Genomic DNA, 110988 nt, shown 5'->3' with positions numbered 1-110988 from the left:
TTGAAGCCCAGAGAACTAGCCAAGTAGCTAAAAGTGCAGTGGGTTTGGGAGGTTAGATTTAAAAATAAAACCAAATCCCCCACAATACTTTAATGATGAAGATGTAGGATGGGGCCAAGCTTTTAACTTTGCTTTAAGATGCCAAGAAAATCTTTAAGTCTAGCCACATTTGCTGATTTAAAAAAAGGTGGGGGGGACTTCCTACCAGGGGATGGGGATGAGTTGAACTGTTTTGAAAACAATGCCTTAAGCTTACCTAGAATCTCTACTATGACTTCCCTTCTCCAAGACAACTCTTGAGTCTGTAGAAGAGAAACAAAGACAGCCATCTCCATCCTCCCCCCACCCCCCTTAAATGACCCCCATTTGTTAGGTGAGGCCAAACACAGGACCCGTGCAGGATGTGTCTGTCACCTTAGGTTGATGTTGAAGTAAAAAACAAAAGCAAGAGAAAAGTACTGTGAAATAAAGCCCTAGATACATCTCTAGAAGGCAGTGCACAACTAAGGCCCACTACCAAATAATAGATATTTCGGATTAATCCTTTACTAAGCTTTACTGCCCTTGGCAATGATTGGCTATCTAGAAGATATAGGATCTTAAGTGATGTTTCACCTCAGTGTAAAGGATTCCTAGCTAGGGGACAACGAAACAAGGAATTGGATGCTGCGTGTCTCCTTTATTTCTACCCATTCCAACTGAAACACGGCAAGGAAGACACACAAAGTTTCAAGTTCTTTTAGCTCTCCTTTCCCAGAAATTAAGCAGCAAAAAATTTGAGTAATTCGCAGAAATGAAGGGGACAGAACGGGGATGAGGAAGTAAAGTTGCTGGAACATCTAACTTGCTATGAACCCAACAGACCCAGGGCAGACTGGTTTAGCCAGCACCCTTTCCAATCAAAAACCTGCAGCCCGTACCTGTTGCCTCTGTTGGTGCTGATCACTACCCCTCCACCCAAATCTGCATTTTCAACTTTTGACTCTTGCTACAGTGCGAACAAAGGGAGAGAAAGCAACAACAGAATGATAGTGCCATGAGGTAACTGCAGTAGCAATTCCTAAAATTGGTATCAGCCTTCTTATACCCTATGCCCCACAACTTATAACTAAGCATAGAATGTTTTTTTCCCTGCCTAGAGTTAGTCAGAAGCAATTCATTAGTTTTACATTGCACTTGCTCCTTTCCTTTAAAGCATGTATACTTCTCCTTACAAGGGGGAAGGGAGAACAGGATGTTTACTTAAGAGCTGCTATCTCATTTGCAGGTGAATCTCTTGTAGCTTTGTCTATGCAGCTTCAGTGAGTTATTACTCAGCAATTGTGAATAGCAGCTGACTGGACTTGTCTATACAGTTACTCATGAACAAGTATGAGAAACGCCCCAATACCCCAAAACCCATTTGGATGGTGTTTGTGTTACTGTCTACATACATGAGGGGGTAACTCATCCCTCTTATACAAGATTGGCTTAAATAAAAACAATTCCAGGGAATGAAGCTTTGCATTTTCAACATGCCCAGAAACACCAATGTCGAAGTCTAAAAGCTGTTGCTTCCTTGGAGATGGAGAAAGAAATCAGTTGGGCAAGTCAAAGTTCCAAGAGGGGACCAGGAAAAAGGTGAACCAGATTCCAGAACCAGCCAGTACAATCGTACACCCTACATACTGGGTGTGTTTGTAGGCTGCTATTTCTGAAGTGTCTGGTGACACACGCATGTAACTTCATGTAATGAAGGCTGCTATTTGCAGCCTTCTACCCTGCTAGTGACCCAGGCGGGGTCTGGATGCAGTGACTCTCTTTATCCCTTAAAGCTAACATTCCACTTACTAAGCTTCACTGGGGTATGAAAAAGGGATGGGGCAAGAGAGGCGGGTTAAGTTTGGCTTATGTAGGATAGATTGATTGCCAACATGCAGCAATAAGGGTAGATGTGGGCAAAGAATTGACCAGAAGGAACCCTGCCACCATCGCCCCTGCCAACTGGATGCTTGCTTTAAATCTTTTCTGGGAGTGGGGCAAAGAATCTTAGGCAGGTGCCACACCCAGTGTGGACCCCAATGTGGGGTTCAATCTCACAACCCTGAGATCATGACCTGAGCCAAAATCAAGAGTTGGACACTTAACCGACAGAGTCACCCAGGTGCCTCTCTATGCTTGCTTTAAAAATGCATTCTTCACTTAAAATTGCACATTTTGAAGACATAGACAAATAATTATTCATACAATATATCCCACTTCATTACCAGCCACTCCTCAAACATCTTGACTTCATCCCACCCATCAACCCTTTTCAAAACTGAATTACACAAAGGATCAAACAGAAAACCCACAAGGCCATGGAGATCTGAGGCTCATACTGCTTTCAGGGACACTGAATGCTCTAGTCAAAGGGGACACCTGCATAAGATCAGGGTGATAGGGGGAAAGTCAACCACACAACAAAGGAAACCATACTTTATTAAACTGGAAAAACAAAAACATACTATTGGGGACAAAGATTAAAAAAAAAAAAAGGAATGGTTGGAAGAGAGGCAAGTGGTCACAAGAAAGGGACATGACAGGTGGTCTGTGGTGTCTGTGTGGCTCAGAAATGTGCAGGTGCACACACGGTCCCCTCGATCCCCCTTGCACTTAGACCAAAAGCCAATACAATGCGATCTTCAGAGATATATCCAAGCTTCCTTTCTGATCCTGTCGTTGGTTTCACCTTCAGCCCTGGACAGTCACATAGAAGGGCCTTTGCTGGAGAAAATTTAGATTTTCCAACCATAGGCCTGCTCCACAATGCAGCAGTTTCAGCTCCTGGAGAAGTTCCCTCTTAGTTGCGCTCACCACAGAGTCAGGAGCCCTTGGTCAAAGCCCCAAATCTCAAAGAAAAATGTCAAACCTTCAGAACTAGTTATTTTATTAAATGATATTAATACACATTTCAAAAGGATTTCATTGTTGTTGCCTCTAAAGCATGTACTTGTTTTCCACACTGAACACGTTGAGAATATCATCCAACATATCTAATTTTAATCTTAGCAGGCACCCCCGCCCATTCAAAAAAAGGGGTGGGGGAGGAAAAAAGGGGAAAAAGCAGTAATTTACAGCGGCTTCAAAATAATTAACAGCTGAAGCTTAATTCTGCATGAACTGGTAACTTCAGGATTGATAGTGAATATTTTGCAATTAGAAAGTTTAGCATATTCACATTATCTAGATAGGTTAGCTGTACCATAGAGATAACAAATATTGTATTCCTGGGATTGTAAAGGATAAAAGTCCTACTCTCTGATCATTTTACCTACCCTGGCATCAAACCAAATTGTATTTATGCTCATCTTTTGGGAGGGCGGGAGGGAGCAGGGAGAAGACTCACATCTAAGCTGACTGAAGAGTAAACTCTTATACAATATTTAAGGACTTGATTTCTGATACTGAGTTTTAAGGGGTACCAGTGTATTCATGACCCCCCCCCCCCATTCTCTGTCTGTGATTTTACAGTGAGCACCAAGGACCTTAGTAACAACTTTGCACATTGTTTCTTATAAACCATGTCCTTGCCAAGACACACTATATTATGCTTTCTTTAAAAAAATTTTTGTTTATTGTATTTTTAAACTCAGGTTGAAATACAAAAGTCAGAGCATGGGCACGGAGTTTTAAATCACAGACACAGAAAGGATAAAACCCCTTTGTTTCATGTTATGAATACCAGAATTGTCTTTTTTGTTTCATTATATCACATATATACATTGTCATCTTCATTTACTGCTGTAGACAGACTTCCTTAACAGCTGACAGTCATACAAATCCTCAGTTCCATCCTGAAACAAACTCAATGAGGATTTTGTAGCTTAAAAAGCAAAACACCCTGCAAAAGCAACAACAAAAACAAACAAAAAACCCAACCCCTAAAAGTCCATCTTTTAAACTGTACAATAAGGTCTTCCTTTCATGTATTAGTCATCATGCTTTTGAGGACAATTACCCTGCCCCAACATTCAGGAAGCCACTTTCCTGACATCCCCACATTTTCTGATAAAATCAAATGGTCAGAGAGCCTTTTCAAGTAAACACTACTTTCAGCTTAAACAAGAGCAGCAGAAAGAATTCACATACTTTTATTCTAGAGTGAAAAAATCCCACTTAATTTCTGAAAAAAAAAAAGTTTCAGTTTTGAATCAATTAGAACTCTCCCTCCCCCTCCCCCAACTTTACTCTTGATCACTCTTTTCCCTAAACAAATGTCTCAGGACTCAAGGTAACTATATTGTTTCTTTGCTTTGCTACACTATATACCCCATCCCACACACAAGATCATGGTATCATGCATTTTTGTGAGGAGAGCTTCAGGGTAGAGAGGCTCGAGAGGGTCAAAGACAGAAGAGTTGACTTAAGATCAGAAACGCATCAGGAAGATGAAGGACTTGCAGCCTCCTAACCACAGAACACATGGCAAGCCCAAATAAATAATGTGGAATAAATTACACAAAACCTCCCCAACTATGACACACAACTGGTTTAAGCTGCTCTTTACCTGAAAAGCAAGTTTATTCTGACACAAAGGATTATCTTCTGTCACTAGGTTGTCCACTCTCCCCCATCTTTAATATTTCAGTAGAGGAATCCAAAACAATCCCCGTACTTGCTAGTTAGTTAGTTCTATGCTCACTTGAAAAAAAGTATGAAACTTGCTAGGATTCCTTTTAAAAACAAAACAGAACAAAATCAAAACCCCACCACATACTGTTTTACTTATCCAGCTGGAGATCACCAGTGTGTATACCTTGGGGCAAGACACTAAAGAACACAAAATAATAGTAAAGCAATCTTTGCTTTTCAGTGTTCCTAAATATAAAGTTATAAACACTCAAAGCATACTGATTGTCTTTTTTCCCAGTACTAGTTGTAGAACTACAAAGAAGCCTTTCAGTTTGGGGAGAAGGAAAGCACACCCTTCTCGTGTAAAATGACTAAGGGCAGAAACATTATTTCCTATTGGGAGTGGAAGGTGAGGATAAGGCTTGAGCCTTGAAATGTGACAGGCTGCTAGCTGTAGAATGGGGTCAATTTGGATTTCTCAGCTCCCCCTTGTTCTCTGAAAAGATATGTATAGTGATACCCACTTGTCACTAAGACACACCTAAAGAGGTGTAAAGCACTGAAAGATACGACTGAACCCCCTCTGAAATACCAAGAACAGACGTAAATACAAGTTGTAGGGCAAGGAGGAAAGAAGGATACAGCCCAATAGTTCCCTTTCCTCAGTAGTTAACCTTTGTTAAAAACCACCAACAAATATCACTTACATTAGGGAGGCACCACTGTAAAAACATCTACCTTTTACATTAAAAAAATTGAGGGATAATATTTTAATTGCATCTTTTTATCAATTGTCACCTGTAATAATGACTTTCTTTCCGGCCAAAGCAGAAGTGAAAACTGAGGGAGAAAAAGTCAATCAAGAAAGAAAAGCAGGAAGCAAGAGTTGGTGCAAGATGTATCAAACTACCTCAAAAAGTCTCCCATTCTTGTTTATGAGGAGGGATGTGCAGGTCACATTGAACTACTGGTGGTTCCTTTCTCTCTTTAATGGAGTTACACCTTATTTTAACCTGGAGATTATATCCAGTACCCTTTCATTCCAAGGATAAAGAGGAATAATTTTTACTAGGGTAGAATGAGATCTGTATCTCCTCCAAGTTAATGACGGATAGTCCTTTAGAAGAGGCTGATTTTCTTTAATTAAGATTTTAGGAGAAAGGTAAAGAACCGAACTTCAGTATGTCTTTAAAAACAAAACCAACTTGACGGGTCCGTGGTCTCCCACCTATCTTCGCTCGCAACATCTTTTGGGCTCGTCAGCAGTGCACAGAGCATTCAGGAAAGGGAGCCACGCTGGTCACAGTAGTTAGTTAATGGGAGAGAGAGGGGATAGGAATCCTTCTATTGACTATGTGATAAGCCAAACCCAAAATAACATCCCAACATTGCACATGTTATTCTCTGTACTGATGGAAGTTTTATTTCAAATGTAATAATACTCTTCAATAAATGGGGTAAAATAAGATGTTTTTTCCTTCCCACCCTTCAAACCCCCAGCCAAGTGAAGTGGCTTTGGTTGTGTTTCTTTGCTCCCTCCTCTCCCTCCCACCCCCTGCCCCCTTTAAAATACAAGTAGCTTGGGGAAGGTCAGTTAAGTGCAGTGGGAAGGAGGACTGGATGGAATAGTGACATGTAAGCATGTATGACTTTTAAATTTGGAAGGGAGGCCCTTTGTCATTAAAAAAATTTAAATCAAAGGAAGGAAAACATAAAAAGAACAATAAACCGAACTCCTACTTCCAATGCTCTCTAGACTGTTCAAAATGCTTTTTCCCTTGGTTTCCATCAGTACCTGGGAGGGAAGAATGGGCGTTTTGGTGCAAAGAACGGAGGGCCCCTAGCAAAAGGTGGCCTGGGTCTCTTTAGACTGTGGAACGGGTCTCTGCTGAGAAAAGGTTCCCTAGGCCGAAAGTCTGGCCGGGGATTCCGCAAAATCATACCACTCCGGTTGATGGCGTCTCTGTGTGAGGGACCCAAGTGGGGGCCACTGCTGCTGTTGCTGCCTCCCCCACCTCCTCCTCCATGGGCTGGGCCCAGGTGCTCCAGAGAATGGGAGGGTAGGCTGAGGCTCTCTCGTACACGGCTAAGGCCAGGGCCGTTGAGGTCCCGTTGGGTGGGGCCCCCATGGTCCCTGGGTCCTGGGAGCACCCCAAAATGCTCAGCCAGGGTCCCTTGAAGGAGGGAACTATGGTCCTTAGGAAATACTGCCACAGCTCCTGCCACTCCGTGCTCTGCCAGTGGTGGGGCTGGGAAGGGTACAACCCCAGAGTGGTCAACAGGGGGTGGAGGAGGAGGTGGAGTGGAAAAGGGAACACCACTCCCACCACTGCTGCTATGCTCCCCAGGGGGTGGAGGAGGGGGTGGGGTGGGGAAAGGAACTCCGCTGTGCTCTCCAGGAGGAGGGGGTGGGGCGGCGTGGGCCAGGGCCGCCTCCTTTGTGAAGGGGTTCGAAAGATCCACAGAGGGTAGATGAGTGGATGCATCTCGAGAGAAGATACCACCATGATCCTTAGGAGGGGCAGGTGGGGCAGATGACGGCCCCACTGGCTCTCTCTGGAAGGGTGCCCCATGTTCCAAGGGGGACGGGGGGAGATGATGCTCAAATGTTGAGTTGAAACTGTTGGAACGGAAGCTGCCGACACTTTCCTGAAATTGGGGTGCCCGTTCCTTGTATGGTGCCGCTTTAAAGCCAGTGAGGCCTCCGCTGCCCCCGCCCCCAAGGGATGCCAACTCAGAGGCACTTGAGGGGCCATTGTCAAAGGAGCTGCCTGAGGTGCTCAGATCAAACCAACCCACCCTTGAAGCCTCACGCCCATGTCCTCTATTTCCCTTCCCAGGAACTCGGACGGACTCTACGGTCTGTATTGGCTCCCCTGACATCCTCCTATTGGATGCATTATGATAACCCAAGGTTTCTATAGGGGCCCCCTTCTCTTCGGTGCTATCGGGCAAGTCTAAGCAGGAGGAGGAGACTCGGGTTTCTATGCGGTAGTGCTCTTCTTGTTGCTGCTGCTCAGTGGCTGTCAAGCTGGGCTGGGCGAGGTTTGAGAGACCGACAACACCATCACTTGAAGTACCCTTGTTGGGTGCCTGGCCAAAATGCTTATCGTCTGAGGGTTTTCGGGAGGCGTTTTTAAGCATATTCTTAAACTCAATCGTCGACGTGGTGGAAATGGTGGGGGCCAGAACTTTCTCCACGCCTGGTGTGGGTGGGTGGCCCGTGGGAGCGGCAAGGGTATTCTGCGGAGAGAAAAGGGAACGATGTGGGACTGGGTGAGGGGGGTCTGGGTACTGCTTCTGTGGCAAACCGAGATGCCCAGTGGTTGTAGACTGAGACAAGCTATTGTGGTTGGAGTCAGGGGTGAAAAATGAATCATTCTTACTCGGTGATGGTGACCGGTCAGACCCTGGTTCACTCCCTCTTATGCTGAAGGCACCAAATAGCCCAGGGGAAGAGGAGAGACGGTCACAATTCTCACTAGAGTCCAGGAGGGCCCTTACAGATGGAGGGAAGGCAGACTTTACCCCAAATTCTTGGGCCCTGTGGCTATAATTGGAGAGGATTGGCTGGTATTCGGTGGTATCAGAAAGCTTGCTTGACTTCAGGATAGACTTGGCTGGCTTCTTCTCTAGGTTCATCATGGCAGAGGGTGGAGGCCCTGAGTACTCAAAATCTCGGTAATCCTCATCTTCCTGGAAAGAAGTATCTGGATAGAACTTTTCCTGTGAAGAGTCCATCAGGGAAGATGGTCTCTCCATTCCATCAGAAGGCTGCTTATAGGGTGATTCACTGCCCAGGCCAAAAGGTCGATATGTAGGTACAGAATTGGAGAGTTCCCGGGGGTAGCTTTCCTCTCTCCCAGGGGGTGGTGATCTTGTACTGCTGGGTGTTGAGGAACCAGGGCTAATGATCTTAGAAAGCAGGGACATAGTGTCTACACTGCTGGATGTGGGCTTGTCCATCATCTCATCCTGGGTGGGCGTCCCACTCCTTTCATCCCGCACAGGGGTTCCGTCAATGTTGTCGATTGACGTGCTAGTAGGGCCACGCTGGAAGTCTGAGGGGTGGCTTTCTGCTGGGGCACTGGACCCCAAGCTGCTCAAGATTGGGATGTTTAAGTTTAAGCCACTGAAACCAGGATTACCTTTTAAGAAGTTGTGGATCTTCATTTCCAGGCTTGGAGAGGTGGACTCGGACTCCAGCTTTGGCTTGGAGATCTCTGAAGATTGGCACATGGCAACTTCAGTAGGTGGGGCAGCGGGGTTAGTAGTGTGGGTTCCTGTAAACCCAACAGAGTTGGATGGTAGCTTAAAAGTAGTGCTTGGGAGCCCTGGGCTTTGCCCGATTGAGGCCTTGCTGGCTGATGTTGACGAGACTTCAGAAGTTGATGAATTAGGAGAATAGCTGAAGCTTTTGGGAATAAAGGATTGGGTATTGGAGGGCAGATTTCTTCCTTTTATGCTAGAGACTGTGGTGTTGGCAGGGGAAGCTGAAGTGCTCTGGGATGCGGCTTCACTGGCTGGGACTGGGTTCCCAGTAACACTCTGAAGTAAAGATGACAGGCCTGTAGAAACAGAGATTAGAGGAATTAAAAAGAACGACTGCCTACCTTACAATAAAAACAATGTCGCTAATCGGATATTCTCATTCATTCCAGTGGGAACAAGACAGACATTATAATATGAGGCCAAAGAGAATCCAGACCAAACAAGCAATGGCTAAATGTCATAGAAAATATTGGACCTAGTTCTCAATATAAAGAAAGCAAATTACTGAAATGTTTCTACTGCAGTTATCAAACAAGTCCAACATAGCACAATAAAAGGCAACAGGAAAGGGGAGATTTTGGTGTCAGAATCATTCACAGTTTAAACAAGACAAAGCAGGAGAAGAAAGGAGGCAAAATTATCCTTAAAATAACACTTTAAGCCAGTATTTCTTAACATTGGATTTGTGGTACTGTTTCTCTAAATGCAAACAGACTTTCTGTCCAACTCTTCCTTTCCAGCCTCCACAACTGTTTCTAATAAGTTAATATACGGTGTTATTCTCAAGAGAGAGACAGTATATGCACATTGCTCAAATTTATTTCAATAGGGTCACTTTTTTCCAAGCATCTCTTGCTAGGCTTTGGGGAAACAATGCTTTTAGATATCATTTTTGGTTGTAAAATGTAGCAGTAGTAAACATACAAACACACATACACATACCACAAAGAATTACAAAGCTGGACCACCTTATAGCTTGGAAAATTCAAGAATTACTCATCGACCCAGGCTGACATTGATGAGATTCAAACCTACTCACTGACAGACAAAAATCTCAGAAGCTCTGAGAAAGAATTCTTTGGGGCAAAGGCTGAAGTCCACCAAAGCAAACTGCTCCTGTAGAAATTTTTTTAGAAAAATACTTGACAAAGAGATAAATAGAGTCCTATAAATTCGATGATATTTTGGAGAATTTACCCAATTTTTAGTCATAAACGAAAACTTTTTGTGCATACTTCACCCAAGTTTATAGCTTTTAGTCACACACGAAAACTGTTCTTTCATGATAGGGTGAAAGAAAACAGTATTTCAGAGGATACTTTAATTAAATGTTTCTTCAAAATTTCAATTTTAATCCAATATTTACTAAGAGACTTAAACTCTGAAGAATTCTGAGATCACTCCATCCTTAGAACTTTTTTTTTTTTTTTAAGATTTTATTTATTTATTTGACAGAGAGAAATCACAAGTAGATGGAGAGGCAGGCAGAGAGAGAGAGAGGAAAGCAGGCTCTCTGCTGAGCAGAGAGCCCGATGCGGGACTCGATCCCAGGACTCTGAGATCATGACGTGAGCCGAAGGCAGCGGCTTAACCCACTGAGCCACCCAGGCGCCCCCATCCTTAGAACTTTTTTTAAAAACACTGATTTATTTATTTTAGAGAGTAAGTCAGGGAGAGGGAGACAAACTTAAGCAGGCTGTGCACTGAGCGTGGAGGCTGGCGTGGGGCTTGATCTCACAATCCTGAGATCATGACCTTGAGACCACCAACCTTGCAGATACAAAGAGGAGGATGCTTAACAGACTACACCATCCAGACACCCCCCATCCTTGTAACATTTTTAACTGCCAACAGTTTCTATATAGTAAAGTGCATGATTTTTGTTATCCAATATTCACTAACATCTGAATAATACGTACCGTTTATTTCAATTATCCTCCTGAAAAATAAGTTCCATGTTTCATTTCCAAAAAGTTCTCTGCCTCTTTAACTTACCCCACTAACAGTCTGATTTAACTCTTAGTAGCCACTGTTCATACAAAAATCCTCAAGCACTAGAATGTGATATATGACACATACGAATTTTAAAAGATATTTCAGCATATCTTTTAGATACTGTGGGATGAAATGACACTACTCAGATTTCTGGTAACTGGTGAGATGGTCTCCTACTACTAAGCCGCTAAATATTACTTTTCTTCAATCTTAACAGGCTATCCTCTATGGCCCTTCTGCCCACTGAAGTTGTTCTTTTGTGTTGAAAACTTGTCAATAATAGGTGTGGTGACACAATCAGAGACTCTAATAAGACAATCCTTTTATAGTCTTTTAAAAATCAAGAATTCTACTCTCCAAAGGAAATGAAAGGTGATGAACTACTCCACAAAGGTTGTTTTCTGGGTTCTCCAGAAAAGCATTCTGTCAGAGCACACTTAGCTCTGCTCAAATTTTGCCTGATAAGAAAGTCCACAAGACATGGTACAATAATCAACTGAAAGAAAAAGCTGTAATTATTATTATACCCATCTATATAAGAGGCTAATAAAAACAAGTGAGTTCAGCATTTTTACTAGAACTGCAGGATGGTGACAGAAGAGGGCCTAGAAGGTAGAAAGCATAACCATGCTGATCCCTCAAACTAATTATCTCTAAAATCCTTACTATTAGATATGCTGTAGTAGATCATTAATCCTTTATTGCTGGTGCCAATATATGGTAACTGTGGGTTACTTTTTTTTTTTTTTTTTAAGATTTTATTTATTTGAGAGTCAGTGAGAGAAAGCATGAAAGGGGGGGAAGGTCAGAGGGAGCAGACCCCCCATGGAGCAGGGAGCCCGATTCGGGACTCGATCCCGGGACCCTGGGATCATGACCTGAGCTGAAGGCAGTCGCTTAACCAACTGAGCCACCCAGGTGCCCTGTAGGTTACTATTTAATAGCATTTAAGTCTGTGTAACAAAAATCTCCTATATCTTATCGAAAGGCAAAGTTCACTATAATCTAGTCCTTGGCTGATCCACTTACAGAATAGTTTAGGAAATAAAATTAATAGAAATCTGTTCTGGTCTCTATTCATATAAAGCAGGGTTTCTCAACCTTAGCACTACCAGCATTTGGGGCTGATTAGTCTCTGTCGTGGGGGCTGTGGTCTGCATTGCAGGATGTGTAACAGCATCTCTGGCCTCTGCCCACTAGATGCAGTGACACTCCCACCCCCACCCCAGTTGTGACAAACAAAAACGTGCTCGGACATTGGCAAATGTCCCCTGGAGGCTGCTGGGTGAGAACCGCAGTTAAATTGCTGTATTGAAAATACTGCTCTAGTATCTGTAATTCATTGCATAATTATACTTAGGTGCCAAATAAAGATTGTGCTGGTATATGGAGGGTCTGAGAAGAGAGAACAGGTGAGCTTTATGAAAAAATGTTAGAAGCAGACAGTTTTAGACATAGAATAGGTAACTAGCAGAGCCGAACAGAGAGGTTCAAATAAGGTAGAGATTATAGGTAGGCAAACCCAAAAAAGATGTGCTATACCTATATATAGAGTCCTCTCTAATACATTAGGACATAAAAACAAAAACTCATAAGATTTTTTTAAAAGATTTTATTTAATATTTTTGAGAGAGAGAGAAAGAGAGAGATGGAGACAGAGCGTGCATGAGCAGGGGGAGTGGAAGGCGGAAGCAGAGGGAGAGGGAGCAACAGACTCCCTGCTGAGCAGAGAGCCTGATGCGGGGCTCCATCCCAGAACCCTGGGATCATGGCCTGAGGTGAAGGCAGACACTTAACTGACTAAGCCACCCAGGTGCCCTCAGATTTTTTTTTTAAGGATTTATTTATTCGAGAAAGGAAGAGAGAAGGAGATAAGGAAAAGGCAGAGAGTGTCTTAAACAGACACTGCACTAACTGCAAAGTTTGATTCAGGGCTTGATCTCACAGCCCCAGGATCACAACCTGAGCCAAAACCAAGAGTCAGACACTTAACAGACTGCACTCCCCAGGCGCCCCGTCTTGTAAGATTTTCGACAGTAGATTGACCTTTCTCACTACCTTTAGCTTCGGTTAACACTAAAAATGTAAACCTCAATATATACTATAAAAGCTGGAATGCAGGCCCTGAGGGTTGGGGGGGTCATGGTGTAGATGGAAGAACACAGGACTCCAGTTAAAAAACAACAACTGGCTTTTAGTTTCAGTTCATCACTGAATAGATAAATGTGCGACCTTAAGCAGATCACATCACCTCACTCTATGAATGGCAGCTTATAGATGATACATATAAAGAAGATACTAAATAACTGTTCTATACATTCCATGGCTTTGGATTCTTCAGAAATGGAATCCAAGATCAGGCCAGAGGCAAACACTCACAATTCAAGTCCCTCTGGCATATGTTGGTTTACCTTGCAGTGCTGGGGCTGACTGTGTCTGGGTTTTGGAAAGAGCAGACAGAATGCTCTCTGGGGTGATCTCCACCTTTGAGAGGATATTTGCCAGAGGATTGTGAGATGTTGCTGGGGCAGGTGCAGGTGTTTTCAGGCCACTGCCGAGGTTGCTGGGACTTGTAGGAGTTCCTGGAGAAGGTCTTGATGCAGGACTGACCCCTGGTGGCAGAAAATATAACTCAAGAAAATGCAATTCAAAATAATCATTAAATTCATAATCCTTCCTACTCAATCAGGAATGCTTCTGTGACAGATCCACAAATAGGATATATCATGGCTTGTACAAAGGAAAAACTGAAAATTAGATTAAAATCTGCTCCTGTTGACTTGGAACACCCCTCAAGTAAATAAGTATTAAGTTTTTTTCATATGTATTTGTCAGTTTTAAAAGCCAGTAGAAAGAGATTTTTGGGAACCTCTTTCTTGTTTTTCCCTGCCAAGTGGAACCTATACCTCAGAGTCCTGTAGGTGCTCAGTAAGTATTAATGGCTGATTATGATCAGAGCCACTACAACTGTGTAACCCGGCCACTGCATAACTCTATGTGATTAATACATTGTTTTTAAAAGGAGATTATATAAGCAACTTCCCTTACATCTTTAAATATATACATATTTTTAAATAGGCTCCACTCTCAACATGGGGCTTGAACTCATGACCACAAAATCAAGAGCTGCACCCTCCAGGGACTGAGACAGCCAGGAGCCCCTACATCTTTATATTTTAAAACACCGGGTTAGTTTTTAATGTATAAGAAAAAAGTATATAAAAAGAAAATAATCTTTGAATGACCAAAAATATGAACAGCTATTTCACAAGGAAAACTAAATGATAAAGAAATGAAAAGGTTTTAACCATATCTTAATCAAAAAGATGTAAACTAAAACAAGTAACTTTTTTGCGGGGGTGGGGAAAGAGTTGGGGGCAAGAGAGGCAGAGGGAGGTGGAGAGAATCTTAAACAGGCTTCACACCCAGCAGGGAGCCCAACACGGGGCCCTATCTTACAACCCGGAGATCCTGACCTGATCCAAATCAAGAGTCAGATGCTCAACTGAGTCAACCAGGTGCCTTTTTGTTTGTTTTTTTCAAGTAATCTCTACACCCAATATGGGGCTTGAACTCACAACCGTAGGATCAAGAGTTGCATGATGGGACGTCTGGGTGGCTCAGTCGGTTAAGCATCTGCCTTCAGCTCAGGTCAAGATTCCAGGGTGCTGGGATTGAGTCCCACCTCCTTGCCCATAAGGGAGCCTGCTTCTCCCTCTGCAGGCCCCTCCAGTTGTTTGTGCTCTCTTTCTCTGACAAATAAATAAATGAAAGTCTTAAAAAAAAAAAAAGAGCTGCATGTTTGGGACACCTGGCTGGCTGAGTCTGTGGAGCATATAACTCTTGATCTCAGGGTTGTGGGTTTGAGCCCCACACTGGGTGTAGAGATTACACATTAAAAAAAGAGAAAGAGAGATGCATGCTCTACTGACAAGCAAGGCGAATGGGAGAGGGAGAAGGAGACTTCCTGCGGAGCAAGGAGCCCAATGTGGGGCTCAATCCCAGGATCCTGGAATCATGACCTGAACCAAAGGCAGGCGCTTAACAACTGACCCACTCAGGTGACCCTAAAAAAAGGGCCTAAAAATGACCTTTTAAGGCTGAATTTGACAAAGTATTAAAATAAGACAAAATAGTGTTGTACAGGTTGAGGAACAATGGGAACTTTCATGTGCTTGGTACATCAAGTAGTACATTTTGGTAATCATTTTAGTTTTAACATGAAAAGACTAAAAACCTACATATTTATTTTATTTGGTTTTATCTTTTAGAAAAATATACTTAAGTTTTTATAAAGAAATTAAATAACTGGGATTTTCTTCAAAACAATCAAGATTGGGTAAGACACAGCAGAAACAAGACTGGCCATGTGTTTCTACTGTTGAGGATGAGTGGTGAATACATGCAGATGCTCTACTTTTGTATATTTTCATTAAATTTCCATGAAGAGAAAAAAAAAAAGCCCTATATACTCAATCATTTTGGAAGGGCTGTGCATCCAGTTTAGCATCAAAGTTGTTCATTGTTCTTTATAATAGTGAAAAACTGGAAATATACCAGATGCCTAGTAATAAAGGCTTAGATAAATCAATCCTTTATACATATAGTAAAGTATAAATATCCTTCAATTACTGAAAGAAAAATTATTATAAATATTTAATCTACCAAAACATTCTCTCAAACACACAAATACACACATATTAAGGTTAGACACAAGTGGTGTCCTTTGGGGTGGCAGGACTGGAGATACTTATTTTATTCTCTTATTTTCTAATTTTTCTATAATGACCATGTACTGTTTTTGTTGTTGTTGTTTTTGTTTTTTTGATTTAAAAGATTACTTTTAGGGGCACCTGGGTGGCTCAGTCATTAAGTGTCTGCCTTTCGCTCAGGTCGTGATACCAGGGTTCTGGGATCGAGCCCCAAATCGGGCTCCCTCCTCAGTGGGGAGCATGCTTCTCCCTCTTCCTCTGCCTGCTGCTCCCTCTGCCTGCTGCTGCCCCTGCTTGTGCTCTCTCTCTCTCTCTGTCAAATGAATAAATAAAATCTTAAGGAAAAAATTACTTTTAATTTAAGAAAAAAAAAAACAAAACCATACTGATGGCTCAATTAGAAAGACGAAAATAAGCTTTTTATTCTCTTATAGGGCTTACTTACCAGTATTCTTCATGACTGATGTTAGGCTGCTAAGGATAGAACTGATCTTTGCCAGATCCACATTAGCCAGGTTTGGCAAAGCCAATGTTGGAGAAGGGGACAGAAGAGAAGTATTCACAGGCTTTGGAAGAGGTGGGGTTGCTGTTATGGTAACAGGCACTGGGGTACATGAAGAGGCCTTTGAGGTACTTTCTGTTGGCTTTGTGGACATAGAAGTAGATACAGTTGACTTCTCCACAGGTTTTTCCTTCCTGTCCTCTACTGTTTAAAGAAAAGAGGTGATACTGCATTACTGCTTTCCACACTCTGCTTCCGGTATGAAACATGTCCTAATAGTTCCTGATCTGGGGGTATAAAGCACTAAGCTTTAGAGAAAAATCATTCACTTTATGATTTTTAAGCAAGTCGTACTCTTTACGTTCCTTCTGACCTTCAATGCCTGCTTAAAATAAATTTCCCAAATTCATTTTTTGTCTTTTCAAAGATTTCTTTGCATTTTTTTTAGTATTTGTGTATTAAATTTGTACATTTCTGGGATAATTTCATTATTTGGTACATATTTATGTTCTTTCAGTCATGATATTTATTTATAGTTATGAATTATCCCTGTCCTTTCCTTTCCATTAACCTGAAAGCTTTCTAAGACACAGAAACTCTGTACATACTTTCTTGTATTTTTTCTTTGACTTCCTAAAATTGGCCTAACTGGTGGGTACAACTGTAGACACTAACATGAAACTGCAATAAATGGGCTTTACAATATACTCCTTCTAATACTTTAAAGGCTATGTACTATATACTTCATATATGTATGAAGAATGCATTAAATTCAACAGAAGGCCAACTGCCTAAGAAGAATAATTCTAAAAGCTGGGGGTGTCACAGAAACAATGCATTAAATTTGTGTATTTGTGTATGTACATGTGTATGTATGTATTTATCTATGTATGTAATTTCTACACCCAATGTGGGACACAAACTCCCGACTCTGAGATGAAGAGCCACATGTTCTACCCACTGAGCCAGCCAGGGGCTGCCAGGTTAATTTTGAAAGCATAGTTAACAAAGTGGCTTTGGAATCTTGAAAGTCAAGAGTGACAGATGTAAGGTACTCCACTGTAAGTGCCCCTCCCTCTAGAATAGCGCTGTTCAATAGAAATGCAACTTAAGCCACACGCATAAATTTAAATTTTCTAGTGGCCACATTCAAAAAAGTAGAAACGGATAAAATTATGTATTTTATCTCACTATTTCCCAAATATTTTTATTTCAATATGTTATAAATACAAAAATAATTGAGATATTTTTATGTTTTGTGGGTACTAAGTTTCTAGAACCCATCGTGTATTTTTTAAGTAGAGCACTTCTCAAGTTGGAAAAGCCGCATTTCAAATGCTCAATAGTCACATGTAGCTAGTGGCTACCTCGCTGAATGGACCAAATCTTAAGGGATGATTCTTAGCCCGTATGGCTTACCAAATCCTGAACCAGGATAATAATACATTGCTGTTCTAATCTTATAAGGATTAAGCTATCTTTTAATACCAGCCTGTGATAGATTCATTGGTGGGAAAGCAAAATAGGTAAGGAACAAGTTGCCTATTAACCCCATAAAGACATACCAATGATTTTTGACCCATCATCTTCCACATCTGAGAGTTCCATGTCTTCTACATCACGATTATCTGTCACAGGCTCAGGTGTGGCAGATTTCTCACTCTCCATGGCTGGTGATTGGGATTCCTCACCTCCCATTCCCTGAAAAGGAGACTCAGAACCAGTTGGAGAAGGAGCATCCATGCTTGGGGAAGGGACTGGTGATTCTTCAGGATCAGGAAGGGTTGACTTCAATTGATCCAGCTTTTTCTTTAAATTGTTCACTCGATTAGCGAAGGTTTTATATGCCTAAAAGAGGAAAAGAATAGTTATTCCTCTGAGAAAAGGAACAAGATGTTACCATTTTGACTTTGACAAGATTCCCTCATTATTATTAAATAATCCCTGGTACAAAACAACAACAATAAAAAATCATCCATCAAGCCTGGAACAGTTTCCAATCTCTGCTTTTTATACTCCCTAAATGAATATTACCATCCATGCAGTTGCCCAAGTTATCTGTACTTAATCCTCTTTTGCTCTCTTCTACCAATCTAACTGACCCAATATTTACTGAGGACTTAAATGTGCTGGTCAATCTTCTAGGTACTGGAGATATGACAATGACTAAGAAGACAGATAAAAACGAAATCCATAAATAAAGTTTAGCATATGAAGTCAAATAGTATGGATTTCTTTAAGAAATAAACTTGATTTTAGAACAGTTTTAGGTATAAAAAATTACTGTGAAGATTATACAGAGAGTTCCCAATTATCCCTTTTATTAACCTCAAACATTAGTATGATACATTTGTCACAATTAATGGCAAATCTTGATAATTATTATTAACCGAAGACCACATACTTAAGGCAGACTTCTTCAGTTTTTATCTAATGTCCTTTTTTTATTCCAGGATCCCATGTGGGAAAAACCACAGTACATTTATTTATTTATTTATTTATTTATTTATTTATTTTATTTTTTATTTTTTTAATTTATTTAAAAAAAAATTTTTTTTTTTTTAAAAGATTTTATTTATTTTTCAGAGACAGAGGGAGAGAGCGCGAGCGAGCACAGGCAGACAGAGAGGCAGGCAGAGGCAGAGGGAGAAGCAGGCTCCCTGCCGAGCAAGGAGCCCGATGTGGGACTCGATCCCAGGACCCTGGGATCATGACCTGAGCCGAAGGCAGCTGCTTAACCAACTGAGCCACCCAGGCATCCCTACATTTATTTATTTATTTATTTTAAAAAAGATTTTATTTATCTATTTGATAGGCAGAGATCACAAGTAGGCAGAGAGGCAGGCAGAGAGAGAGAGGAAGGGAAGCAGGCTCCCTGCTGAGCAGAGAGCCTGATGTGGGGCTCGATCCCAGGACCCCGGGGTCATTACCCGATCCAAAGGCAGAGGCTTTAACACACTGAGCCACCCAGGCACCCCAACCACAGTACATTTAACAGTCATGTCTTCTTAGGCCCCTCTTATTTGTGAGGTGGTTAGATTTCCCTTGTTTTTCATGACTTTGATGGTACCAGTCAGGTATTTTATAGACTGTCCCTCAAATCTGAGATTTGCCTGATGTTTTTCTCATGATCAGACTGGGGTTAAAGGTGTTTGGGAGGAAGACCATGGATGTAAAGCACTATTATCATCATGTCACATCAAGGGTACACATAATCAATATGACATGCCATTGCTGATGCTAGCCTTCATCACTCAGCTTAAATCCTATTGATCTGATCTTAATGTTCATGCCTTAAAACGGTATGTTTTTTTTCTTTTGGTTAAGAGTCTTGGATCATTAGATTGCAAAATCATTTTGGGTGTTTGGGTGGTCAAACAAGAAACATTTTAAAAAAGGAATGGGACAGAAAAGAATATACTAGAGTTGAGCTTTTCCTTCTGGATATACCTGAGTAGCTTGCAGTAGAACAATGCTCCCACCAAGAACAACTAGGAAACCCAGATATATACACATACATACTTGAACACACACGCACTCATGCACACGTTTCAGTGTGGTAGGAGTGCTGAGGCAACCGAAACTTAAGAGGCAAGTCCTACACCAGGGGGAAACCATAAGGAAAGAAAGCTAAGCTGACATTCTGCAGTTGCCTTTTTTCTCAGGATTCTGCTGACTTGGGAGAGCCAAGTAAGAATTTGATAATTCAGGTAAAAGAACAAGGCAGAGGGCCACTACTACACAAAAAGCACAGCTTTTTAACAGTCTTGCTGGATTAGACATTCCGAATTAGAGATTCGAAAGGCCAAGATTCTGGTGAAATAGGCTCAACCACATGTTATTTTAGCTCTTCAAGATATTTCCTGAATTCTGAAGAAGAGGGAATTAAGAAGCCAAGCAGGAAGCTTCTGAAAAGAGTAGTTTAACACAGGCTTACGTGTTAAGGAGACAAGGATTAGACTTCAAATCATTCAGGGGGAAGAGGGCCCTAGTGATCACTCCAGCCTCTCAGGGGGAAAACTCTATGCCCTGGAAGCTGGGAAGAACCAGAGGGAGACAGAGTCATGCCCAAACAGCAATTCAGCCCAAGTCAGTTCAGTTTAACCTCTGATTAACATGATCAGCTCTCAAAATATCTGCAAACCCTAGCAAGGAAAAGGGTTTATTCTGTCTGTAAGAAGAGAAATCATCCAGAGACTCTATAAACACTTTCATACACAATGTTGACAGTACAAAAATTAGCCAGCATGCCAAGAAATAGGACCAACTGACCTAAAAGAAAAAAGACATTAGAAACAGACTTATAGGGGCACCTGGGTGGCTCAATGGGTTAAGCCTCTGTTTTCAGCTCAGGTCATGATCTCAGGGTCCTGGGATCAAGCTCCGCATCGGGCTCTCTGCTCAGTGGGGAGCCTGCTTCCCCTCTCTCTCTTTGCCTGCCTCTCTGCCTACTTGTGATCTCTCTCTCTGTCAAATAAATAAATAGAATCTAAAAAAAAAAAAAATTTGTTAGAAACAGACTTATAACAAGTGAAGCCAGTATTGGAATGGTCTGACAAAACCCAAACAGTTATGTTTCACATGTTCAAGAAAATAGAGAAAAATCCCTTCACAAACACTTTGGTATAATATCCATTAGATGAAGCTAAAAATAAAGACTTGGTATCCTAGAGTAAGATGACAGAGCCAAAATGGGTTGAGGAAAATATGAGGAAGGCATTGCATGGGATGCTGAAGTGAGATACGAGAAAGCCCAGAGGTGGGAAAGGAGGGATGGATGTGATGGTTATCTGCCTACACAGAGGATCTTTTTTTTTTTTTTAAATATTTTATTTATTTATTTGAGAGAGAGAGAGAGTATGGGAGCATGAGCAGAGGGGAGGGATGGAGGGAGAGGGAGAAGCACACTCCCTACTGAGGAGGGAGCCCAATGCAGGGCTTGATCCCAGAACCCTGAGATCATGACCTGAGCCGAAGGCAGATGCTTAACCGACTAATCCACCCAGGTTCCCCTCCACACAGGGACTGATCAAGTAAGTGACTGCATTGAAAATAAGGGGGACAAGGTTTTGCACTGTTAAAAAAAGCAATTACAAAAAGGAAAACGGAGAAAACTAGAATGAATACTGTGGTGTTGGATTAGGATTGGAGAGAACATACAGACAGATAAAGAAATTAATATGGGGCGCCTGAGGGGTTCAATGGGTTAAGCCTTTGCCTTCGACTCAGGTCATGATAAATAAATAAATAAAACAAATAAATAAAATCTTTAAAAAAAAAGAAATTAATATAGATGTATGTGTGTGTACAGACAGGATAAGTATGTAAACATACATCTATTTCCTAGCTCTGTACACTGATATGGTTTAGCAGCTGTGATATCCCGACATCAATGAGTATACCTCATACTCAGATGGTTTCTTTTTTTTTCTTTTTAAAACTTTATTTCTTTGATAGAGAGAGAGAGAGAGAGAGACAGCAAGAGAGAGCACAAATGGGGAAGAGGCAGAAGGAGAAGCAGGGCTTCCCACTGAGCAGGGAGCCTGGTGTGGGGCTTTATCCCAGGACCCTGAGATCATGACCTGAGCCAAAGGTAGACATTTAATTGACTTAGCCACCCAGGTGTCCCATTCAGATGGTTTCTAAATGATTTTTCACTAAAAGGAACTCAAGCTACTTGGAGAAATGACTGACTCAAGGGCCAGGCAGAACAGTGCAAGATGAGATGGAACACCTTATTCCAGAAGTAACAAAATGCTCTGAAAATGATAGGGATTTGTAAAAGAACACAAAAAGCAGCCTGAAAAGAAATCCCACTTGCCAAATCTGGGACAATTTGAGCATCACAATAATTACTGGTAGTAATTAATTAAAACATAGAATAAAAAGACTCTATGGGTCTATACTTATTTAAATAAATGAATAAATTGAAAGTTTTATGATAAATAAGTTATTCACAATGTTTCAAAAAACCTCCCCGCAAAACACTTACTAATTACTCTATTACCTTCTTAGGGTTGTGGTAATAAAGTACCACAACTTGGGAGGCTTAAAACAACAGAAATGTATTATCTCCTAATTGTGGTGGCTAGAAGTCTAAAATCAAGGTGTCAGCAGAGCCTATCCTTCTTTGCCTTTTCCTCACTTTGGTGGTAGCCATCAACCCTTTGTGTTCCTTGGCTTGTAGCCACACCAATAAAATATCTGTTTTGGTTGTCACATGATGTTCTCCCTGTGTGTCTGTCTGTATCCAAATTTCCCTCTTCTTATAATGACATAAGTTATATTGTATAAGGCTCACCCTAATGACCTCAGCTTAATCTGATTACATCTGCAAAGACCCTATTTCCAAGTAAGGCCACATTCATGTGTACCAGGAATTGGGACTCCAACATCTTTTTGGGATACACAATTCAATCCATAGTAATTACCAAGTGAAAACTTTTCAATGGACAAGGCTGGAAGATACTACATCTATAAGATATCAAAAGGAATAGAACAGGTAGTGGAAGACATCAAACTTGTGTGATAAATAAAAAAATGGAAAGAGAAGAATACAATCAATTCTGTGATAACCTTACTAAAGACACATAACCTAAATCTGATCACAAAAATCATCACATAAATCCAAACTGGGGGACACTGAACAAAATATTTTGACTTATAATCTTTAAACATATTTAAAACATGAAAATCAAGAAAAAGACTGAGGAACTGTTTTAGATCCAAGGAAAATCAAGAGAAATGCAATAAATAAAACCTGTTATTCCAGACAGAATCTTCTGCTATAGAAACTGGTCAATCGGAATAAGGTTTAAGTATTATATATAATAATAGTACATAAATGTATGAATTATTTTTTTATTAAATGGCTATACTTTATGGTTGTGAAGGAGAATATAATAGTCTGGCAGAAAAACACATATGAAAATATCTGGGGGTTATAGGACATCACCAATTTATTTTCAAATGATTCAGGAAAAAAAATGTCTTCATAATGTACTTATGGTGTTTAAGATTGTGTCAAAATTTTAAAAAGAATGAAAAGCTAAAAGACAGGAAAAGATGAGGAAAAAAGATCAACAGACTTTTACCAGAAAATCAAATTCTTTGTAAAAAGAAATCAGGGGAAGGGAGGGGAAAAAAAATCAAATAGTGATTCTAGAACTGAAAAATAAGCAAATTAAATTGGTGGGTTTAACAACAGATAAGGTTCAGCAGAAGAGAGAATTAATGAATTAGAAGAATGGTTAATAGAAAATATCTAGAAGGAAGCACTGAGAGAAAAAAGGATGAAAAATACAAAAACGAACATAAAAAGGAACTTAGTGATGAGATCTGATAGATTTTATAGAGTTCCAGGAGAGGAGAGAGAATGGAAAAGAAATAAAACCCAAACAGGTAACAGTTGAAAAATTTCCAAAATTTGTGAAAAACATCAAGCAATTTGTTATGGGGTGTGACCCTGCGGAGTCATAGGTCCAAGTCCTAACCCTATATACCTCAGAATGTGACAAGGTTTTACAGAGGTAATCAAGTTAAAATGAGGTCATTAGGGTGGGCCCTGGGCCAAAATGACTGGTATCCTTAGAAAAAGGGGAAATCTGGACACAGACACACACAGAGAAAAGACAGTGTGGAGATATTGAAAATGGCCACCACAAGTCAAACTATGAAGCTAGAAACAGAACCTTCCCTCACAACCCTCAGAAAGAATAAAGCATGCAGGGATGCCTGGGAGGCTCAGTCAGTTAGGTATCTGACTTCAGCTCAGTCATAGTCTTGAGGTCCTGGGACTGAGCCCCACATTGAGCTCCTAGCTCAGCAGGAAATCTGCTTGTCCCTCTCCCTCTGCCCCTCCCCCAACTCATGCATGTCCTCTCTCTCTTTCTCAAATAAATAAAATCTTTAAAAAAGTCAACCATGCTATCAATTTGATCTCAGACTTCTGGCTTCTAGAATTATGAGGGAGACAACAAATTAATGTTTAAACCACCCAGTCTGAGAAACTTTGTTACAGCAGCCCCAGTAAACTAATACATCATTGATTCAAAAAGTTCTACAAACCCCAAACCAGATATGAAGAAGATTAGACACATCGCTGTGTAAGTACCGAAAACCAAAGACAGAGAAGCACACCAGCTCAGCAGAAGAAAGAATTATTTGAACTTGAAGATTGGTAAGTATAAATTAGCCAAAAACTAGTCCAAAGGGAAAAAAGAATGAATAAAACAGCAGAAATCTAAGACCACATGGGATATGTAACTAAAATCCTCAAAGGAGAAGAGAGAGAATGGAAGAGAAGAAATATTTTAAAAGATAATGGTAAATATTTCCCAAAATTAATTAAAGATACCAGACCATAGATCCAAAACGCTCAGTGAACCCCCAAGCAGGGTAACTACAAAGAATACATCTAGGCACAGTTAACTTCTCATTATAAGGGAAGCCAGACAGATTGACACTTTTTAGGTAATAAAAGAAAAAAAATTTTTTTAAGATTTTATTTAGTTATTTGACACAGAGAGACAGAGAGCGAGCGAGCACACAAGCAGGAGGAGAGAGTCCCAGGCAGAGGGAGAGGGAGAACCAGGCTCCCCACTGAGCAGGAAGCCTGATACAGGACTTAATCCTAGGACCCTGGGATCATACCTGGGCTGAAAGCGGACCCTTAGCTGACTAAGCCACCCACCCATTCTCCATCCTGTTCCCCTGATTCTAAAATGCAAACCTGATCATATCATTAGCAAAATTAAAATCCTACAACTGCTTCCCACTGCTTTCAGGGTAAAATTCCAAGACCAATTCTAGCGAACACACACCTTCCAGCTCCTTGTTCCTAAGTAACACTCCAGTTCTATCTACCACCTTCCACATACATGCCCAGCAATGAGAAATTATTTTCAGGTCCACCAATTTTGCCATACTCATGTTTGCATGCTTTCAACTATGCTCTTCAGAGAATATGGGCTTTTCATTTAGCTAATTACTGCAATTTCAGAGTTTAGGTCCTTTGAGAGATTTTTCTCTGTACCTTCCATCCCCACTCCAAAATTAATTAAAGCACCTATTCAATCCATTCACATAGCATCCTCTTTTATAGCACGCATCATATGGAACTTCAATTATGTGTACTCAACAAATGCTTGCTGAATAAACCTCTCCCAGCCATTTGTTGAAGATCCTCTAAAGTAGACTAAATGATTTCTTACATAAGATCACAGGTCAGTATTAAAAAATTATTAAATGGTCCTTTGGGTCAAAATGGTGAGCCGACCACTCCTATTCACTGTCTCTCCCTCCTGGGACTCCTATAAAGTGAATAGTTAACAACAACAACAAACAAACAAAGGTATAAACAATTAACCAGAAGTATACCTGGAAAAAACATTTCTACAAAATTTAGAAGACAAAAAAAGAATAAAAGAGTACTAAAGAAGGGATAAGGCAGGGCCCCTGGGTGGCTCAGTGGGTTAAGCCACTGCCTTCCGCTCAGGTCATGATCTCAGGGTCCTGGGATTGAGTCCCGCATCAGGCTCTCTGCTCAGCAGGGAGCCTGCTTCCTCCTCTCTCTCTCTGCCTACTTGTGATCTCTCTCTGTCAAATAAATAAATAAAATCTTTTTTTTTTTTTTTTAAAGATTTTATTTATTAATTTGACAGAGAGAAATCACAAGTAGACGGAGAGGCAGCCAGAGAGAGAGAGAGAGGGAAGCAGGCTCTCCGCTGAGCAGAGAGCCCGATGCGGGACTCGATCCCAGGACTCTGAGATCATGACCTGAGCTGAAGGCAGCGGCTTAACCCACTGAGCCACCCAGGCGCCCAATAAATAAAATCTTTAAAAAAAAAAAAAAAAAAAAAAAAAAAAAAAGGGATAAGGCAGTGGGGAAAAAAATGAGGTTAGGGCTATGCAGAAGGGGAGAAGTATCTTGGAAAGGAGTTGATCGCTGATCTGACTTGCAGAATCCCTGAGCAGTTTTCATCTAGGGCATGATGACTACAGAAGGGTAGAAGAGTGAGCAGAGGGTTTAAAATCAATATAATTAATTAAAAGTGTGACTAGCAAACACTCAACACCACCTGCCTTGCAATCTCCATACTTGGTAGCTAAGGTACTATTCCTTGGGCAAAAAAATATGACTTCTCTAAAAAGTTAAAATATTTTGGAAAAGACTCCAGCCTTCTAACACTTAGCGCTCCTCCTGCCCTGAACAGCCAGTTCCTCACCTACATAGACTTTACCAAACCTGAGAGTAAATAATCCCTATCTACGTACCAGGAATGTCTCAATTTTTTCATACCTCATTCCTAAATATGAATGGACAGAGATACCAACTGATTTTTGATGAAAGCCTTTTCATAAGAGAAAGACCAAGAAAACTAGAGAGGAAAAAAACCTCAAGATCTTTCAGAAAGCAGAACAAAAAGATCAAGATTGAGAAAATATGAGAAAATAGGAGAGGAAGAAATTATTCCACAACTGAAGAACACCAATCTTTAGACTGAAAGAGCCCTCCAAGTAACCCATAAGGAATGAAAAATAAAACCTCATCTGTTGATACATCACTGTAAAAATTACAGGACATTATGGATGAAGTCTATAAAGGCTCCCAGGCAGAAAAAAAAAAGTTCCTACAAATGATCTTGCAAAGACTTCATCTCAAAAACACTAAAGACAAGAAGTATTGCCTTTTAAGCTGTAAGGGAAAATGATTTTCAACAAGACAAACTATGAAAGTAAATGTGAAAACAGTATAAAGATATTTTGAGATCTAAGGACTCAGAAAATTCACCTCTCATAAGCCCCCTATTTTTGGAAATTAACCAAGGATATATTCCACCAAAACATGAGAGAAAACCAAAAAAAGAAGATAAAGAAATCTGTAAAACAGAGTGCTCAATTCAGAGTATCAGTAAAAGGTAGTCCTAGAATGAGATCCAGACATTTCAAACTGGGGCAGGAGATTGAAAGTTCAGCTCGGGAGGTTTCTGGGGAAAATGTGATTTCAGATATTCGACATGATAGAGAATTTACAAAGTAAAAAAAAAAAAAAAAAAAAAAAAAAAGGCTATGAGAAAGCAAACAATCCAAAAAAATTTTAGGAAAAAAACAAAAAGTCTCTAATATTACCATACCTACTAGGATCACATGGTGAACAATGTTTACAGAGCTTTACTATAATCTTTGTTTATTAACTTTCAACTTTTAGAGCAAGGAAGTAACATTTAATTGATTACAGAGTAGAATATAAATATTCTCCACCTTGACAAAGTGAAAGTACAGTTTACTGAAGATGGGAAACTGAAGGGATAAATGAGAACTAATGGGAAAGGAGAGGGATATTAATAACCTCATTCTACATAGTGAAGAGTCTAGAGTTAGTGGTCAAAAAATATTGAATACAGTACTACCATGTATGAAGATGATCAACAGATTTAAAACAGTTAAATAATGCTTTGGAAGAATGAGAAAGGGAGTGGAGTATAAGTTAAATCCTCATATGTCATACCAAGAAGTTAGTAGATTTTTTTTAAATAGGATAAATCAAGAAGGAACAATATGGGCGCCTAGGTGGCTCGGTGGGTTAAGCTGCTGCCTTCGGCTCAGGTCATGATCTCAGGGTCCTGGGATCAAGCCCTGCATTGGGCTCTCTGCTCAGCAGGGAGCCTGCTTCTCTTCCTCTCCCTCTGCCTACTTGTGATCTCTGTCAAATAAATAAGTAAAATCTTAAAAAAAAAAGGAAGAAGAAGAAGGAACAATATAAGCATATTATTCAGAAAACATGGAAGGCAAAAGCCAAAAAAAAAAAAAAAAAAAAAAAAAGAATGAGTTAAAAGGGATTGCGTCTAGGAAGTGGGACTGGTAGAATCTACTGTCATCTACTTTTATGACTATACACAGAGATTAAAGCTATTAAAAAAAAAAATTTTCAAGGCACCTGGGCAGCTCAGTCACATAAGTGTCCTGCTTAAGATTTTCTCTCTCTCTCTCTCCTTCTTCCCCTGCCCCCCAACCCAGTTTCTCCTCTATAAAAATAAACAAATAAATAAAAATATAAAAACTTCAGTATAACACAGGCAGTTTCTTTCAGAGGCCACTAGGAATAGAATTTTCATAACAGAATGTTTCCATCTAGTTTTCTGGTAAAATAATAAAGTATGTATACTTCTGCCCAATTTTTTTTTTTTTAAATTTATTTATTTGACAGAGGAGATCACAAGTAGGCAGAGAGGGAGGCAGAGATAGAGAGAGAGGAGGAAGCAGGCTCCCCGCCGAGCAGAGAGCCCGATGTGGGACTCGATCCCAGGACCCTGAGATCATGACCTGAGCCGAAGGCAGCGGCTTAACCCACTGAGCCACCCAGGCGCCCACTTCTGCCCAATTTTTAAATCCTGTAACAGTAACTAGGCACATGCCCTTTGAAATGCTAAGACATAAAGCTTTAGTGAAGCTTAATGGTCAGGATTATCTGTGAGCTTTAGTGTCAAAAAAAGCCAGGTCTTAATTTAGACTCCTCCACTTGCTGGCTCTATTAACTTATACAAGGCTACTGACCTTCTTCAAAACTAATTTCTTCATCCATGCACTGGAGATAATAATGTTTACCCTCATAGGGTTAGAGAACTCATATAAACAATCACTGATTTACAGTAAGCAATCAATATAAGACAGCTTTAATTATTACTTACATTGGCCACCACTTTCACTTCTTTGTACTGTGCTTCATAGAAAATTCCAGCATTTTCCAGTGCTTCTGTTAGTGAGGGCCCATTTTTCACCTGCTTATCTAATCCATTCACAAATTCCTCCAGTTTGGAACTTGCCTCTTCAAATTCTTTGGAGAACTTCTTTCCACCTGTCTTATCTAAAATAACAGAAGTACTCATTTTAGGATAAAACAGAAAATATAAAAAATTCAATCTTTTGAGGAAAACCCCTTTTACATAATCTGTGAAACTGTTCTTGCTGCCTTAGTCTCAGTATCACCTTAAAGGAGAGTCTCCCAAGTCACAAAATCCACAAAACAGATTCATGTGAATGTACTAGAATGTAGTGAAGAGTGTATCATGAGGACACCTATAATTAAAGTAAACAAAAGAAAGTTCAACTAAAAGAAACTCTGTTGATTGCTTCTCTTCACAAACTGGATGCTGAGCTGCTAATTAGAAGTAACATGATGAGGCTCAATTTTGTTCACTTAGATTCATTCACTACAGAATGTCAGAAAATGGAGGTTCAGAAAAGTAAATTGACCTCTGTATGTATCATATGAAAAATTCTTCTTTCTTATCTGAAGAAGATCCCTGATAAGAGTACAAACCATGAATTTTTTCTTCAGCAACTGTGATGTTACAAACTGTTACTTACTCTTCTTTTTTTTTTTTTTTTTTAAAGATTTTATTTATTTACTTGAGAGAGAGACAGTGAGAGAGAGCATGAGTGAGGAGAAGGTCAGAGGGAGAAGCAGACTGCCCGTGGAGCTGGGAGCCTGATGCGGGACTCGATCCCGGGACTCTGGGATCATGACCTGAGCTGAAGGCAGTCGTCCAGCCAACTGAGCCACCCAGGCATCCTGTTACTTACTCTTCTAAGTATACATCTTTCCCAGTGACTACTGGAATACAGCTTCAGATATGGGTACAAATTTTGGCTTTGCTAAAATTTTTATCAGCTGTGTAACTTGCTTGGTAAGCTACTCATCTCCTTATGAAGTCTCAATTTCTCATGTACAAAATGCAGGTTTTAATTTTTTTTATTTTAATTTTTTTTTAAAGATTCTATTTATTTATTTGACAGAGATCACAAGTAGGCAGAGAGGCAAGCAGAGAGAGAGGGGAAAGCAGGCTCTCTGCTGAGCAGAGAGCCCGATGCAGGGTTTGATCCCAGGACCCTGAGATCATGACCCGAGCTGAAGGCAGAGGCTTTAACCCACTGAGCCACACAGACGCCCCAAAATGCAGGTTTTTAATAAGCTGGGTTGTTGTGAGGATTAAATTAGGTAACAATGGTTAAATTTAAAGTACAGTGCAAGAACAAAGCAGGTGCCCAAATGAATAGCTGATTGCCATTTATTCATGATTTCAAAAATATTTATCAAATGCCTATTATGTGTAGCAGGCATTGCTCTAGGTGCTAGGATACAACAATAAACAAATAAGGATAATTTCTACCTTTATGAGATTTACATTCTAACAATTTATTAACATAATTATTATTTTTAATTTATAATCTAAGGAAAAGAGAGCAACTAACTAGATTTTATGGGGCATTACAGTGACCTTATTAAAGAACATACCCAAACCACATTATCACACATGTGAAATACATTGTCTATATATATCCCAATATATCAAGAAAGCACTAGAAATGAGGAAAAGGACAGAATTTGTTTTAATTACATTTTAGATTTTTTAATTATTTTTTTTCCTCCTTCATTGAGATACAATCAACATATAACACTGTGTAAGTTTAAGATATGCAATGTGAAAGACAAGAATTTACTTACGAAACTTTTTTTCTAAGATTTTATTTATTTACTTGACAGAGAGACAGACAGACACAGCGAGAGAGGGAACACAAGCAGGGGGAGTGGGAGAGGGAGAAGCAGGCTTCCCACCAAGCAGGGAGCCCCATGTGGGGCTTGATCTCAGCACCCTGGGATCATGACCTGAGCCAAAAGCGCCCCAGAGAACCTTAGGTTTTAGAAAGCAGTTGTGGCACTTCTGGTCTTCCAAGTGGTGATTTCATGCATATAAATCTCATGGGGTGCCTGGGTGGTTCAGTCATTAAGCGTCTGCCTTCAGCTCAGGTCGTGATCCCAGGGTCTTGAGATCAGGCCCCATGTCAGTGTCCCTGCTTGGTGGGAAGCCTGCTTCTCCCTCTCCCAATGCCCCTGTTTGTATTCCGTCTCTCTCTCTCTCTCTTTTTTTTTTTGTATTCCGTCTCTTGCTGTCTCTCACTCTCTCTCTGTCAAATACATAAATAAAATATTTAAAAATAAATAAATAAATATAAATAAAACCTAAGGTTCTCTTCATGAAGCCAGTCTGATGACTTAAAAATGACGGACCTGGGAAGAAAATCTGAGTTACTCTATTTTTATTTATTTATTTATTTATTTATTTATTTTTTTAAAGATTTTATTTATTTATTTGACAGAGATCACAAGTAGGCAGAGGCAGGCAGAGAGAGAGGAGGAAGCAGGCTCCCTGCTGAGCAGAGAGCCCGATGCGGGACTCGATCCCAGGACCCCGAGATCATGACCTGAGCCGAAGGCAGCGGCTTAACCCACTGAGCCACCCAGGCGCCCCAGAGTTACTCTATTTAAAAAGAAGTATTACCTTTTAAACATTTCAGAGTTTCTGTGCTGCACACATCCACCCTCATGGTTGACAGCTGTTTTTCCTTCAATTCTATCTGATCTTCTGAGCGCTTGTACAGCAATAGCTCTTCAATGAGGGCCTGAGACTGAACACAGACCAGAGTCACATTTTATTTATGAAATCATTCACTTACTCTCCCTTCCCCCATTAACATAAAACATGTCTAAAATCTAATAACACTAATAAGAAAGAAACCCTTTGCAATTCTTTATAATCGGGGATATAACTATCAATTTTTATGCCAAAACTGTACTTTTAGTTACATACTTTAAATGTCCTTTCTTTATTTAGTCAAAGCTAATTAAACATATAGGTTAGGACTAAGACAAAGGTCCACTTATTCTTTAAATTTTAATTAGATGAATATAATCTTATTACGTTAACAGGAAGCAAATTCTAATTTAGTAGAGCTTCACAGTAGAATGAACCCCTTGTTGGGGGGTAGGTTTCAATACGGAACTTGGCTGGTAGTAGATATTCTGGAAGAAGGTTAATTCTTCCATTAGGGGAACATATAAAACTCCAAGTAATCTGATCCCAACCTGGATTCTTTTAGAACCGTTTAAATTTGTTCAAAATATAATTTATATACAACTGAATAAAAAATAAATAAATAAATAAATAAATAAAAATAAAATAAAAATAAAAATAAATAAAATCTTAAAATAAAAAATAATAAAAATAAATCTTACTGGACTATATACGGAGAACTGTAGCAAAAGGGGTGAATAAAGCTTTGGCATATTAAACTTATTCTATCTAGAACTTACTCGAAATTCTGCAACTATCTTAGACTTGAGAGCAGCTTTTGGATTCGTGGATGCTGTTGAATTAAACAAAAGGTCATTAAGAACAGAGACACAAAAAGTCAATTAACATTCAGGCAATTTTTCAGCATTATAGTTAAGGGTTTACACTTTGAACATATGTCAAATATGCACATTTAAAGAATAATATAATTCTTAGAACAAATATTCCTGGAATATGAAATTTAAACACTCCCAAGTGTGGCCAATATAAAAATATACTATTTAGATAGGTCTAACCTACTTACCTCCAACAGACCCTTTAAGTCATAAAGTCCTAGAATTACTGATTTGGAGATACTGAGATACATGGAGTACCTTTTTTGTCTGAGTTTAAGAGGATCTCAATACCTCAAATTAAGAGTGTTCAGAAGTAGGACATCCAATTAATCCTGAGCACTGGCTGAAGAAAATTACTGATAAACATCAACTCTATTCCTACGATTTAGCTCTGGATTTCTTTTTCTGCTGACTCAATTCACAGCAAAAAGAGGGAGGAAAAGTTCTAAGTACATTACCACTGTGGTTCAACTTTGGCTGAAATGATGACTCTTGCTGTTCCTACGCAAGCAACTTATGACCAAAAGGATGTCAGAGGACTCCCTTAATCATGATGGATATCACACGCTTGCTGGAGTAAAACCATCCCAAGTATCTTGTTTTACCTCCCAATTCTTACTGTCTTCTACCTTGTTCCCTCCACACCTTCAAGTCTTTCTCAACATTCCTGAGTTTGGCCCATAGCAGCCTATCACATGCAGTATACCACTCCCTTGATCTCATGCTGGGTAAACATGATAAACATTAAAGGAGCTCCTGTTAAGAGAATGAGCTTCTGGCCAGGATTTGAGGCCCATGTCTAATCTGGCAGAGTGCATCCCCAAATCGAAGTATTTCATGGCTCCCAAAGAAATGCTTCTTAATGCCTAGTCTCCTCTTCAGCTCTGTTGTTTAATGTCAGCTGCCTCTGATTTCTTATATCTTTCAACCTAAGAGTTAGCCTGGGCACTATCAAGCATTTTTTTTTCTTCTTTCACTCCCCCAACTACTCTTGAATCTTCACTCATTTAAACCCTTTTTCTGCATTTCCTTTGTTTAAAAGTAGGGTTTTTTTGTTTGGTTTTGTTTTTGTTTTTTTAAAGAAGTAACTCCAGGATGGCTTGTTTAGTTTAAGTCACTGGGTGACTCCCAGGCCTGGAAAACACAGGCTTCCCCAAGGTTTATGCCAGGTACGATGTCAAATGGTCTACATTTTCTTCTGCTCCAAAAACAGGAGGTAATTTTATATTAGTTGAGATTTTGTTCCTTACTTTGTGATTTCTTCCACTGCTTATTCGGTTGTTTGTTCAGATTTTCTTTCAGCTGCTTCTGAGTTTTGAAAGTGGTACCTGGAAAACATTTCAGTTTTTGCAATCTGGCATTATGGGAAGCTGTTCTGTCTGTCCACTTCAGTGTCAAAGTTGTAGCATTGAAAAAAGGCAATCCGAGACTGTGTGTTGTTTCTTTCTCTCTTTCTCTTTCATTTTTATAAAAAAATAAAAACACCCACCAGATCTAAGAAGCTGTCAAATAAACATGATTTCGATAATCAATAAAATTATCGATTTTAAGAACAAGGAAAGAAGCTTAAAAATACCAGTTAATACATTCAAATGAAGAATTTAACGGCTTCTTAGAAGATGCTGTTTTTAAAGCAAATTTCTAGTCAAATAATGGTCATGGTATCAGATATCATCACCAACTTTCATTTAATGACTCAACTGCATGCATCTAATACATAAGAAATAAATAACTTTTAAAAAACAGGTACACAACTAACTGCAAATCTAAATCAAAATAAAGACTAAAGAATCCCAACATATGCTTAATATCAAATAATTTAGTAGAAACTGAAACCCCATTAAAAAATTATCCAACTGTAAGAGGATAGGGCAGTTAATTATTAAACATACAAAAAAAACCCACAAAGGCAGGAAAATAATCAGATAGCCATTATCACTTAATATGCTTGACTTTCTCTAGTCAATATGACAAAATCCAACCCTCTCCAAACCAATTCTATTTAAATTTTAATTCAGATTTTTACAACCTTAAAATTCAGATTTTTAACCCAGACTTTTAAAAGTATTTAATTTTAAATAAATAGGACTCAATTCAGGACTTTATTTTTCATTATTAAGCAAGAGGACCAGATCTATAAAATATCTCTAATTTTAAAGACTCAAGGACTCAATTTTTTTCTTTTAGGAGAAAAAACACACTTACTCAAAGCTTCTCTCAATGCCATAATCATTTCTTCTGGGTATACATTTCTATCTTCCCAGATTTTGAAGATTCGTTCTATAGACTTAGAGACAGATGGATCCCTGAAGACAAAGAAAAAGTGACACAGACATATAAAAATGTTAATTTATATCTCAAACTAGAAATCTGAAAATAAAGTAAAAAAAATTATTTTCCAAATGTCTTCTGATGTTCAAGACATTTTTTTCTACAGTGTCTAATAGGATTAAAATCTTTTTTCTTTTAATATGACTGAAACCTTAAATGCTACTTAAAAAATTTTTTTTAAAGATTTTACTTATTTATTTGACAGAAAAGCAGGAGAGAGAGCAAGAGGAAGCACAAGCAGGGAAGCAGCAGAGGGAGAGGGAGAAGCTGGCTCCCTACCGAGCAAGGAGCCCAATGTGTGGCTCAATCCCAAGACTAAAGGATCATGACCTAAGCTGAAGGTAGACACTTTCCGACTGAGCCACCCAGACACCTCTTTAAAATTCTTTAAATTTTAAAAAATTGAAATGCATTTGACACACTTTACTATTATTTTAACTGAAGTATAGTTAACACATTAAAATCTTAAATATTCTGAGGTGCCTGGGTGACTCAGTCAGTTAAGCATCCAACTCTTGGTTTCAGCTTAGGTCATGATCTCAGGGTTGTGAGATGGAGCCCTGTGTTGGGATTAGCATGGCGTCTGCTTGAGATGCTCTTCCTCTGCCCCTCCCCAGCTTGTGCACACATGTGTGCAAAAGTGCTCTCTCTCAAAAAATGTAAATAAAATCTCTAAAAATCTTAAACATTCTTATTCAATACTTTTTAAAAAAAGACTTTATTATTTTTAAAAATATTTTATTTACTTATTTGACAGACAGAGATCACAAGTAGGCAGAGAGGCAGGCAGGCAGAGAGAGAGGGAGAAGTAGGCTCCCTGCTGAGCAGAGAGCCCGATGCAGGGCTCAATCCCAGGACCTTGGGATCATGACCTGAGCCGAAGGCAGAGATTTTACCCACTCAGCCACCCAAGCGCCCCTATTCAATACTTTTTATCAATGACATGTATGAGGCTATGACAGCACACTGAGCTTTCTGATGTATATGAAGTTATGAGGGTTAGTCAGTGTGTTCACTGATAACAGCTGACATCTCATAAGGTAAAGGAAGTTAAATAAAATGAAATCTTTTTTTTTTTTTTTAAAGATTTTACTCAATTGGGAGAGACAGAGTGTACTCAAGAGAGAGTATGAGCTGAGGGGAGGGACAGAGGGAGAAAGAGAAGCAGACTCCAGGCTGAGCAGGGAGCATGACCCAGGGCTCGATCCTGGGATTTTAATTTTTCTAAATTGAAGTACAGTTGACACACTTTATTATTATTTTTAATTGAAGTATATTTAACACATTAAAATTTCCTTAAAATGTTTCAAAAATGTCAATTATAGTTGATTTGTTTAAACTGGGATCCAATGAAGGTCAACACACTGCATTTGGTTATGTCTCTTAAATCTCTTTTAATCTAGAGCAATTAGATTAAATAGTCCTCAGTAATTTGGTTGTCTGCCCAGCAGAACATGCCACATTCTCCAGCTTTACTTATTTGCTCCACTAAAGCCTGAATTTCCTCTAGATAAAAATTAGTTGGATTATATACATGTTCAAATTTTGGGGAACAAATATTGAATAAATGATACTATATACTTCATACTGCATCCCATCAGCATATACACAATCTCTGGCTATCAGCCCATCTTTAACAGCATTAAGCCTGATAAATGGAATAAGGCAGTACTTTCTCTTGTCAGCTGTGCCTATCTACTCACTGGCATTTTAGTGTTTATCTATGAACTAAATAATTATATGTATGTAAGCTCTATATGTTAAATATTATTTCACCAACATTATAAATCTTTCCCCACTTTGCACTTGCATTTTTAAGTTACATTTTAAAACATGTAACTTTAAAATGTAGCCTTATTAAAAGCAAATTGCTCTCTACAGCCACTTTTTAAGTATAGGAAGGCTACCAGAGGCTTAAAAAATTATAACATTTTCTTTTATCTTTTAATGATTAAAATTTTAAAAATTTGGTTGCATAATTCATTTAAAATCTACTGGATGGGGCACCTGGTTGTTAAGTGTCTGCCTCTGGGTCAGGCTCAGGTCATGGAGCCTTGCAACAGGCTCCCTGCCGGGCGAAAAGCCTGCTTCTCCCTTTCTCATTTCCCCTACTTGTGTTCCCCTCTCACTGTGTCTCTGTCAAATAAATAAGTAAAATCTTTTTTTTTTTTTTTAAGATTTTATTTATTTACTTGACAGAGAGAAATCACAAGTAGACGGAGAGGCAGGCAGAGAGAGAGAGAGAGGGAAGCAGGCTCCCTGCTGAGCAGAGAGCCCGATATGGGACTCGATCCCAAGACCCTGAGATCATGACCTGAGCCGAAGGCAGCGGCTCAACCCACTGAGCCACCCAGGCGCCCAAATAAAATCTTTAAAGAGAATAATAAAATCTACTGGGTATAGAATGTAAAATCAACCTCTAATCTAAACAGATTTTCTTTTTTTTTTTTTTTTTCCTTTTTTAAGATTTATTTATTTGAGAAAGAGAGTAAGAGAGAGTGAGCATGCAGACTCTGGACCCTGAGGGATCATGACCTGAGCGGAGACACCCAGATGTCCCTCTTTTTTTTTTTTTTTTTTTTTTTTTAAGATTTATTTATTTGTAAGAGAGAGAGAGGGAGGGAGTGAGCACACACAGAGAGAGGGAGTGGGAGAAGCAGACTCCCCACTGAGCCAGGAGCCCAACGCAGGGCTCGATCCTGGGACCCTGGGAACCAGGGGCAGACACTTAACTAAATGAGCCACTCAAGTGCTCCTTGAATGGTTCTGCAAAGTAGTTTTGCTTTGTATGCAAATCTATATTAACAGCTACTTCTATAAATGCTCCTACATACCACTCAAAACTGCCATCTGGCTTCCATAGTTGTAACTGAGAAGTATGTTGTCAATCTAATTGTAGTCTTATGTATGGGATCTTTCTGTCTTCTCTCTTTGGCACTGCTCTTTGTTTATTTTTTACTGTAGTAAAATAAAACTTGCCATTTTAACCATTTTTTATTTTTTATTTATTTGTGAGAGAGCGAGCGAGCGAGAGTGAGCACAGGCAGACAGAGTGGCAGGCAGAATCAGAGAGAGAACCAGGTTCCCTGCCGAGCAAGGAGCCCGATGTGGGACTCAATCTCAGGACGCTGGGATCATGACCTGAGCAGAAGGCAGCTGCTTAACCAACTGAGCCACCCAGGCATCCCCATTTTAACCATTTTTAAAATGCTCAACTCAGTGGCATTAATTATATTCACAATGTTGTACAACCACCACCAACAATTTCCAAAATTTGTCATTGTTCTAACAGAAACTCTGTACCCATTAAATAATTAACTCACCACTACTGCCTCCCCCAGCTCCTGACTTTCATCTACTTTCTATCTCTATGGATATATACATTCACACTGTTGTACAATCAATTTCCACAACTCTCTTAACCTTGCAAAACTCAAACTCTATAGCCATTAAACATCATCTTCCCTTTCCCCCTACAACCACCACTGTACTTTCTGTCTGTAAATTGCATTATTGTCGTTTGTCTAAGTGGAATCAGGACACTTGCCCTTTTGTGACTAGCTTATTTCACTTAGCATAATGTGTTCAAAGTTTATCTGTGTTGTATAGCATAAGCCAGAATTCTTTTTAAGGTTAAATAATATTCCATTTTATGTATATACTTTGTATATACACTTTGCATATCCAGTCCTTTGAAAATTGATACTTGGTTTGCTTCTACCTTTTGGCTATTGTGAATAATGCTGTTTTGAACACTGGTGTACAAATACTTCTTTGAGTCCCTGCTTTCATTTCCAGGGAGTATATACCTAGAAGCAGAACTGCTAAATCATACAGAAATTCTAAGTTTTTGAGGAACTATCAATTTTTTTTCCATAGCTGTTGTACCATTTTACATTCCTACCAGAAACAGAAGTTCCCCCCATCCCAACACTTGCTATTTTCTGGTTTGGTTTGGTTTTATAATTTTATTACAATGACTAGGTGTGATTTTCTTTTTAATTATCCTGCTTAGTGTATGTTGTGGTTGTGGTAGCTGCAGATTCATGTTTTTCATCTTTCAGAGAGCTCTCAGCTATTACCTCCTCAGAAGAACTCAAATGTTCTCTCCTCCTGGAAGCTAATTTGATGTTAATTAGGTCTCTCATTCTGATCTTTTTTTCCCCACCTCCTTCTAATTACTGCATTCTAATTTCTTCACAAGTAATTTCTAGCTTACTCTTTTTTCTTTCTACAATTCCTGTTGGTTCTTTTTAAAATCTGTCCAAGTACCTTATTCATAGTTCATTTCATTTCATTCATCTTTAACGTTTTTTATAGTTATTTTATATATTCTGCCTGATAATTCTAATATCTGAAGCTCACTGTGGGGAGGGGATCTAAATCTGCTGATCCTCCTTCATGGTGGTTTGTCTTCCAAAATGTCTGGTGATTTTTGGACTGTAAACACATATTTATTTAATCTATGGGATTCCTGGTGGTCTAGATAGGAAATGTACTCTTAGAGAGAAAATTTGTATCAGAAGCCAGGGGGTGCTTATGACTCAAAACCACCCCTTTTTTCCAGAGTCCCAGTCTAACTGCCAGACCACATGGTACTACTGACATAGGCATACTGGTTAATGTCAGCCCTGAATTTCTAATATGTCCATCGTTGCTGGTGTAGTTTTTATTTGGTCAAGAATATAACCGTTTTATTTAAAAATGACCTTTTGGGGGCATCTGGGTGGCTAGGGTTAAGCATCTGACCTGGTTCAGGTCATGACCCCAGGGTCCTGGGATCAAGCATCAGGCTCCCTGCTGAGAGTGGAGTCTGCTTCTCTCTCTCCCTCTGCCCTAACTGCACCCCCTCCACCAGCTCGCACGCTCTCATGTTCTTTCTCAAATAAATACAGTCTTAAAACAAACAAACAAACAAACAAACAAACAACAACAAAAAACCCCAACCCTTTGGAATTGATCATCCGCCATCTGGCCAGAAGTCAAATCAAAATATCTGTGATGGTCTTTCTTTCCAACTAGACTGTAGAGCTTCTTCCCAGCAGAGATAACTTATTTACTATTGTTTCTTTGGTACCTACAAGGTGCTCACTAAATAGTAACTGAATAAATGACAACTGGATTTTGTTATTGTCAAACTAAATTATTTGCTGTGAGTCCTCAAGTAAAATGTGCTGGAAAAACAGCAACTGCTAAGAGAACATATAATTAAGACTAGGGCATAATATAGTAAAAGTAGCTCTAGATGGAGAAAGAAACCTATAGGTTTTAGTTCTGTTTCAGTAAGAGTCTTTTGGGGGCCAGGTTTCTTCATTTGTTTTTGTGTTGCTGGTTTTTGTTTTTAGGATTTTATTTCTTAAGTAATCTCCATACCCATGATGGGGCTCAAACTCTAACCCGAGATCAAGAGTCATAAGCTCTACCAACTGAGCCAGCCAGTTTCCCCTAGATTGCTTCATTTGTAAAAATGATTTCATTACATAATTTTGTTAGCTCTAAAATTCTTAACAGATTTGTTCCTTATTTATACAAAACCAGAACTTTCAAACTTCTACAATTCAACCATCTCTCATATTTAGGAATTTTCTGAAAATAAAATTAAAATAAAATCCAGAATAGCAGTTTTACTTACCTTGTTATCCTAGGTCTCAATTTTAGCCATTACTGATCACAATATCAATTCTACAGAATGTATAATTCTGCCACATATAACATAAAAAATTAATTATAAACTTTGTTGTTGACTTATATGTAACAAACAATTGGTTGACCTTGTAAGAAGTGCTAAGATATTCAACAAATGTTTCCTTCACTAGCATCCCCTACTTCTGCATTTAAAATAGCAGGGTATTAACAATTACTTCAAAGCATAAAGCTGATGAAGAGTAAAGGAGGAGGTGCCCATGTATTACAGTTAAAACAAACAGAGCTAAACAGCATACTCTTGTGCCTCACTCAGGGGATTATGTTTTCTTTATCAAGATCTTATTTCTGGGGCGCTTGGGTGGCTCAGTCGTTGAGCCTCTGCCTTTGGCTCAGGTCATGATCTCAGGGTCCTGGGATCCAGCCCCACCTCGGGCTCTCTGCTTAGCGGGGAGCCTGCTTCCCCCCTCTCTGCCTGCTTCTCTGCCTAACTGTGACCTCTCTCTGTCAAATAAATAAATAAAATGTTAAAAAAAAGAGATCTTATTTCTGGGATGTCGTGTGCTATGTCTTATAGGTTCTTAGTAAGTATTTGCTAACTGAATGGAAGACTAAATAACAGGTCAACTTAAGGAAATAGTCAACATTTTAAAAACCTTGGAGCTCAAATTGGATAGATTTTATCTCCAAAAACTTCCTATTCTGTGTCTCCTAAATGATCCCCATTTATACAGCTTTTCTTTTTTACTTGCCTATAACAAATATCTTCCCTGGTGTGTTACTTGTCTTTAATTTTAAGGTGTCTTCTACAATGCGCAAATCTAATTTTGATGTCATTAAATTCTAAGGTACTTTCTTTGTTTCTCTGCTGGAGCTCCCTGCCCCATGACCTTTTTATTAAGAGAGGGAGGGCAGGAAGGGAAAGACAGGGAGGGAGAGAGAGAATCTTAAGCTGGCTCCACACTGATCATGGAGCCTGACTTGGGGCTCGATCTCACAACTGTGAGATCATGACTTGAGCTGAAATCAATAGTCAGATGCTCAACCAGCTGAGCCACACAGGTGCCCTCTAAAAGAGCTTTTAATCCTTACAGTCATAAAAATATTTGGTTCTAACATTTTGGAAGTTTTCTTTTAGGGCGCCTAGGTGGCTCAGCTGGTTAAGCAACTGCCTTCGGCTCAGGTTATGATCCTGGAATCCCAGTATCGAGTTCCACATGCAGCTCCCAGCTCCACGGGGAGTCTGCTTCTCCCTCTGACCTTCTCCCCTCTCATGCTCTCTCTCAAATAAATAAATAAAATCTTTAAAAAAAAAAGTTTTGTTTTATACACTAAGGTAATTCATTTGGAATACACCTGTGGATATGGTATAGAATAACATTTAGCAGGTGCATTTTTTCTGGATGGAAAGCATATATCCCAGACTCACTTACTGAAGAGTTTATCTTTCCTCCAATGATTTGTAATGCAACTTCTATCATTTACAAAGGTCCCATATATATGGGTCCCTTTCTGGGCTTTCTCTGTTCCTCAAATCTGTCCTTATACTGCTTTCACATTCTTTTATAGTTACAATTAAAGTATCAAGGTTTATTATTTGACTTGCTGTTTATCAACAGTCTTGGCTACTCCTAGACACAGACTCTTCTATATGAATTTTATTTATTTGAGAGAGAGAGAATGAGAACGAGCAAGGGAAAGAGCAGAAGGAGAGGGAGAAGCAGACTCCTGGCTGAGCAGAGAACCAGACGTGGGGCTCAATCCTAGGACACTGGGATTAAGACCTGAGCTGAAGACAGACCCTTAACCAACTGAGCCATCCAGGGACCCCCTATGTGAATTTTAGAATCAGTACAAAAAGTTTCTTAAAGGGACGCCTGGGTGGCTCAGTTGGTTAAGCAGCTGCCTTCGGCTTAGGTCATGATCCCAGCATCCTGGGATCGAGTCCCACACATCCAACTCCTTGCTCGGAGGGGAGCCTGCCTCTCCCTCTGCTTCTGCCTGCCGTTCTGTCTGCCTGTGCTCGCTCTCTCTCCCTCTCTCTCTCTGACAAATAAATAAGTTTCTTAAAATGTCCTATTGGGATTTTTATTAAAGTGTACTGTAAGCTTTGCGCAGTGGCAGTATCGTAGCCAATGAGGTTTATCCGAGGCACGATTATTGCTAATTAAAGTGTACTGTATTTACATGCTGATTATCACTTTTTTCTAATAGTTTGTAATCTTCTCCAGAAAGGTCTTAATATGCTTTTATTCTAGATACTTCACATAGCTTTTGTTGTTACTGTTAATAATACCTGTTCTTCTAATATACTTTTTAAAAAAATATATTTATTTGACAGAGAGAGAGATCACAAGAAGGCAGAGAGGCAACCAGAGAGAGGTGGGGGAAGCAGGCTTCCTGCTGAGCAGAGAGGCCGATGTGGGGCTCCATCCCAGGACCCTGAGATCATGACCTGAGCCGAAGGCAGAGGTTTAACCCACTGAGGTGCCCCTCTATTATACTTTTTGACTGGTTATTTCTAATGTATTGAAATGCTATTGATTCCTAGATGTTGATCTGTACCCAGTAACCCTGCTAAATCCTCTTAAGTCTGTGAATTCTCTTGGATTTCCAATGAAGATGATTGCAAAGTCTCCATATGTCTTTTTATCCTTATATGATCCTACTGATTACATTCTATGGTTCTTCAACAACTACAAATTAGAATTTACAAATTAAGGCAAATACCATTCATACTGACATTAAAGGGAAAAATGATATTTTGTTGAAACAAATTACAACATGAGCATGATAATGTATATATACATTGTTTTTAATTTATCAACCCCATAATTCAATTATTTCACCTTACTGTTCAATTATTTCACCATTTTTCTCCATCGAAACTATCGTAAATACTTTCCACAGTCACTTGATACAAACAATTATGTATATATCAAAACCATCTTTAATCTGTTCTCATTAGCTTCTCATAAAATAGTATCATCTCATGCCAGAATGCAATCACAACAAAACCCCCAAGAAACAAAGGGGAAAAAATGCAATCACAAACACATTAACACAGCCACTGAAAATCAGCTGCAAAACTGTTAATATAAGATAATAATACAGATGATATTAAATATTACACTAAATATTCAATTCAATTACTTCCAAATTATTATAAAATAAAATTTTAAATTTTATTTCTCTTCAACTAAGATAATTTAAACTACATCCATGGACCCACCTAAGAATACCCAGGACCTGTACTTAAAGACATGCTGCTTTGCAGCACTCCACAGTATCTCCCTCCCATCCAGTCATCAGTAATCCATTGTACAGGCATTTACCAATCACCTAAGAAGTGCCTGGGATTATGCTGTGAGCAGAGGCTCAAAGTCAGGGGAGTAGAAACTGGTGATAAGCAGGACCTGTATCAATTACAATGTGGAGTGTTAGTTACCAGGATGGAAGAAGAGACAAGGTATAATGGTAGCAAAGAGTTAAAATTCCTTAATTCGGACTGAAACAAAGAAGCCAGGAAGGGAAAATTTCTTGATACTGAATCTCAAAAAAGGGACAGAGTAAGCAAAATCTTACAGAACTTATTCCCTAAGTGGGCATACTATACCACTCTATGGTTTATTATACAATTTGTACTTACAGGCTGCCAATTCAATTTCCAAAAGGAACCAATTTCTTCTATTTACTCAATACTGCAATTTATCTTTTTTTTTTTAAGATTTTATTTATTTATTTGACAGAGAGAGATCACAGTAGACAGAGAGGCAGGCAGAGAGAGAGAGAGGGAAGCAGGCTCCCTGCTGAGCAGAGAGCCCAATGCGGGACTCGATCCCAGGACCCTGAGATCATGACCTGAGCCGAAGGCAGCGCGGCTTAATCCACTGAGCCACCCAGCACCCCCCCCCCTTTTTTTTTTAAAGATTTTTATTTAAAGATTTTATTTTATTTAAAATCTCTCTTGGTCAGAGAGAGAGCACAAGCAGGGGGAGCAGCAGGCAGAGGGAGAAGCAGCCTCCCCACTGAGCGGGGAGCCCAATATGGACTAGATCCCAGGACCCTGGGATCATGACCTGAGCTGAAGGCAGACACTTAACTAACTAAGCCACCCAGGCACCCCAATATTTTGTGAGATATTGTTCTGTTGTTGTATGTAACTGAAATTCATTAATATTCTTTGCTATCTAGTTATCCCAATATACCACACCACATTCATTTTCCTGCAGAAAACCATCTGGATTGTTTGCAAATTTTTATTACCAAGAACAACGTTACTACAAAAATTCTCTGCCACTTATTTTGCAGTTTCTCAGGAGTTTCTCAGGAGTAAAAGCCTCTGGGTGAAACCCAAAGGTCATAGTGGGTACATAACAAACTTTTCAAAAGGAGGTTATTTTATACCAATAAACCCTTAAGCCAGCAGTATACGAGAGATTCCACTGTGCCATAGTTGTACACATGTTGGTATTGGTGGACTTTAAAATGTCTGCCCTATCTGGTGAATATACATGCTAGTTATTAATTTAGTGCCTCTCAGCTCTAAACCCATACTTCTTTGTGGTTGGTGCAAGAGCCAGACTGCAAGCTCTATTCCCTTTGTCTCAGTGTTAGTTATCTGCCAACAGAGGCCCCTAGAGCCAGGCTGGGAGAAGTGGTGGGATTCTTTCGGTGTTCTGTTCTCAAATAGATCAGCACATGGCCTTCCTGGCAGGTCTGAGCACAGCGGCGTGTTGCTGCTCTTGCAGACAGTGACAAGTGCTCTGCAGCCAGTCTCTGCCACTACAGGGGCAGGTAGCACATTCTTTTTTTTTTAAAGATTTTATTTATTTATTTGACAGACAGAGATCACAGGTAGGCAGAGAGGCAGGCAGAGAGAGAGGAGGAAGCAGGCTCCCCGCTGAGCAGAGAGCCCAATGCGGGACTCGATCCCAGGACCCTGAGATCATGACCTGAGCCGAAGGCAGAGGGTTTAACCCACTAAGCCACTCAGGTGCCCCCAGGTAGCACATTCTTGCAGCAATCCACTCTTTCCTCAGGTCTGAGTCTCAGGTGGGAGGAGGGAAGGGCTCGCTCTTCACCCTTCCATCAGGGCCAGAGGTAGTAGCTGCTTTCAGCACACACTATCCCATTACACCTTAGAGTTCTCTTATTTCTTCTAGCAGTAGTTAGCTACATTTTACCTACTTAACAATTCTCTACATTAAATTTTCCTTATTTAAATTACTGGTGTGTGGTTTCCCCCACTTGACTGGAACTTGGCTTACACTGTATGTAAGGATTAAGGATATACATATGTCAGCAGTCTGAAGACCATATGATGTGGTATCACACCACACTGAATGCAGAAGCAGACAAGAGAATTTAACTGTACACCGTTACTACAAGATATTAAAGAGATATGAAAAAAATGCAAAATACCAGCTCTTAATGAGCTCTTCTCATTAAAATTTTTTTAAAAGATTTATTTATTTGAGGGAGAGAGACAGAATACAAGTGGGAGGGGCAGAGGGAGAGAAAGAGAATTTCAAGCAGACTCCATGCTATGTGTGGAGCCCATGCAGGGCTCAGTCCCATGACTGTGAGATCACCACCTGGGCTAAAACCAACAGTCTGACACTTAACTAAGTGTGCCACCCAGGCACTCCTCATTTAAGTTTTTAAAAGTTTTTATTTATTTATTTATTTATTTATTTATTTATTTATTTATTTGAGGGTTGGAGGAAGTGAAGAGGGAGAGGGAGAGAGAGAATCTTAAGCAGGCTGCGCGCCGACCACAGAGCCCAACTGGGGCACAATCTCACAACCCTAAGATCATGATCTAAGCTAAAATCAAGAGTCAAACGCTTAACCAAATGAGCCACCCAGCTGCTCCAATTATTTGTTGATTGCTTTAAAGGTGATTAATAGGGGCATCTGGGTGGCTCAGTGGGTTAAAGCCTTTGCCTTTGGCTCAGGTCATGATCCCAGGGTCCTGGGACCAAGCCCCGTATCAGGTTCTCTGCTCAGCAGGAAGCTTCCTCCCCCTCTCTCTGCCTACTTGTGACCTCTGTTTGTCAAATAAATAAATAAATAAATAAAACTTTAAAGGTGATCAATACTTAAACAATTTCTGTTTTAATTTCAAAGATGGTGAGTGTCGGGCGCCTGGGTGGCTCAGTGGGTTAAGCCGCTGCCTTCGGCTCAGGTCATGATCTCAGAGTCCTGGGATCGAGTCCCACATCGGGCTCCCTGCTCAGCAGAGAACCTGCTTCCCTCTCTCTCTCTCTGCCTGCCTCTCCATCTACTTGTGATTTCTCTCTGTCAAATAAATAAATAAAATCTTTAAAAAAAAAAAAAAAAGAAATTATTAAAAAAAAAAAAAAGATGGTGAGTGTCAGGTAAAACCTAATTTTTTTTGTCTTTTTCTTATTATTTTGTTATTCTTTGTATATTCTGGATATGAACTCTTTGTTGACTGCACAGCAGATATTTTCTCCCACTCTGTGGTTTTTCTTTTCATTCTTTATGGTGTCTTTCAATAAACGGAAGGTCTTTTTTTTTTTTTTGGTTAAGATTTTATTTATTTATTTAGTTAAAGTCCTGGCTCAATCCCAGGACTCCGAGATCATGACCTGAGCGGAAGGTAGAGGCTTATCCTACTGAGCCACCCAGGTGCCACAGAAGATCTTTGTTTTAAAGTAGTCGAATTTAGGGGCACCTGGGTGGCTCAGTGGTTGACTGTCTACCTTTAGCTCAGGTCATGGTCCTAGGGTCCTGGGTTCCAGCCTCACATCAGGTTCCCAGCTCATCAGGGAGTTTGCTTGTTTCTCTGCCTCTGCCTCTCCTGTTTGTGCTCTGTTTCTCTCTCTCTCTCAGATGAATAAATAAAATCTTTAAAAAAAAAATAGGAGAATTTATCAATCTTTGGAGGTAAGGTTATGAGATACTCTCCTTCAAAAAGATTTATAGTTCTTCTTTTTCCTTTAAGTTTGTTCTTTTTTTTTTTTTTTTTTTTTAAGTACGCTCCATGCCCAGCATGGAGCCCAACACAGGGCTTGAACTCACAACCTTGAAAACAGGAAGTGAACCAAGAACAAGAATCAGATGTTTAACTGACTGAACCACCTAGTTCTTTTGTATTTAAGTCCTTAATGTGCAACTAATTTTTACGTATGGTATGAATGAAATCTAATTTTAAATATATAGATATATATGAAATCTAATTTTATATAAATATATATAAATAGCCAATTGCTGGAGCAATAGTTAGTTCCTTTTTCACTACCCATATATAGTTTCATACACAAATCTAGTATACACATACATTAGTCTGCATCTACACTTTGTATAATGTTCTACCATTTTCTCTGGCTATCTCAGGCTAATATCAGACTGCTTTATTTATTACAGCTTTATAAAGTTTGAAATCTGGTAGAGCCAGTTCTTCCACCTTGTTATTTTTCAATAACTTCTGGCTTTCTCTTTCTGGAGAGGGGAAGGAGAACTCCCTGCACTTCCACATAAAATTCAGAGCAATCTGTAAAAAGGGGGAGGGCATATTTACTGAGATCTTAAGACTGCGCTGGATTACCTGCTGGCTCAGTCAGTGGAGCATATGACTCCTGATCTCAGGGTTGTTGAGTCTGAGAACGATCCTGGGTGTAGACATAACTTAAAAAGTAAAATAAGGAAAAAAAAAAAAATAAAGACTGCACTAGATTTATAAATCAATTTGGGAAGAATTAACATTGTTAAATACCAAGTCTTCCCTATCCACAAATATTTAGATCTTACTACAGTGTTTTTCAATTATGTTTTATAATTTTCTCCATAGACATCTTACACAACTTTTGTTAAAGATTTTTTTCTACACACAGTTGATCCTCATTAATCTCAATCCTGGATTCCCTATTTGTCAATTCACCTACTTGCTAAAATTTATTTAGCAAGTTTTGCTATTTCAGTCATTCTTAAAACACATACAGAATGGCAAAAACTTTAGGTTGGTTACTGGCATATTCTCAGATGAGGTCTAACAAAGTGATGTTCTGCCTCTTGTTTCAGCTATCATACTAGAACCAAGTATCCTCTTTATCGTCTATTTAGTGTCATATTTCTTTGCATCATTGTGCTTGAGTGAGGATTTTGGTGTTTAAAATGGCCTCCAAGCATAGTGCTGAAGTTCTTCTGTCTAGACTTCCTAAGCACAAGAAGGCTGTAATGTGCCTTACATAGAAAACACATGTATTATATAAACTCTGTTCAAGCACTGTAGTGCTGTTAGCCATGAATTCAATGTTAATCAATCAAAAATATATTAATAAATATATATTAAATAAGTTATCTGTATACAGAAACCTACATTAAATAAGTTATGTACTGATCAGTTGATAAAAATATTGTGACCAGGGTGCTTGCAGGAACCTAACCCTGTATTTGCCCCAGGAGCAATGATTCAGTATTCACTAATTCATTGTTCATGGCAACCTCATGGAACATAATTACTATGAATAATAAGAATCAACTATATCTCTTTTCCCCAACACCTCCCTAAGATAAAGAGTTAACTTTTTTAATTTTAATTTTCTAACTTTGTTTCTGGTATACAGCTAAAATAATTAATTTTATTATTATTGATTTGGGTCCAATAAGCCTGCTAATCATATCATCTGCAATTAATGACAATTTTGTTTTTTTCTTTTCCCAATCCTTTCATTTATACACTTTGTTCTTTCCCTCTCTTCCTTCTGCCTTAATGTTCTGGCTAGGAACTCCAGGATGAAGTTGAACAGAAATGTTGGTATTGGGCATTACCTGTGTTTTGTTTCTCATACATAGTATGTTTGCTATAGGCTTTTATTTTTGGAAGATATAGGTTACTAGACTGGAGACTCCTTTCTATTCCTGGTTTGGTTTATAATGAATGGATTTTTTACTTACTTCTTCTGCACCTTTTAAGATCATCATATAATTTTCTCATTTTATTTTTAAGCATAGTGTATTAGATGAATTTATTCTCCCCATTAAACCAGGCTTCCATTCCTGGGATAAACCCCACTATGATGTACTATGCTCTTTATGTTCCACTAGCTCAGGTTCCTCAGGAATAAGATCAGTTTGTAATTTTCTTTCCTCATACTTCGTAGTTAAACTTTGGTGTCAAGGTTATGCTAGTCTCATTTATAAGCTGGGGAGCATTCTTTTTCTTTTCTGAACAAGTGTAAGATTGGAATATTATTTCCTCCTTCAATATTTGGTGGACTTGCTGGTGAAGCACCTAGGTCCAGGATTTCCACCCCCCCCCCCCCCCATTAAACTTTGTTTTAATGGGTCACAAAATTCTGTGACAGGTTTTCTGGTCAGACTGCTTCCACTAAAAAATACTGATTTTGAAAACTAGGGACTTAAAACTGCCACACATGAAACAAATGGTCTATAAAATATTCTCCTTTCATTCTGAAGCTTTTATGACGCACTGTTATCATTAACTGGTCTTTTTTCTTTTGTCCTGTCCTTTCGCTTTTATTATCATATAAAGTTATAGTTTAATAGACTATTTTTTAAAGGCATTAACCAGTCTTTTATTAAAAAAAATTTTTTTAGGGGCGCTTGAGTGACTCAGTGGGTTAAGCCTCTGCCTTCAGCTCAGGTCATGATCTCAGGGTCCTGGATTGAGCCCCGCATCGGGCTCTCTGCTAAGCAGGGAGCCTGCTTCCCTGCCACCTCTGCCTACTTGTGATCTCTCTCTGTCAAATAAATAAAATCTTTAAAAAAAAATTTTTTTTAAAGATTTTATCCATTTATTTGACAGAAATAGAGAGGGAGCGCCTGGGTGGCTGGCTCAGCCATTAAGCATCTGCCTTCGGCTCGGGTCATGATCCCAGGATACTGGGATCAAGTCCTGCATCAGGCTCCCTGCTTGGTGGGAAGCCTACTTCTCCCTCTCCCACCCACCCTGCTCGTGTTCCCTCTCTCACTCTCTCTCTGCCACATAAATAAATAAAATCTTAAAAAAAAAAAAAGAAAGAAAAAAGAGAGAGTGAGCGCTGGAAGGCAGAGGGAGAGGGAAAAGCAAGCTCCCCACCGAGCAGAAACCCTGATGTGGGATGCGATCCCAGGACCGCAGGATCATAACCTGAGCTGAAGGCAGACACCTAACTGACTAAGCCACCCAGGCACCCCTCAGACTTTTATTATTAAACTTAATGGCCAACTGAGACAAACAGTTTTGAGACAGTTCTCCTACTACTGATTAAGAGTAGGGCAGCAAGGGGGTGCTGGGGTGCTCAGGTCATGATCCCAGGGCCCTGGAATGGGACTCCTGCATTGGGCTCCCTGTTTGGAGGGAAGTCTGCTTCTCTCTTCCTCTGCCTGTCCCCTGTTCGTGCTTTTTCCCTTTCCCAAATAAATAAAGTCTTTTTTTTTTTTTTTTTAAAGATTCTATTTATTTATTTGACAGAGAGAGAGAGCACAGGCAGGGAGACAGAGAAGCAAGCTCCGCAATAAGCAGGGAGCCCAACACTGGGCTCGATCTCAGGACCCTGCCATCATGACCTGAGCTGAAGGCAGACACTTAACCAACTGGGCCACCCAGGGGCTCCTAAATAAAACCTAAAAAAAAAAAAAAAAAAAAAGGACAGGGTGACAGGTACTAGAGATAATACTCATTTAGCCTCCCAAGCTTTCTAGACAGAGCAGATTGGTGATCTTGCCACTTCTGACAGCCTTCTTGTCCACTGCTCTGGTGACATCCACAGCAATGGTCTATTTCATATCACAAACAGCAAAACAACCAAAAATACTCAAAGGAGGATAGTCATAGAAGCGCTCAACATACTGGGCTTGCCAAAAATGGTATGAATAATTTCAAGAGTTTGGGGCCATCTTCCAGCTTCTTACCAGGGTGGTGATCGATTTTCTCCTTCGGCTCAGCAAACTTACAAGCAGGTGGGTGAGCTGTGTGACAATCCACCACTGATTCATTAATAGCCAGGCCTGATTTGGCCCAGACAGTTCAGGATAACCATCTGAGCCATGGAAAACATCTCTGACAGGCACATCTTTGACACTGAAGCCCATATTGTTCCCACGAAGAGCTTAACTCAGAACTTCATGGTACACTTCAAAAGCCTTTACTTCAGCTGTAACAATGACCAGAGCAAAGGTGACCACTATGTGGGGTTTGAGAATACTAGTATCTAACTGGCCAACTGGGACAGTATAAATACCACCAATTCTGTAGTAATCGTAGAGCGGCAGATTCAAGAGCTGGACAGCTGGACAAGTTGCTGAGAGAAGACAATCCACAGCTTCAAGCAGCATGGTTCTACTGGCATGGCCATCTTCCCGAGTGTCTTTCTATCCCTTAAACCAAGGTGTATTGGTACTTGGGTCCAGCATGTTGTCACTATTCCAACCAGAAACTGATACAAATGCAACTGTGTCAGGGTAGAAGCCAATTCTCTTAATGTAGGTCCTCACTTCCCTAACGGTTTCCTTGTATCTCTTCTGGCTGTGGTGTGGCTTGATAGAATCCATCTTATTGTTTCATACCCAGTGTGTAAGCCAAAAGGGAATGCTCATGAGTCTGCCCATTCTTGGAGTTGCAGTCTTCAAATTCTCCAAATATCAGTAGTAATAATCAGGATAGCACAGTCAGGCTGAGATGTGCCTATAATCACGTTTTTGATGAAGTCTGTGTCCTGGGGCAATACTGAGGGTCACATAATACTTGCTGGTCTTGAATTTCCACAGAGAGGTATCAATGGTGATACGATGCTCACATGCAGCTTTCAGTCTATCCAAGACCCAGGCATACTTGAAGGAACCTATTCCCATCTCAGCAGCCACCTTCTCAAATTTTTTGATACCATCACATTTGTGATCAAACAGCCAGTAGCAGTGGACTTGTTTTCTAGTGAAAGCAATGTTGATATAAATCTTTTCCTTTATCATTCTGGCATGGTCTTGGCAGTGGTTTTCATGACACTGGCAAACCCATTGCAAAATGGGGCTGTTCTTATGGGAAGATTTCTAATGACTGGCTGAATTTAGTCAATGGTTATAGGATTTCAGGGTCCTAAATTTTTAATTTGTACCATTTCAGTTCTTATATATATTTTTTTTAATTTTAAAAAATGAGAAAGAATGAGATCATGAGCCGTCATTGGGTTTTTTTACTGTGAGGTCCCATTATCCAAGCTCCTTGGGAAGGCACTTAAAACCCTCTACAGTCAGGTGTCAACTTCCCATCCTTGTCAACAATTCTCCCATGTTCCAGTAATGAGCCATTGCTCCAGCCAAACACTCATACAATGTGTCTTGATACGAGTGCTTGTGAATTTTTCTTCCTGGAATATTTTTACTTTCCTGAAAAGCAGTGCAACTTACAAGTTAGGAATCTAAGTTTTGGAGTCAAGTTGCCAAGGTTCAAATCCTTGTTAACCACTTGTTAAACTAATTGTTTACTTTTTCTGTGCTTCAGAGAAGCACACCTGAGCCACCCAGGCGCCCCTTAGTTCTTGTATTTTTGAGGAACTTTACCATTTTGTCTATAACTTCAAATTTATTGGAATAAAGCTGTTCATATTATCCTTTTATGGTCTACAGCACCGTAATCAAATCTACTTTTTACATTTCTAATACTGTTTATTTATGCCTTCTTTTTTCTTGGTCAACCTCACCTGAAGTTTATCGATTTTATTATTTCCTCAAACAAAAGAGTGTTTCCTTTGTGGAACCCTTCTACTATTATATGTTTGTTCAGTTTTGTGGTTATGTTTTTTCCCCAATTTTCTTTTTAATGTGGTAAAAAACTAACATATAAAATTTACCACCTTAACCATTTTTTTAAGTGAAAAGTTCAGCAGGATTAAGTATATTCTTATCGTCAGGACGCCTGGGTGGCTCAGTCAGTTAAGCATCCTAGGATAAGTCTGCATCAGGCATCCTGCTGAGTAGGGAGTCTGCTTCTCCCTCTCCTACTCCCCCTGCTTGTGAGAGCTCTCTGTCAAATAAATATATAAAATCTTTTTTAAAAAAGTATATTCATATTCTTGTGCAACCATCACCACCATCCATCTCTAGGCCTCTTTTCATCTTGCAAAACTGAAACTATGGCTATTAAACAATAGCTATTAAACCTCCCATTTCCCCTCCCTCCAGTCCTGGCCAACTAACATTCCGCTTTCTTTACAAATTTGACTATTCTAAGTTCCCCACTTTGTGTTCGACTTTTTTTTAATTTCATGAGTTTCTGTTCTTATTATATCTTTTCTTCCTTCCTTTAGTTTATTTCGCTCTTCTTTCATGAACTTCTTGAGATAGATACTTAGCTCATTAATTTTTGGAGCCTTTTGTGTTCTAGATACTTTTTAAGTGCTTTCCATATATTAGCTTAATTCTTACAACAACCCTCAGATACAAGCTGTACTATTATTCTCATTTATAGGTGAGAAAACTAAAGCACAGAAAAAGTAAACAATTAGTTTAACAAGTGGTTAACAAGGATTTGAACCTTGGCAACTTGACTCCAAAACTTAGATTCCTAACTTGTAAGTTGCACTGCTTTTCAGGAAAGTAAAAATATTCCAGGAAGAAAAATTCACAAGCACTCGTATCAAGACACATTGTATGAGTGTTTGGCTGGAGCAATGGCTCATTACTGGAACATGGGAGAATTGTTGACAAGGATGGGAAGTTGACACCTGACTGTAGAGGGTTTTAAGTGCCTTCCCAAGGAGCTTGGATAATGGGACCTCACAGTAAAAAAACCCAATGACGGCTCATGATCTCATTCTTTCTCATTTTTTAAAAAGTTCAATCTCCTATCTTAGTTTTGTATCATTTACTTTATTATCAGTATCCTTATCTGTAAAATGAGGATAACACACTTTGCCCCTAATTACATTATGTAGTTGTGGTTTGAGAGTCAAAGAAAACAACAAACATGGAAAAGGAATTTGTTTACTTACATAGTAATATAAAAATATTTTAAAAAATATTTTAAATATTTCAGAGCAGTGATTTTATGACATTAATTTGTTAATATAATTGTAGGAGTAACTGTCATTATCAACCTCATCATCACAGCAGCAGCTAACATTTGTTAGGTGTTCATCACTATTCTAAGCTCTCACCCTGTATCACAGTATTTACTCATTTAGTAGTTCCCAGACCCTGTGGAATAGGTACTATGATGGGCAGATTTACACAGATTAAAAAAAAAAAAAAAAAAAAACCCACCTCAGGCTGATATCAGACAATAAGAACTTAGAAGGTGATTATAAAAATATAAACATATCAGATAAAGATGATAATGGGAAATTTAAAGACAGAAAAGGAGGAAGAAACAGCAAAAGAGTCTGATAAGTGACTCAGAATAGATGGGACAAGAATTTAAAATTACTAAGTTAAGTTTAGGCAAACTGTACTGTAAAATGGAAATAACAGGAGACTTAAGAGTCAGAAAAATCTCAGTTCTATTCTCATCTCTTTTATTAAATTGACATTTTACTTTGGGCAATTCTTAACGGCTCTGGCCTTCAGTTTTCTCATTTTATAAAAAGAAATAATAAAATTCAATCTGCTTACCTGAAAAGTTGGTTACAGTGAGTTTCAAAATACCATTTGTATAAAAATTTTCAATTTACAACCTATTATCACACAAACTGTGAGAGCAGGGCTTTATACACATATAAAGTAGATTACAGTTTTAGATGTTGAGCTGAGTATCATATAATAATAAGGCAGTAATTCACAAAAAGAAGTTGAAGACATGGTAAAAAAAAAAAAAAAAAAAAGAAAGAAAGAAAGGGGGTGCCTGGCTGGCTCAGTCGGTAGAGCATGTGACTCCTGATCTCAGAGTTCTAAGTTCGAGCCCACACTGGGTATAGAGATTACTTAAAAATAAAATCTTTAGGGGCGCCTGGAGGCTCAATGGGTTAAGCCTCTGCCTTTGGCTCAGGTCATGATCTCAGGGTCTTGGGATGGGGCCCCGCATCGGGCTCTCTGCTCACCAGGGAGCCTGCTTCTCCCTCTCTCTCTCTGCCTACTTGTGATCTTTGTCTGTCAAATAAATAAATAAAATCTTTAAAAAAATAAAAATAAAATCTTTAAAAACAAAACAAAACCCTAAAAATCTAGATAGAGTTATAGTAGTTATTAGGATATGAGTAAGAGTTTAATCCATGAGTAGGTAAGTCTCCAAGAGAATGTATGTAAAGAGAGAAGAAATGCGGCTGTCAGTTTAGTTAGAAAACTGGGGCACCTGGGTGGCTCAGTCAGTTAAGCGTCAAGACTCTTGGCTTCGCGTCAGGTCATGAACTCAGGGTCATGAGATTAAGCCCCGAGTCAGGCTCCAAGTTCAACATGGAGTGTGTTTGGGATTCTCTCTCTCTTTCTCCCTCTACCCTGTCCCCGCCTTATATGTGTTCATGCTCTCTCTCTCTCAAAATGAACAGTTAAAAAAGAGACAGAGAAAGAAAGAAAAGTGCCCCAATTCAAACTCCCAAGTGCTTTCAAGACTTTCTTCAATAACCAACAACTAGCCATGAAGTCATCAGAAGCCCTTCTTACGGTGGGTTTATTTTAGAGTACCAAGCTCATTGTTTCCCCAAAATCTGTCATGACATCTTTCAAAGGTCAGACATACATGCAATTTTCTCTATACCCTGAGAGTCAAAACACATTAAGCTATAATGATAACAACTAGTATAAATACACTTTTCAGTTCAATTAAATAAGAAAATTTTAAAAAGCAAAAATGACTGCCTTTTATGAAAGTCTGGGATAGCAATAGGACTTTGGTAAGCTCCATCCACATCAAAGATATAACCTTCTTTCAAACAATCCCGGCATAATACAAGCAGATCTTCAGTTTTTCCCGGGATTTTTCTATAGTCTATATATAATGTGTGTGTGTGTGTGTGTCTGTGTGTGTACACCACTGCTGGTGGCAGAATAGACCATAGTCTTCCAAGTGGTAACTCAACTTTGATATTCATGAAGATACTTTCCCTGTGCTTCAAATTGAATTTTCTACTGTTCTGTTGTCACAATGATGTATGCATCCAGATGAATGGCATTTTTGTCCCTTAGCTAGTATCCCTAGGACACAAATGGCAAAACTAACACCATCAGGTTGGTTTACCTTCATTTATGTCCCACCCTCTCATGTGTAATTTTCACTATAATAATGACTAGTATGTCCAAAACAAAATCTCTAAGTTCTCACTCTATAGAATTTCAAACCAGTGAAGGAAGAATAAACTGAAATTTAATTTAAAAAGGAGCTGTAGGGCACCTGGGTGGCTCAGTTGGTTGAGCGACTGACTTCAGCTCAGGTAAAGATCCTGGAGTACCAGGATCGAGTCCCACATCGGACTCCCAGCTCCATGGGGAGTCTGCTTCTCCCTCTGACCCTCTCCCCTCTCATGCTCTCTCTCACAAATAAATAAATAAAATATCCAAAAGACAAAAATAAAAATAAAAAGGAGCTATAATAATTAGATAATTTTTTGCAAAGAAAAAGTTTCCTAACCCCTCTGAAAGCACCAGTTTCCCTTTTTGGTCATCTCTCTTAACATATGGCAGCAGCCCATCCCACACCAACTTTTAGTCTGGTGAAACCAAATAACTCCTTAAAAGGATTAAAGGAGTAAAATGAATGCCCTAATGCAGTAGTTTCTAACAGGTTGCCTACAGCTCAAAATTTAGTCAAGAGATGTGTTTTGTTTGGCTAGCAGTAACTTTTTAAAAAAATGTGATTTAGTGTCACACGTTTAAAAATTGGGAGACTTCATATAAAAATCCAATTTTGATCTAACTTAAAAAGTGAAAAACTGGGCGCCTGGGTGGCTCAGTGGGTTAAGCCGCTGCCTTCGGCTCAGGTCATGATCTCGGGGTCCTGGGATCGAGTCCCACATCGGGCTCTCTGCTTAGCAGGGAGCCTGCTTCCCTCTCTCACTCTCTGCCTGCCTCTCTGCCTACTTGTGATCTCTGTCTGTCAAATAAATAAATAAAATCTTTAAAAAAAAAAAAAAAAAAAGTGAAAAACTCCTGGGGCACCTGGATGGCTCAGTCAGTTAAGCATCTATCTTGGGCTCATGATCTCAGGGTCCTGGCATCCAGCCCTCAGTCAGGCTCCTGGCTGGTGGGGCGCCTGCTTCTCTGTCTCCCTCAGGCCCTCCCCCTGCTTGTGCTCTCTCTCTCAAATAAACAGATGAAAATCTTAAAAAAAAAAAAAAAAAAAAAAAAGGTAAGAAAGTCCTTAGAAGGTCTGGCAGCATGTGTTAACACTGGACTTTTGCTGCTTTATGGCCAAAGGCTAGGGCTAGGTAACTGCTGCTATTAGATGGGTTCTTCTCCACATTCAAGATACCTCACTATATGTGACCGGCCTGGAATTTCTAGTCATTTGCCCCTCCTGAATTAAAGGGATTAAAACAATAGCCTTAAATTAAGATGTAAGAATTCACAAAAGGGTAGAAATGAATCTAAAGTATATGTATGAATAGAAATTTAAAAGAGGGTAGTAGTGATTGGGATGGGGATGTTTATGGAATATTAAAGCTCATCTTTTATAATCCCCTCATTTATCATATACTGTGTAATTAATTTCTTTACAACCAAGAATATATTGTTCACTGATACAGTCTTCTGCTTCTATGAGAGTGTTAGTTAACAGATTTTAATTAATAACTGATACAGGAAATCTAGCCTTACTATTCTTTAAAACAATTATCTTTCATATGTTATCCTTCCACATTAAACCCTGTTGAGATTTTAACTGGGATTACAATGAATTTATAGATTACATATTGGGAATCGTATTTCTTTTTTAGATTTTATTTATTTATTTATTTGACAGACAGAGATCACAAGTAGGCAGAGAGGCAGGCAGAGAGAGAGAGGAGGAAGCAGGCTCCCTGCTGAGCAAAGAGCCTGATGCAGGACTCGAGCCCAGGACCCTGAGATCATGACCTGAGCCGAAGGCAGAGGCTTTAACCCACTGAGCCACCCAGGCACCTCGTGGGAATCATATTTTTAACAATACCAAAATCTTTCTCTTCAAAATGGTACATAATAATCTCTTTTCATTTATCCAGATCTTTAATACTATTTAGTGAAGTCTAAAAGCTTTCTTTAGGGGCGCCTGGGTGGCTCAGTGGGTTGGGTCCCTGCCTTCAGCTCAGGTCATGATCCCAGGGTCCTGGGATCAAGCCCCACATCAGGCTCTCTGCTCAGAGGGGAGCCTGCTTCTCTCTCTGCCTCTGCCTCCACTCTGCCTACTTGTGATTTCTCTCTGTCAAATAAATAAATAAAATATTTAAAAAAAAAAAAAAAGCTTTCTTTATAAAAACCTTAACGTACTTCTTACTACATTTACTCGAGTGGGATCTCTTTTATTCTGGGGAGCAGTACTTTTTATTGTACAAGGAATCTTTTCTCTTAATTACATTTTTAAATTGGTTATAGCTAGTACTTGAACTTGAATCTGACTTTATATGAAATCTCTTATTAGTTGACTTTATGTGAGCTGGGGGTCAGCACACTCTGATCCTCAGGCCAGGTACCTATTTTTGTAAATAAAGTTTTACTGGAACACAGCCATACCCATTTGTTTACCTGCTGTTTTATAGCTGCTTTCATGCTAGAATAGCAGAATTGAGTAGTGACAACAGAGATTCTAGGGCCTACAGAACCTAAAATACTTGTTATCTGGCCCTTTACAAAAAAAGGTAGCCCATCCCTGATGTAGGTAACAACAATCCTATCTCTTCTAAATGTACTCTTTTTACTTATTCAGAAATAAATGGGATCTCCAGCATAATGGCAAATATGAATGATGTCAGAAGGCATCCTTGTCTTGGAATGCTTTTATTGTTGTACTGTTAAGTCCTATGTTTACTACAGGTTTCTGAAGATACCCTCGTTGAGTTAAGAACATTTTCAGAACTGGAGCACATCAGTTTCCTGAGCTTCTGCCTTCAACTCAGGTCATGATCCTGGGGTCCTGGGATTGATCCTTTAGTTGAACTGGGCTCCCTGCTAGGCAGGCAGTCTGCTTGTTCCTTGTCCCCCTTCTTCTGCCTCTCCACTGCTTGTGCTCTTTCTCTCTCAAAACAAATAAAATTGTTTTTTTAAAGATTTATTTAATTTGACAGAGAGAGAGATTGTGCACAAGCAGGGGGACTAGCAGGCAGGGGCGAAGCATGCTCCCCATTGAACAAGGAGGATCATGTGGGGCTTGATCGTAGGACCCTGGGATCATGACCCAAGCTGAAGGCAGATGCAAATGACTGAGCCACCCAGCACCCCAAAATAAATAAAATCTTTAAAAAAAAAAAAAGAACATTTTCAGCACTTGAAATTTTAATTTGAAAGACTAAACTGGGGTGCCTGGTGGCTCAGTTGGTTTAAGTGTCTGACTTCAGCTCAGGTCATGGTCTCTGGATCCTGGGATGGAGCCCTGTGTCTGACTTCACACTCGGCAAGGAGTCTCTGCTTATCCTTCTCCCTCTGCCCCTCCCACTCTCAAAAAATAAATAAAGGACTTAAGTTTATTCTGAGATTATGTCCTTCCACCTTTTTCTGTGAAATTAGTTAAATTAATTCAAAGAAGTTGTTTTAAAAAATACCTCTGCCTAGTAAAATAAAAGCTGACAACTCTGTATTAACCCATGAACTAGGTCATAAAACCCAAGTCTAGGAAACAGTAGGTTAAGTTATAAAAAGACTATAGTGATATTTACAGCAGAAACTCTAAATGGAGACCATCCAGCATATTGCTTTTCTTACTCTAAATTATACTGGGTTTATATATGTAAAGAAACAACACAGACTGTGGTTAAGTGGGAAAGAACATGTGCTTTGGGGTCTAGACAAGCTTGGGTGGGAATTCGGTCCCTCCCTACCCTTCCCACAACCCTGCCAGCTGTGAGAACTTAGGCAAGCTACTGAATCTCTCTAACCAGTTTCTTTCTCCTTAAATGGGGACAAAGTAGCAACAAAGTAGTTGCCCTCAGGATTCAATGACTTAAAGCACACAAAGCACTCTGTATCATATCTGGTCAATTACAAGTGTTCAATAAATGTTAGGTGTTATTGTTATTATTTTATGTACTTTTTAAAAAGATTTTATTTATCTGACAGAGAGACACACAGCAAAAGAGAGGGAACACAAGCAGGGGGAGTGCAAGAGGAGAAGTAGGCCTCCTGTTGATCAGAGAGCCTGAAGCAGGGCTCAATCCCAGGACCCTGGGATCATGACCGAGCTGAAGGCAGATGCCTAACAACTGAGCCACCCCAGCGCCCACCCCCTTTTTTATTCAAAAATTTTACTTTTAAGTAATCTCTATACCTAATGCAGGGCTTTAACTCACAGCCCTGAGATCAAGAGTCCCACGCTCTACCAACTGAGCCAGCTGGGCACCCCAATTTTATGTTCTTCTGACACGTGTATAAATCTTTTAGTATATTCACCTAGCACCAAAATAAACACCTCAAGTTAATAATTCAAAGGAAAGGAAAAGGATCATTCAATTTTGAATGGGTTAATAGCTAACAAATGGATGGATAATGTGCAATATTATTTGAGAAAATACTCAGCAATTTTGATTGTTCTACATATTTACTTATCCTCTAATTGTGTATGTAAGTCTCTTGCACCAAATAAACAACTTGAAAATATGGATGAAACACAAGGAAGACACTATTAATAAAGAGTAAAAATAACATCGAATTAAGTATTCCAACACTTTGGTAAATGCTGGTTACAATTTCATTAAGGATGGAATAAATCAATATGAAGTTCAGAACAAAAATTTCCATTTCTCTTTAATTACACAGATATCATAGAAGGGTCAAGATTTCAAGAACACAGAAAGAAGAAAGGAAATGTGTAAAAAAAAAAGGAAAACAGAAGGAGCTATTGGAAAGAAGTACCAACTGAAGAGTACAACCAGGAGCTATATGGTAGGAGAGAAGAGGCAGAGAGTAAATAGCAAACAAGCTTTCAAAAAGAGAATAGAATAAATAAATAATTTTTTAAAAAAGAAATTATTTGACAGAGAGAGAGTGAGCCCACAAGCAGGGAGAACAGGAGGCAGAAGAAGAGGGAGATGCAGGCTGCCCAGCTGAGCAAGGGGCCTGACGTGGGGCTCAATCCCAGGACTCTAGGATCATGACCTGAGCTAAAGACAGACGGCCAACCGATTGAGCCACCCAGGCGCCCCCAAAAATAAAATCTTAAAAGAGAGAGAGAAGAAAGAAGTTTTAAAAGAAAAATGTGTGTCTTAGTGGGAAAGTGACATGAACAATTTGGGCAAAATATCCGTGTACCTTCAAGCATGTACAACTATTAACAATTCTTACTGATAGGTCAAAAGGAAAACTAAAATTCTTAATGTTCTAAGCTTGGATCCCCAAAAGCAGTAAGAATTACTTACTTCACTAGAGCAGCTGCTTCAGGAAGGACATCAGCAAATGACTCACGGAAAATGATTGCGTTTTTCCTTTTGCAGTTCTGTATGACATCATTGGCGAGGTAAAAGAGATTTAAACGGTGGGGATAGGCAGCTAGAGACAAAAAAAGACAACAAATAAAACCAAATGAGTCAAATTATACTTTGTTCAACTTATTCCAAATACAGTGTTCTCAAACTGTGTAACCACTATTATGTGGGTGGAGAGCAAATAAACAGACAAGTGAACTAATGGATCAATTTATTGAAACTAGTGTCTAAAAGCATTGATTGTCTCAGGTTAATATTCTGTTCAAGATGCTCCCTGAGTAGATTTCCACTTCATTTTATAGATGTTTGGCACTAAAAAACTCATTAACTCTGGAGAAGTTAAAATAAAAACTGTTCTCCCAAACATTTGGAAAGATAAACTCTGCTGGAACAACTCAACTTGTTGCAAAAACACCAAGGTTAGTGGAAAGAGCATGGGCTTTAAAACCAGTTAAAATGTGACCTTGGGCAAACTGCTTAACCTCCTCTGCATTATTATTAGAGCTAGATTCTTTTCATCCACTAGTCCTGATACTACTGAGGTACACCTAAATATTACCATCTAACTGGAAGCAACACTTTGCTCCTACTTTGAAAACTAGGTCCTAGGAAACATGTAATTTTACCACACACACACACACACATCAAATTCTTCTAAGGCCCGTGACAAGGCCCAATCAATTTGCTTTCTGAATTCAAGCAAAACCATCCCAAGTTTTGGGGCACCTGGGTGGCTCAGTAGTTAAGCATCTGCCTTCAGCTCAGGCCGTGATCCTAGAGTCCTAGGATCAAGCCCTAGATTGGCCTCCCTGCTCAGCAGGAGGCCTGCTTCTCCCTCTCCCACTCTCTCTGCTGGTGGATGTTCCCTCTCTTGCTGTCTCTCTCTGTCAAATAAATAAGTAATTAAAAAAGCAAAACACCCCAAGTTGCATTATATCCTGGACAATTTTAATGTCCATTTGGATGACCCATCACATTTTCTAGTCTCAAAATTCTGATCTTAAATTCTGTGACCTCTTAAGAACTACCTGCACATTTTAAAATCCCCTTTTCTGACCACAGCCTACTATTCCCCTTAAATCTGTCACTTTTATCAAGATCTCAGTTCTACATTTTTCCTAACTTTATACTCTAAGTACTCAATTTTTCTCTATCAATTCCAGCCTTTGATCTATTATTTAAACTTTTTTTTTTTTTTTTTTTTTTGGAGAGAGCGCGAGAGAAAGAATGTGTGTGCATGCCCACGAGCAGAGGCACAGAGGATCCTATGCAGGATCTGCCCAACACAGAGCCCAACTCAGGTCTCTATCTCACAACCCCAAGATTGTGACCTGAGCCAATATCAAGAGTCAGACGCTTAACCCACGAGCCACCCAGGTGCCCCTAAACCACTCATTAAAATCTTCATTTTAGGGGTGCCTGGGTGGCTCAGCTGCTTGGGATGGAGCCCTGTAATGGGCTCCCTGTTTAGCAGGAAGCCTGCTACTCCCTCTTCCAATCCCCCTGCTGGTGTTCCTGCTCTCACTAACTCTGTCAAATAAATAAATAAAATCTTAAAACAAAAACAAAACAAAAAACTTCATTTTCTATCATATGCATTCAACAAATCCTAAATCTAGATCAACCTAACTGAATGCCTTTACTGCACTTTTATTTCTTTTCTTGGGTTCTGATGAAGAAAAATCATACCACCAGGAGGACTGAAATCATAAATCTAGTCTTCAGCTGGGCCCTCAACATTACAATGCTACGGTCCTTCCACATGTTCTTTATTATCATCAGAAATCATTAGATGTAAATTATATTCTCTCAAAAAAAAATCCATATTTAAACCCAACCAAATCAACTTACCTGATTTAAGATCTTCCAGATTAAAATATCTGAAAGAGTTCTCACTGTCTCCACTTTAACTCCCATTAATTCCATACCTATAGGAGCTTTTGTTTTTCTGTACTTAAAATATGCAATTTAAAGAGCTTTATATAAATTATGTCATCTAATTTATGTTGCCACCACTGCACTCAAATAAGAATTACCAATAAATTCCAACTTATTAAACCTGATGAAAATTTTTAAAATGTTATTTCATTATGGCTTTTGGTACACAGAATAATGTGTTAGGGTAATTCCTCTTTGGTTTCGGTCATAACCACTTCCCTGGTTTTCCTACCTCTCTGATTCCTCCTCCATACATACATGGGTGACCATGCGTAGACAGGCAGCTCCACCTGCGACCTTTAAATGTTGAAGTTCCCAGCGTTCTCTCCTGAGCACTCCCTCCATTCACCCAAGGCATCATGTTCTAAGATTTCAGGTATTAAGTTAGATAGTTTGTTCCATTCCTGACTCTTGTCCCTTATTAGCTTTGGGGTTTTATACACTACTTAACTCTTCTATAGAACACTTCCTTTTTCTTTGTAAAATGACAACCTCACAGGGTTGTTACAAGTATTAAATGAAACAAGGTATATAAAGCATTCTGGATAGTGCTTAGCACACAGAAAATGAAATGCTATCAGTATGACCATCTACTTTCACAGCCTTAATTCCCATCACCTATGCATCAATGACTCCCATATCTATAGATATCAAGCCTGGATTTCCCTTTATCAGTCAATGCACACATCCACATTCAAGTCTCAGAGGCACCTTGGCTTGATTTTTCAGTATTAAGAATAGTCCTCGGGTGCCTGGGTGGCTCAGTGGGTTAGGATGCTGCCTTTGGCTCAGGTCATGATCTCAGGGTCCTGGGATCGAGTCCCGCGTCGGGCTCTCTGCTCAGCAGGGAGCCTGCTTCCCTCTCTCACTCTCTCTCTGCCTGCCTCTCTGTCTACTTGTGATCTCTGTCTGTCAAATAAATAAATAAAATCTTTAAAAAAAAAAAAAAAGAATAGTCCTCCCCTACTACTGCAGTACCCTCCTAACTGGTTATCTTACCTCTAGACTTAGTCTCCTCAAATTTAACTTCTACATTGCTAAATTCACTTCTACTATGCAAACAATATCCAAGTTGTTTCTCATATCAAATCCATCAATGATTTCCAAATGCTTACTAGAAAATGCCTGAACGCCCTGGTCTCCATTTATGATCTGGATCTCACCTTCTCTCTTTCAGTCTCATCCCCTCCCTTTCAAAGTTCTATTTTTAATGAAATACAGTTCCCAGAAAACTTGCATGTGTATTCTCTCTCCTTCTCTCTCAGAATCTTCCTTTTATAAGATATCCCATCCTGAATACCTTGTGTTTTCTACTCATCCACAGAAGTCCAAAATACTTACTTTAACTCATGTCAGATTTTGCCCCCCACCTTATCACTACTTCTTACCCAAACCAACACAACTTCTTTCCAATGTAAACCCTACACCCTACAGTCAAATCACTACAGAAAGTCAGGAAGAAATGAGAAAAATTGGCTGAGATAGTCTGTGAAAATGCCTAAAGTCAGTGGGATTTGAGAAGACCCCTCCTGCATGATTTTCCAAACCCTCTGCAGCCTAGTTCTTGCTTACTTGTTTAGCCTCAACTTTAGCCACTCTCCCTTAAAGTCGCTATTTAGTGAACTACACTTCATCTCAAAGCCAAGCCCCACCTCCTTCCCTTGTCTTGACACCCATTTCAACAGGCTAATTCTTTTTCTTCCTTCAACTCTCAGCTTACATACCACATCTTCCACAAAGCTTCCCCTGGCTCTTTAAGACAAGGCCTTGAGTAGATCCTGAAGATACGTGTGTCCTACGCTTACCACACTGTAGTGTACTTGTCTACACCTTCCACTAGAGTGTAAGTTCCCTAAAGGCTGGAATTCTGTCTTGTTTAATGCTATGACCTCAATGATTAATTGAGTAACTGGCAGGTGCTCAAATAGTATTAATTAAATGTCTGATGAAGAAGTTAAGGTTTTGTATAGGCAGGAAGAAAGGGGAAGAGCACTGTAGCAAGAACAAGTCATGAGTAAAGGTGCTGAAAAGAATTGTGCAATGAGTGTCTTTTGTTTTGCAGAAGGGAAAAATTTAGGCTAGATTTTAAAACTTATTTAATAATACTTATAGCATTTTCTATGTGCTAGACACTGTTTTAAAGAGGATACAAATATGAACTGATATCCTTATAACATCCCTATGAGGCTGATACTGTTATCTCCATTTGAGAGATGGAATGATGTGAATTGTCACATCTAGTAGGTACTGAAACCAGAATTTAAGTATAGATAGTTTGGCTCAAAAGTTTGACATTCTTTTTTTTTTTTTTTTAAAGATTTTATTTATTTATTTGACACAGAGAGAGATCACAAGTAGGCAGAGAGGCAGGCAGAGAGAGCGAAGGAAGCAGGCTCCCTGCTGAGCAGAGACCCCCCCCCCATGCGGGACGTAATCCCAGGACCCTGAGATCATAACCTGAGCCCAAGGCAGAGGCTCAAGCCACTGAGCCACCCAGGTGCCCCCAAAGGTATGACATTCTTAATTACTACCTATTTCTACTTGTGTCTGACTAGAAAGGTTTGGCTGGAAGAACAGTGGGAGAATAGGAAAAGATGACAAATTCTGATGGTTATTAAATATTGAGCTAAGAAAGCTTAAGCCTATATTCTGTGCCTAACAAAAAACCATGAAAAGTTTTTATATAAAAAGATGATTTAGAAAAAGCTGCAGATAATTTTACTGGTAGAAATAATAAAAAGAGCTAATAACATTTGCAACCAGACAAATCTACAAGGTGAGATATTCTGCAGGTCAACAGGCCCAGTCTCATCAACAAACCAGTGGCATAAAATGTAACAGAGAGATTAAGAGACCCAAAGAACAAAGTAATCTGATGTGACTTATCTGTGTCCCTACACTGCACACAGGTTTGAACTAACCACCTGTATATGACATTTCTGGATCAATGAAAGAAATCTGAATATGGTCTGGGATTAAATAAAATGAAAATTTACTGGGCGCCTGGGTGGCTCAGTGGGTTACACGCCTGCCTTCTGATCAGGTCACGATTCCAGGGTCCTATGATCGATCCTGCACTGGGCTCCCTGCTCAGTGGGGAGTCTGTTTCTCCCTCTTCCTTCCCACTTGTGCTCTCTTTTGGTATCTCTGTCTCTCTCAAATAAATAAATAAAATATTTTTTTAAATGAAAATTTACTAAAATGAAAATAAAAACCATCAATTGAAAAAAAACAGTAATTACAGAGTGATTTCATGTTAGGAAAAAAAATCTTTTAAAGAGATCAGAAAGGATATAGAATTAACTTTAAATAGTATTGATCTCTATTTTCCTTTTGCTTGCTTGTATTCTAATTTTCTACAAAACATACTTGCTGCTTCCATAACAATACGCAGTAAGGAAATATAAGCATTTAGGCCCCAAAAGTTGAGCCAGTTTTCTTCAAGTAATCTGCATTTCATTCTGGACCTCTAACTTTGAACTGTAAACTCAAATATCCAACTACTTCCCCAACACCTCCTCCTACATGTCTAATAGCTCAGACTCAACATGTGACCTTCTGATCTGTTCCTCCAAACTGTCTCCTCCTATAGTCTTCTCCATCTCAGTAAATGGCATTTATTCTGGTGGCTTTTTTCAGCCAAAATTCTTGAGTCATCCTTAACTACTCTTTCTCTTTCATACTCCACATCCAAATTCGCAATGTAGACCTCATTAATGCTACTTTCAAAATACATACAGACTCAGGAAATTTCAAATGTAGAAAGGGAGAAGATTAGAATAAATCTTGTTGTGTTGGGACTATAATTGGAAGTCTTGGTGTAAACCTCATAGTTATATATATAGAAAGACAAGGGGAATGAATGTGTGTGTATATGTATATGTGTAAATACAACTATTTCCTAATCTCCACTGAAAATATCCCAGTATCTAATATCTAGATCTTGGTTTCAAAGCAGAATCAGGCTTCTTGGAGAAATGGCTGATTCCAGGCCAGGAAAGAAGGTATAAGAGCTTGGAACAATCTGCACTAGAAAGTAAAAAAGTGCTCAGAGCATGATGTCAAGAGGACACAGGCACTACCTTCAAGGGGTACCTTACAATCGCTTAAAAGTTCTTAACAATCTGGCCCCACATCGTCTCTGATCCTCTCTGTCCAATCACCATTCATTCCATTCCAGATATTCTACCCACCTTATTGAAATGAAGTTAAGATCTACACCACACCTGGCATACTCAGGGTCACACACACCACACCACCCTCCCCCTGTCCTTTAAGCTGCCTACTCCCTCTGCTTTGCACATTCTTTTCCGATATAGTCTCACAGTTTACCCTCTCATTGCCTTTAAATCTTTGACCAATGTCACTCTCTCAGTGCCTTCCTGGACTTCCCAGAATAGGAAAACTGTAATATCAAACATCACCTCTCCTTTATTTCCCCCCTAGCACATAATTTCCCAATATACTATAAAATTTAATTATTTTTTTGTCTCTCTCCCCCCGACAAGAATATAAGCCTCCTGAAAGCAAAGATTTTTGCCTACTGTTGAATTCTCGGCATCTAGGACCATGCCTAACACACAGTAAGCTTTGAGTAACTATCTTCTGAATGAATAAATTAGAGAACAAAATACAAGGAAAAGAAGAAAAGGAATGAAAAATGAGAAGTCTTCTATTCGGTTTGTTTCATAATCCCAGAGGTCAGCTGGTTTATGTGTAACTATAAAGGACAGGCTTCATTTAAGTTAGGTTTAGGTATTCTAAGGGGTTGTTGCAGAAGATCATTTAGATATAAAATCAGTGTTCTCACGACAGCAATTCCTCAACAATCGAGAAACTAAGAACTCAACCCTCTTTTAATCATCATAAAGAAGGGGAAAGAGACTAACAATAGGAAAAGAGGGGCCAGGGTGCCTGGAGGCTCAGCTGGTTAGGCATCTGACTGGCTCAGGTCATGAACTCACCATCCAGTCTGGCTCCCTGCAGAAAATGGGACTCTGCTTATCCCAATCCTCCCTCTGTCCCTTTCCCTCTGCCCCTCTCCCTGCTCATACTCTGTCTCTCAAATAAATAAATAAATAAATAAACTCTTTTTTTTTTTTTAAGATTTTTATTTATTTACTTATTTATTTGACAGACAGAGACCACAAGTAGGCAGAGAGGCAGGCAGAGAGAGAGGAAGGGAAGCAGGCTCCCCGCTGAACAGAGAGCCTGACGCGGGGCTCGATCCCAGGACCCTGAGATCATGACCTGAGCCGAAGGCAGAGGCCTCAACCCACTGAGCCACCCAGGCGCCCCAATAAACTCTTTTTAAAAAGGAAAAGATGGGCCACTGATTTAAAATAAGTAATAAGTAAATTATTCAAAATAAACCTCCTAATCTGCCTAATCTGGTGGCAAAAGGATTAGTTTTTTGTTTTTTGTTTTTTTAAGATACATTTATTTGAGAGAGAGAGAGAATGAGAGAGATCACGAGCTGGAGGGACAAAGGGAGATGGAAAGAGAATCTCAAGTAGACTTCATGTTGAGCACAGAGTCTAACATGGGGCTTGAAACCACCACCCTGAGATCATGACCTAGGCCAAAATCCAGAGCTGAGACACTTAACCAACTCTGCCACCCAGGCACCCCAGAAGGGTTAGATGATTTTTTTTTAAGATTTTATTTATTTATTTGACAGAGAGAGACACAGAGAGAGGGAACATAAGCGGGGGGAGTGGGAGAGGGAGAAGCAGGTCTCCTGCCAAGCAAGGAGCCTGATGTGGGGCTGGATCCCAGGACCCTGGAACTGCAACCCAACCTGAAGGCAGACGCCCAATGACTGAGCCACCCAGGCACCCCAGAAGGGTTAGATTTTTTTTTTTAAGATTTTATTTATTTATTTGACAGAGAGAGACACAGTGAGAGAGGGAACAGAAGCAGGGGAGCAAGGAGAGGGAGAACCAGGCTCCCTGCCAAGTGGGGAGCCTGATGCGGGGCTTGATCCCAGGGCCCTGGGATCATGACCACAGCTGAACACAGACACTTAAAGACTGAGCCACTGGGCATCCTCCCACCCCCACAAGAAAAACTTCCTTACAAACAAACGAAGAAACTTACAAAGTATTAGGGCACCTGGGGGGCTCAGTCAGTTAAGCACCTGCCTTTGGCTCAGGTCATGATCTCAGGGCCCTGGGATCAAGCCCACATTAGGCTCTCTGCTCCATGGTAAGCCTACTTTTTCCCCTCTCCCTCTGCTGCTCCCCCTACCTGTGTGCCCTCTCTCTCAAATAAATAAATAAAATCTTAAAAAAAAAAAAAAAACCAAAGCAGCACGAAACTTACAAAGTACTAACAACTAACTGAATGAAACCATCAACTGTAAAATACACAGATTTCAAATGTGTTAAAATGTGAAGAAACAATGTGCACCTTAAAGTTGATGGAATGCATGATTTGTAATTCATTCTTTCCCTCCCCCACTCTTTTTGCCACTGCCTTACTTCAGTTTTTCATCATTACTACTTCCTAATAACTGATCCCTGCCTCTAGTTTCACCACCTTTCAATGAATTCTCCAGACTGCTGGGAATTCATGCCACAGATGTGCTTGCCCCCACGTACATAACTAGTATAAAAATACTCTCTGTAACACTATTACCAACAAAAGCCTGGAAATATCCTGAAAGTCCATTAACAGGAGACTGGATAAATCCAACGGAATAGCATATAACTATTAAACACAAGGACATTCTGGGGTACCTGGGTGGCTCAGAGGGTTAAGCCTCTGCCTTTGGCTCAGGTCGTGATCCTGGGGTCCTGGGATGGAGCCCCACATGGGGCTCTCTGCTCAGCAGGGAGCCTGCTTCTCAACCTCTCTCTCTGCCTGCCTCTCTGCCTACTTGTGATCTCTGTCTGTCAAATAAATAAATAAATAGATCTTAAAAAGAAAAAAGAAAAGAACCCTCCCTTAAGTACATAATCTATTGCAACTACCTTCTCAGTTCTTACCTTCCTTTCCCAGTTAAGTATTTGAAACTAAGAGTCTACTACAATGGTCAGATATCTCTCTACTTTCTCACCTCCATTCACTATTTATTAGGAGGAAGAGGAGAAGGGGAAGGAGGAGGAGGACTGGAAGAGGGAAAGGAGGAGGAGGAGGGAAAGGAAGAGAAAGAAGAGAAGAAGAATTATTTAAGTCACTTAATATTGAGCATACAAGAAACATGCAACTTACTAGTTGACATTCATCTATTTGAAGAATTTCCCTTTTTTGCCCCTTCCTTATTCTCTTTTCTTTAAACGAACGCAAGTATACACTAAGGGATTTTTTGCTGCATTCACTACCATGAGTATTCTTTTTGATATCCGAACTGGCCCTACACTTAGCCAGTAAAATCCCTTTCAAGCCAGCTCCTACATCTTTTTTGTATCATCTCATTCATCTTTGAGCAACTTCTCTTTTTTTGGCCCATGATTCTGTTTCCATGAGCCTGATATTTTCTTCATAGGAAGATTTTATAAACTACTGATGCAATCTGATTAGTACTCATAGTACTATTCAAAATTTTTAATTCTTCTTGAATCACTATTAATTTTTTTAAAAGGAATCTGTTCATTTCATCAGAGGTTTCATGCTTACTGTCATAAAATAGTTCATGTAATTTTTAAATTTCTATTTTATCTGTAAGCGTGCCCCCTTTTCCACTCCTAATATTGTCTATTTGTGCTTCCTTTTTTTTTCCCCCCTTGATGAATCTTGATAAAGGTAAGGGGAGGGAGCAGAGGGTGATAGAGAGGAAAGACAAAGCAGACTCCCCGCGGAGCAGGGAGTCTAATAACGTGAAGCTCAATCCCAGGACCCAGAAATCATGACCCAAACTGAAGTCATGTTTAACTGACTGAGCCACCCAACCACCCCCCACTTTTTTTTTAAGCAGGCTCCACACCCAGCATGGAGCCCAACAGGGGTCTTGAACTCACAACCCTGAGGTGAAGACCTGAGATTAAATCAAGAGTGGGATGCTTAACTGACTGAGCCACCCAGGTGCCCCTGAAGGATCCTTTTAAAACCTAAGTCAGTTAATGTCACTCTCTGCTCAAAATCCCCCAATGGTTACTCCTTTCACTCCAAATAGAAGCCAAAGAATGCCATGATCTGCCATCCCCTTATCTCTCTGACCTCACTTACCTTCCCCCTCACTCCATTCCACCTAGTGTTCTAGATAGACACTGTACCTTGAACATACCAGATATATAGTAGGGTCTTAATTTGAACTGTACCCTCTACCTAAACTCCTCTTCCTCCAGATAACCACTGGGCTAACTCAGTATATCTTCAGGTTTTTACTCAATTCTCACTTTAAAAAATTTATTTATTTATTTGACACAGAGAGAGCAAGAGAGTGAACATAAGCATGGGGAGTGGGAGAGGGAGAAGCAGGCTCCCTGGTGAGCAGGGAGCCCAATGTGGGGCTTGATCCCAGGACCCTGGGATCATGCCCCAAACCAAAAGCATATGCTTAATCAACTGAGCCACCCAGTCGCCCCACAATTCTTACTCTTAATGGAGCCTATCTTAAGTGCCTCCTTTAATAACTACAACCTGTTCCCCCATCTCCATCATTAATTCCAAAGCCCTCTGCTCTATTTTTACTTTTTTCCAAGATGAATTTATCATCTTCTATCACACTAGATAATTTACTTTTTCACTATGTTTGTTGGCTACCCATTTCCCCACCAACTGTTGGCTCCACAGTGTCAGAAATCTAATGTATTATCAAATGGCACACATAAGAGTAAGCAGTTAATAAAGTGAGTCACACTAATTTTTGTTTAAGTAGGGTCCATGCCCAGTGTGAAGCCCGATGCAGGACCTAAACTCATGACCCTGAGATCAAGACCTAAGCCAAGATCAAGGGTCAGATGCCTAACCACTAGGCCACCTAGGTGGCCCAAGTCACACCAGTTTTGACATGTAGTGTCCTTATTGCTGTTCATTGCTATATATTTTTAAATTTGCACTGATTTCTTCTTTGATCCATGAGTTATTTGGAAATGCGTATTTTAACTTCCAAGCAAAAGGGAACATTTTGTTTTTGTTAACTTAACTTCTAAGTTAATAGTGCTATGATTAAAGAACATGAATCTGTGATACGGAGCATTTGAAATACTAATCTTGCATTAGGGGTCAGCAGTAAACATCAGAATTGGTTTTAAAAAGGTGGGGGCAGGGGTGCCTGGGTGCCTCAGTGGCTTAAAGCCTCTGCCTTCAGCTCAGGTCATGATCCCAGAGTCCTGGAATCGAGCCCCACATCGGGCTCTCTGCTCAGCAGGGAGCCTGCTTCCTCCTCTCTCTCTGCCTGCCTCTCTGCCTACCTGTGATCTCTGTCAAATAAATAAATAAAATCTTAAAAAAAAAAAAAGTGGGGGGCACCTGGCTGGCTCAATCGTTTTAAACATTCCATATTTGAGTTTTCAGAAGACAGTGGTAGCTGCAGCAGAGCTCAGCTGGCTACTGCTCCTGACTTCTTGCTGTTCATTCTCCCAAGGAACAAGCTGTTGAAGAAGCCACACTACAGCCTTAGCCTTTAAAGATACTGAAAGAGGGGGGCCTCGGTGGCTCAGTCAGTTAAGCGTCTGCCTTCAGCTCAGGTCATGATCTCAGCATCCTGGGATCAAGCCCCCGAATGCCCACTTCTTCTACCCCACCCCTGCTCCAGCTTGTGCTCTCTCTCCCTCAAATAGAGATCTTTAAAAAAAAAAAAAAAAAGATACTGAAAGACACCTGTGGAACCAGAGATGGCAATTCACCAAATCTGAATTATTCTAACCAGCCACAACATAAAAATCTTTGGAATAAGCATGTGCTGGCTTGATCAGAGGTACAAAGGAAAAGAATCTCAAAGTCAAAGGGCTAGTTCAGATACCTACCAAGACCCTGAGAATCACTACAAGAAAAACTCCTTGTGGTAAAGATATAAAACTTGGGATCAGGGCCCTGGCTGGCTCAGCTAGTAGAACATGTGGTGAGTTTGATACTGGGTTCCTTCCTAAGTTCCACAATGGCCCCTAGAGCTTACTTAAAATAAATAAATAAAAATCAATTTTAAAAGATTTGGGATCACTTTTGGATGAGGATCCCAAGTGACTCATTGATGTGCAAAGTCCTGAGATGGTGAATCAGATTACTTCCAACAGAACTGAGCTGAAGTTGAATTCACCACTGCAGAGGCTTAAATCAACCTTTTAATTAATTATCAGTTGTTTAAACATACCTATTTGTTATAAAAATGCCTTATTTTCTAATTTTAGAGCACAGGGTTCTCTATGTGAGTTCATTAAATCAGATATGCTATAGTATAAATTTTCTTTAATTTTACAAATTTTATATCTCCTTAAACTACCAATAATTAAGAGCTACATTTTAACTCTCCCGCTAGGACAATGGAGTTGATAAATTCTGTTAGCATACCAAAGATTGCTTTATATACTGATGCTATTTTATTAGGTACTTCCAAATTTAGAACTGATGTATCTTCCTGGTACATTGAACTTTGTCATTTTAGGGACCCTGTTTATCCCTAATTTTTTTTTTACCTTAAAATCTAATTTGTCATTATTCAATCAGCTACCACAGTGATGTTTTTAATGTTTTTGATTGTTTGCTTTAGGATAGTAATTTCCTTCTACCTTTAACCTTTCCATTTTAGCTATGCTCTAACTGTTGCTAAAAAAAAAAAAAAAAAAATCCAAACTGGTTATCACTGTCTAGGATCATTATATATACACTTAACTGTGACTGATGTATTTGGACTTATTTTTATTTGCCCTGTTATCTGTGTGTTATGCTTCACTATTTTCCTTTCATGCCTCTTTGGCAAGTTTTTATTTCTTGATTCTCTTTTCCCCTTTCTAATGGCTGGAAGTTAATTCTATTTCTAGTCATTTAGTAACTACTTGCAGTATTTTACCATACACACACACACACACACATACACACACCCCTTAAAAGATACAAGGATCTGAGAATACTTTTATCCCAAGTCGACTTCTGCTTGGTCTATGTTATCCAGTATTTTAGTTTTGACTTTCTTAAAAAAAAACTCCATACTAAACATTATTTTATACAGATAATGTTCATTTAGATTTACACTCATGATTACCAATTTATTTGTTCAGAGTTGCATTTTCTCTCTCAAACCTTCCTGGGATTATTTTCCTGCTTCTTTAAGTATATATCCTTTAGAAGGTCCCAAAGTGAAGATTTTTTGGTTTCCAACTTTTGTCTTTCTGAAAATATCATCATTTTACCCTTGCTCTTAAAAAAAAAAGCTTTTGGTGTTATGGACATTGGGGAGGGTATGTGCTTTGGTGAGTGCTGTGAACTGTGTAAACCTGGCGATTCACAGACCTGTACCCCTGGGGATAAAAATATATGTTTATAAAAAATTAAAAATTAAAAAAAAAAAAAAAAGCTTTGCGGGCACCTGGGTGGCTCAGTGGGTTAAGCCTCTGCCTTCGGCTAAGGTCATGATCTCAGGGTCCTGGGATCGAGTCCCGCATCGGGCTCTCTGCTCAGCAGGGAGCCTGCTTCCTCATCTCTCTCTCTCTCTGCCTGCCTCTCTGCCTACTTGTGATCTCTGTCAAATAAATAAATAAAATCTTAAAAAAAAAAATAGCTTTGCTAAGTATACAATTCAAGATTGATAGTTATTTTCTCCCTGCCTTTGAAAATTTTATTCTTATGTCTTCTTCCACTATTGTTTCCACTGTTCCATTTTATTCTTATGTCTGGCTTCCACTGTTGCTATCAATCTTATTGTCATTCCTTTACAAGCTATTTATTTGTTCTCTCTAGCTATTTTTAAGGGCTTCTCTTTGTCTTTGGTATTCTTCAGTTGTTTGTTGTTTGTTTTTTTAAAGATTTATTTATTTATTTGACAAAGATCACAAGTAGGCAGAGAGGCACGCAGAGAGAGGAGGAAGCAGGCTTCCTACTGAGCAGACAGCCCGATGAGGAGCTCCATCCCAGGACCCTGGGATTATGACTTGAGCTGAAGGCTGAGGCTTATTAAGCCACTGAGCCACCCAGGTGCCCCTGTATTCTTCAGTTTAACCATAAAGTGTGCAGTTATAGATTTCATTTTGTTCAACCTCCTTCATATACATTCTGCTTCCTGTACATTCCCATCTTTCACAATCTTTCACTAATTCATCAGATTTCTAAGCCATTATTTCATCAAATATCACCTAATCTCCATTTACTCCTTCTGGGACTTCAATCACACATATGTTAGATTCATTATCATTCTTATCAACTTCTTTCTCAGCATTATATCCTGGGAAATTACTTTTCTCTCAAATAAATAAAACCTTTTTTAAAAATAAAATTAAGGGCGCCTGGGTGGCTCAGTGGGTTAAGCCGCTGCCTTCGGCTCAGGTCATGATCTCGGGGTCCTGGGATCGAGTCCCGCATCGGGCTCTCTGCTCAGCAGGGAGCCTGCTTCCTCCTCTCTCTCTGCCTGCCTCTCTGCCTACTTGTGATCTCTCTCTGTCAAATAAATAAATAAAATCTTAAAAAAAAAAAAAGAGATGGAAACCTACCATCTTAGCATTTAAAAAAAAAAATTAAAAAAATAAAAAAATAAAAAAAATAAAAATAAAATTAAGTTAACAGTTTATTTAAAAAAAAAACTGTATTTGTTGCAATTTCTGTAGGATTCAGTTTTGGTTTTTTGGGTTTTTTTGGTGAAAGGATCCTGAAAAGTCTAATGTCATATCACCAGAAGTCCTTCTATTTACACTTTTGCCAAATATAATCATGCTCCCTCTCAGAACCATGCCCCACCAAAATTCCTCTGGCAAACTTCTTTTCCTTAGTTTCTAAAAAATCACTTTGTTCTGATCTTCTCATCTATTTAAGACACCTTTCCTTCTGCTAACCTTTGAAAGTGGTGTTTCCCAAGTTCTTTCATTGGCCCTATTCTCTTCTCAAACTCTGTTTAAGAGTGTTCATCCATTAACATTACCAATATATGTACAACTCTCAAGTCTACAGCTCTAGTTCAAAGCTCCCTCCCAAATACAATATAATGGTTATGAACACCTTTACTGAGTCAGAGCCAGTTTCAAAACCCAGCCCTATTTCCAACTGCATGACCCTCCCCAAACACTGCTTTCCCCATTACAAGGGGTAGTAATACTACCTACCCATGCAAAGGTTGTTGTCAAGATTACATGACATAATACATGTAAAATTCCTAGGACAGCATCAAGTCCATAACTGTCAGTAAATATTAGCCAATATTAGGATGATAAGTACCATCTATATGGCTAATTGTCTACCAAACAATTCTTCCCAGATGCTCTCCAGACACTCCAGCTCCATATGTTCAAGCCTGCTTTCATTGTCTCTCTTCCTCCCAAATTCCCTGCCACCCAGGACAGAATCCACAGAATCTGTTTTCCAAGCTTTCCTCTTATCCCCAATATCCAACTGGTCATCCAGTTCTATCAAATTCCACATTCTGATATGTCTTAGATCTTTTCTGCCTTCCCCACTACCACGATACTAATTCAACTCTTGGTCATTTGTTGCATTATTATAATGGCGTCCTTCCATTTCTCCCAAATACATTATTTATTTTTTATAACTGTAATATCAGTTTCAGGTATTATAGCTTACTGTGCTATTTTAAATGACAAAATACAACATTCTGGTTGGCATTATACAAAAGCAGCTCCATGTGTCTTTCTTGGTTATCTTTAGCAATTCACCTACTCACCCATCCCTATCCCTCTCACTTTCACCACAAACTCCTTACCCTGTTTACTACCCAGCTCAAGAAACTCCCCTGCCTCAGTCCCCTCCACAATTATCACCCCCTGCTTACAGGGTGAGTCTGCACCTGACGGTAAGAACCCAAAGGCTCTCTCCTTGGGGAAAGAAAGGAGTTAGACCTCCACTAAGGCAATATTTCCCAGGTTGGCAAAGAAAAAAAAAAATCAAAACTTCAGCAATTTTGAACTGAACAGAGACAGAAGGTTTTCAAAGCACTAGTCAGGGCAGTTAAATCTGGCAAAAAAGATACTTAAGTCCAACCCAACCAGATATATCACACATGGCAATTATACAGGTGTCTCAGACAAAAAGACCATAGTTAAAGGAAAAGAGCAAAGAAAAGGAAAAAACCAAAGCCAGGAGCAGCTGATGATTTACATTAGAAGATTAACTATATTTAATACTTTATAAATTCATATTTTTACTTTGTGTCTTAATGATAATTTTTAAAATGTGAACTATATTAAATTCCCCGCTTCACTGATCTGATTTCAATTTCTGAATTCTAAAAGCTTTAATAGGGGCACCTGGGTGGCTCAGTCAGTTAGGCATCTGCCTTCAGCTCAGGACATCATCCTGGAGTCCCAGGACTGAGTCCCATGTTGGGCTCCCTGCTCAGCTGGGAGTCTGCATCTCCCTCTCCCTCTCATTCCACTCATGCTCTCTTGCTCACTGTCTCTCAAGTAAAGAAAATCTTTTTAAAAAATAAATAGAAGCTTTAATAAAAGCTTTTATTAGGGGTGCCTGGGTGGCTCAGTTGTGAGGTACCTGCCTTTGGCTTGGGTCATGATCCTGGGACCCTGAGATCGAGCCCTGTGTCAGGCTCCATGCTGAGCAGGGAGAGCTTCTCCCTCTGTCCCTCCCCCTACTTGTGTTCTCTCTCTCTGTCAAAAGAATTAATAAAATCTTTTTAAAAATTAAATAAATAGGGCGCCTGGGTGGCTCAGTGGGTTAAGCCGCTGCCTTCGGCTCAGGTCATGATCTCAGGGTCCTGGAATCGAGTCCCGCATCAGGCTCTCTGCTCAGCAGGGAGCCTGCTTCCTCCTCTCTCTCTCTCTCTCTGCCTGCCTCTCTGCCTACTTGTGATCTCTCTCTGTCAAATAAATAAATAAAATCTTTAAAAAAAAAAAACACACAGAATTATACTAATACCAGTATTACAAAAAATAATTTTGGTCCAGTGTTATAATCACTATCTAATTTAGCTTTTGTACCTATTTGTACTTTTTTCCAACTTACTTTTCACCCTTTATGTTGTAAAAATTAGGGCTTTCATTCCTTTTCTTTGTCTTTTCCATCCTAACTTGTTTTCACTCCCAGCTTCTGATTCTTTCACACCTTCGTTTACATTTGGGGTGCCTTCCTTCACCTGCTTTACATCTTTTTTGAACACCTGTATCCTCCACGAAGCCCTTCTTACTATACACAAATATAAATGGGTTCTCTCTGTTCTTTAATTGGAGGTTGCCTAGAAAAACTTCTAACAAAGTTTCCCAAAGTGTGTTCCATGGCACACTACTCACATGAGATGGTTAGAAAAAAAAGAGATTCCATGGTCAAGTAAGTTTGGAAAATGCTGAATATCTTATTCCCCATGCCTCTTGGAGATTCATGAAGTACTTTATTAACCACATCAAAGGAAAGCAGCATGAAACAAGGTGTAAATTTAACTTGGTAGTTTCTAAACTATGAACTGACATTTAAACATCACTTTTGGGGAAATACTATATTTGTACAAAGTACAGATTCATACCGTTATTTTTAATTTTTTAAAGATTTTTACTCTCTCTCACTGTCTCTCTCTCTCAAATAAATAAATAAAAATCTTTAAAAAAAAAAAAAAAGTACTTAAAAAAAAAAAAAAAAGGGATACCTGGGTGGCTCAGTTGGTTGGACGACTGCCTTCGGCTCAGGTCATGATCCTGGAGTCCCGGGATCGAGTCCCACATTGCGCTCCCAGCTCCATGGGGAGTCTGCTTCTCTCTCTGACCTTCTCCTCGCTCATGCTCTCTCTCACTGTCTCTCTCTCTCAAATAAATAAATAAAAATCTTTAAAAAAAACAAAAAGTACTTTAAAGATTTTTAAAATTTATTTGTTTGACAGAGTGACACAGCGAGAGAGGGAACACAAGCTGGGGGAGCGGGAGAGGGAGAAGTAGGCTTCCCACTGAGCAGGGAGCCCGATGCGGGGGCTCAATCCCAGGACCCTGGGATCATGACCTGAGCCGAAGGCAGACACTTAACAACTGAGCCACCCAGGCACTCCCATACTGTTATTTTTGCTCATTGCCATGTTTTATTTTCTCTTCACATCTGCCCGTTTATACATATGTACTACACATGGCAATCTGAAAAACCTAAGAGGACAGAAATGAACTCTTAACTTAACGGATACTAACTACAATATATATGTAGAAGGATGCCCTATAAATGGATTTGAAAAACTTCATTTTTCTTTTAATATATTTTTAAAATATTATTTATTTATTTATTTGACAGAGATCACAAGTAGGCAGAGATGCAGGCAGAGAGAGGAAGGGAAGCAGGCTCCCTGCTAAGCAAAGAGCCTGATGCAGGGCTTGATCCCAGAACCCTGGGATCATGACCTGAGCCGAAGGCAGAGGCTTTAACCCACTGAGCCACCCGGGTGCCCCAAAAAACTTCATTTTTCTATTATCGCATTTTACAAGTCATATAAAATGAAGTGAAACTGATCCTCCAAAATGTTGTCTTGATATGAAATTTCTTTTTTAAAAAATCTTGAACTTAAATTTTAAAAATTTAAATAAAAATGATTAATATTTGTAATAATATTTATTACTCCAACTTCAATTTACAGAAATCCCTTGTTTTCAGGCACCTGGATGGCTCAGTCATTAAGCAGTTGCCTTCGGCTCAGGTCAAGTCCTGGGACTGAGCCCCAAACTGGGTCCCTGCTCAGTGGGAAGCCTGTTTCTCCATCTCCCACTCCTCCTGCCTGTGTTCCCTCTCTTGCTGTCTCTCTGTCAAATAAATACATAAAACCTTTTTTTTTTTTTTTAAGGTAAATAAAATCTTTAAAAAAAAAAAAAAAAGGGGGCATCTGGATGGCTCAGTGGGTTAAACCTCTACCTTTAGCTCAGGTCATGATCTCAGGGTCCTGGGATCAAGCCCAGCATTGGGTTCTCTACTCAGCAGGGAGTCTGCTTCCCCCCCACCCCGCCTGCTGCTCTGCCTGCTTGTGATCTCTCTGTCAAATAAAGAAGTAAAATCTAAGAAAAGAAAGAAAGAAAGAAATCCCTTGTTTTCAAGAGGATAATTTTAAGATTTTATTTATTTATTTATTTATTTATTTATCTGACAGAGAGAGAGCGAGCAAGCAAGCAGGAACACAAGCGGGGGGAGTGGGAGAGGGAAATCAGGCCTCTGCGGAGCAGGGAGCCCGATGCAGGGCTCAACCCCAATACCCTGGGATCATGACCTGGGCCAAAGGCAGATGCCTAAGAACTGAACCACCACCCAGGCACCCCTCAACAGGTTATTTATTACGTAATCTCTATGCCCAGTGTGAGCCTCAAACTCACAATCCTGAGCTAGAGTTATGTGCCCCACGACAGGTTATTTATTTCCCCCCCCCCCCAGATCTACCAACACTAAAGATATTGCTGTCCCTTTGAAATCCCTTCCTTGAGGGCATCTGCATGGCTCAGTCAAGTCTGCTCAGGTCATGATTCCAGGGTCCTGGGATCCGCCCTGCATCAGGGTCCCTATTCAGTGGGAGCTTGCTTCTGCCTCCCCCTGCTTGTGCTCTCTGTTAAATAAATAAAATCTTAAAAAAAAAAAAAAATTCCCTTCCTTAAGATGCACTTTCATGTTAGCACAACAGCTATAAAAACATGAAAGTTTCTTAACTATAAGATGTTCTTATATGAACAGCTGCTTGAAATAATCAAAATAGGTACACAGTTTCTTAATTATGTATTCTTTGGGCACTCAGTAGTATTAATAAGAAAAGATGAAAAAATTCACATTCTTTCGTTTGGATTATTAACCTTAAAATTTCACCTACAGTATGTAAGATTAATGGGAAGAACTTAAAGCTTAAGTAGACAAGCTTGCATGAAACATAATATAAAAAGTATAACATAGCATAACTGCATTTAAAAATGACAACAGGGGTGCCTGAGTAGTGCAGTCAGTTAAGTATCCAACTCTTATTTTCACTTGGATAGTGATCTCAGCATCCTGAGATCAACCTCCACATGGGACTCCCGCTCAGCACAGAGTCTGCTTAGGATTCTGTCTCCCTCTGCCCCTCACCCTCCCCACGCATGCAAGCACTCTCACATGCCTCTCAGTAAGCAGTATCTTATACAGTAATGAGAAAAACTATGAACAAAATTTAAAAGGTGGTGTAATAAGAGAATGATGGAGAGGGGGCTGTGGGGGTAGGACCTTGGCTACGGTGAAGGGTTAACCTCTAAGAAGACATTTGAGCTAAGACCTGAAAGACAAAAACATCAAGGCAAATTTTTCATATAAAGTGGTAATTTATAAAATCATAGTAATAATATAAATTGTAGTGTACTTATAAATCCTTATTTTTGGCAAAATAAAAAGTTGGCAAATGTATGATCTCACAAGTTAAAATAATGATAATAATTAAATGATTGATAAAGCCTGGAAGCCAATGAGCAATATGCAGTATTCAGAGGAGAGACAATGGCTATGTACCTTGCAGAAACTTGATAAAGTTCACTCTGTATTATAAATCAGTGGCTCTCAAACCTTTTGGTTTCAGGATCCCTTTAAACTCTAAAAAATTATTAAAAACCCCAAACTGCTTTTGTTTATGTGAGTTAAAACTAGTTATTCACTGTATATTAGAAATTAAAACTAAGCAATCTAAAAATCCACTAATTCACTAAAAGCAGCAATAAAATTATTACATTTAATGTTATATACAATTTTTGCTAATAATAACTACATTTTGTGGTGCCTAGGTGGCTCAGTTAAGCTTCTAACTCTTGGTTTCGGCTCAGGTCATGATCTCATGGGCCATGAGGTCAAGCCATGTCAGCATGCAGATTTTCTCCCTCTGCCCCTTCCCCGACTCACTTGCATGCACACATTCTGGAGGGCCCCTCTCTCTCAAATAAACATATTTTTTTAAAACGCTACTTTGTAAAGGTAAGTAGCATTGTTTTACATTTTTTAAAATCTAATGTCTGGTTTAATAAGAAAAAACAACTAGGATCTCACATCATATCATATTCAATTTATTTCTATATATGAATTAATGAGTTCCTTCAACTTCACAGTTGTGTGAAATCATGAAAATACGCAGGTACATGAACTCATAGAAACAGTAGAATGGTGGTTTCCAGGGGCTAGAGAGTGGCAGAAATGCGGAGATGCTGGTCAAAGTGTACAAACTTCCAATTAAAAGATGAATAAGGGATGCCTGGGTGGCTCAGTCAGTTAAGCGACCGCCTTCAGCTCAGGTCATGATCCCAGCGTCCTAGCAATGAGTCCCACATCGGGGCTCCTTGCTTGGAAGGGAGGCTGCTTCTCCTTCTGCCTCTGCCTGCCACTCTGTCTGCCTGTGCGTTCTCTCTCTCTCTCTGACAAGTAAATAAATTAAATCTTTTAAAAAATAAATAAATAAAGATGAATAAGATGGGGTGCCTGGGTGGCTCAGTAGGTTAATCCTCTGCCTTAGGCTCAGGTCACAATCTCAGGGTCCTGGGATGGAGCCCTGCATTGGACTCTGCTCAGCGGGGAGCCTGCTTCCCCCATCTCTCTGCCTGCCTCTCTACCTACTTGTGATCTCTCTCTCTCTCTGTGTCAAATAAATAGAATCTTTTAAAAAATAATAAAAATTTTAAAAATTAAAAAAAAAAGATGAATAAGATTCTGGGGAGCTCATGTACAGCATTATACTATAGCTAACAACCCTGAAAGATGCTAAGACAGTAAATCTTAAATATTCTCACAACAACAAAAAAGGTAAGGCACCTGATCAACTCAGCTGGTTAAGCAACCAACTGATTCTTTATCTCAACTCAGGTCTTGATCTTAGGGTTCTGAGTTCAAGCCGGACTCGGGCTCCACACTGGGTAAAATTCTTTCCCTCTCCCTTTGCACACCCCCTCTTGCGCATGCGCATGCACTCTCTTTCTCTCAAAACAAAAACAATGGGGCACCTGAGTGGCTCACTCAGTTGGGGTTCTGACTTTTGGTTTTGGCTCAGGTTACGATCACAGAATCGTCAGATCAAGCCCTGCACTGGGCTCTGTGCTGTCTACTGGAGATTCTCTCCCTTTCCCTCTGCTCCTCCCCATACTTGCCTGCGTGCATGAGCATGCTCTCTAATATAAATACAGAAAATCTTTAAAAAATAAAACAAAAAGGTAATTGTGAGGTGATACACATGTTAACTAACCTTATTGTGGTAATTATTTTACAATATATATGTGTATCAAACCATCACATGAGGGGTGCCTGGGTGGCTCAGTGGGTTAAACCCTCTGCCTTTGGCTCAGGTCATGATCCCAGGGTCCTGGGATTAAGCCCCACATCCAGCTCTCTGCTCAGCAGGGAGCCTGCTTCCTCCTCTCTCTCTCTCTCTCTCTCTCTGCTTGCCTCTCTGCCTACTTGTGATCTCTGTCAAATAAATAAATAAAGATCTTAAAAAAACAATCATCACATTATATACCTTGAATTTATACAATGTTATATGTCAAATATATCTCAATAAAGCTGGGGGGAAAAAACCACAAGGCTGTTTGAAATCTATTATACTATATATACCATAGTGTCTATGGGACACTAAAATACCAATAAACTTAGGAAGAAGTGGGAAGCAGTCTAGCACAGATTCTGGAGTCAAGAATGCTTGAATTTGGGAGTGCCTGGGTGGCACAGTCAGTTAAACGTCCAGCCCTTGGTTTCAGCTCAGATGGTGATCCCAGAGTCATTGGATTAAGCCCCAGGGCGGACTCTGCACTCAGCAAGGAACCTGCTTAGGTTTCCCTCTCCCTCTGCTCCTCCCTCCACCCCACCCAAGGCTTGGTCCCATTTTCTCTCTCTCAAAAACAATTTTAAAAATCTTAAAAAAAGAAAAAGATTTGGGGGTGCCTGTGTGGCTCAGTCAGTTAAGCATTCGATCCTTAATTTCAACTTAGGTCATGATCTCAGGGTTGTGATAACAAGCCCTGTGTTATGCTCTGTGGTGCATATGGAGCCTTCTTAAGATTCTCTCCCTCTTCCCCTAGCTACTACTTAAAAAAAAAAAGTAGGGGGGATGCCTGGGTGGCTCAGTCAGTTAAGTGTCTGCCTTCAGCGCAGGTCATGATCTCAGGGGTCTGGGGATCAAGTCCCAGATCAGGCCCCTTGCTCAGCAAGGAGTCTGCATCTCCCTCTGCTTGCCTCTCTCTCTTTCTCACTCTGACACATACATAAACAAATAAATAAATAAATACCTAAAAAAAAAAATACTACTTAGATTTGAATCTTGGCTCTACTGTTTACCACCCCATGCCTTCAATAAATTTTCCCTCACTGAGACTTCAAGTACTTCACTTACTATCCTTTGTCTTATTATTTTGCCTGTTACCAGTGTAGTTAATTTTACATTTACATTACTAATACACTTACTCAGTAATAAAAATTATATACAGTAATTACCTCATGAGTTGTTATATTAAATAAGATCACATAAAAATCTGGTATACGTTGACTATTTATTTAAGATTTTTTTTTTTTTTTAAATTTAGGGGCACCTGGGTGGCTTAGTTGGTTAGGCCTTTGCCTTCAGCTCAGGTCATGATTCCAAGATCCCGGAATCCAGCCCCACACTGGGCTCCTGCTGCTGCTGCTTCTCCTTCTGCCCCTCTCTCAAATAAAATTTACTTGTGTTCTCTCTCAAATAAATAAAATCTTTTAAAAAAAATATTTATTTGAGAGAGAGAGCATGAGCAGGGGTGGCAGAGAGGGAGAGGGAGAAGCAGACTCCCTGAGCAGGGAGCCCGACGCAGGGCTTGATCCCAGGATCCTGGGATCACAACCTGAGCCAAAGGCAGATGCCTAATGGGCTGAGCCACCCAGGTGCCCTATTTATTCTTTTTAAAGATTTTATTTTTAGGGGCGCCTGGGTGGCTCAGTGGATTAAGCCTCTGCCCTCAGCTCAGGTCATGATCTCAGGGTCCTGGGATTGAGCCCTGCATCAGGCTCTCTGCTCAGCAGGGAGCGTGCTTCCCCCCCCCCCCAATTCTGTCTACCTGTGATCTCTGTCAAATAAATAAATAAAATCTTAAAAAAAAAAAAAGATTTTATTTTTAAATAATCTCTACATCCAACATGGGACTCCAACCCACAACCCTGCGATCAAGAGTCGCACACTCTACTGAGACAGCTAGGTGCCTTGTTGGCTATTTATCATTAAATCTATTAGTGACATTTGTGAAGTTAACTATATTAATGACTGGAAATTTAATAAAGAACATTGCTAAATAATAGTGAAGTATCTGGGAGCAACTCAGGCTTTAATCCACTGTATTTCTTTTCTCTCCCACTCTCAACTTCTGCCTACATAAAACAAACCAAAATTAGCCTTACCCTGAAATCAGGTATGGTTTCCCTCTCCTTTTTTTTTTTTTTTTAAGATTTTATTTGAGAGAGCGCGCGAGTGAGAGAACACAAGTCTGGTGAGGGGCAGAGGGAGAAGCAGACTCCCTGCTGAGCAGGGAGCCCGATGTAGGCTCAATCCTGGGAGTTTGAGGCAGACGTTCAACCGACTTGAGCCACACAGGCACCTCTGGTTTCCTTTTCCTATGCAATAAATGTTCTGACAATTTCTTCAAATAATCAATTAACTTCCCTCAGATTATAAAATTTTAAAGCACAGATAAGTCTTATTTTGCAGAGTTGATATCAAGATTATAGGTAATACGTATATATCCACCATACCTTCACCCCAACCAAAAAGTGATACCCTCTTCTAAACTGTTACAGCTTATGGGGCGCCTGGGTGGCTCATTCAGTTAAATGTCTGCCTTTAGCTCAGGTCATGATCCCACTGTCCTGGGATCCAGCTCTGCATCGGGCTCCCTGCTCAGCGGAGAGCCTGCTTTTCCCTCTCCTGCTGCCCACTGCTTGTCCTCTCTCTCTCTCTCAAATTAAAAAAAAAAAAAAAAAAAAAAAAATTTCAGGGCACCTGGGTGGCTCAGTAGGTTAAAGCCTCTGCCTTTGGCTCAGGTCATGATCCCAGGGTCCCGGGATTGAGCCCCACATCGGGCTCTCTGCTCAGCAGGGAGCCTGCTTCCTCCTCTCTCTCTCTCTGCCTACTTGTGATCTCTGTCAAATAAATAAATTCTTTAAAAAATAAAAATAAAAAATCGTCCAACTATTATAGCATATAAAAACCTCACACTATCATACTACTTTCCAGAATGAGTTATTTTTGTTCAATTTCTAAGTTTAACTAAGAGTTAAATTCCTTATAATTCCAATAGAGAGTTCTACACAGAGCAAGTACTCAGTATTTCTAATTCTGTTTTCTAAATTCTCTAACTTTGGACATAGGAACACACTATAAATTTTAATAATTTGAGTAATAGTGACTGTCCCCTGGACACAGAATTCATCATTTTAAAATAACACATTTTTAAAAAAAGATTTGATTTATTTATTTGACAGAGAGAGAGAGATCACAAGTAGGCAGAGAAGCAGATAGACAGGGGAGGGGAAGCAGGCTTCCCGCTGAGCAAACAGGCCAATGCGGGGCTTGATCCCAGGACCCTGAGATCACGACCCTAGCCGAAGGCAGAGGCTTAACCCACTGAGCCACCCAGGCACCCAAAATAACACATTTTTTTAAAGACATTTTTTTCTTTTTAGATTTTATTCATTTATTTGACAGACAGAGATCACAAGTAGGCAGAGAGGCAGGCAGAGGGGTGGGGGTGGGGGGTGAAACAGGCTCCCTGCTGAGCAGGGAGCCAAAAGCCTGATACGGGGCTCCATCCCAGGATCCTGGGATCATGACCTCAGCTGAAGGCAAAGACTTTAACCCAATGAGCCACCCAGGTGCCCCTAAAATAACCCATTTAGTACAGTTTTAAAATTACCCTGATGGTAAAGGGAACCCGAAAACAATATAGGATCCATTCTGGTCTTTTTAAAATAAAAAATGGTGGTCATGATCTCAGGGTCATGGGTGGCTGGCTGGCTCAGTCAGAGAAGCATGTGGCTCTTGATCCTGGGGTCCTAAGTATGAGCTCCATGCTGGTTGTATAGATTACTTAAATACATAAACTTAAACAGATAAATAGGGGAGCCTGGGCGGCTCAGATGGTTAAACGTCTGCCTTCAGCTCAGATCATGGTCTCGGGCTCCTGGCTTGGTGGGGAGCCTGCTTCTCCCTCTCTTGTGGCCTCTCTCCCTGCTCAGTCTCCCCCCCCCCCCCATATATATATTTCAAATGAATAAATAAAATCTTAAAAAAAAAACCAAGTAAATATTTTTTAAAATGTTAAGCTACAATTCTTAACATTAAAAGATCTTTTCCCTTCTAACAGTGCAACTTTTACTAAAGGGTAATAAAGAAACACACACTCTCGGCTAGTAGGTTACCAAAGAACCAGAGAGTGAAAGTAAGTGAAACTAACCACTAGAAAGTGAAGTGGAAGGAGAAGAGAGGAGGAAAAGATAAAGGCCACAAACAAAATAAACCCGGAATACTGAACACTTCATTTCTTTCATCAAAGAGACTCTATTTCAATGTTTGTTAAGAAAAGAATAAAAATTGGGTTTTTTTTTTAACTGTTCTTAGTTAGAAAAACTTCAATATTCCAAAGCACAGATGGAATTGTTGCCTTTTTCCAAAAAGAGTAATTCTGTTCTATTACTTTCTCCACAAGATGTGCATTTCTCCAATGTTCTATAATTAAAATCTGTGGAGGCAGTGGGATCTGAAAGCACCACAAAACACAAACTACTTTTTGTTTCCTTGACAAACAGATGAGAAACTCAGTCTAGCTGGTTTGTATAACACTATTGAGTTCTGGAGTAATTTTACTAGGGTCTCTGAGCTCCTTCTACACCTTAAAAAAACCTTCTGTATCCTTACTTTGCCAACATTTGAAATTTTTAAACAAGTATCATAATTGTTTGACAAAAGCTTAGGAGAAAAGGAGTTTGGATGCATCTATGATTTATTAGTTTATGAAAAGCAGGAAGCCAAGTCACTAAAAATAAAATCAATAACCCTCTACCCCCTAAGAAATTATACACATACAGGAGCATCTGGGTAGCTCAGCTGGTTAACTGTCTGACTTCAGCTCAAGTCATGATCAGGTCCTGGGATGGAGCCACATGTCCACACACCAGCTCCCTGCTTAGCAGGGAGTCTGCTTGTCCCTCTCCATCATTCTCTGCTCCTCCCTAGCTTGTGTGTGCTTGCGTAGGCTCGCTCTCGCTCTCTTAAATAAATAAATGCGTAGCTCAGTTGGTTAAGCGGCTGCCTTCGGCTCAGGTCATGATCCCAGGGTTTCGGGGTCCTGGGATCCAGCCCTGCATTAGGCTCCCTGCTGAGCTGGGAGTCTGCTTCTCCTTCTCCCTCCCTCTCTTACTCACTCTCTCAAATAAACAAATAAAATCTTTAAATAAATAAATAAAATCTTTAAAAGAAAAAAAGGAATTATACACATACATACACTCACTCCTTCTCTGCAGACAAAACTATAATTTTGTTGTGACCTATCTGAGCAAATTTTAATTAGTATTTTTTCACTGTCAATGAAATTTTCCTTTCCATACCAAAGAACCATTCGAAGTTTGTCAATATTGTTTCACACTTTTAGTTATAGGAATGTTTACTTGCTACATAATTTAACATTTAGCTTACTATGGAATGTATAACAAAATTATGTCATATATAATGCTTCAAACCCACCTACGGCCATGTTTATAGTGTCACCCTTCTGTATTTCAGAGACAACATAGCTAAATGAAGAACATAATAACTGATTGTAAAGTCTCACAATCCAAGTGAAAAAGCTCATTTAGTATATGCCATCTAGTAATGATATGTCATAATAGGTAGTTCATGTTTTAAAACACTGTCAGGAAACATGGAAAACATTATGTACATCTCTATGAATTTAGGGCAGTGGAATAAAGAAAAAGTGACCTAAGCATCCAAAGGAGAGGGAGAGAATCATTATGCAATAATTTTATAATTGGTAATTAAGATACAGTTACTGCCTAACTAATCCGGAAGTGCCATTTAGTCTAAACAAGAGCTCAAAATAGATTACTTCTTTGGGGAGCTGAGATAAAGTTTACCTTGAACCTCAAAAAGAACCTAAGCCAAGAACACATTAGATCAAATAAGCAGAAAGAAGTATCTGAAATACTGACTGCCCCAGAGCCTTCTCTCTGGACCTCTTCTCTATCTACACTTAGTACTCTTCCCATGCTTCCTTCTCTATCTATACTTTTTTTTTTTAAGATTTTTTTTTTAAAAGATTTTATTTAGTTAGTTGACACACAGAGAGAGATCACAAGTAGGCAGAGAGGCAGGCAGAGAGAAGGGGAAGCAGGCTCCCCGCTGAGCAGAGCGCCAGATGCGGGGCTTGATCCCAGGACCCTGAGATCGTGACCTGAGCTGAAGGCAGAGGCTTAACCCACTAAGCCACCCAGATGCCCCCTCTAGTTATACTTAACTCCCATGTAGCTCAATCTCTGTGGCTCCAAAAATAATCTATACACTAAACAGACACCCTATAGTGACTGTTGGACAATTCTGTGAACATACTAAAACAACTGATTTTACAGTTTAAATGAATGAATCTTGTATTTGTGAATTATATCTCAATAAAGATATTTTAAAATATGGACAACACAAACCTAACATTTAAAACTAAAATTCTGATCTTCCTCCCCAAATCTGCTCCACTTACTGCCTTTCCCATATTAATAAATATCAACTCTTCCTAGTCCAGCAAAAAACTGGAGTCATTCTGGATTACTTTACTCTCTTAGCCCATGTTTAATCCATCTAGAAATCCAGTTAGACCTACATTCAAAATAGATCCAGAATTAAATTATTTATCACCTCCATAGGCCACAGCCTGGTCCAAACCACCAGCACCTTTCTCTAGGATTACTACAACAGCCACCTAACTGGTATCCCTGTTTCTACAGCAACTAGAATGACCTTTTTTTTTTTTTAGGTGTTTTTATTTATTTGAGAGAGAGATAGCACAGAGGGAGACTAAGAGGGAGAAGCAGACTCCTTGCTGAGGAGAGAGCCCAATGCCGCCATAGATGCCAGGACCCTGGAATCACAACCTAAGCCAAAGGCAGACACTTAACCAACTAAGCCAGGTGCCCTGCAGAATGACCTTTTAAAAACAGAAATCATGGGATGCCTTCCCTGGCTCAGTCCACCGAGCACGTGACTCTTGATCTCAGCATCACAAGTTCAAGTCCCACACTGGGCCTAGAGCTCACTTAAAAAAAAAGGAAAGAAAGAAAGAAAAAAAATCAGTTCATGTCATTCCTCTGCTCAAATAGCTCCCCATCTAATTTAGACTGAAAGCCAAAGAAAGTCCTTCTGACACCTATAAGACACTGTGATATGCCTCTCCTCCCACCATCACCCACCATAATCTCTGAGATCATCTGCCAAACCTCACTGTACCTATTCCTTTTCAGCCACAAAAGCTTTCTTGCCCTTCCTTAAACTTTCCAGGCACATTCTACCCTCAGGACCTTTGTATTTTTCTGTTCTCTTTGTGTTGGAACATTCTCTCCTCACACTCTCATTTATCTATATTGCAATACCTCATTTTCCTGCTCAAATGTCACCTTCCCAGTGAGGCCTTCTCTTACAACCTAATTTAAAACTGCAAACCCCTGGGTACCTAGGTGGCTCAGTCAGTTGGGCATCTGAGGCTGAGGTCATGTTCCGGGAGTCCCAGGATCAAGTCCTATGCTGGGCTCCCTTGTTCTGTGGAAAGCCTCCTTCTCCCTCTGCCTGATGTTGCCCCTGCTTGTGCACTCTCTTTCTCTCTCTCTTTCTGTCAAAGTGGATGGATAAAATCTTAAAAAAAAACAAAACAAAAAAACAAAAAAACTGCAAACCCCTATAACACTCTGTATTTCCCTTTCCTACTTTCTCTACAGCACTTCTAATACTTTTACCTTCACATATATTTAATATTTTACTTATTTTCTTGTTGTCTCACCTCACTGGAGTATAAGCTCCAAGAGGGCAAAATTTTTCTCCATTTGGTTCACGTGCTATATCCCCAGGCCTTGGTACAACAGGTATTCAACAAATAGTTGTTAAAGAACCGAATGTAAACTAGGGACTTATAAGCAAAACGCATCTTCCTACTCAAAGTTAGAATCTGTTCTCTAGTTCACCTGTATTATTCGTCTGTATACATGTGATATGTAATTATAAAGCTTTATGCCTATGGCAGTATTGTTATATATTCTACATGTCTAGCCTACATATTTGCTGCCAAGAATGGATTTCAAAGAGAATAAACAGTTAACTATGCCAGCTGTTTTTAGGCTTTTGTGTTTACTTTTTGTTTTTAGGCTTTCAGATCACATCACAGATACTTACAACTATTACCTGTGACTTAATAGGTAGGTACAGGTATTATTAGGTAGGAAACCTAAATTGCTAAGTATCTGGCACTTGAGATACTGCTTTTATTGCTGGAGATCTACATCTGTGGTTGACCTCTGTTGTTGTTTTTAAAGATTTTATTTATTTATTAAGAGAGAGAGAAAGAGCATGTATGTGAGCAGAGGGAGAGGCTGAGGAAGAGGGAGGAGGAGCAGACTCCCTGCTTCTCAGAGAGTCCCATGCAGGGCTCAACCCCAGGATCCCCCAGATCATGACCTGAGCCTAAGGCAGATGCTTAACTGACCGAACCACTCAGGCACTCCAACCTCTATTATTTTAAAAAATAATAACAAAAATTTTAAAATCTGTGCCAAAAAAAAGTACATTTCAGAAGCCAAAGCTGCAGAAATGGTCCCAGACCCTCAGATTTGCGTAATATCAAATATACAATAGCAGACTCCACTCCCCACTGACCAATACTATGCCCCGAACTTTTTGTCAAGAAAACTCTTATGGAGCACCAGGCTAGCTCAGTCAGTCACCTCAGTAACTCTTGACCTTGGGGTCGTTGAGTTCAACCCCACATTGGGCAGAAATTACTTAAAAAAAAAAAAAAAAAAAAGGGCAGGGGCACCTGGGTGCCTCAGTGGGTTGAGCCTCTGCCTTCAGCTCGGGTCATGATCTCAGGGTCCTGGGATTGAGCCCCACATCGGGCCGCCTGCTTGGCGGCAAGCCTGCTTCTCCCTCTCTCTCTGCCTGCCTCTCTGCCTACTTGTGATCTCTGTCAAATAAATAAATAAAATCTTAAAAAAAAAAAAAAAAAGGCAGCTGCCTGGGTGGCTCAGTCCTTACGTGTCTGCCTTTGGCTCAGGTCATGATCCCAGGGTCCTGGGATTGAGCCCTACATCAGGCTCCTTGCTTGGTGAGGAGTCTGCTTCTCCCTCTCCCTGCCGCTCACCCTGCTTGTGCTCTCTTCCGCTCTGACAAATAAATAAATAAAATCTTTAAAAAAAAATTATTATTTAATCCAAATAACCCCATATTTAGAGATTTTTATCTAGTAGTCAGCTTTCATAGTTACCATATTTTCAAGCAAAAACATAAATACCTATCAGAACTCAAAATCCACACAAGATAGTCAGTTTTGCCACAGAAAGCAAAAACAAAAACACCCACAGAGATTTAAAATTTCAACATTCTGGTTAATCTACAAAGCCTAATCTTGGATAAATAAGCAAGTAATGAAAGGTTTTCTGCATGGCAGAAAGAGAGTATTTTATGGATCAGAAAAGCAGTATAGTAGAGTGGTGAAGAGTATTCACCCTAAATCCAGAATGTCTGGATTGAATCCTGGCTCTACCACTTAATACCTCTGTAACCATCAGCAAGTTACTCAATCTTTTAGTGTCTCTGTTTTCTCATCCATAAAATGGTGATCATAACAATACCTACTTCAAAGATCTATGAGGACCGGGGGCACCTGGATGGCTCAGTGGGTTAAGCCTCTGCCTTCAGCTCAGGTCATGATCTCAGGGTCCTGGATTGAGCCCCGCAATGGGCTCTCTGCTCAGCAGGGAGCCTGCATCCCCCCCTCCCCCCGCCTGCCTCTCTGCCCACTTGTGATCTCTGTCAAATAAATAAATAAAATCTAAAAAAAAAAAAAAAAAAGATCTGTGAGGACTGAATGAATTAAATGTGCAAAATACCTGGAAAGGTATCTGGCACATAGTAAGCACTTGATAAAAGTTAGCTATAAAATTATCACCATCTTCATAGTCCAGCTAAGGATCTGTGAGTACCAAACTGAGAAACCACTGCCATAAATCAAAACAGTAACTGCACTTTGCAAATTCTCTCCAACAATTTAATCCTGTAAAAAGAGAATTTTTTTTTTTTGCTAGCCCATGTTTATGTAATAGTTTCTCTTGTAGAAAAAAAAACATTGTACTATGAGTTCCTTCAAATGAGGTGGAAGGGGTAAAAAGTAAGGGGAGGCAGAAGAAAAAAAGACTGGCCATTAAGTTGATAACTAATGAAGTGGGTTAATCAGTACAAGGTCTGGGGTGGGGTGTAAAATATTTAGTTTGTATCAAAAATAGCTGAAGGGACTTCTTAACAGATTTTCTGCTCTACAAATGATTCTATTTTTCTATATCCTTTCTTTAAAAACTCACTTAAATTCTCAGACCACCTTCTAAAACAGACCAACCCATTCTATGGTTAGAAACAAGACAACATGGGTTGCCTGGGTGGCTAAGTGGGTTAAGTGTCTGCTTTCAGCTTGGGTGAAAGGCTTCAGTTCCACATGGGGCTCCTTGCTCAGCAGGGAGCCTGCTTCCCCCCTCTGCCTGCCATTCCTCCTGCTTGTGCACGTGCTCTCTCTCTGATACATAAATAAATTACTTTTAAAAAGAAACAAGACAACATGGAAATATCATGAACACAGTAATTTCCATTTTGTCCTACTAGTTCTTCAGAGCACTTGTTAATTCATTAGTGTCTGGTCCAATCCATCTGCTCCAACTGGGAATTTCCAGCACTATATCCCAAAAAAGTTCTGCTGTAATTATTCTGGATACTCAGGATTTTAGGATAAAGACAATCTTTATCTGCATCATCACTGTCATCACAATAAATAATTTGAAAGTTCTGGATATGCTAGAACCTATGCTAAAATAAATAATCTTTTCAAACCTAGACAGCAATTCTATGAGATAATTATTACCTCTACTTACAGATCAGAAATTGGGGCTCGCAATATAAGTGTAGAGTCACCTAAGTATTAAATGATGGAATTAAGGTCTGAATCTACGTCTAATTCTAAAGTCTGCATTTTTCTACTTTTCCACATTGATTTCTATTTTACATTAAAAATGGGAGGGACAAATGAAGTAAAGAAATGAAAATCTGGTTATATGAACATCAAGTCCAAAAAGAGCCATATCTTACAAACAAAAAACAACAACAAAAAAAGTCGTATCTTGAACCTGCTGACAACCATAGCAATCATTTCTTTCACTAATTATAAGCATCTTTCTGATAAATAGAAATTAAAACAATTCAAGTTCTTGATTAATACACAAAATTATGTCGGCAAATATTTACTGACAGCTCACTTTGTGCCAAACACTGTTTTAGTTGCTTGAGGATACAGCAGCAAAGAAGACCTAGCTCTATCATCTGGTGGGAGAAGACAAACAATAAACATGTAAACAAATAAGCAAGGTAATTTCATATACTGAAAACAATGTGAAGTGACAGAAGGCAATCAAAGTGACCACCTGAAATAAGGTCAATTAAGAGAGGGCCTTTCTGAACAGGTAATACACGAGCTTGAATCTAAATGATGCGGAAATGGAACTGGAAGAAGCCTGAGAGGTAGTAGGCAAGGCAGATGGTGTAGGAACTTGTAGACCACAATAAAGAAATTTAGATTCTAACCTGTTGCAATGGGACATCAGTGGAGGATTCTGAAACACAGTAATGACATCTGTTTATGCTACAGAAAGATCAGTTTTAAAAATGATGGCAATAAATGCTTCAGGACAAATTTTAAAAAGCCTAAATAAAATCAGTTAGAACCCAGCTATGGAGTGTATCTTCCAGAAGCCTACTTGCTTTCTCCAAATTATTTCCTTTAAAATCAACAAAAGCTTCTCATTACAACATATGGAATAAAGGGTCATATGAAAATATCTTTGGAAGAGCTAACACACTTAAATTCACACTGAGGTCTAAACACAAATTATTAAATAATGGATGCTAGAATAAAAAAGAGAAGCAAAAGTAACATCGGGAAAACAGACACGAAGGCTGGGAATGCCAGAGACACCTATTTCGCAAACTTGCCTAAACCTGACTTAGAAACGAACTCAAACTAAAATAATCCCAACTGTAAAGAAATATGAAACCAAATGAAGCCTAATGCATCAACTATTTTCACTGTGCCCTTCATTACTCTCCTGAAAATTTCTCTCAAATTTTATTTACATTGAAATAGATTAAATAGATGATGTTCATTAAAGGTAAACACAAAATGACTACAAATAACCCTGAACCATTTTTAGAAAGTTCCATTACACTAGGGAAAAAAGAATCAAGTTTTTAGAAAGCCAAAAGCATTTAACTACATAAATTACATATAATGCACTTCAAATCAAGTATTTTACTAGAGCAATCACTTTTTCACTCAAGATATCAACAGGGGAAATAAGCTCGGGCAAAATATCAACAATAGTAGAGGCAGAAAACTTCTGGCTCCAGTATATCTCATTATTGCTAACTAGAAAAAAAATTCTAATTGTCATTTGAAATCCCACAAGGCAGGGATGGGGACCAACTTAGTCTTGCAAATGATGTAACCATGCAATTAAAGCACCAGAGCTCAAAGGTAGGAAATGTTAAATGCTTGTATAATTTTGTAAAAATGTTTTAAGACAATTAAAGAAAGTATGTTTCAGACTTGTATGAGCATTTGCTACCACGGTGTATCATTGGTACACCTAGTGTACCAAGTACATTAAAGAACAATTTTCTTTTAATCTTGAAAACATTACTACAAAGTTAAATGTGGTCACTGTCATCTGATATGGTGGAGTCAAATCCTAACTCCACACTTTTTCTGTGTAATCTTAAGCAATTTACTTAACACTTCTGGGCTTTAGTTTCCCCATATGTAAAAAAAATCCACTTCTTAGGGTTATTTTAAAGTATAATGAGATAGATATATTGTAAGTGGCAATAAAGGGTTGGGCACATAGCAGATCCTTAAACATGTGAGTCTTTTAATGATAACTGTTATCATAGTTTATATTGTATGTTCTAATTTTACTTCTTCGGAAGAAAGTAACACTAATCTATTGGTAAATATTGGTAATCCTGTCTTGGTTCTACAATCTTTTCAGTATATATTACTCCAAGTGCCACATCTCTACCAACAATAACTTTACACACATAGTCTGAAGATTGGGGCCTATGATTTTGTAAGCTTCATCCATCTACTCCCCCAAAGGTTAACACAAACCAAAACACTATAGGGGCAATGGCAGAAGTGGAATAAGAAGAGGAACTGGATGATGGGTCTCACTGGTGACATGCCATAGACAAGAAGCAACAAAAGACGAAAATGTCAAATAAATATATATGGATTTAGGGTTAACCCTCTTCTCAGCAGGAAGCAACAATGAATTCTCCACACTTGCTCCTAAAAGATTTGAAATGTTTTGGAGACAATCCATGCTTCCTGACAGTTTAATATACATACCTCTTTTCTGTAGAAAAGAAGCAAAGTGGAAAAAAATACCCAAGGGAGACAAAAAAGCAGTTACTTGGGAAAGAAAGTACCATATATTCAAAAAGCACATTTCCCGATTTCCTGTTTTGATTGCCTATGAAGCCAAACTTATTTCTTTAAAAAAGGTATCTCAAGTGACTGAAAAGAAGCCAGACATGTTTTACATTTTAAGGTATTAAGTGATGATACTGACTGCAGTTATTTCCGGTCAGTATCAAGAAGCCCGTGTTTTATTGCAGCAAACACAGGTACGGGGAAACCTCCCAGGTGGTCGCTTCAGCTCTACGTGGAGCTCCCGTTACTTCGTAACATTCACCCAAGCAAAGCCCTTCGTATAACAGATCACGAGTTATAGTTCAGCGTAAAATAGTGGTCCAACATATACCAAAGAAGTGGTTTTGCTACTGCTTAAACCATAGCTTGTCTATCATCACGAAAACCAGAAATCATGAGCACGTCTAGGCCTGGAAGAAATAAACGGACGCGATAATTTCAGCGAAGGTTCAGTAAAGACAACAGCACCTTACAAGGCTCTAAAATAACACCTAAATCTCTAATGATCTGGGCCCAACGGCCCAAGGTCACACACACACCCCAAGTGGGTAACTAGCTAATAAAAAAATCCAAGAAATGATGAGCCTCCGGCAGCTCAGGACAACTGTGGCTAGGAATGGAGGCTGGGTTTGGGAACACTCGCGTCAAAGCATTAATGTGAACAACGCCAACCGAATGCAGTGGCTCCGTGGGGAAAAAAAACCCAGGCGTTTCTGGAAGGATTTCCTTCCATTTCCCCAGTCTTCCCTTCCCTAGTCACCCCCAACACTCACATCTCCGGAGCCACTTCATCCAATGGTAGACGATAGTAGTGTGGTGTTTCTTGTTCTCTATACACCAAGACGACAAGCCTTGAATAGATTCCATGGTGTTAGTTACCGACTGGAATTTTCGATCCAACGAGGACTCCAGAGCCCCTGCCGAAGAGGCCGACGAGGAGGAGGCCTTACTGCTGCCTCCGCCGCCGCCGGCCGCCATCTTCCCGGTTTGCACAAGCGCTGCTGCTCCTCTGGCGGCCGCGGCGGCGGCGGCGGCGGCGGCGGCGGCGGCGGGAGCGGGAGCGGGAGCGGGCAAAACAATCACTGCGAGTGCGTGAAAGCCGTAGGTGGGGAAGGAGGCCAGGGGGTGGGGATGGTGCACGCGCTAGGCTCTTCTAGAGGTAGGACGGGAGGACCAGCTGCTGGGCACGCTGGTGGCTCCTACAGGCTCTAAGGGCTGCGGGTATCGAAGGTTTATCAGAATTGTTCAAGGGGTTGTGTTTAAACCAGTCAATAATCACGGAAGAACTGCGCTGAAAACGGATCCTGCAAAGCCTTTCCAAACGCCTGGCCCCGAAACTAATGGTTTTACACTCTTCAGCTCTCAAAGCTAAGGCTATTCCCCACTCCTATCACCACGCTCCTGTAAAGCTGGGCGTTAATATCTTAAATTTAATACTACCCGACTGCCCCTTCAGTTGCAGAAATCTTTCTCCTTTAGATCCTCTAGCACAGAAAAGGCCCAAGGCTACCTAGACTGGATTTTTTTTGCAACGCAATAGCAGCAAAGGAACAGCAACAGTATCGCGCACGCGCCGCTTCGCTCCGCCTCCCCGCTTCCTTCTCAACCTAGAAAGCAGAGGGAGGCGTGATGGCGGGGCAGTCTGACCAATCAAAGGACCAGAACGGGAAGCGCGCGCAGAAGCCCTCAAGCCCTAAGGGCCAAGGAGGCGCTACGATTATTTGTGCGCTTGCGCACCAGACCAGCGTGTAGAGGGCTAGGAGGAAAAACCAGGAGGAAGGGTGAGGGAGTTGGTCAAATTAAGGAGAGGTTGGGGGTGGAGCTTCATCGCTCTGCCCCGCCCTTTACTTCCAAGCGAGGTTTCCCTCTTGGGATTGTCAACTCTTACAGCAGACCGGGTAATTCCCACCGCTCAGAGGTCACTGTTATTCTGTGGCAGCTGCTGCCGCTGCGGCCGCCGCCGCCGCTAACTCCTCGGGGCTCCGACGCGCGACAAGGTGGCTGGCAGCCATCTTGCAGTGCCTCAAAAGATGCGCATGCGTCAGCTCCGGCGAGCCATTCACTACGCAGACTCCCAAATCAAACAATATTTTACACTCCCGTTGGACGGTGCCATTCATAGCCAGTAGGCTATTTGGATAGGAAGAGGAAGTAAATGAAGTGAAACGAAGAATTGCTTAGTAAAATTTTCGAGACGAGAAAATAGAAGGCAAGATGATCTCACCTTTGCGGGTTATAATAGCCTCGCAACCACGTAATACATTATTGTTTACAAGAGCCCTAGCCGTCTATTGTATTGATTAGCACAACCTAGATTAGCCTTCCCACCGTATCTTCTTATGTAAATCCTCTGGGCAGATTTGGAGGCTCCTGTGTTCCACTAAGTACATGGAGTTACTGTATTTTAAGTCTTTTACGTCTCCCCAAAGAACTCACAGTTTCTTGAGGCGAGGAACCTGTTTTGTCAAACTCTTATCTAGTGTTCATTCATTCAACAAAAAGTTGGTGAACGTTTTGTGCTAAGTACAGTTCTAGATACTGGGAAGTATAATAGCAAAACAAACAAAAATATTCTACCTATGGAGCTTAGTAGCAGATCATGAACAAATACGTGTCAGGGAGTAATAAGTTCTATGAAGTAGTAGTGTATGGAACCAAGAAGCTACTTCTCTGAAACAATGTAAGAGAGAGTATTTTGTTTATGAGATCCTGTATGAGAAGGGCAATTGCTGATCCAGGAAGGCTTTTGGAAGGAAGGGACACTTAGCTGAACCCTGAGAGTAAGGTAACCAAGCAGGTCTTGGGAAGGGGGAGAAGAACATGCTGGATCAGCCAAGTGCAAAGGACTGCAACTACGTTTTGACATATTCCAGCAAGAAAAAGAGGCCGGTTTGGCTGGAGAAGAGAAAGAGAGGGTACAAGGAGCAGAATATGAGGTCTGACGTGGAGGGAGGGGGTTCTTGGAAGACCTTGCTGGCGACTGTAAGGATTCTGGCTTTTTTTTTTTTTTAATAAAGATTTAATCTGACAGAGATCACAAGTAGGCAGAGAGGCAGGCAGAGAGAAAGGAAGGGAAGCAGGCTCCCCACTCAGCAGAGAGCCCCGTGCCAGGCTCGATCCCAGGACCCTGGGATCATGACCTGAACCAAAGGCAGAGGGTTTAACCCACTGAGCCACCCAGGCACTCCAGGATTCTGCCTTTTTTTTTTTTTTTAAAGATTTTATTTATTTGTCAGATAGAGAGAGACAGACAGCGAGCACAGGCAGACAGAATGGCAGGCAGAGACAGAGGGAGAAGCAGGCTCCCCGCCGAGCAAGGAGCCCAATGTGGGACTCGATCCCGGGACCCTGGGATCCTGACCCGAACCAAAGGCAGCGGCTTAATCACTGAGCCACCCAGGCGTCCCAAGGATTCTGCCTTTTAACTTTGAGATGGGGAGCCATTTAAGCAGAGAGGTTACAAGTAGGGAAGTTACAACCCACGTAACTTTTTAACTGGTTGCTATGTTGAAAACAGATTTAAGAGCCACCAGTCAAGGAGGCTATTGGAATAATCCAGACAAGGAAACCATGGCTTGTACAAGAGTAATAGCAAAGAGATAATATGTGGTGTCAGATCCTGGAGATAGATACAGAAATAGATATAGATATACATAGATATAGATATGGATACAGATATAGATATATTTAAAGATTTTATTTATTTATTTGACAGAAATAGATCACGAGTAGGAAGCCAGAGAGAGGGGGAAGCAGGTTCCCTGCTAAGCAGAGAGCCCCTTGCAGGGCTCAGGGATCCCAGGACTCTGAGATCATGACCTAAGCCGAAGGCAGACGCTTAACCCACTGAGCCACCCAGGCATCCCATGATCCTGGATATATTTTGAAGATAGAGCCAAAAGAACTGCTCATGGAGTTAAGGTGAGTATGAGAAAAACAAATGAGTCAGGTACAACACCACAGTTTGTGACCTGAGCAGCTAGACCAGTATTTCTCTGCCTTTTTTTTTTTTAATGTTGCCCCTGAAGATCCTTTTTAAATATTTTCTCCTAATCTCCCAGTTCACATTGAATTTTAATGCCACAGATAAACTATATATCTGTTTATGTGCAGTATGCTTTATTCAATGCAGAGTAAAGCAGTACTAAAATCTTTGGGGCACCTGTATGGCTCAGTTAGGAGAGCATGCAACTCTTCATCTTGGAGTCATGGGTTTGAATCCCATGTTGGGTGTAGAGATTACTTAAATTAATAAATAGATTTTTTTTAAGTACTAATACCACAAATTAAAAATTAAAAATTTTAAAAGTGTGTGTGTGTATGTGTGTTTTATTTGACACACAGAGAGAGAAATCACAAGTAGGCAGAAAGAGAGGGGGAAGCAGGCTCTCCGCTGAGCAAAGAACCCCATGTGGGACTCGATCCCAGGACCCTGAGACCATGACCCGAGCTGAAGGCAGAAGCTTAAATTTTTTTTTTTTTAAGATTTTATTTATTTATTTGACAGAGAGAGATCATGAGTAGGCAGAGAGGCAGGCAGAGAGAGAGAGAGGAGGAAGCAGGCTCCTGCTGAGCAGAGAGCCCGATGCGGGACTCGATCCCAGGACCCCGAGATCATGACCTGAGCCGAAGGCAGCGGCTTAACCCACTGAGCCACCCAGGCGCCCCAGAAGCTTAAATTTTTAAAAAATTTAAAGTGGGGGTGCCTGGGTGGCTCAGTCGGTTAAGTGTCTGCCTTTGGCTCAGGTCATGATCCCAGGATCCTGGAGTTAAGTCCCATATCTGGCTCCTTGCTCAGTAGGGAGGCTGCTTCTCCCCTCTCTCTCTACCTACTGCTCCCCCTGCTTGTGCTCTCTGTCAAATAAATAAATAAAATCTTTGGGGTGCCTGGGTGGCTCAGTGGGTTAAGCCACTGCCTTCAGCTCAGGTCATGATCTCAGGGTCCTGGGATGGAGTCTGCATTGAACTTTCTGCTCAGCAGGGAGCCTGCTTCCCTCTCTCTCTGCCTGCCTCTCTGCCTACTTGTGATCTCTCTCTGTCAAATAAATAAATAAATAATCTTTTTAAAAAAAAGTTTTAAAAAAATGTTAAAAAAATTTTTTAAGCTATTAGTATTTAAAATCTTTATAACTGCATTTGCTGAGTAAACTTTAATAATTTATTTACTTACATAAATTATAATTTATGGCCATTACATATGCAAATTAGTGGTTTACACAAATACATAATAGCAATGTAATCACTTTTTTAAATCATTCAAAATTGTGGCTGGGTGGCTTAGTTGGTTAGGTATCCGCATTTGACTCAAGTCATGTTCCTGGGGTCCTGGGATAAGCCCTCATTGGGCTCCTTGCTCAGTGGGGAGCCTGCTTCTCCCTCTCCCTCTGCCTACTGCTCCCCCTTCTTGTACTGTCTCTCTCTGTTGAATAAATGGATAAAATCTTTTTAAAAAATGAAAATAGGAATACCTTGGTGGCTCAGTTCGTTAGGCATCTGCCTTCCACTCAGGACATGATCCTAGGGTCCTGGGATGGAGTCCCACATCAGGCTCCTTGCTCAGTGGGGAGCTTGCTTCCCCCTCTCCGTGCTGCTCCCCCCTGCTTTGCTTTTTCTTTCTTTCTCTAATAAATAAATAAAATATTTAAAAAATAAACAAATCCTTCAAAATTGTTTATACTTCCACCAAAACAATTGAAAAAATTGTTTCTTCAAAATTTTTAATGAATTTTAAATTTTTATTTGACAGAAAATTACTAGCTAGTTGTTCAGATATTGTTGACATTTTTTCCTTCTCAGCGTTTGACAGAGTTAATGATGAACTGAATAACAAAGGTAAAGTTAAATAAAAAATACAAACTATTTTTATTTGCTCCTCAAAGCCCAAGTCATACACAAAAGCACTCAGAATCAAAAATGATATTCACAAGGCACTACATGACAGTCAAAAAAAATTGGGTATAGGCCATTTCCTTGTATTCAGAACTTCAAAATTAAGGGAAGGTTCTCCAGTCACAGCCTCAAAATTTTGTAGCATTGACCTTGCATAATTTTGTATATCTTCCATGAACTCAATGTTATTGTTATTTTTGTCCTATCCAAAAAAAAAAAATAGAGAAATTAAGTAAGGAATAAGTTTGTGTTGGGTAAGGGGTGCCCGGGTGTCTCAGTTGGTCAAGTGTTTGCCTTCAGCTCAGGTCATGGTCTCAGGTTCCTGGGATCAAGCCCTAACATGACCCCAGACTCAGTGCAGAGTCTGCTTGTCCCTCTCTCTCTCCCTCTGTTCCCCCTCCCCTCTGTGCACAGTTTCTTTCTCTCTCTCTTTCTCTCTCTCTCTTTCTAGAGTAAACAAAATCTTTGAAGAAAAGATGTTGGGTATATTTGAGTTTTAGTGAGTTACCACTATAGTATCTATATCTATATGTAGTATCTATATATAATATCTATGTATATCTAAATATAATCTATATATAATATCTATTATATCTATATATAATATCTAAACCACCATAATATCTAAGACTTCTTCATCATGCAAGAGCCAAATTTTTCCCTTTCGTGGGGTGACACTGCCCCGGTTGAAAATGCATGAAATAAACGTTTTCTCAGATGGACCAGGGAAGAAAGATGGAGGAGCAGTCATGTGAGAAATGAATAGGAGTCAGGATTTCAGTTATGGACAGCTTGCGTTTGAGATATCAGATCTATAAATGGCACTAGATATAAAAGTCTGAAGTTCACAAGAAAGATCTAGGTAGGAAACATCAATTTAAGAATTGTTAGTGTTGTGGGGCATCTGGGTGGCTCAGTGGGTTAAAGCCTCTGCCTTCGGTTCAGGTCATGATCCCAGGGTCCTGGGATTGAACCCCGCATCAGGCTCTCTGCTTAGCGGGGAGCCTGCTTCCTCCTCTCTCTGCCTGCCTCTCTGCCTGCTTGTGATCTCTGTCAAATAAATAAAATCTTAAAAAAAAAAAAAAAAGAATTGTTAGTGTTGGGGGTTGCCTGGGAGGCTCAGTTAGTTAAGCATCAACTCTTGATTTTGGCTCAGGTCATGATCTTGGGGTCCTGGGATCAAGCCCCACACTGGGCTCCATGTTCCGTCTGTGAGGAGTCTGAGGTTCTCTCCCTCTTCCTTGCCGTCCCCAGTTGCTCTCACTCTCTCTTCCCAAATAAATAAAAATAAATCTTAAAAAGGGGGGGCACTTAGTCGTTAAGGGTTTGTATTCGGCTCAGGTCATGATCCCGGGGTCCTGGGATAGAGCCCCGCATCGGGTTCCCTGCTCAGCGGGAAGCCTGCTTCTCCCTCTCCCACTCCCCCTGCTTGTGTTCCCTCTCTCATTGTGTCTCTATCAAATAAATAAAATCTCAAAAAAAAAAAAAAAAAAGCATTGTCAGTATTGGAGCTTCCAGGTTGGTGAACTTGTGGAGATTTGGAAAGAGGCACCCAGAGAGGGCATGGAAGCTCTGCGCCTTTCCCCATAGGTGGCCCTGTGTATCTCTTCATCTGGCTGTTCCTGAATTGTATCTTTTTATGATAAATGGTGACCTAGCATGTTTCCGAACAAGTACCAAAAATCTATCTGATGTCTGAAGAAGAGTAGAGGAGACTTGGTGTCTAATACAGTCCAGACTGGGCTCATTACATGATTCATGAGCCAGAACCACATATTCTTGTCTTTAGATGACCTCTTCCAAAAGATCAACAAAAGTGAAGTTTATCTGGTGATCATCAATTAAATATTTTTCAGATTTAATGTATATGTATATAAGGTGAATGTACAAATGTTCATCCATACCTGTGCAAAGGTAAAAATGTATAAATCATTCCTCCATACCTGTACATGAGCTATCTATATTCTTCACAGGAACAGAGCTCAGTTAAATGCATCAAGTAGGTTACTATAAGGCGTTTAAGATACAATTCCTGTCGGGAGGGAGACAAACCATAAGAGACTCTTAATCTCACAAAACAAACTGAGGGTTGTGGGGGGTGGGGCTAAGGAGAGGGTGACTGGGTTATGGACATTGGGGAGGGTATGTGCTATGGTGAGTGCTGTGAAGTGTGTAAGCCTGACGATTCACAGACCTGTACCTCTGGGGCTAATAATACATTATATGTTAATTTTTTAAAATTAAAAAAAAAAAAGATACAATTCCTGGATGCCTGGGTAGTTCAACTGCTTAAGTGGCTGCCTTCAGCTCAGGTCATGTTCCTAAGGTTCTGGGATCGAGTCCCATATCCGGCTCCTTGCTCAGCGGGGAGCCTGCTTCTCTGCTTACCATTCTCCTTGTGTATGCTCACTCTCTTTCTGATTAAAAAATAAAATAATAGGGGCACCTGGGTGGCTCAGTGGGTTAAGCATCTGCCTTTGGCTGAGGTCATGATCCCAGGGTCCTGGGATCGAGCAGGCATTCGGCTCTCTGCTCGGCAGGGAACCTGCTTCCCCCCCACCCCTGCCTGCCTCTCTGCCTACTTGTGATCTCTGTCAAATAAATAAATAAAATCTTTTAAAAAATAAAATAATAAGATAAAATTCCTTCTAGTCAGTTTTTCTCTTAATATAAGTGCTTGTTTGACCTTCTCTGTTACTTTTGTTAAAGTCTGTACGTTGAATTTTTTAAAATGTCAGTATTTAGGGGAGCTTGACTGGCTGGAAGAGCATGCAACTCTAGATCTGAGAGTTGTGAGTTCCAGCTCCACGTTGGGTGTAGAGAGTACTAAAAAAAATAAATAAAACTTTACTCTTCTTTTAAAATTTTGTTTATTTATTTGACACAGAGAGGGAGACAGAGAAAGAGAGAGGGAATACAAACAGAGGGACTGGGAAAGGGAGAAACAGACTTCTCACTGAGCAGGCAGCCCAATGCGGGTCTCAATCCCAGGACCCTGGAATCATGACCTGAGCCCCATACATAGAACTTTAAAGAATTGTATTTTTAAAAAGAGTCATTGATAATAAAGCCATGAAATGGTTAAGGTTCCCTAGGAAATGAGTGGGTGTAGATAGAAAAGAGGTCCAAGGACTAAGACATAACGAACAACTTGTATAGGAGATCAAAAAGGAATGACCACTGAAGGGAGAACCTAGAGAATAATGTTCTTTTTTTTTTTTTTTTTTTAAAGATTTTATTTATTTCTTTGGCAGAGACAGATCACAAGTAGGCAGAGAGAGAGGAGGAAGCAGGCTCCCTGCCGAGCAGAGAGCCCAATGCGGGGCTCGATCTCAAGACCCTGAGATCATGACCTGAGCCGAAGGCAGAGGCTTTAACCCACTGAGCCACCCAGGCGCCCCAATAGAGAATAATGTTCTGAAAGAAGTAATGAAGGGACGCCTGCCTGGCTTAGTCCGTTAAGCGGCTGCCATTGGCTCAGATAGTGATCCCTTGAGTCCTTCATTGGGTTCCTTGTTCAGCGGGAGAGCCTGCTTCTCCCAGCCTGCCGCTTCCCCTGAGTGTGCTTGCTCTCTTGGTCTTTCTTTCTCTGACAAATAAATACAATGTTTTTAAAAAAGTAATGAAATTTTGTCAAGAAGGAAGGACCAATCAATTATGTCAGCTGTTGGGGCACCTGGGTGGCTCAGTTGGTTAAGCAACTGTCTTTGGCTCAGGTCACGATCCCAGGGTCCTGGGATTGAGTCCTGCATTGGGCTCCCTGCTCATTGGGGAGCCTGCTTCCCCCCTCCCTCTGCCTGCCTCTCTGCCTACTTGTGTTCTTTTCTCTCTCTGTCAAATAAATAAATAAAATCTTTAAAAAAAATTATGTCATGGGGCACCTGGGTGGCTCAGCGGGTTAAAGCCTCTGCCTTCAGCTCAGGTCATGATCCCAGGGTCCTGGGATTGAGCCCCGCATCGGGCTCTCTGCTCAGCAGGGAGCCTGCTTCCTCCTCTCTCTCTGCCTGCTTGTGATCTCTGTCTGTCAAATAAATAAAATTCTTAAAAAAAAATTATGTCAGTTGTTGCTGTGTAGGTTGGGTGAGGACTGAGACAAACACGGATTTGGCAACATGGTGATCATTGATGGTCTTGACAAGGACTGTTTCTAGGAAGTGAAGTGATTGGAGAGGGTTCTACATAGAATGGGAGAAGTGGAGATATCATATATAGACAACTCTTTCAAGAAATAAAATGAGGGGTGCCTGGCTCACACAGTTGGTGAATGTGTGACTCTTGATCTCAGGGTTATGAGATCAAACCCCATATTGGGTACCGAGTCTAATTTAAAAAAGAAAAAGAAATAAAAGGAAGAAAGGCAGCAGAGAAATGGAATTGAAGCTGAAGGGAAATGTGAAATCAAGGCATCAGTCCTTTTTCTACGATGGGAAATAATTATAGCTGATGGAAATGAAAATTGGGGGTTAAATATTGATACAGAATAGAGATGGGACAATGGCTGGATTGATTTCCTTGAATAGATGGGAGAGGATAGAATCAAGTGATAGGTCCACAGTTTTGTTTTGCTTTTTAATAGGAAAGTAGATAATGTAGGTAAGAGATTCAGGTATTGATAGATTTTTTTTTTTTTAAGAATTTATTTATTTATTTGACAGAGAGATCACAAGTAGGCAGAGAGGCAGGCAGAGAGAGAAAGGAGGAAGCAGGCTCCTTGCTGAGCAGAGAGCCCGATGTGGGACTCCATCCCAGGACCCTGGGATCATGACCTGAGCCGAAGGCAGTGGCTTAACCCACTAAGCCACCCAGGCGCCCCATATTGATAGATTTCTTGGTCACAATGTGCAGAAATTCTCTTCAGCTGCTCATTTTCTCAGTGAAATAAGTGGGCACTGTAGTAGGTCCTGAGGAAACACCCACTTCAAAGGCACTAATTATCTGCTAACTGCCAATTCCCGTGTATTATTGCAGGCTTCACCTCCCATTTTTCTGCTAGAGAGTGTAATGGCTAAGAACAAGACCTCTAGAACCAGACTGCTGAAATTCAGGCTATGCCACTTACCAGCAGCAATTTTAGGTAAATTTCTTTATCTCCGTGGTGCTACAATTATTAAATGAGTTAATGAATGTGTGGTTTGAATAGTGCCTGAGTCAGAAAAGGTTTGATGATGATGTCAGCTATTATTACACTTAAACTTTTCTTAAAACTTATTTCCTTTTGCTTCTGTTAAATGTACAATCCCTAATCAGACTGTACTAAATTAATGGTTTTCTCTGCCCATTGCCAGTTTTCACACCCTATTTGCCACAGTTCCATTTTTAGCCCTTTTGTTATCTCCTTATCCTCTCTTAAAGATTAAATTTTATCACCTGCATTCAGACATATTCAAGTGGGATATTCTAGTTATTTTTGTTTCCACCTCTTCCGTCTAGTTATCAAATCCTATAGACCTATACCTAGAAATCTCTTGTATGGGGGCGCCTAGGTGGCTCAGTCAGTTAACCATCTGCCTTTGGCTCAGGTCATGATCCCAGGGTCAGCAGGGAGTCTGCTTCTTCCTCTCCCTCCGCCTGCCGCTCCTCCTCTTGTGCTCTCTTGGTCTGACAAATAAAATCTTTAAAAAAAACCCCACAACTCTTGTATGAATTTGCTTTCCATTCCCTTTGCCCTCTACTACTAATGGTTATCATTACCATTCTAATAAACTATGATATCAGCACAGGAGCATCACAATCAGCTTCTCAGTCTATCTCTTCAACTTATATACCATTATCGGATGAACATCTTTTCCCCTCCCCTTAAAACAAAACAAAAAAAGTGTTCCTTGGGGCACCTAGGTAGCTCAGTGGTTAAGTGGCTGCCGTTTGGCTCAGGTCATGATCAAAGGGGAGCTTGATTCTCCCTCTGCCTCTCCTGCTTCCCCTACTTGTGAGTGCTCTCTCAAATAAATAAGTATCTTAAAAAAAAAAAAAAAAAGTGTTCCTTGTTACCTATTAAGTAAAAGTCCTGGCTTTTAAGACTCTCCGCAATGGTTCCAATCTAACTTTCAGTATAATCTCAAATGCCTCCCCTCCATGGTTCCTTGGGCTCCAAACTGTTCTTTTCCTTAAATATATCTTGTAATTTTCTATTTGCAATTAATTCTGTTCTTTCTGCCTAAAACATCCTATTATCAAAATTCTACCCATCTTTCAAGAGCTATCTTAAATTGCCTCTTTTGTGCACTAACATTTTCTGCCCTGAGTGAAATTATTTGTATTTTCTTATCTCCAGGAATATTGCATTGAATAACATGCAAAACTACACCCTAACAATAACAATGACATGCACCCAGAAAACTTTAAAATGGTCGTGTTTGTTATTACTGAATTGCCTTATTCAAAAATAATTATTTGGTACCTATAGTCCTAGGATATTAACATTTTCAAGATAATTCTGGAAATTAGGGACGCCTGGGTGGCTCAGTTGGTTAAGCCGCTGCCTTCGGCTCAGGTCATGATCCCAGAGTCCTGGGATCGAGTCCCGCATCAGGCTTCTTGCTCGGCAGGGAGCCTGCTTCTCTCGCTGCCTCTGCCTGCCTCTCTGCCTGCTTGTGTGCACTCTATCTCTGGCAAATAAATAAAATCTTAAAAAAAAAAAAAGATAATTCTGGAAATTCATCAAGGTAAGCTACATACAGGGAGGAGTAAATAGTCCAGTTATTTTATATTCACTTTTAAACCAAGAAAGCTATTCTCTACCTTGATGTTTCACTTAATTCCCTATTATAAATTCCAAATGACTTTTAACTCTGGAGAACGGACATTAACATATCTGACATAATATACATAATTTCAAACATTATGAAAGGCATTGCTAAAGTTCACAATGCATTTTAAATAGGAACTACTCTGGGAATAACATTCATTTGAAAGAACACAGCTGTTCCTACCCCCTTATTTCACAAATGAAGCAGCGGATGTAGGGGCTAGGAGTTTGGAGTTTGAACCTGGGTTCAAACTAAGCTCCGTTACTTACTAGCCAGAACCTTGGAGCAAATTACTTACTCTAAGCCTCAAATTCCTCATCTCTAAAATCTACTTCTATCTTAAATTTATTCTGATAAAAGAGGCAATGCTTATGGAACACAATGCTCAACACAGTATGGATGGGGTCAAAAACTTTAAAGACAACAAAAACACTGTAAAGCACAGGGAGATTAAAGACTTGCTCAAAGGGGCACATGGGTGGCTCAGGGGGTTAAAGCCTCTGCCTGCCGCTCAGGTCATGATCCCAGGGTCCTGGGATAGAGCTCTGCATTGGGCTCTCTGCTCAGCGGGGAGCCTGCTTCCCCCTCTCTGTCTCTGCCTGCCTCTCTGCCTATTTGTGATGTCAAATAAAATCTTAAAAAGAAAAAAAAAGACTTGCTCAAGGCATGGTTAAGTCTCACTATACTCGGATGCCTGAGTGGCTCAGTGGGTTAAAGCCTCTCTTCCCGCTCAGGTCATGATCCCAGGGTCCTGGGATTGAGCCCTGCATTGGGCTCTCTCCTCAGTAAGGAGCCTACTTCCCCCCTTCTCTGCCTGCCTC

The 110988-nt window shown here is 40.0% G+C and overlaps 1 protein-coding gene and 1 pseudogene across 3 annotated transcripts; one reads left to right on the top strand and one right to left on the bottom strand.

Annotated features, from left to right (window-relative positions):
* Positions 1-2891: 2891 nt before the first annotated feature.
* RPRD2 (regulation of nuclear pre-mRNA domain containing 2) lies at positions 2892-99552 on the bottom strand. 3 transcript variants are annotated; one of them, XM_032361019.1, is made up of 11 exons: positions 98306-99552; positions 61732-61861; positions 34529-34629; positions 33574-33651; positions 32228-32280; positions 31416-31542; positions 28764-28939; positions 17640-17922; positions 16018-16278; positions 13272-13472; positions 2892-9161 (listed from the first exon to the last, which is right to left on the bottom strand). In XM_032361019.1, exons 1-11 carry the CDS (start codon positions 98508-98510, stop codon positions 6382-6384), a joined length of 4395 nt encoding a protein of 1464 aa, XP_032216910.1. In that variant the 5' UTR covers positions 98511-99552; the 3' UTR covers positions 2892-6381. The 3 variants fall into 3 exon arrangements, with proteins under 3 accessions (XP_032216910.1, XP_032216911.1, XP_032216912.1); XM_032361021.1 differs by lacking the exon at positions 33574-33651 and having other exon boundaries at positions 7625-7836; positions 7980-9161; XM_032361020.1 differs by lacking the exon at positions 33574-33651.
* Positions 42404-42531, top strand: LOC116568299 (annotated as a pseudogene).
* Positions 99553-110988: the final 11436 nt, after the last annotated feature.

Source organism: Mustela erminea, chromosome 10 (assembly GCF_009829155.1).
Source record: "Mustela erminea isolate mMusErm1 chromosome 10, mMusErm1.Pri, whole genome shotgun sequence".
Classification (NCBI taxonomy): domain Eukaryota; kingdom Metazoa; phylum Chordata; class Mammalia; order Carnivora; family Mustelidae; genus Mustela; species Mustela erminea.
The sequence above is the reverse complement of the archived record's forward strand: the minus strand, read 5'-3'. Positions and strand labels throughout refer to the sequence as shown.

Excerpts from the sequence above, each read along its gene's own strand:
- RPRD2 (XM_032361019.1), bottom strand. The coding sequence starts at position 98,510 with ATGGCGGCCGGCGGCGGCGGAGGCAGCAGTAAGGCCTCCTCCTCGTCG. Across the intron at positions 17,923-28,763 it reads AAGTGAAAGTGGTGGCCAAT|GCATATAAAACCTTCGCTAA; the intron begins GTAAGTAATAAT and ends TTCCTCTTTTAG. Across the intron at positions 9,162-13,271 it reads GTCAGCCCCAGCACTGCAAG|GCCTGTCATCTTTACTTCAG; the intron begins GTAAACCAACAT and ends CTGTTTCTACAG.